This window comes from Sus scrofa, chromosome 1 (genome assembly GCF_000003025.6).
Source record: "Sus scrofa isolate TJ Tabasco breed Duroc chromosome 1, Sscrofa11.1, whole genome shotgun sequence".
In the NCBI taxonomy this organism is placed as follows: Eukaryota; Metazoa; Chordata; class Mammalia; order Artiodactyla; family Suidae; genus Sus; species Sus scrofa.
This window is the reverse complement of record NC_010443.5, coordinates 63,853,242-63,991,821: the sequence shown is the minus strand read 5'-3', so window position 1 is coordinate 63,991,821 and position 138,580 is coordinate 63,853,242. Positions and strand designations below refer to the sequence as shown.

Here is a 138,580-nt window from a genome sequence, read left to right as displayed (position 1 = left end):
ATATTTTTTCTCCCATTGTCATGCTCCGTTGTAAATATCTTGACATTGTTCCCTGTGCTACACAGCAGGATCTCATTGCTAATCCATTCCAAAGGAAATAGTCTACATCTATTAACCCCAAACTCCCAATGCACCACACTCCCTCCCCCTCCCCCTTGGCAACCATAAGTCTATTCTCCAAGTCCATGATTTTCTTTTCTGTGGAAAGGTTCATTTCTGCCATATATTAGATTCCAGATATAAGTGATATCATATGGTATTTGTCTGTCTCTTTCTGACTTACTTTACTCAGTATGAGAGCTTCTACTTCCATCCATGTTGCTGCAAATGGCATTATTTTGTTCTTTTTTTATGCCTGAGTAGTATTCCATTGTGTACATAGACCATGTCTTCCTAATCCAGTCACCTGTCAATGGACATTTGGGTTGTTTCCACGTCTTAGCTATTGTGAATAATGCTGCAATGAACATGCAGGTGCATGTGTCTTTTTAAGGCGAATTTATATGCCCAAGGATATATGCCCAAGTGTGGGATTGCTGGGCCATATGGTAGTTCTATGTATAGTTTTCTAAGGTACCTCCCTACTGATCTCTGTAGTGGTTGTACCAGCTTCCATTCCCACCAAGAGTGCAAGAGGGTTCCCTTTTCTTCATACCCCACAGCATTTGTTATTTGTGGACTTATTGATGATGGCCATTCTGACTGGTGTGAGGTGGTATCTTGTAGTAGTTTTGATTTGCATTTCTCTAATAATCAGGGATGTTGAGCATTTTTTCATGTGCTTGTTGTACATCTGTACATCTTCTTTGGAAAAATTTCTATTCAGGTCTTTTGCCCACTTTTCCATTGGGTTGTTGGTTTTTTTGTTGTTGAATTGTATAAGTTGTTTGTATATTTTAGACATTAAGCTCTTGTCAGTTACATCATTTGAAACTATTTTCTCTCATTCTGTAAGTTGTCTTTTTGTTTTCTTTTTGGTTTCCTTTGCTGTGCAAAAGCTTGTCAGTTTGATTAGGTCCCATTGGTTTATTTTTGCTTTTATTTCTGTTGCCTTGGGAGACTGACCTGAGAAAACATTTGTAAGGCTGATGTCAGAGAATGTTTTGCCTATGTTCTCTTCCAGGAGTTTGATGGTGTCTTGTCTTATATCTAAGTCTTTCAGGCATTTTTAGTTTATTTTCATGCATGGTGTGAGGGTGTGTTCTAGTTTCCTTGATTTGCACGCAGCTGTCCAGGTTTCCCAGCAATACTTGCTGAAAAGACTGTGTTTTTCCCATGTTATGTTCTTGCCTCCTTTGTAAAAGATTAATTGACCATAGGTGTCAGGGTTTATTTCTGGGTTCTGTATTCTGTTCCTTGGTCTGTCTGTCTGTTTTGGTACCAGTACAACACTATCTTGATGACTGTGGCTTTGTAATATTGCCTGAAGTCTGGGAGAGTTATGCCTCCTGCTTTGTTTTTGTTTCTCAGAATTGCCAAAGCAATTCTGAGTCTCTTATGGTTCCATATAAATTTTTGGATTGTTTGTTCTAGTTCTGTAAAAAATGTCATGAGTAATTTGATAGGGACTGCATTGAACCTGTAGATTGCTTTGGGTAGTATGGCTATTTTACAATATTAATTTTTCCAACCCAGGAGCATGGAATGTATTTCCATTTTGTTTCAACCTAAAACCCGAGAATATGGAGTTATATTACATTTGTATATATGCTGTATGTATATGTATAGACATATGTATATAAGTACATACGTATAGATAAATGCATACACATATAGATATATGTGTATATACATACTCCATAATCTTGGTTTTTGTGTTGAAACAAACAAAAAACTTATACAAGTAACATGTTAATAGTTATGATATTTTCTACTGAAGTCTATAATAATTGATGCTTTTCTTATAAACCATGTACACATGAAACCAGCTGAAGAGTGCATCTCCCTGTGGGAATATGAATTCCCTGATGGTTGGTAATAGCATAGTCTTAGTAAATATATAACCAGTTGTCAGTGAAGGAGGCGTGGGTTAGCACTAAGTGCTTTAAGAATATTTATGGAGTTAATTGCTGTCTTTTCAACAGGTCATTCTTCAGGATTTATATTGGTATCTGTTATTTGTGAATTTCCTAACTATTCAGAGGTAAATGTTGTTATAATGTCTTTATAAATAACAACAGTATATATACTCCATAGACCTCTTAAAAGGATGTCTAGTTTATTATGTATTATTTAAACTGTGATATTTTGCCCATATAAGTTAACTCCCTATTACCCATGTTTGAAGGAGAAGAATGAGGAGTGACTATTGTTAGTGTGAGGTTTCCTCAAATTCCACCACACCCTTTCTTCCCCTCAGGGTTCCCTTGCTGACACAGTGGTACATACTTGGACTAAGCCAACTGGGGAAACAATAAATAGGGTACTTTATTAATAACTGGGAATATATCTAATACTTCAGGTTAAGACTATAGGAAAAAACAGCATTGGCTAAGCCAGAAAGATATCTGCTATGCACTTGAATTAAGTGTACCCGGCTGCTAGACCTGGATACTTACTCACCCAGGAAAGGGCAGGAGATGATGTTCAGGTCTGATGGGGAGACTGTCTACAGGAAGCTAAAAGATTACCCACTGCACACAGGAATAGGACCTAAAGGAAATGCTTGGTTTGGTTTCTTCCTTTAAGACACAATAGCCTTGTACATTAGATGTTTATGGCCTAATGAGGGTTGATCTGCTCACCAAATATTTACTTAAAATGTATATAACCAGATACAAAGAAGAACACATTTTATCCTTATTCTAAGAGTTCACAAGCTAGAAAAATCTTTTTAAAAATGTGAATTCTAAAACAGGTTCTCCACATAGAAGACATTTGTGTTCAGGAAGATTTGAGAAATGCTGAATTGTTGATGTCTGCTTGGGCTGCTATAACAAAAATCCCAGGGACTAGGTGACTTAAACAACAAACAGTTATTTCTCACAGTTTTGGAGGCTGGGAAATCTAAGATGAAGGAGCCAGCAGATTGGGTGTCTGGTGAGAACCTGCTTCCTTGCTCATATCTGACTGTCTTCTTGCTGTGTCTTCACAAGGCAAAAAGAGAGTGAGAGAGCCCTCTGGGATCCTTTCATAAAGGCACTAATCCTATTCATGCCACTGTCACCCTTATGACCTAATCACCTCTCAAAGGCCTACCTCCTACTACCATCACATTGGGTATTAGGATTTCAACATATGACTTTTAGGGCAGGTCACAAATATTCCGCCCATTTCATGGGTTATAAACATTAAACAGGCTTATTTTTGCAGGGCCTCTTAGAGTACTTAATATGCAGAGGACATTGTGGTTCTCCACAAGGAACAGAGACTATAGTGTTTCCCAAATGGACTAAGCCTCTAATGTCCCATTGGAACCATGTAAAGAGACACTGACCTCATCTATTCTTCTCTCCTTTTCTCCAGGCCCACCAGTCTCCTGGCTGTTCTTTGACTCTTCTAGACTCCCAGCCGCAGGCGCAGGCATGGCTTTGATGTTCTTCTGTGGTGGGGGCACTTTTCCCCAGATAGTCACTGCCCTGACCACTCTGTTGTAATTTTATTAATTGCTCTTCCAACCCTCTTGTTCTCTCTTCCCTTTCTTTTTCTCCATAGTAAATATCACCTCCTAACATACTTCATACTTTATATATTTATTGTGTTCATTGTCTCTCTCTCCCCAAGAAAATATAAGCTCCTGAATACCGGAGTTTCTTTTTTAATGAAATATACTGATTTATAATATTGTGTTAATTTCAGATATAAGCAAAGTGATTTAATTTTTTATATTTTTTTTCAGATTATTTTCCATTACAGGTTATTATAAGATATTAAATATAGTTCCCTGTGCTATCCAGTAAATCCTTGTTGCTTATCTATTTTACACACACACACACACACACACACACACACACATACATACATACATACACACAGGAATATTACTCAGCCACAAAAAGAATGAATATTGCCATTTGCAGTGACATGGATGGACCTAGGAATTCTGTTCACTAACTTCCAATAACCTAAGGAACTGTATATATGACTGAAGGAAGAACTGCTCTAGAGGGAGAATTGCTATGAGTGAGTGAGAGATATATTGTGCAATAACTTTAAAATTATAAATGATTATATTATTCTCATCTGTAAATATTCTAGATTATCCCTTCTCCTTGGTTTTCAGAGATCTAAGCCTTTAATGTCAATAATTTATGACAATTTAAAAAAGAAAATCTACTATTTAATTCTAAAACTTGCTCTACCCAGATTCCACTTGCTATAATGGAGAGGTTGGTGTTGATGAAAAAGAAGTAGATCTGACTTTAAAGTTACTTTTCAAATCTTATGGAGCACTGATCCAAAAAGACAAGATCCATAGGATGTATCTAGAGCAAACCCTAAGAAGAATTGGGCTAGGGGTCGAATTAGAGCTGCAGCTGTAGGCCTGCACCACAGCCATGGCAACACCAGATCCAAGCCAAATCTTTAACTCACTGAGTGAGACCAGGGATTAAACCCACATCCCTGCAGATCCTGCTTTGGGTTTTTGACCCACTAAGCCACAACAGGAACTCCGAGAACTTCTAATTTTGACCTTAAGTTCATTCTATCCTCACCATTGTCTCTCTTAGTAGTAAGATATAACAGAAATATATCCTTAAATAGGGACCTGTGAACCTGAAAAAAAAAAAAAACAGACCACTCCTCCATCCTATGTTAAATGCTTGTTTATTGAATTTTCATCAAATGTAATTAAATTAAATTGTGTTCATTTAAGCTTATATCCCTGTATGCCACAACAAGACTTCCAAGATTTATTGGATTAAAAACTAACAAAAATAAGAAAGAAGAAAGATTAAAAACTAACAAAAATAAGAAAGAAGAAAGTAATACAAGTTATTTTAGCTTCATCTCCCTTTGAAAAATAAACTCATGAAAATCTAACTTTTCTGATCTAATTTTTAAGGAGCATTGGGTGTCAATGCTTAATTGAACTGTCAATGCTTTAATTGAACTGGAATAAACTTTAATAAATTTTTGTGTTATGAAAGTTTTCAAGCATACCCAAATGTTGAGAGAATAATACAATAATCCTACATACCTCTTCTCTAGCTTCAATATCTATCAGCATTATATCATCCTTGGGCTAGACTTTAAATATATAAAAAATGAGTCTTCATTCTCAAAGGAATCTTGTTTTCAGTACTACATCAAGTCCAAGATTTACAAGATTGTAAGATTATCTTGATTTCACATAGATTTCACAATCTATCTTAGAATCAATGGAAAATGTTAATAACTGAATTTGACCAGAGACTAAAGGTCTCTGCTTTGACCTATGGTCCAGGACTAAGAGGGGGAGATTCCTTACAGCACAGCTGAAGGCAATGGTGGGAGGGAAAATAGCTTTTTCCTTTTGTTTACTGTTTGTGCTCCTATCGAGTTTATCCCACTTAATAAAATAAGAACTATTGTCAATATTAGTTACCATTTATTGTGTTGTCTTCTCTTCTCTATTCTAGCCAATTTACTTTTTCCTTTACAAATATTTCTTCTTCAGTTTTCACCAACCCTACAAGCTATTCATCCCCATTTTACAGATGAGGCAATTGAAAATCAGAATGACCAAGTAAGTTTCTAAAGTCGCACAGAATCTAGAGAACAGGGCTGGGATTCAAATTTAGGTCTGCCAAACTCTTAATTAGATACACACCACTCTCCACACCCACCCCCAGGCTATGCTGTTCCTAGTCCTGACTGTTTGAGACTCCCTGCAAATCTCTTTACCTTCACACAAAAGATGCTATCACCGCCCTGCTCAACCTCCTTGGCATGTAGTAGGTGCCTGCAATCGAGCCACGCTTCTCGCTGTCAGAACCTGCATCTCTGCAGGAGGGCTCTTTGCCATCTGTTCCAGCACCGGATAGATAGGCTGGACGTTCCAGGGAGTTGCCACTCCCTTCTCACCTAGTGATTGACGGGAGCTATGTATCCTAGCTTTCTCATTCGCAGCCTGCTGACTCTGAATGGCTAGCTCTGTTTGGCTCCACAGTTTCTCAGCAGTATTCAATTCTAGTTGCATGCAGTGTGAACACAGCCCTTAACTATTTTTCCCCCCTCCGTCTCAATTAACTTCTTGCACTCAAATCATTGTCAGAATATGCATCTACAGCAGCTAAAATGCATATGCTTCAAGTTCCTTAAAGGTAAAGTGTGAAAGTGTTGTATTAAGTCAATTTGAATTCTATAATTCTATTGTATGATAGAAAATATAAGTCGGAAATCAAATGGAGTTTTCTTGGCTCTTATGGAACAGATAAAATGAGCTCAACATCAACCCCAAAGTCATGGCCTTGGAAGTCCAAAGCCTTCTCAAGTGTTCTGAGAATTCTTGAAAGACTTAAGCTCTATATTCATATCTACTTCCTGGGCTTCTGCTTTTTTAGGTATTCTAGCCTGTACCATGTAAACCTAGGTAGGGATTTCACTGTGAATTATCTTAAAGCAAACAAACAACAAACAAAAGCAATTGTCCTAAAAGCATTTGTTAACAGACCGTAATGAATTTCTGGAGCGACAAGGAAGGAGTGGTCTAGATTCTAGAAACACGAATAGCCTCAAACGCTCCAGCTCTTAGCATAAATCTCACAAGGTCCTTTGAGAATCCCATTTGGGGGGATTCACTGACCCTTCCCTCATTTGGTTTCAGTCTTTTCTTTCTGGTTCTTCCTCCTCTCTGGCTCCTTACCGTTTCTCTTTCTCTGTTACTCTCAGGAGCAATAACATCCCACCCCCATTCAGGCAATTCAGCTTTTCCCTTCTGGAGTATTCAGACATGTTTGTCATCTAAGTCTTAACAGTCTTGTTTATATCAACTGGAATTACCAAGTTATTCTCCCAAATAATGCCACCTTTCTACTTAGGGAGATTCCTGGTTCAGTGAATCATCAATTCCCATTCTCCCAACCCTGTCCCATAGGAGTTAGAAAAAAATTCTTCTCTTTCTCTTCCTCTAGTGGGCACTGCTGTTATCACCTCGCCTTAGCAAAGCAGGAATCCTATATTGGTTTTCACTTTCTGATTCATATTCTTTTCTTTCTTTTTTTTTTTTTTTTTGTCTTTTGTCTTCTTGTTGTTGTTGTTGTTGTTGCTGTTATTGTTGCTATTTCTTGGGCCACTCCTGCGGCATATGGAGGTTCCCAGGCTAGGGGTTGAATCGGAGCTGTAGCCACTGGCCTACGCCAGAGCCACAGCAACGCGGGATCCGAGCCGCGTCTGCAACCTACACCACACACAGCTCACGGCAACGCCGGATCATTAACCCACTGAGCAAGGGCAGGGACCGAACCCTCAACCTCATGGCTTCTAGTCGGATTCGTTAACCACTGCGCCACGACAGGAACTCCCATATTCTTTTTTTTTTTTTTTTTTTAATTGAAGTTGCAGTTGATTTACAATGTTTTATTAGTTTCAGGTGTAAAGCATAGTGATTCAGTATTCTTACAAATTATGCCTCATTAAACGTTATTATACAATAATGCCTATAATTCCCTGTGCAGTACAATGTATCCTTGCTGCTTATCTATTTTATGTATAGTAGTTAGTATCTGCTATTCCCATACTCCTAATTTGCCCTTCCCTCTCTCCATTTACAACCACTAGTTTGTTTTCTATGTCTGCAACTCTGTTTCTGTTTTGTATATATGTTAATTTGTATTATTTTTTAGAGTCCACCTATAAGGGATAGCATACAGTATTTGTCTTTCTCTGACATTTTCCTAAGCATAATATTCTCCAGGTCCATCTATCTCTAAGTTGCTACAAATGGCAAAATTTCATTCTTTTTTTAATGGCTGAATAATATTATATATATTTTATATATAACATTATGTCTTATATAAATTATCTATATATGTTTCCTTTATCCATTCATGCCTGTTGGGTGATATTTGGGTTGCTTCCATATCTTGGCCATTGTGAATGGTCCTACTATGAATATTGGGGTGCATGTATATTTTAAAATTAGTGTTTTCATTTTTTCTGGATATATACCCAGGAGTGGAATTGATGAACCATATAATAATTCTATTTTTAGTTTTTTGAGGAAACTCCTTGCTGTTTTCCATAGTGGCTGCACCAAATTACACTCCCATCAGCAGTGTACAAGGGTTCCCTTTTCTCCACATCCTCTCTAACATTCTGACAGGTGAGAGGTAATAGCTCATTGTGGTTTTGACTTGCGTTTCTCTAATCATTCACAATGTTAAACATCTTTTCCTGTGCCTGTTAGCCATCTATATATCTTCCTTAGGAAAATGTCTATTGAGATCTTCTGCCCAATTTTTGACTGCATTGTTTGTTTATTTGGTATTGAGTTGTATGAGTTGTTTATATGTTTTGGATATTAACACCTTGTCAGTCATATTGTTTGCATATCTTTTCTACTATTCCATAAATTTTCTTTTCATTTTTTCAATAATTTCCTTTGCTGTGCAAAAGCTTTTTAGTTTAATTAGGTCCCATTTGTTTATTTTTGCTTTTCCTTCTCTTGCCTTAGGAGACAGATCCAAAAAATATTGCTATGATTTATGTCAAAGAGTATTCTGTATATGTTCTTTCCTAGGAGTTTTATGGTTTCAGGTCTTATGTTTAGATCTATAATCTATTTTGAGTTTATTTTTGTATATGATATGGGAAAATATTCTAATTTTTTCTTTTACATGTAGCTGTCCAGTTTTCCTAGCATCACTTATTGACAGTACTCTCTTTTCTCCACTTTTTTTGGTCTCCTTCATCTTATTGACCATAAGTGCATAGATGTATTTTTGGGCTCTCTATTCTGTTCCATTGATTTCTGTGTCTGTTTTGGTGCCAGTGTCATGCTGTTTTGACTACTGTAGCTTTGTAGTATAGTATATTACAAAGGAGACAAAAATATAGTGGAGAAAAGACAGTCTCTTCAATAAGTGTTGCTGGGAAAACTGGACAGCTACACATAAAATAATGAAATTAGAACACTTCCTACCACCATAGCAAAAAGAAATTCAAATGGATTAAAGACCTAAATATAAGACTGGATACTATAAAACTCCTAGAGGAAAACACAGGCTGAACACTCTGACATAAACAACAGCATTATCTCCTCAGATCTACCTCCTAGAATAACAATAAAAACAAAAATAAACAAATGGGACATAATTAATCTTAAAAGTTTTTGCACAGCAAAGGAAACCCTAAACAAAATGAAAAGACAACCCACAGAATGGGAGAAAATATTGGTAAATGAAGCGACTGACAGGTATTAATCTCAGAGTTTATAAACACCTCCTGCACCTCAATACCAAAAAAAAAAAAAAAAACCCAAACAAACAAAACAACCCCCCCCGAAAAAACCCAAACAATCCCATCAAAAAACGGGCAGAAGATCTAAACAGACAATTCTCCGAAGACATGCAGATGGCCAAAAAAGACCATGAAAATATGTTCAACATCACTAATTATTAGAGAAATGCAAATCAAAACTACTATGAGGTATCACCTTATACCAGCCAGAATGGCCATCATGAAAAAGTCTACAAACAATAAATGCTGGAGAGGGTGTGGAGAAAAGGGAACCCTATTACACTGTTTGTGGGAATGTAAACTGGTGCAACCATTGTGGAAAACAGTATGGAGATTCCTCAAAAAACCAAAAATAAAATTACCATTTGATCCAGCAATCCCACCCCTGGGCATATATCCAGAGAAAACCAGGACTCAAAAAGATACATCTACTCCAATGTTCATTGCAGTGTCATATCCAATAGCCAAGACATGGAAACAACCTAAATGTCCATGGACAGAGGAGTGGATAAAGAAGTGGTATATATATGCCGTGGAATATTACTCAGCCATTAAAAGGAAAGAAATAATGGCATTTATAGCAACATGGATGGACCTAGAAATGATCATGCTAAGTGAAGTTAGACAGTGAGACACCAATGTCATATGTTATCACTTACACGTGGAATCTAAAAAGGCACAATTAATGTCTTTGCAGAACAGATACTGACTCACAGACTTTGAAAAACGTATGGTTTACAAAGGAGACTGGTTGGTGGTAGGAGGAATTGGACTAGGGGTTTGGGATGGAAATGCTATAAAATTGGGTTGTGATGATTGTTGTACAACTATAAATATAATAGAATTCATTAAGTTAAAAAAATAAAAATGTGCATAGCTGATAAACAAAACAAAACAAAAAGCCCACCATCAGCAGGGTAGGAACTACTTCACTTGCTAAAAAATCATGCTGGAAAAAAAATTCCTCACTGATATTGAATATTTTTAGTTATGTTTCTGAATGGAAAATTTTCAAATCAGCTGCCCATTATTCCATGACTTTCTAAATGGGAAAGAGATAAAATATAAACACTGTGATGGCTCCAACCCGCATTGACCTTAACTTTGTATCAGAGACTGTTAATAGTTTTAGATGAATATCTCAATCCTCATAACACTTCCTTCTTATTTTCAATTTACAGATGAAGAAAGTGAGGGTTGAAGAGGTTAATTAACCACCTCATTTCCCTCCATCATGTAGCACTAGAAGTAGAGCTTTTGATCATCAAACGCCAAAGGATTTATTTATCTACTACACTACCCTGCATTTCTAGTGAATCTCCTGCTCAATTGGGCTATCTGTGTGGGAGCTACCAAGCTTCTTTCTGCTTCTGTAGTTAGATGCAGAATTTTAAAATTCTTAGTTGTTTATGAAACACTTTTGTGAATTTTGTCATATCTTGATAATAGCTGACCCTTTTGGGGGGGAGGGGGGCTCGCCTGTGACATATGGAAGTTTCTGGGCCAGGGATCAAACCCATGCCACCGTGGTGACCCGAGCTGCTATAATAACAATGGCAGTGGGATCCTTAACCCACTGTGCCACAAGGGAACACCAGTAGCTGTACTGTATTCATTTAGGGTTTTTTTAGTTGACTAATTTTTTTAAACTTAGCTTCATCTAAAGAAGTAATACCCATGAGACTGATGTACTAGTTATACTTTCTAATTCATAATAAATTAAATACACATTGTAAAAGTTAACGTCTCCTAAAATTGAATGAGGTGCCAATAGAGGTCCAGATACAGTGTTGGAGAAACACTGTACTAAGACGTAGGCTAATAGCAGGCGGAATGGCTTCTCTCCATCTCCTCTCACTGGGCTGCATCTTACTACCACAATATTTATTTGGGGTGTGTGTGTGTGTTTGTTCATGTGTGAGTGTGCACCTCCTCTGGAGAATGGCAAACAGTGTGATGGGGGAAGGTGTGGGAAAGGAAAAGGCCAAGAGATGATGTCTCCTCTAAGGCTTACAAAAAAGAGAGGAGCATCCAGACAGCTAGTCTCTATGGACTCACCTGTCGAATTCACCATGGATATTCCAAGGTGGAGGCAGACAAAGTAGTCATTGGAGATAGTCACTGGGGCACAGAGACCCTTATAGAGCTGGCATTTGCAATAGAGAGGGCAAGCTGGGTAGGGTGGTCAAGTATTCTCACCACAGAGGGGCCTCACTGATACTCTTTTTGTCCAATCCTATGCCACTGAGGATCCTGTAGCAAAAAGATTGTCTTTATAGCTTTGTTTTCTCTGTGCAATGAGTTGAACAATGGCTTGAATGTGACCAGTAATTGCTGGCCAAAAATATTATAACAAAAGACTCCTGAGCCTAAAACTTGTTTCTAAAGATACTCAAGATGCACCAAACCCCACACTTATATATATTTATCACTATCTTTTTTTTTTTTTTTTTTTTTTTTTTTTTTTTTTGCTATTTCTTTGGGCCACTCCTGCGGCATATGGAGGTTCCCAGGCTAGGGGTCTAATCGGAGCTGTAGCCACCAGCCTACGCCAGAGCCACAGCAACGCGGGATCCGAGCCGCGTCTGCAACCTACACCACAGCTCACGGCAACGCCAGATCCTTAACCCACTGAGCAAGGGCAGGGATCGAACCCACAACCTCATGGTTCCTAGTCGGATTCGTTAACCACTGCGCCACGACGGGAACTCCTATTTATCACTATCTTATTGGCAGAACCAAGAGAAAGATTTTAATAAAAGGTTAACTCAGTATTAAATTCATCAAACAGAAAGTTTTTTTAAAAAAAAATAACTTTATTAAGAGACTTTCCAAATATATACAGTAATAGGAAGTATCAGATAATAAACTTCCATGTACCCATCCAGCAGCTTCACAAATGATAAATCATTTTTCATCTATTCCTCCTTCCATTTTTTCCAGGATTATACAATTTTTCAGTATGTACCTCTGATGACAGTTTTATATATAATTGTCATGCCATTATCACATCTAACAAAATTAACAACAGTGCATTTATAGTTCTTTACTTAGTCTATAATCTGATTTTCTTGACTGTCTCAAGTGTTCTTTTCATAGGTGATTTGGTCAAAACAGAACACAAAGTCCACACATTGCATTTCATGATCATGATCTCAAATCTCTTTTACTTCTTTATAAACTGGCCCCCTGTTTTTTCATGTTATTGATTTGGTATAGACGCCAGGTCATTTTTCTTATTGACTCTTCAACATTCTAGATTTGACTGATTGCTTCCTTGAGGTGGTATTTATTTTTTTATTTATTTTGCTTTATAAGGCCACACCCGTGGCATAAGGAGGTCCCCAGGCCAGGGGTCAAATCAGAGCTACAGTTGCTACGTCCATAGCTCATGGAAGCGCAGGATCCTTAACCCACTGAGCAAGGTCAGGGATTGAACCCGAAACCTCATGGTTCCTAGTTGGATTCATTTCCAGTGAGCCACAACAGGAATTCCTTGAGGTGGTTTTTAAACTTGATCCTTTGTCCTTTGTATTTCCTATTAGGTCTAGAGTCTTGATAAGATTCAGGTTCAAGCAAGAAGACCTTATATTTGTTCTGGGTACTGATTTTGTCATATCATAATGCACATAATACCTGTGTGCTGGATTTTTGTATTTTGGTTTTTTTCTTTTTTATTTAGTTGCTGGGTCTATGTGGCAAGACTCAAAATTATGCTACATTGACTATCTTTATCCAACAAAAGAAAGTCACGATTTACATAGACAAAATGACTAGGCAGAATACCAGTGATTCTGAGTCTCTTGGACATCTGTATTTGAAGAAAGTCTGCTTTGTATACAAAGGGATTGACTCTACAAGGGAAAATGTATAAAATATGAACACTTGGGAATTACTGAATGTAAAATTACAAAAAGCACATCACTAATTACTATGTTTAGAAGCTAAACTATTTTAAGTCAGGATGAAAATAGCTGAAATGTAATGAGTCATTTGCTAATTATTTAGCTTATGGATTTCCAATACCATTTGTTTTTAGCCCTTTTCCTTCTCCTTAGGGAATTTTTGGTGGCATTTTACTGCTTTTTAAAACCTCCGGAAACTACTGTATGCTGATAACCAACCATAAATTGTACATGTGGAGAGACATATAAGAGATTATGACTCAGGATCCATGCTGTGTTATTGAATGGGATAAACCATGAGCAGATTGCACCATAGTTGAAGATTTTCAGAGCAGAAATTAGAATTCTGCTGACTACCTAGTATGCTATCTGTTGCTTGGTAAAGAAATAGAAACATAAATCATGAAGGTTGATGTACCCACTGAAGAAAAGGTGTATCACCATGCTTCTCAGATGTGGTCTCAGATGTGTGCTAGATGGTTCAGCTATGGGTCCAGCTCATGAGGTTGCAGACTAACTGATGCCCAGACTCTATGACAAAACTGAGTGTGGGTTTCTGAGTGTGGTCCCAGGCATTAGTATTTTGAAAGAGCTCTTAAGGTCATTCTAAGATGCAGTCAGGGATGAAAATACCCAATCTAGCCAGCAAATAAGAGGTACCACTAATAGGTCTAACTCTGTACAAAACACTGTGTTGGATATCTCTTGCACATTAGGAAACTGATGTTTGGAGAGATGATTCTCACTTACTGTTTTGCTACAAGGAGTTTCACACCCAGTCTGGATTTAGAACAATGGGTTTTGAAACTTTTTTGAATATGACCCAAAGTAAGACATGAAATTTACATGATAACCTAGAACACAGAAGATAAGGAAACACAACTTTAACAAATAATCTTATTAAGTATGATATACTCTGATATCTTTATTTTGTTTAATTTTAAAAATACTGGTCAGGAGTTCCCACTGTAGCTCAGCAGTAATGAACCTGACTAGTATCCATAAGGATGCAGGTTTGATCCCTAGCTCTGCTCAGTGGATTAAGGACCTAGTGTTGCTGTGAGCTGCACTGTAGGTCACAGACAAGGCTCAGATCCCTCCTTGCTGTGACTGTGGTGTCAGCCAGCAGCTGCAGCTCCTATTCAACCCCTAGCCTGAAAACTTCCATATGCCATGGGTACGGCCCTAAAAAAATAAATAAAATGAAATAAAATAAAAATACTGGGGAAAACCTACTAAAATGATTTCATGACTTTCAGTTTGAAACACTCTTCTAAATCATAATAGAACATATTTCCTTTCAGTTCCAAATGGATGGCAAGATCTTTTTTCCATCAATGCCTTCTTACCTATCTTCTCTCACCTGGAAAGCCCATTATTTTTTTCTCTGAATTTTTTAAAAGCCATCTAGCTGGTTCCTGGCTGAAAAGCATTTCCCAAATTATTCCAGTTCATTGTGTTTCTTACTTCAAGGCCTGTAGTTAACACATAGAACTCATCACATATATTTTAACACTCTGTTATGTGATATATTGTGATGGAATTGTCCTATATCTTGGATGGTTATGTCTCCTTGACTAAATTTAACCTCTCTGAGGGCAGTGATCATGTTGTATGTTTTCACTTGTCTACTTTTTGAAATGTCTAGCACAGAGCAGGGCATATCACGAATGCTAAAAACAGGCCTGTGACCCTAGGCAATTAGATCTCTAAGCTTTTATTTCTTCCTCCTTAAAATGAAGAGTTTTAGGTTAATTACAAAGTCTTCTCCAAATTTTTAAGTCTATTTGTCTATAATATCTGTGAATTTCTACAAATACAGAGATGAAGGCAGACTACATGAAACATTTTTATGAGCAACCAAAGAAAAGTTCTTGTGTGGGAAGAAAAAAGGCTGAGATTATTTGGCGTTTTTGGTAGGCAAAATATAAACTCCCCCACACTATCTCTGAAAAGATAAAGAAGAACTTACTGGAGTTTGGAAATGGAATTGAGTCCTCTGTCCTCTGGATGCTGAAATGTGATTATTCAGAGGCTGTATTTCTTTTTCAATTTAAGTGAAGATAAAAGTAGCAAGAAATATCCATGAACTTTTATCAAGCTGAATCAATTACATAACAAAACAAGGTTTAACAATGAATGTGGGGGTGCGGGTGTGTGGAGGCAGGGGTAGCATGACTTAGGAAAAAATTATTGAATACAATTATATTTTAGATATTGTTGGTTTGCAAGTGGTTTGTTAACATTACTGTGGACTTTCCGAGGGGCTTCTGAGGCCAAAGGATGTGGCTGCCTGGTTCAATTACTTCCATTCTTCTCAACTTGACAGGTTCTGGTGGCAGAGGAACCAGAGAGGTAGGTGGTGGGTGTGTGTGTGTGTGTGTGTGTGTGTGTGCGCGCGCGCGCGCGCGCTCATGCTGGAGAATGGGAGGTGTGGGGAATAGGTCATCTATGGTCTTTAGCTGCTTAACATTAATTTCTTGTTTGTCAACAACAATAGTTTTCTTCTGGAGAACCTCCTCTTTCCTGCTCAGTCCATGTGGTTTGGGTGGGTATTGGGTGGTGGGCATGAAAGCTACCTTCCTTGAACTTTCTCAGACATAGGCAAATGTGACCTGTCAGTGGTATTTCAATCCATGGTTGTAATGGTTAATTCAGAGATGGGCACAGGATCTAAGTGAGTCCAATGAGACTCATTCCCTGGCCTGCTTTCTTGTTCATAAGACCAATTGTTAAGGAGGCTGGAAGTGGAAGAAAGCCCTAGGCCCTGATTAGAGAAAATAAAACCAGTGCAATGAAAGCACAACTACTATTTAAAGAGAAACTGAGTCCTAACACTCTTTGAGCCCCTGAAGGATAAAAAGGATTTTAAAAAGCACTGTTTTTTTTTTTAAAGGCCACATCTGCAGCATATGGAAGTTCTCAGGCCAGGGGTTGAATTGAAGCTGCAGCTTGAGGCAATGCCAGATCCAAGATGTGCCTGCGACCTACACCAAAGCTCACAACAACATGGGATCCTTAACCCACTGAGCAAGGCCGGGGATTGAATGCACATCCTCACAGAGACAATTTCAGGTCCTTAACCTGCTAAGTCACAGTGGGAACGCTGGCGGGTTTATTATTTATTTATTTATTTGCCAGTTCTACTCTTGGGATTTATAAGCATGTGAGCCAATATATTCTAACCTCCTTCACTGTAGGCTTTCAAAAGTCAGTTTGGGTTAGGTACCTATTACATCCAACTATCATGACTGTACAGGAGTTTATCATAAAACCAAGATATCTTCCCTCTTGCTCACTGCTAACCTTCTCTCTCATCTTATGTTTGGTCAGACAGGACCATGTCTCCTGCTTTTATAGATCCCAATACATATTTCCTCTCTGTCTGGTAAGAGAAGTTTCTCCCACCTTTTGCATATTGTCTCCCTGCCCTCTTCTTCCACAAGTCAACATTGGCTTGTTTCAAAGTTGCAGGTAGCAGGGGAGGAAGAAATGAGGTTGTCTCAGGCAATTGATGCAAGTGCCTCTATGTGAATTAGAAAATACCTCTTCCTCAAATGCCCCACTCCCCCTTCTTGGGAGCCCAGGCTGGAGCTTAATCTTGTCCAGCTCTATCTCAGCCAGAATACACTGTAGGGTACAGATGACACAATATTGTGCTGAGGCCCCACAGTACTAAGAAGCAAGAGTTGGAGCCATGAGGTAGAAAAACAGTCCTCTGCTGCCCACGTCCCATGGTTACTATGGTCTCTTCCCAGAGCGTTGATAGCTGCTGATGCTGTGTGTCTTGGGCATTCCAACGCTGCCCATACCCCACTGTGCCCTCAGCAGTGATCACAAAGGTTGATGAAAGCTGTAAAAACAATCTCGCTTGTCCGTTGAAAGCTGCATTTCCCAAGATCATTTTGATCTTAAGGATCATAAGGTGGTATCTTTTGTGGGGGGCCTTCCTGAATTCAGCTTGGCGATCTTTACAGCTGGTCTTTGTTGATGAAAGTCAATGGTTCAAGAAGTCCAGTTGGAGGTCACTGGCCATTGGCCACTGGAAGAGAACAGCGTATATAGTTAAAAAAAAAAAAAAAAAAAAAAAAAAAAAAAAAAAAAAAAAAGGGCAGGGTATTTGGTAAGTCTCCGTGCCACACAGAAGTGAGACCTTCAGCGGTCAGTCCTGGGGCCCCCTCTGGTCTTTAGTTATCTCCGCCACCAGCGCACCTGGGGGGAGTCTCTCATCGCTGCGTTGGAAATGGAGGAAGGAAAACCTGGAAACACGGGAGGAAACGCAATTCCACTGGGCAGTCGCCAGCGGCGCGCACGGGCTTAGGGGGCGTCGGCGAAGGCGCTGCCACCGGGGGGCCGGGGAGACCGACCTTAAAGGAGGGGGAGGGCTGGGGCAGTGAGCATAAGGGGAGACGTTCTCAAACCGTCATGGGGTGCAAGCCCGCGGCGAAGGCGGCCCCCCGGTGCCAGATCCCAGCACTTGTCTTTTTTTTTTTTGCCCAGGCGGTGGGTCACCAGACCCGGCAGAGAAAGAGCGGCAGCCTGGGTGGTGGCCCCTGGACGCTCTCCGCCTCTGCTGGCCCCTCCCTCCTTCCTTGTCACCTCCCCCTTGCCGCGCGTCCTAAAACGCGGCGGGCGCCTTTAAGAGGGAGCTCGATTACCCTAGGGGCGGGAACCCCTCGGCAGATCGGGAGGTAGCGGCGCTCGTCCGCGATGCTCCTCACTTTCTGCTCCAGCTCCAGCCGCCACCGCCGCCGCCGCCTGGACCGCCACCGCCACCTCCGCCTCCTCCCCCTCTGCCTGGAAGCGTCGTTTTTTGCAGCGGAGGAGAGAAGTGCTATGTCAGGAAAGTTCCGGGAGGCACTGGCTGGGGCCATGCTCCCTGGGCTCTCCCGCAGGCGCCCGCGCGCAGCCCTTTGTATGAGGTGAGAGTTGGGGTCCCCGGCCCTCGGGACAGGTAGCCGCCCGCGGGGAGCGCTTTGATTCGCCGCGCTGGGAAGGGTGTGCGGTTGGGCGGAGTGGGTGGCGGAGGAAGAGGCTGGTTAGACCGAAGTTGAGCTGAAGAAGCTCGGGTTTTCGGAAGGATTTGTGCAGCCGGACTAGAGGGCTTTCAGCAGCCAGCACCGCACAGTGGGGCCCGGCCGGGACTCGGTGTCCCCCAGGTGCCGCTTCGCCTGGCCTCCTGCCGCCCCCTGCCTTGTCCCCTGCCTGCCCGGGCGCCGAGGCCTTCGAGGAAACTGGTCGGCTGCAGGTCGGCACCCAGTGCCGGGCTTTTCTCTGCCGGGTTCTCCCCTAGAGATGCTAAGTATTGGGAGTGAGAGGAAGGGGATGGAATCCTGAACTTTTACATGGTGGGCTCGTCACTTTTGAGGGGTGAAATTTGCCCAAGTCGGAGGGCTCCTTCCGATTCCAGCAGTTACGAGGGGTTGCCTTACATGTGGGTAAGCTTTTGGCGCTGTGGATCTTTCAGCCTTGGTCGGTGTTCAGCCTTGCACTGATTTTAGTCCTCCCTCCTCCTCCCCTTTTGGGAAACATTTTTTTTTTTTTTAAAGGAAAAAACAATCCTGGAGGATGAGGATGCTAAAATAAACAACAGCAAAATCCAACAGTTTATTTATTTATTTATTTTTACTGAAATTTACCCCCTGGGGCTGACCTAAATGTTCCAAGTGATCTTTTAGTCCCCATGAAATATTTAGTCTTGGTCTTCATATTCATACTTATGAAAGGCAGATATCCCTATTGTAGGATGCGATGTTTTTTGGTTTTTGTTTTGTTTTCCCATTGAAGTAAGATGAGGATTTAACCATGCTTTTTAAAAGTAGGATTTTCTCTTTGTTTATTGGTGAATTTGGTTTTCATTATATCTTAAAGAAGGCTCCTACTAATTTTAGGAGTACTGTTTCTAAGAATCATAAATAAAATCTGATGTTTCTTGCATAATCTGACATTGCTTCAGATAGTTTTACTCCTGGATGAGGTATGTAGTGGGTGTAATTATTTGATGGAACCCAGTATGTAAGTACATTTATTGCACAAAATGGCTAAGTTTTCTTATTTCATGTGTTCCGTGGGTGAAGGAAGCTCATTTTCTCACACCCCCAAGTCTCCACCACACCTGTCTATTCCTGTTTCTGTCTTCTCCATTCACATTGTATTATCTGATGCTGACAAATCAGAGGTGCTGATGACAAGTCCCTATATTTTGTGAAGTGTTACATAGTCAGAATTGTAGTGATGAAATTGATTATATATCATCCAGATTATTTTGAAAAAAAAAGTGGGAGCTTGTTAAAAGAAAAAAGTGTTAGAAAGTATTTAAATTGTCATATAATCTGAGTGTGGGGAAATGTACTATCAAAATAGACAGAGAATATGGTAGGAGACAGTTTATGTTCAGTGGGGAAATTTTGAAAGAAAATTATTCCAGAGTAAATATTAATATGATAACATTTTGTTTGGGGTATAGGTTTTTATTTCTACAGTTTTGTCACTCTGGTGTCAAATATACCAGGACTGAAACTTTAATAGAAGAACTCACCATCTCAAGCATTTTTTGAAAATTTGCAGCAAACTGAACATTCTTGGAAAAAACTTGCTTCGAGGAAGTCATCTGCTTAAATAACTGCAGTTACTATTTTACGTTAAGTTTGTTGAACTCCAGGCAACAAGTACTGCATTCAGTAAGAATTTGGGGTTCTAAGGAGGATGTGACTTAGTTCCTAGAATTGTGTGGATTAGAATGAGTACCTTGATTTTTGATATGTGATTTATTTGATTTGAGATTATTTTGTGAATGATTCTTTTGAAACTGAATATATGTGTATCATATATATGAATGTATGTCACATATACATATATAAATGTATAAAATCCATATCTAGCTATAGATATGGGTATACATAGGTTTATGTATCTTTATATGTCTGTAAAAGGGAAAACTGTTCAGGGACTCAATAATACTCCTGCACTAAGAACAGCAGGTCTGAAAGATCAAAAGCTAAAAATAGTTCTTGTTAGGGCTTGTCATTTGTTCAGCAATTTCATCAGTATCAGTTAAGTTAAAAAATACTGTGTTTTCTAGCATGTTCTTATTCTCACACAAGGCTTGGACCAGGGAGCCACATGCCAGTGATCCTAACTACATGTTTATTCAAATGGACTGAATTATTCCACTAACAGATGATTGAATCAGACATTTCTTAAGCTCCAGTATTTATCTTCTCTAATAGAAGATTCCCTAGGTAAAATTTAGCTTGTCAATATAGAGTTTTCTTTTTTTTTCTGTCTTTTTGCCTTTTCTGGGGTCGCTCCAGCAGCATATGGAGGTTCCCAGGCTAGGGGTCGAATCGGAGCTGTCGCTGCCGGCCTACGCCTGAGCCACAGCCACGCAGGATCCGAGCCACGTCTGCGGCCTACACCACAGCTCATGGCAACGCTGTATCGTTAACCCACTGAGCAAGGGCAGGGATCGAACCCGCAACCTCATGGTTCCTAGTCGGATTCGTTAACCACTGCGCCACGACAGGAACTCCCGAGTTTTCTTTTCTTTTCTGTTTTTTTTTTTTTTTTTTAGTCTTTCCAGGGCTGCACCCGCAGCATATGGAGGTTCCCAGGCTAGGGGTCTTATCGGAGCTGTAGCCACCAGCCTACGCCGGAGCCACAGCAATTCGGGATACGAGCTGCGTCTTCTACCTACACCACAGCTCACGGCAACGCCAGATCCTCAACCCACTGAGGGAGGCCAGGGATCAAACCCGCAACCTCATGGTTCCTAGTTGGATTCCTTAACCACTGAGCCATGATGGGAACTCCTTTCTTTTTTTTTTTTTTTCAGTTTTCTTTTAACACTTCATTTATTTATATATTTATTTATTTTGCTTGAGGCATCCGGAAGTTCCCATCCCACAGGCTAGGGAACTACAGCTGCTGGCCTGTGCCACAGCCACGCGGGATCTGAGCCACATCTGCGGCCTACATCACAGCTCACTGCAACATTGGATCCCTGACCCACTAAAGGAGGCTAGGGATCGAACCCACATCCTCATGGATAGTAGTTGGATTTGTTTCTGCTGAGCCATGATGGAAAACTCCCTCTTTTAACATTTCAAAAATGACCTTTAGAGCATTCCCCATAGGTCTGGGACTTAAGAGAGTGGACCTCAAAGGCATGGCAGGCAAATCTTGGGGAAGTTTTGGTACTACGATTTGTGAAATGATACCACGAGTATTTGATTTGAGAGAGGTACTTGTTAATACTTGGAAAAATAATACCTATGATGCAGTGTTCCATTTACTACAGAGAAGCTTTGGAATATTTCTTATCATGTTCCATAGCTGAAGCTGCTATATTTCAGCATGTATATGAAAATTAGAAGTGGAATGATTTTTTTTTTAGACTGAGTTTTTCTTCCCTCTGCTAAGCATTTACCAGAAATGTGTTTGTATTTGCTACAAATGCCCTTTATTTTGTTACAGGTAGCAATTCTTTTTCTTTTTTTTCCAACCATAATGTGTATATTTAGGATGAGTTCTTAGTGTTTACTGGAAACAGACAGTAAATGCTTCACAGAGTTTATATTGTGTCTCTTCAATTTTAAAAAAATAACATTTGAAATGTTTGACTGTGAGCATGAGATCACAGACTTTCAGAACTGATGGGATCTTGGTCAATTATAGTTTCGGTTTCCTGGGAATTTTCTCTTTAAGGTCAGATGTGGCCCTGATTTGAACTGGATAATCCACAAAATAGGTACTTTTGCAACCACAAAACATGGAGTACATTCCAAATAATTTGCAGTGTGGGCAGCCCAACATGCTTTAGTGTTTAGTTGGCTTGAGGCAGTATGCCATGCTTGTGAAAAATGGTTTTGAAGCTGACAGCAAGCTGTTTCAGTCTTTGAGTTTGACACATAGGATAAAGTGCCTTTTAGCCTCTGTGCCAGTAAATATGGACAGGATTGGTAAAAGTAATTTGTTCTTGTTTCTGTATGACAGGAGATTCAGAAAACTCAAGCATGAAACTAGCTTAATATACTGGAAAGCTCATTTTTATTCATTAAAAATGTAATGAAGAGTTGAGAAGGTTGAATTTTAACATAGGCTTTCAGGTCTTGGGCAAAAGAGTGTATTTAGCATTTAGGAGGGTAATTTAATGGTCACCTATTGAAATTAATAATGTGGAAATCTAGTTGTTATTTATTGAAATTAATAATAACATTGTATTGAAGTTCCTGTCATGGCTCAGTGGAAATGAATCTGACTAGCATCCTTGAGGAGACAGGTTAGATCCCTGCCCTTGCTCAGCGGGTTAAGGATCTGGCATTGCTGTGAGTTGTGGTATAGGTCTCGGACACGGCTCAGATCTGAAGTTGCTGTGGCTGTGGTGTAGGCCAGCAGCTGTAGCTGCGATTCAGCATCTAGCCTGGGAACCTCCATATACCGTGGGTGCCTAAAAAAAAAAAGCAAAAAGAAAATAATAACACTGTTATTAACAATATTTCCTTTAAGTGATAATCTTCCCAGGCCCAACTTTGATTCAAAAACATCCCAGCCAGAGTTCCCACTGTGGCTCAGGGGAAACTAATCCAACTAGTATCTGTGAGGATGAGGGTTCAATCCCTGGCCTCTCTCAGTGGGTTGTGGATCCCGCATTGCTGTAGTTGTGGCTGGCATCTGTAGCTCAGATTTGACCCCTAGCCTGAGAGCTTTCATATGCTGTAGGTGCAGCCCTAGAAAGCAAAAAAGAAAAGAAAAATTCCAGCCAGCATATATACATACGAATCACGTAGCATATATGTTAATCAACTTTAAATAATTTTTAATTGAAAGGCTATGTGTTATTGTAGTTATAAGCTTTACATACCTTTGTTTTGTTTTATTTGGCCATGCCTGCAGCATGCGGAAGTTCCCGAGCCAGAGATCGAACCCACACCACAGAAGTGACCCAAGCTGCTTCAGTGACAACACTGCATCCTTAACCTGCTGCAAACTCCCCTTTGAGATTTTTTGGCCAAAGTTTCTTGGTTAACTTATTTTCTTTCAATTGATGAAGCACAGTCTATATCATTAAGGCATTAAAATTTTTTTTATTTAATATTTTATTTTATTTTATTTTATTTTTTTGTTTTTTGAATCATTGATATAGCTGCTTGGCTTATGCCACAGCCACAGCAACATCAGATCCGAGCTGTGTCTGCTACACCACAGCTCACCAGCAGCTGCGTCTACTACACCACAGCTCACCGCAATGCCAGCTCTTTAACCCACTGAGTGAGGGCAAGAATTGAACCTGCAACCTTATGGTTCCTAGTTGGATTTGTTTCCGCTGTGCCATGACGGGAACTCCCAATTTTTTTTTAATGTGGGAATTTCTAAGGATTTGTCTTGGGGAGGGAGTGCAGAAGTGGCATGATTCTTTATTGTATCTGTTACCTCCTAAAGGAAGATGAGTTCACTTCTTCCTATCTTTTGTAAACAAAAACAAATGCATAGGTAATTTTAGAGAAAGAATATTTGCAGGCATTTAAAGACACTTGAAGTTTGGATCAATATAAGTGTTTCAGCTCAAAGTTACCTGAGAATCGGTTATTGTCTGTGCCAGGTGTTCGGTACAGTTTGGGCTGAGGGTGTCTGCTTCCTGGTTTTAGTTAGTCCTGGGATAAAGATTCAAAGGGATTTGGGGTGGAAGGGGGCTAATTCCAGGCATGGTAGCCATTGCCTCCCAGAAGTAGAAATGTTTGCCTAAGTGTGTACTTCTAGTAAAATCTACTTTTCATCATTTTAGCTTATTTTTTCCAATTCCTCCAGGATATAAGTGAAGTATAGTGTCTTCCTGCTCCATTTTGATTAACTTTGCACAAACTGTGATGTCTTCTAAGGTTTCACACTCTTTAGCACTAGCAGAAAGTCTGTTCTTTAAGCCTTTCCGCTGTTCTCAGCAGTACTTTTCAAACATTTCCCCTTCTTTTGAATTAATGAGTTCTTTAATGATATATCATAGGTTTTGAATTTAAGGTTCCCTCATTTTCCTTAATAGGCCTTGGTTAAATTTGTTTCTACTTAAAGGTTGTGATGATGTTGGGAACTTCTCATTTTTGTGTCTATATTTCATGTATAGTTGCTATTGTAAGGTTTCAAATCTTTATTCTTTATTCACATGTATAGAAAATTTAGAAAATCCATACAAGCCACACACAAAAAAAGGAAAAGATAATTACTCCTAGAGGTAACTATTGCTAACATTTTGATAAATATTTTTATATACATATAGAAAAATATCATATTTCATTTTCTAAAAATGGTGCTTCCTATATGTATTTCTTTTTAATTTTCATACAAAGATGAACCACATTCTGTATCATGGAATGATTTTCTATAACATATTTATAGTAGATAGTGTTTTGTTCTGTGGGTAGGTCATATTTCATTGGGGATATGCCATAATATCAGACAGGCTTTTTTTTTTTTTTTTTTTTTTTTGGTCTTTTTGCCTTTTCTGGGGCCACTCCCTCAGCATATGGAGATTCCCAGGCTAGGGGTCTAATTGGAGCCATAGCCACCAGCCTACGCCAGAGCCACAGCAACGCAGGGTCCGAGCCGCGTCTGCAACCTACACCACAGCTAACAGCAACGCCGGATCGTTAACCCACTGAGCAAGGGCAGGGACCAAACCCGCAACCTCATGGTTCCTAGTCGGATTCGTTAACCACTACGCCACAACGGGGAACTCCCACACAGGCCTTTTTAAAGAAATTGCACAGGGAACTGTGTGTGATTGGGTCACTTTGCTGTACAACAGAAATTGAAGAAACATTGTAAATCAACTATACTTTAATAAAATAATTGCTAGTATATAGCAGTAAATATCTTAATGCTCAGTTTTTAACACATCTATGGTTATTCCCTTTAAAACCTGAGAAGTAGAATTTTGGGATAAGGACAAAGGGCCTTAATGTTTTTCATTGACCTCAAGGCATTTTATTAGTCCCAATGTAAGATCTGTAGCTTTCCTTGAATCCCTTCTGCAGTTTTTTGGGGCAGCATAATATGAAAGACTCAAGTCAGATAGCATTTGAACCCATACCTGAGTGACTAGGGCTTTATCCAAATGAAATAACTCTAGATGCTTATAAAGACTCAGCTATGAGATCCAGTCTCAACACTAAACCATCCATTAGTGCCCAGTCATAGCTATAAATGCTGTTTCCATCTAAACAAGTATAACAGTTGATAGTATGCCTGAAAATTCTCTTTTTCACTTTCAGTCTCCTTATTATATACCATTGGACCTACTAGCCACATGTACCGATGCGTACGTAACTGCTGTGTGGCAGAGTGAATAAATATTTTTTCCTGTATCGTCATTTCTGGGATTTAAAGATGGTCTGTTTCTACCCTTTTCTGCCAACATCTGGACTCTTAATGTCCTTTGTGTGTGTATATGTCTATATCTATATATCTATATTTTATATATCTTTAACTTTCTTCCTCTCTCTCTATAATATAAAACTCCACCATAGCCAGAAATTACCTTTTGAAACCAGATAAGTATCTCTCTAGCTACCACAAAAATATAGTCTCTCCCAGGAACAAATCTAGGGATATAAAACCGGCAAAACCCAGGAAAAGGACATGAGTGAAAACTTAAGGATTAAAGGTTTAATGTAGAGAGAAATTTTCTCCTTCATTTTTATGGCTAAAGTTATCTTTAGCTGTCAAACATGACATTAATGACTGCAGAATAGCATTGATATTTTCCTGTACATTTTTCATTTTTAGAATTTTATGCTGGCCATAAAAGGAAAGAGAAAGTAACACACACACACACACACAACTTATTTTCTGGGCCAGTTATTCTTTCAGACACTGCCTTCTCTGTGAAACCTCCTTTCTCTAAGTCATGCTCTGTTTCTCTGTTTCCTTTGTACCTGGTGCTTACCTCTGTTTTAGCACTTCAGAATGAATTTTTTGTTTAGATGAGTATCATTTCCCACTTTAATATCTCAAACAGCTGGAACTATATCTTTGTATTTTGGCATGGAATATAACAGGCATGTAAAGACTGAATAGGTACATTTTTCCATGAGATTTTGTGGATATTCACTGTTTACATGGGAAGGTTCAGAATATGCTTTTGAACCTAATTTTATTACATTTAATTTTTTTTTTATTTTAAAAATTTTCTTTTTAGGTTCACATCTGTGGCATATGGAAGTTCCCAGGCTAGGGGTCGAATCTGAGCTGCAGCTACCAGCCAATGACACAGCCACAGCAATGTGGGTTCCGAGCTGCCTCTGTGATCTGCACTGCAGCTTGCAGCAACGCAGAATCCTTAACCCACTGAGCAAGGCCAGGGATCAAACCCACATCCTCATGGATGTTGTGTTGGGTTCTGGACCCACTGAGCCGCAAAAGAAACTCCTTGATTTTACTACATATTTTTTAAAGAATATTGGTTGTGAAGTACATTGTACATGTAGAAGTGCATAAAGTATATTTGTAAGGTAAAAGAAATAGACTACTTTGGACCTATATCAAGATTGAAAAGTGTAACCTGCTGAGAATCCCTCAGTTTATCCGTTCCCCACCTAAAGCAACATGTTCTTTAGTTTTGTTTACTTTTGGACTTTACGTAAAATTTTATTTAATTATTTTATATATGTGCTTTTAGGTTTGCTTCATTTGTTCACTGTTATGTTTTTGAAATTCAGCAATGTTTATAGCTATAATTAGTTTTTATTTCTATTTAGTGTTTTATTGTATGAATTCTTTAATTTATTCATTCTAATGTTAAAGGACATATCAAAAGCATAAAGTATAAGCATAAAGTTTTCCATGATATTCTTTTATGTGTTTAATCATTGCCATATCTTTAATATTCCCACTTTTTTTTTCTTTTTTTACTCCTGATGCTGCTAATTTCTCTTACTCTGTTGCTCCGTCTCTATCTCCTTGTCTCTCTTTCCTTCTTCAATCTTGAGAGATGTATCATTTCTCTTAATCTTTTCAATCAATCTTTTCACTTTTGGCTTTGCTGATTGTCACTATTCCATGTTTATTTTGTGATTATTTCATTTTTGCTCTTCTTTTGTTTCCCTTTTTTTTTTTTTTTTTTGGTTTATTCTGCCATTATTCTAATTTCTTAGGTTTGGTGCTTAGCTTATTAATTGTGATCTTGCCTCATCAGAGGACAGTGACTTTCCCTTGAATCATCACATTAGCCGCTTATCAGAATTTTTTTATGTAGTGTGCTTTTGTTATACAGTTCTAAATATTTGCTATGGTTTCTTTGATTCATGGATCCAAGATCCATCTTGAGAATGGTGTTTTCTTTCTTTTCTTTTCTTTTCTTTTTTTTTCTTTTCAGGGCCCTACCCGTGGCATATGGAGGTTCCCAGGCTAGGGGTTGAATCAAAGCTGTCAGAGCTATAGCCACAGCCCTGTGCCATAGCAACATGGGATCCGAGTGGCATCGTCTGTTACCTACACCACAGCTCACGGCAATGTCAGATCCTTACTTAACCCACTGAGTGAGGGCAGGGATAGAACCACATCCTCATGGTACCTAGTCAGGTTCGTTTCCACTGCACCATGATGGGAACTCCGAGAACTTAATTTCCAAACAGAGTTTGCTGTTGTTGCTGATTTTCAGCCTACTTGTAATATGGTTGAAATACATGGTCTCTGACATACCAGCCTTTAATGCTTTTTGAGTTTAGCGTCATGTGCTGGGGCAAATATTTTCTTTTTAATAGAAGTTCCACGTGTAGCTTGAATATAATGTGTATTCTACAGTTCTGGGTGCAGTGTTCAATATGTTTTCATAAGATGAAATTTAATTGTACTTTTAAAATCTTTTTTATTTTTAATGATTTTGTCTGCTTGATTGTTCAGTTACTGAGAAATTATAATAATGGATTTCTCAATTTCATCTTGATATTCAACCTTTCACTTTACATATTTGAGATTTGTTATTAGGTGCTTTAGATTAAATTATTAAATATACTATGGCAAATTGAACCTCTTATTATGTGTAATTCCCTTCTAAATCTCTAATAGTGCTGACTTAATGTTTTTTTTTCTTTGATATTAATGAAGCAATACAGGGTTCTCTATAGGTTTTGATTGGCTTGATATATCTTTCTCTGCTCTGACTTTCAAGTTGGATTTATGTTCTTATGTTTTAACATGTGTCTTTTGTAAATGCATACAGCTGCCTCTTTGCTTTTAACTGGAGGCTTTACTCTTTTTATGTTAAGAATGAAGACTGATATATTCAGATTCATTTATTATCGAATTATGAAGTATTTTCTATTCTACTTTTTCTCTTTCTACTCTCCTTTGTTGCCTTCTTTTTGATTGATTGATTCTCTTTCCCCCTTTTTTACTGTTCTTTTTATTTTGAGGGTTAGTAGACTGGCTATAAGCCTTATATCTGTTCTTTTAGTGGCTACAGAGACAGTTCTACTAAGCATATTAATCTTAATCTAGTCTAAAGTTAATCAGTATCTTTGCCTTCTGCTTTAGGCTGAATTGTGTCCCTCCAAATTCGTTATGTTGAAGCCCTAACCACCCATATGATTGTATTTGGAGATAGAGTTTATAAGGAGGTCATTAAAGTTAAATGAGGTCATAGAAGTGAGGCCTTAATCTCATAAGACTGGTGTCCATATAGGAAGAGGAAGAGACACAGAGATACCTTTCTTCCTTTTACACATGCAGAGAGGAAAGGCCATGTGAGGGCACAGTGAGAAGATGCTCTTAATGACTCACCAAGGTTTTGTGATTTTTTTTTTTTTTTTTGTCTATGAGCTGTTCACTTTCCTTAGAACATTATGGGTGGTAATTCTTTCAGGCCTGGGTTGGAGTTGAGTTCCTCCATAGGGGAGATCTATTTTGCTTTTTTTACTGCTAGCTTGGGCACTCTATTGACTCAGGCACATTTAAATCAGATTTCTGCTTAAGGGTTTTTTTTAATTTTTACTTTTTATCTCAGGGCTAGTTTGTGGTTACAAATCCCTTGGGGCAGTTATTTTCCCTTATCTATCTAGCACTAGATTCAAGACCCACAGTTTTCGATTTGCTGTCTCTTTTGGCATGGAGACAAAAGAGAGTTTTGGAGTTTCTTTGTTCACCTTTCATATAGCAAATTAACTCTTTGAAGTTCTGCTTGCTCTTGGGATCTTCTGAAAATGCAGACACTAAAACGTCAAGCTAAGAGAGCAAAATACTTACTTTTCTTTTTTATCTTTTAATTCCAATTTTATAATTTATCATTTTTCTCTGCTGATACATTTTGAATTTCTGTATGGTATATTGTATCAGCACTTTCTCTTCCTAGGCCCTAAACTTCATCTTGTTTACACGTTTAGTATTTAGTTTTATATTTTGTTCTTCAGGGAGTTAGTACACGCATCTTATTTTTTTTTTTTATTTTTGCTTTTTAGGGCTGCACCTGTGGCATATGGAAGTCCCCAGGATAGGGGTCTAAGCAGAGCTACGGCTGCTGGCCCACACCACAGCCACAGCAATTCAGGATCCAAGCCACATCTGCGACCTACACCACAGCTCAGGGCAATGCCAGATCCTTAACTCACTGAGCAAGGCCAGGGATCAAACTGGATACTAGTTGGATTTCTGCTGTGCCACAATAGGAACTCCCAGGCATCTTATTTTAAACTATTCAGTTACATCTGGTTATATCTTTAAGCTTGAAAGTCACTGTCAGTTACATTTATTTTTCTATTGCATCAGGTTTCTGTGCTTTACCTTTAAAATGGTAGTGAGGAAAGTTACCTTTGGTCTTCATTGCCCTTATTTATAATCTCCAAAGCAAGTTAAAGATGGCAGATTGCAGGGTAGTTCGCCTTTGAAAAGGAGTAATTATTCTGTGCTTATTTCAAATGGTTATATATGTCTTGGTAAACATTTCAAGAAATGTTCAGTTTTTCTCTTTGTTATTACAGTATACTTAATTTTTTTCCCTTTAACCGTATATGGTATACCTATGTGGATACAGCCTTGGTTTGATGAACAGCTAAAATGCAAAGAGTTTGAGAACCTCAGCATTTATATTTTTATACTCAGTTACTGTGGATTAGCTATTAAAAAAAACTTAGAGGTAAAATGAACTCAAATACAAAAAAAGACTAAAGCAATTAATTTGATTACCTTTGGGTAATTATTTCATTCATCAGGTCATAAAACTAAGCCTTGAGTATTGTCTGTGCTTTTCACTAAATAATTTTTCTTTTGCATTCTTAGTTTTAAAGTCTTTTTGTCATACTAATTTTTCTCATCATGCATAAGGAATCACCAGAATAGAAATGAACGAGGCTTATATAATAGAATCTCATTCTGATAAAGTCTTTGCTAATATCTACATTTTAGGTTGGAATTAAGTTCCAGGAAAAGATCTTTCTGGTAATTTGTTTTTTAGTGGATAGGAAGGGAAGGCTCATATGAAAAGCCACATTACATAACATAAAGCATCCATTTGGTTTGTGGCCCGTAGGAAGGACATTTTCTTTTTGTTTGATACAACTTGAGACTTGGAATGAACATTTTACTAAATACTCCCTCCCAAATCTATGTTAAATTCTTAGTCTGCTCGATTCCAGTGTAGTAAATAATCTGCATATAAGAAGAATTTTCATGTTTGTTTTATCAGCCGTTAGGCAAAGTCTGCATTTGAGCCATTCTGGTACAGTGGTTCTTGCCATATGGAATCTATATTGCATACACCCACATGTATACACACTTGCACCACTTTCTGGTTATCACTCTTTCATAAGCTCTGTTTGCTAGGGGAAATCAAATGAGTACTAGGCGTGGACGAAGTATAATAAAACTGGAAGAACTCCACATATGTATAAGCAGTAATGTTTATACAGCAATATTTAGTGTTCTTCCTTCCCCTTTTTTTTGGTGCAGGAGGAAATCTAGGAATTGCAATTCTGACTATTATGTGTACAGTTGACAGTGGGCAAGTGAATTCCCTATGGGTCCTTGGTCTTACCACCCACTTGTCAGTTGAATCAGCATTTCATGAATTTGCAAAGCTTTACTGATGCTTTGATCTTTGAGCAGAGGACCAGAGGACTGAATGGCAGCATCACTGGGCACTGTCAGGGGGAAACCTAGTAACAAACAACATCACAACTTCACCCCAAATTCCTTTTCCCTTGTGATTTTATGATGCATAGTGAGGAATTGTTCTTTGGTGTTTAGAATATAGCCATTTTATCAACTTGAGTTTTTTTTTTTTCATTTATAAAGATTCAAAGTGAATATTGCAGGTTTTCTATAAAAATTTCTTTGCTAAGGCATGATTTGTAGGTGGGGAGTAGGGTGGGTGTTAGGAGGTGACATGTAGTACCTTGAATTTAGAATGGTAGTTATGTAACCCTTTTTACTTAGGGCAATCCTTTGCAATTATTGGATTCACAGAAAACTAGATTGAAAATTAAAATGTAGACATGATAGAAATGGAAATAATGTTATATGAAGGGAGATAATAATTTTTATTCATGAACTCTGCTTTATGGCAGGATTTAGTAGAGAGTCCTTCAGCTGGTGAGATTTCAAGAAACATTTTCTTGAATTTGAAAATATTTCTCAACAATGAGGTTTTAGAAGACCTTTGCAGGATCACATGCTTTTTTATAAAATTATACTTATTCCTACAGTGAAAGCGTCCTGCTTTTAGCCATTTATTTACTATTTTATTTTACCTCTTATTCCCTCTGATCTACTTTCTCCCATTAAAAAAATAAAACAAAATGCAAAATAAACTATAACTTCAAAATCAAAATATACAGGCATACCTTAGAAATATTGTAGGTTCAGTTCTAGATCACTGCAATTAAGTGAATACTAAAATAAATCAAGTCATGGACTTTTTGGTTTCCCAGTGCATATAAAAGTTATGTTTACACTATACTGTAGTCTGTTAAGTATGCAACATCAGTCTTGAAAAACAACATACGTAACTTAAAAATAATTTATTACTAAAAAATGCTAATTATCATTTGAGCCTTGACCAAGTCATAGCAAGTAACATCAGAGATCACTGATTTCAAGGAGTTTCTGCTGTGGTGCAGTGTGATGAGGATCCGACATTGCTGCAGCTGTGGCGTATGCTGCAGCTTGGATTCATTCCCTGACTTGGGAACTTCCATATGCCATAGATAATGCCAAAAATAAAAAAGATGACTGATTGCAGATCACCATAGCAAATATCATGTTTTGTATATAACATGTATAATTTAATTATATATAATAATTTAAAAGTCTGAGATATTACCAGAATTACCAAAATTTGAGTCAAAGACACAAAGTGAGTGAATGCTGTTGGAAAAACTGTGCCGATAGACTTCCTAGATGCAGGGTTGCCACAAACCTTCAACTTGTAAAAAATGCAATATATGCAAAAAATAATTGACAGAACTTTTTTTTTCTTCTGCTTTTTAGGGCTACACCTGCAGCATATGGAAGTTCCCTGGCTAGAGGTCGAATCAGAGCTATACCTGCCAGCCTATACCACGGCCACAGCCACACAGGATCAAGGCTGCGTCTGCAACCTGCATACAACACAGTTCATGGCAATACCAGATCCTTAACCCACTGAGCAAGGCTAGGGATCTAACCCGCATCCATATGGATACTAGTTGGTCTCATTACCACTGAACCACAATGGGAACTTCCAATTGACAGAACATTAAATCAACTGTAATAAAAAAATTAAAAAAAAAAAAAGCAAAGCATGATAAAACAAGGTATGCCTGTACTAGTCTTCAGCTTAGTACTTTTGGATTTTCTTAGTGGGTAATTTCTTTTTTTTTTTTTTTTTTTTTTGTTGTTGTTGTTGTTATTGTTGCTATTTCTTGGGCCGCTCCTGCGGCATATGGAGGTTCCCAGGCTAGGGGTTGAATCGGAGCTGTAGCCACCGGCCTACGCCAGAGCCACAGCAACGCGGGATCCGAGCCACGTCTGCAACCTACACCACAGCTCATGGCAACGCCGGATCGTTAACCCACTGAGCAAGGGCAGGGACCGAACCCGCAACCTCATGGTTCCTAGTCGGATTCGTTAACCACTGCGCCATGACGGGAACTCCTTAGTGGGTAATTTCATACTACCATAGAGCATGACATTTAGACAATGTTGTAAGATAATATGGACAATAAATGAGGAATCTTATTTTCTGTTTTCTACTCTTAGGGCATCCTGAGTTTTTCTTCACAGCATGTGCAACAAGGTATAATCCAGTGGTTACTTTGTATGTATGTTAGCTATGAGTCAGTGTTCTCCAGAGAAAGGGAACCAATAGGAAATACATTTGGTTTATTATAATGAATTGGCTCATGTGATTATGGAGGCTGCAAAGTCTCCTAGTGGGCCATTTGCATTGGAGACCCAAGAAAGCTGAGGATGTAGTTCTGAGAAGTGAAAGGCCTTTGGTGTGAGAACCATTTGAGGGTAGAGGATTGAAGTCCCATCTCAAACAGGGAATTCCTCCTTTTTCCACCTTTTTGATTTATTTAGGTATTCAATAGATTGGTTGATATCCACTCACTTTGGGGAGGGCAGTCTGTGTTACTCAGTCTACTAATTCAAATGCTAATCTCATCTAGAAACACCACCACAGACACACCAAGAAATTATGTTTAATCTAAGCACCCTGTGTCTTAGTGAAGTTGACATGTAAAATTAACCCTCACAGTGGGTCTCCCCATTAGACTTGAGAGTTACATAAGATCAGGAGATAAACTTCTGTTTTTGTTGTATGCCATGCTGAATCAGAAACCAGCTTAGAGCACATGCTTAAAAACTTTTTTTTTCTTTTTATAGCTGAACCTGTGGCATCTGGAAGTTCATGGACTAGGGTCTAATTGGAGCTGCAGTTTCCAGACTACCCACAGCTATAGCCACACCGGATCCCAGTGGCATCTGCAACCTATGCTGCAGCTTGTAGCAACACTGGATCCTTAACCCACTGAGTGAGGCTGGGGATCAAACCTGCATCGTGACGGAAACTAACCGACTGAACCACACTGGGAACTACTAATAACTATTTTTTTAGAGGAAGGAAATGCATGAAGTGTTTAAGTTGAAAAATATTTGTCAGAGATTTATAACATGGATAGCACAGTGAAAGACTGAGTATCAGAGCAAGGTATGCAAGTGAAGGTAATTTTAGTTGGGATATGATTCTTTTTTTTTTTCTTTTTGTTCTTTTGTCTTTTTAGGGCCATACCCACAGCATATGGAGGTTCCCAGGCTAGGGGTCTAATCGGAGCAGGAGCTGCCAGCCAATGCCACAGCCACAGCATAGCCAGATCTGGGCCATGTCTGTGACCTACACCACAGCTCATGGCAATGCCAGATCCTTAACCCACTTAGCGAGGCCAGGGATTAAACCCACGTCCTCATGGTTGCTCGTCGGGTTTGTTAACTGCTGAGCCACGGTGGGAACTCCTAGTTGGCATATGATTCTGTTGACATTCCCTTTGTCTTTATTTGGTGGCCACTTTGAATATTAAAGCTAAAGTTTTCATAAATTTTTAAACTCTGAGTATTTTAAGTATGACCTTTAGATTTTTCGGAATCTTCTCAAGTTAAACAGAATTATTTTGATCATGGCAGTGAATCAAGGTCAAAACAGAATTGCCATTATTTCTGCAGATTAGTCATTGCTGCTCTTCTGCAATGCTAGTTTGAAATGGCAAGCCAAGAGCATAATGATTTTTAATTCTGTGCTCTTTCTCTTGCATTATTTTCTAGCTTCCCACTTATGAAAATATTTAGTAATTCCATGTTTTCCCTTATGTTCATTATTGGAATTTGCTATGGTAATGAATTATATTTACAGGAGCCAGGGGGCAAGGATTTTAGCATCTTTTAGAAAGATATATATAAAATTAAGATATATATTTTTAAAGATATATGAAGATAGATATTTTTAAAGATGTGTATATATTTGACTCTTGTATATACAAATATACACTCAAGAGATTATTTGAAGTCTCTGGTGATATCATTAAGGTCTTCCAAACCACGTTCTGTGACATTTCTATTATACCATAGAAGAAGATGTGTCCAGTTGATGCTGGTGGGGTGGAATAGTAAGGTGGTGAGGTAGGAAATCTTACAGACCGTCTTATACCAAGAGGTGCTTGAATCATCTCAGGCAGTGTCATTGCCCAGTGTGTAGGAAGAAAGAGGAGGCCATGGTATAAGCATATATGTGTGTGTATATATACATACATACATATGTGTGTGTGTATATACATACATACATATGTGTGTGTGTATATACATACATACGTGTGTGTGTGTGTGTGTATATTCTATTTGTTTTTAATAGCATGTCACATAAATCTCCAACAGCTAGCACATTACCTGGCACATGGATATACCCTGAACATTTCTGTCGAATTGACTTGGCTGGAGCTCACAGGCACAGTAACAGTCAGCAACAAAGTGTTGTTCTGAAAAACAAGGAAGCTATACAACAGTTGTACCTGGAGATAGAGGAATAAACTGGGCACAGTTGTAGTAGACCGTTTCTAGGTCAAGGAAGAACTATATAGACTTAATCATGTTTGAAGCAAAGACAGAACAAAGAGTAGTTGCGTCTGTTTTGTTTTGAAGAGACTGTTAGAAGTCACTTTTCTTAAATAAAAGTGGTAGACGCTGGAGTGGGGAAGGTCGGAGGAAGACAAAGGTGTCACGTAAAAATCACAGTGCAGAGTTGTTTCCAGAGGGGACCCCTTCCAGGGCCTAGGAGTGGGCTCTTTCTTGTCCAGCACATACAAATGAATTGTCAAAGGAGACATGCATACTGACAAAGCAAAAAAATTTATTGGAAAGGGATGCTCAGGTGGAGAACAGCAGGGTAAGGGAACCCAGGAGAACTGCTGTGTCTCATGGCATGCAGTCTTAGGTTTTATATTTGTGGAGTTAGCCTTTTGGGTTGTGTCTGGCCAATCGTCTTGCTCATGGCCATATTTGGTCCAATTTGGGGCCCTTCCTGATGGCATGCATCTCTCAGGCAAGATGGTTTCCAGCGTGAGGCTTTCTGGGAGGTTGGCAGAATGTATTATGAGGCTGATGTCTTCCCTCCTTTTGGCCCCTCCCAGATTCTTCCACTTTGGCAGCAGCTTGTCAGTTCCATGTTCCTTATTGTGACCTCCTGTTGTGAGACGACTTATGCAAGTGGTTATCCTACCCAGCCAGGACAGGTGGTTTTGGTCAGTAGTTCCTTAACAGAATTTCTATGTGAGGGTTTAAATTGAATTTGGATGAGATATGGAAAATAGTCATTTGCAATGGTGATGGAGTAGAATAGTCAATGTCACTGAAGTGCTGGTGTTGGGAGAACATGGTTTTCTTTTCTGGCCTAAGTAGAACTGCAGGCTCATAAGGATGGTGCACTAACTATGTGCTAGTATCTCACACATGCTGTCTCATTTAACAAGGCCCCACCACAGCTTCAGGAACTAAGGTGCACCATGGTCATCTTCATTTTTCTGAGGAGGAACCTGATGAACTGAGAAATTAAGTAACCTGCCCAATGACACATAGTAAGTAAATGATACCCACTGTGAAGTGGACACAGTGGGTGCCTGGAGGAAGGGCATGGAAGTGCTCAATAAGATGTTTATTTTGCCCTTGAATGCCTTTTGATTCCCTCCAAGGAACATGCCAAAATCATTTCTCAATAAGAGGCAGGGGAGAAGAGTGTGGCAACATTTTTAGAAGAAATACAGTATGATGGTGGAAACATTTAGTGTTGACTAGGTAAACTTATTTTAAGGCCGTGGAAATTTTGTTGTGCTAACCTTGTGCTAATTAAAGAAAAATTAAATGTCTAACCCTCACATTGAAAGGTGTATGAGGTCAGATGAGTTACAGAGTTTATTCAGGGAACAGTTTTAAAAAGTGGAGTGGAAAGCTGAGCTGTACTCAGAAATTCAGATAACTCTAAAGCTGGATTAAAAAAGCAAAAACCCAAAACATTTGTAGAATAGCATGAAAGCAAACAAAAATAAAGGTTTTTTTTTTTTTTTCTTTAAAATTGCAGATTCCCAAGGGATGTTTGTGGGGAAACAGAAAGGTGATCTAGAGAGAAATGTGAAAAAGAAGACACTGTTTTTTTGTTTATTTTTTAATTTTTTAAATTTTATGGCCCACCCACGAGATATTGAAGTTCCTGGGTCAGAGATTGAATCTGAGCCACAGCTGCAGCATAAATTGCCAGATCCTTTTAACCCACTGCACTGGGCCAGGGGATTGAACCTGTGCCTCTGCAGTGACCCAAGCCGCTGCAGTGGGACTAACCCACTGTGCTATGGCAGGAACTCCTAGGCACTGTTTTTTTAGATTAGTAGATAAATGGAGGAAATATGGGGTACTTTTAAATGTAGTGATGAATAAATTACCATATTTAAATTTTGTGCTTTAAGGGATAACAAAATTCTACTCTACTCATAAGTCTCTTATGCCCTTTACCAATGAGAGTACATTTCTTGCATAATAACAGTAACACTTGCCTAAAGGATAAGGGACATTAAAAAAAATTTAATGGAAGTATAGTTGATTTACATTGTGATAATTTCTGCTGTTCAGCAAAGTGATTCAGTTATACATACATATACATTGCTTTTAAAATATTCTTTTCTATTTTGGCTTATCATTAGCTGTTGAATGTAGTTCCCTGTGCTATAGGGACCTTGATGTTTATCCCTTCTGTATATAATAACGTGTTTCTATCAATCCTAAACTCCCAGTCCATCTCTCCCCTACCCCCCACCCGTTGGCAACCACAAGTCTGTTCTCTATATCTGTGAGTCTGTTTCTGTTTTGTAGCTACGTTTATTTGTGTTATATTTTAGATTTCACATATAAGTGATATCATATGGTATTTGTCTTTCTCTTTCTGACCTACTTCATTTAGTATAATTTCTAGGTCCATCCATGTTGCTGCAAATGGCCTGATTTCATACTTTTTTAATGACTAGTTTTCCATTATGTGTATCTTATTTATGCAGTCATCTATTGATGGACATTTAGGTTGTTTCTATGTTTTGACTGTTGCAAATAGTACTGCAGTATATATAGGGGTGCATGTATCTTTTTGAATTATAGTTTTGTCCAGATACTATGCCCAGAAGTGGGATTGCTGGACTTAGAGCAACTCTATTTTTAGTTTTATGAGGATCTTCCATACTGTTTTCCATGGTGGATGTACCAATTTACATTCCCACCAACAGTGTGGGAAGGTTTGGAGGGTTCCTAAAGGATAAGAGACATTTGAGTAACTCTTGACACCATTTTCCAAATTTTTAAAATCTGTCTTCTGTTCTACCCATGGACAATAGGTATGTTGAGATAGGCAAGAGAATGCTTGTTTTGCTTCCTCATAAGGAATAGATTTTTTTTTAAAGGAATATGTCTTATCATTGAAAAGAAATGTTAATGTATTATTTATAATATATGAAAATATTCTTCAAGAAGATTTTTTTTGAATATAAGAAAACCACTCATTTTAGAATATTTGGAAATTACAGAAAAGTAAAAAAAAAAATGTATCACTGATAGTCCTACTGGTCAGAAACCTTTGTTAATATTTTGATGTGTTTCCTTCCAATCCCTTTTAAGAACTTGAAAAAGCACATCAAGAGCATGTTGTATATATAGCTCTGTAGTCTATTTTCTTCACTCAAAATGCTCACATCATATTGTGTCATTATTAAATACTCTGAATGCAATTTTAATGGCTACACAGCATTGTATTACATAAAGAGCATAGTTATTCTCTTTACTTAACGTGAACCTTTAGGTTGGTTCCATTTTCTTAACAGCTCTAGTAGGAGATATATTTAACATATCATAAAATTCAGCCATTTCAAGTGTACAGTTTGGTAATTTTACCGAGTGACACAACTGTCACCATAATGAGTTTTAGAACATTTTCTCTCTCCCAGTAAGATCTGTTATGCCAATTTATAGTTAATTCCCCATCTCATCCCTAGTCCCAGGCATCTAGTGATCTAGTTTCTGCCCCTCTATTATTGCCTTTTCTGTGCATTTCATATAAGTGGAATTACATAACATGTGATTTCTTGTGACTGATTTCTTTTGCTTACCATAACATTTTGAGGTTCATCCATGACATAGCATGTATCAGTATATTATTACTTTTTTATTGCCAAACAGTATTTCATTGTAGGGATATACAGACATACCTTGTTCTATTGCACTCACTTTATTGAGCTTCATAAATATTGTGTTTTTACAAATCGAAGTTTTGTGGCAACCCTTCATTGTCAGACGATCGTTAGCATTCTTTTAGCAATAAAGTATTTTTTAGTTAATGCATGTACATTGTTTTTTTAGATGTAACCCTCTTTCACACTTAATAGACTACAGGATAAGGTAAACATAACTTTTATATGCACTAGGAAACTAAAAAGTCTTTGTGATTCTCTTTACTGTGATACTCATTAAAATTTATTGTGGTGGTCTGGAACCAAGCATGCAATACCTCCAAAGTATGTCTGAAGTCCATTTTGTCTATCCATTCACCAGCTGATGGACATTTAGGTTGTTTCCAGCTCTGTGCTATAAAGAATAATGATGCTGTAAACATTCATGTGCAAGTGTTTGTGTAGACGTACATTTTTGTTTCTCTTGGGTCAATATCTAAAAGCAGAACTGCTGAGTTCTGTAGGAGTCTTACTTTTAACTATTTGAGAAACTGCCAAACTGTTTTACAAGGTGGTTCTCCTATTTTCCATTCCCAGCAATATATGAGGGTTCCTAATTTCTTCATATCCTAACCAACATTTGTTGTTCGTCTTATTTATTACAGCTGTTGTAGTCGACATGAAATGTCTCTTTGTGGTTTTAATATGCATTTTCCTAATGGCAATAATGTTGAACATCTTTTCATGTGCTTATTAGGCATTTGTATATCCTTTTTTTGAAATGTCTATTCATATCTTTTGTCCACTTTTCACTTTAGTTTGAATGTTATTAAGTTATAAGTATTCTTTGCAAATCTAGGTACATGTCTTTTGTTTGATATGTATTTTGCAAATACTTTGTGGCTGTTACTTGGTTTTTAATTTTCTTAATTATGTCATCTGAAGTCTTGGTTGTTAATTTTTTCCTTCATGGACTGTTCTTTTAGTGTCTTGTCTATGAATTTTTTTGACTAACTCAAGGTCTGGAGGATTTTATATATATTTTAATTACTTGAAATTTTAAAGGACATTTAAAAATATTTCTGTAAGATGGATTTTGAGAAGTAAAAGCTCTATAAACTTGTAATATAGTTAGTCTTTCATATCCACAGCTTCTGCATCCATGATTCAATGATCTGTGGATTGAAAATATTTGACAAAAATTTCAGAAAGTTTTGAAAAGCAAAACTTGAATTTCCATGCACTACCAACTAATTATATAGTATTTACATTATATTAGGTGTTATAAATGGTCTAGAGGTGATTTAAAGTATATGGAGGATGTGCATATTTTTTTATGAAAATACTGTGCCATTTTATATAAAGGACTTGAGTATTTGCACATTTTTTTCTTTCGTTCTTTTTGTTTGTTTGTTTGTTTTTTATGGCCACACCCACGGCATATGGAGGTTCCCAGGCTAGGGGTCCAATTGGTGCTACAGCTGCTGGCCTACACCACAGCCACAGCAACACAGGTTCTGAGCCGTGTCTGTGACCCACACCACAGCTCACAGCAATGCTGGATCCTTAACCCATTGAGTGAGGCCAGGGATTGAACCTGAAACCTCGTGGCTCCTAGTCAGATTCGTTTCTGCTGCGCCACAATGGGAACTTCGAGCATTTGCACATTTTTGATATCCATGGGGGATCCTAGAACCAAACCCCCACAGATACTAAGGGATGACTATATATTTTTAATAAAGCTTTTTTTGAAATATTACATACAATAGGAAGTTGTACAAATTCTAAAGGCAAAACTCAATGAAATTTGAAAAAATGAATACATGTGTAGAACTACCACACAGATAGTGAATGTTACCAGCATCCCAGAAACTTCCCAGAACCTTCCAGAAACCCCTTCCCAGTTATTACTCCTACTTTTCCCAAAAGTTAATCAGTCATTACTAACACCATAAATTAATTTAGCCTGTTTTTGACTTTTATATAAATGGAATAATATTGCATATACATTTTTATGTCTGTCTTTTGCTCAATATTATATTTATGAGATTCTTCCATGTGGTGTATTGCAGTAGTTTGTTCCCTGACATGGCTATATAGTGTTTTATTTTATGAATACATCACATTTATTTATCAATTCTACCTTTGATGGATATTTTTATTCTGTTTTTTGGCTATTTTTAATAGTGCTTGCCAGCACTAAAATATCCAAATACCAAAATACTTGTACATGATTTTTGGTGCACAACTGTGAGCATTTCTGCTTATTTATTTATTTATTTGTTTTAGGGCTGCACCTGTGTCATATGGACGTTCCCAGGCTAGACGATTGAATCAGAGCTACAGCTGCGGGCCTACACCACAGCCACAGCAACGTGGGATCTGAGCTGCGTCTGCGACCTACACCACAGCTCACAGCAATGCCGGGTCCCTGACCCATTGAGTGAGGCCAGGGATGGAACCTGTATCCTCATGGATACAAGTCAGATTCATTTTCGCTGAGCTGCAACGGGAACTCCAACTGTGAGCATTTCTGTTTAATGTATCCTCAAGAGTGGGACTGCTGGGTTACAGAGCAGGCATAACTACAAGTTTACCATAAAGGCAAGCTATTTTCCATTCTCAGTGGCAGTGTATGAAAGTTTTGTTTGTATTGTATCCTGACCAACATTTGCTGACTTTCTTTTGAATTTTTGCCATTCTGTTGGATTTGTGTCTTACTGTGGTTTTTATTTGCATTTTCCTAATGAGTAATGAGGGAGAGCATATTTACGTTTGTGTGTGTGTGTGTGGAGCGGGGGTAGCTATTTAGATATCTTCCTTTGTGAAGTTTTTGTTTAATTCTTTTGCTCCTCTTTCAGCTGGGTTTGTTGATGGTTTTTTCGGGGGAGGAGATAAATTTATAGGTATGAGTTCTTTGCCAGTTATTGCAGGTATCTTCTATTGTTTGGCTTGGCTTTTCTTAAAATGATGCCTTTAGGTCAGCTTTTCAGTCTTTCCTTTTTAGCTAGTGCTTTTAATGTCTTATTTGTGTCATAAAAATAAGCTGGATTTGGAGACTTCATTAAGATTACGAAATGTAAACTTGAGCTAATTAGAAGCTGGTTTGTTATGAGGGCTCTTCAGTTTCCTGTCCATGCCTGTTCCAAGGGTGTAATCCTTCAGAAGTTGTTTCTCCACTCTTCCATGGCCCTGAACACAGCATCAGCCCCTTGAGACTGATACAGACTTGACTCTGCTCAGTTTCTCAGCCTTCCAGCTGCCTCTCTTACTCAACTTTAAGCTTCTCAGCTGCCTTTAAGCCTTTCAGCTGCCAGTTTTCAGGCTTTCAGCTTCTTCGCTGCCTTGAGAAAAACCTCTGAGCTGGCGTTTTAGAATTGGCCCATACCTCCAGGGGAAAAGTATCATTGAAGACAGAGCAACCTCACTTTCCCATACTTCCTTTTTTCTGAGATATTGGCTTCTCAAGTTCTCCCTGCTTTGGTAGCTCTTAGATGCTTTCAAAGAGGTTTTGAAAAAAAAATCAGGTTTTTTGGGTTGCTTTTGGTTGGTGCATTGGTCTGCCAGAAGCTTGCCTTTCTTTGCTGGGATTGCAAGTCCCTAGGAATGTTTTTTGAGGCTGTTGATGAAGCTTGTTGAATTATTATTATAAGATTGCATTTCCATTGATGGAGTATTAGTTTGCCAGAATTGTTTTCATTCAAAACTTTTGAAAATTTGCTAAGCAAAAAATAAGCCTGTACTTTCTCTTTTTCTTTTAATTTTCATTCTAATGAGACTAAACACTGTTTCAGATAATGGTTGGTCCTTTGCATCTTCCATTTGTGATTTATCAATCTCCAAGATTTTTCACTGATTTTTAAGAACTAGATAATATACTTGTATTAATAGTTAAGAACTTGTGCATATGAAGATAAAGGATTATTACCTTAATGAACTTAAACATAATTGGAATTTCCATTAATCTTTATAATGTTTTAAGACTTTTGAAGGCAAGGATTGTATCACCTCTTCTTTTGTGTTCTTTATTGGTATCTGGTAAATGGTATATCCAGGTTTCAGTGATGCAGATTGCATTAAAAAATAATTCAGGGATAGGAGCAAGAAGTTCTTGAAGATTGTTTCCTGTGGTCACTGAGAAAAATGGCTACAGTTATTGATTTATATTATTTCACTTAGTAGCATAATCGCAAGTCTCATCCCATTTTTGAGTCATTATCTTCTTTCTCACATCCATTCAGATAACTAATGAGGGATCGGATTCTCCTTTGTGATGTCCCACATCCACTGGGGACAAGTATCTGCTTCATAAATCTCTGCAAATGTAAAGTGGAATTCTATGTCTTACCTTCCTTACATGAAATTGAATTAATGTTGTTCCTGGAAACATCATCTCAATGTTGAATGGCAACCTTGCCAGTTGCATTTGGAAGGAGTTTAAGGCTAAGACAGTTTTAGACTGATTTCAGAGTTCTAAAGCATGCCTATGAAATTTAAAAAAATTGAAAGCATTCTTCATTCACTTCGTTCACACTCTAAACAAGTGTTTGGATTTCAGGAAATCATCTAGACAGTTTAATTTTTAGTCACATTATGAAAGTAGTGTCTGAGGATGAGGGAGAGTGGAATTTTCCTTATCATGTTAGGCATACTTTGCCTCTTTTAATTGTAGAAATATAATTTTACTCCCAGAAATGTCCTTGTTTTAGTCACTGCCCTACCTTTTTTTTTTTTCCTGGTCATTTCATCAGCTCTTCATAAAATATAATATTTGCGCTCATGCTGCTGCCTCTGGCCCTCAGGGAATGGTGTTCTGAAGAAAAAATGAAGTCTTTGGGGAAGACTGGTCTAAAAATAAAATCCTCAAGGTGTCAGACCAAGGATGTGGGCCAGATCTAGGGACAGCATTTTTAACATTGCACATTGCTATATTAAATGGAATAAGAGAGCCTTTCTCTCTTTTTTTTTTTTTTTTTGTCTTTTTTATTGTTGTTGTTGTTGTTGTTGTTGTTGCTATTTCTTGGGCTGCTCCCGCGGCATATGGAGGTTCCCAGGCTAGGGGTCTAATCGGAGCCATAGCCACCGGCCTACGCCAGAGCCACAGCAACGCGGGATCCGAGCCGCGTCTGCGACCTACACCACAGCTCACGGCAACGCCGGATCGTTAACCCACTGAGCAAGGGCAGGGACCGAACCCGCAACCTCATGGTTCCTAGTCGGATTCGTTAACCACTGCGCCACGACGGGAACTCCCCTTCTCTTTTTTCGAGTGATTTTGGAAAGAAGAGGGACTTTGTATCCAGGTTGCTCCAGGTTCCAATTCCAGCTCTCCCACCAGCTGTGTGATTAGAGACATTTTACTCTCTGAGTCTCGGTTTACTTGTCTTCAAAATGGGGAAAATAACTTCTCTCTTTGGAGTGGCTTGTCAGGAATAGCAATAATATATGTGAACGTCTGGTCCATGGTGGGTTTTTAAGAAATGGTAGTAGCTTAATTGCATGTCTTACATTTTTTCTCTTATTCTGGCACAAGATGTCTTTTTCCTCCCTAACGTCTAATGCTTCACAGACTGGAGCCAGGTTTCCTAGGTGCTGATCCTAGCCCTGCTTTTTATTCGCTGGGTGAGCTTGGGCAAGTTACCTGCTTTCTTTGTAGCTCAGCTGCATCTGTAAATTAGGATAGTTATGATACCTACCTCCTAAAGTTGTTACAAATGTTAATGTTTGTAAAGTACCAGTATTGTGTCTGGCTAATATGTAAGCACAAAGTAAGTGTTTGATATTTACTCAAAGCAAACATTAATTGGTTATCGTTATGAATAGAGGAAATGAGATTAGGTATGGGACTAGGCACCATTGCTGTATGACAAGGGGTAACCCTCAGGTAAGAGAAACAGACTCGAAGAAGTTTAGTGAGATAACAATTGGCACCTCAGAAGCTGTCACAGATTCAGATGGCTGCTGTTGATCAGTAGGGACATCAGAGTGGTAGAGGTCTTTTCTTGTAGCTCATTCTTATGAGAACCTGCAGAGAGATGTTCTCACAAGAACGGTTTCTGCTGTGTTCACCACTGTCAGGAAAGAGACCTAAAGGAAACAGGAGCTTGAGCAGTAAATACTTCCATGCAGCACTCAGCTGGCACTGGTGCTCCGTACACTGTCTCGTTTGGCAGGTAAATATATATATATTTATCTGTATATACATAGTATGTTCCACAAATGAAGTTGGAGATTGAACCACTCTATTGATTATTTTCTTAGTACCACTGAATGTTATGGTGCATAAAATGTTTTATTTTTATTTTTTTCATTTGCTTCAAATTAGCATAAGCAATACCAGAGTTGTCATCTTTTTGTTGGATTTTTATGATAACTTTGTTTTATATCCTACATTTCAGGGAGTTCTTATCTTCACCTTTGTTTTAGTACAAATTGAATATCTGGTAGACACACGCTGATGTTTATATGTTGTAGTCATAGCTACTGCTCAGAGATACGTCGAAGAATAGAAGACATATTAAAGGTAAAACAGACTTGGAGGGGAGACTCAAGAAAGTGTCCCTGACTATAAAATAATAAATGAAATGCTTTTTATGGCAGAGTGATTTTCTCTCCATCTCAAGTATTACAGTTCTTTGTTATTTTATTTTATTTTATTTTATTTTATTTTATTTTATTTTATTTTATTTATTTTATTTTATTTTGTCTTTTTTCCTTTTCTAGGGCCACACCCTTGGCACATGGAGATTCCCAGGCTAGGGGTCTAATCGGAGCTGTAGCTGCAGGCGTACACCACAGGCACAGCAACTTGGGATCCCAGCTGTGTCTGCAACCTACAGCACAGCCCACGGCAACGTTGGATCCTTAACCCACTGAGCGAGGCCAAGAATCAAACCCACAACCCCATGGTTCCTAGTTGGATTCGTCAACCACTGAGCCACGACGGGAACTCTTGTTTTTTTGTTTTTTTTTTGTTTTGTTTTTTTTTTAATAGAATAAAAACAGATAGGTTCAGTAATTTCTTAGCATGGACACTGAGAATACATTAATGAGTGAGGATTTTTGGAAAGTTTCCACAGTTTTCTGCAGATTTTCACTGCCCATAGTAGGTATTTTAAGTAAAGATTCACAGAGCTGTCTAATTGCAATAAATGGAAGAGGTAGAATGAATAGCTAAGCTGTGCTCCACTCTTGCACTGTTTTCCTGCTACCTGGAAACCTATTTTGTAGGATAGAGCAGCCCAGTATTTTACCCTTGAGTTGCAAACTAGAGACTTCTTTTCTCAAAAACTCAAAAGGACTGCCTGGGGCAGAATTGGAGCTGATAAGGGGCCTGCTGCATGTGCCTCAGTAAAGCCCTGGTCTTCTTTCTATTTGAAAACCCATCCCCTACTCACCCTAAAATAAAGGCTGTCTTTTGTTAAGTTCAGCATTTCCATTGTCATCTTTTTTGTTGAATTTTTATGATAACACAGAACTCCATGCCAGATGCTTTATAGAAGAGACTATAATAAAAGCAGAGGAAATCCACATTAGCCATAGGGGGGAAAGCCACTCTCTCCTTTACTCAGAAATAGTCTCCAGATTTATGACCAGAAACAAAAGAGTGATAAAACAAACAGAACAAATGTCCCTAGAAGAAACAGGCTAATTAAAGAATAGAAGAGACTATAAATGAAAACTTTAGGGAAGTTTCAAGAAGATGACATCTGGAAAATAACCAGATGCAGTAAAATAGCAACATCAAAGAATAAGAAGTCTTGAAAATTAGGCATTTGTTTGTCGAAATTAAAATAATTCAATGGAAAATTTGAAAGGTGAGTGTTAGAAATCTCCTAGAACACAGTGCAAAAAGAGAGACAGAAAACTTAAAGACAAAGAGACAGGCTCAGTTAAGTTGGTCTAATATCTAAATGCTTGGAATTCCAGAAGATATGATGGAGTAAGTGAAGATTTGAAAATATCAAATAAATAATAGAAGCTTCTCTTGTGCTCTGGGAAATAATCCAGATCTTCAGACTGACAAGTTCTGAGAGCCCAGCAAAATGGATGAAGGCAGCTTTAAATTGAGACTAATTTCTGAGAAATTTAAGAACACTAAGTATAAAAAAAAGATCCTCAAAACTTGTAGAGAGGAAAGTGAGGTTTTCAAGTCCCCATTCATCTTTGAACACTTCTTTGCTCTCTGGTAAAATAAGCCTCAGCCTATACTTTTCCTATCCCAGATCTCAAATCAGCCACTTTTGCAAGGAGTTTTGATTTCTTTTAATGGTAAATGTGTTTAGACACCAAGACAGGCTGGACATTCATTGTATCTGGATATTGTAGTTTCTAGACCCTTTCGGTGGATAGAGCTGAGTGGGGAGGGAATAAATTTATATACACTTTTATTTCGTGATACATGCAAAGTAGTTTTACCAAATAGCAGTATCACTACTAATAGCAAATACATTAAAGTTCAGAGTTTCTTTGCAAGTTTTTTTTCTTGTCCTTAGGATGTAGGGTGTTCTAAGGGCATACAATTAGAGTGCTATGTTCAAAAGATAAATTCTTTCTTCAGTGTGATGTTAATTTGATAATAGGGTTAGGTTCATTTATTGTTATTAATTAAATTTTGAGGGCTCATATTTTTATCCCTTTAATATTAATTTTTGAGTAAAGTTTTTAAATGGTTCAAATGTCAAAACTATATTAAAATTATACTCAGAGAAGCTTCACTAGTGTCTCTATCTTTTCCATTTAAATACTTCCTCACTCCCTTTTTTGGTCTATCCTTTTTTTCTAAAAGTAAGTGAATACCTGCATATATTTATGTTTGACCTTTATTCACAACGAGCACATAATATATACTCTTTTGTACTTTGCCTTATTCACTTTACAGAATGTTTGGAAGTCACTATTAGTTTACTGAAAGCGTCAATCTTTTTGACAACATTATAGTATGCCATTAAGTGGATGAGTAAAATTTATTCACCCAGTCTCCCAGATGAAAAGTTTGGCTGTTGGCAGTATTTTGCTTTTATTATTGCGGTGAGTAATTTTGTACATTTGTTGTTTTGTATTTGTGGAGGCTTTTCTGACGAGATCAGGTGCGTTCAGGGTGGTATGGCTGTATACTGTGGAGGCTTTTCTTTAAGATAAATCCTTGGAACTGAGCTTGCTGGGACAAAGGGTAAAGGCATAAATGGTTTTGTTTGCTGAGCTCCTCTTCAAATAGGTTATATCATTTGGCATTCCTGTCAGAAATATGTGGAATTGACTAACAGGTTTGCCAACATTGGGTATTTAAATATTTTTGCCAGTCTTATATGTGAGTAATAGCATGTCTGAGAGTTAATTATTTGCTTTGCTTTTAGTGAGAATGAAGTTGAGCATCTTTTCTTGTGTTTGAAAGCCATTTGTGTCTTTCCTTGTGAACTGCCTATGTCTCTTGCTCGTTTTCTTTTTCTTTTTTTCCTTGACTTATGTAGGCACTCCTTTAATAAAATTTCTTACTGACACGTGACATTCTCATACAATTAAGTACACAAATATTGTGTCTACCTCAATGCATTTTTAAGTTGTAGCTATTAGCAGGGAAAGAGAGAGATCATCACCAGATCCCAGAAGCTCCCTCAGCCTCTTCTCATCCTCACCTCTCCCTGCAGCAAAAGTATCCACTCTTCTGACTTTTATTATCGTGGGTTAGTTTTTCATGCTTTGGAACTTACTATGAAATGGAACCAAAAAGTATATCTGGTTACTGCCACTGTTAAACATAATATTTTGTGTTGTCGTATGTAGTAGTAGTTATTTTAAACTATTATGATTAATGTATATATTTTGTTGTGTGAATACACTAAACTTAATCATTCTACTATTAATGGACCTTTGGGTCATTTCTAGTTTTTGGCTCTGGAAATACCCTTGTGCATATGTTTTGGTGTATTTATGTACTCAGGATTATGTGTATTTCAGGTTAGTAGGACAACCATGGAGAAGGGGCTGTACCAAGCTGCATACTACCAGCACTCGGTGAGGGTTCCAGCTGCTCCAAATCCTCAGTTACATTTAGATTGTCATTTTCTCCTTAATTATAGCCATTTAAGTGGGTGTGCAGTATTATTTTATTGTAGTTTTAACTTGCATTTGCCTAATAAATAATAATATTGATCACTTTTTCATATGCTAACTGTATATTTGTATGTCCCATTTTATGAAAAGCCCATGAAATACTTTGCTCATTTTAAAAAAGAAACTTAGTGTGTCTTTTTTTTTTTATTTGCTGATTCCAGAAGTTCTCTGTCAATTCTGGATATGAGTCCTTTATAGTTATCTTCTCCCTGTTAGTGGCATGCCTTTTTACTTTCAGTGATGATTTTTTATGACCAGAGGTTAATTTTAATGAAATATTATTTAACCATATTTTACTTGAAGATAATATGTTTTGAGTCTATTTAATACATTTTTGCTTACCTAAGGTCCTGGTATTATTCTCCAACATTATCTCCTAGATCGTCCATATTGAGGCCTCAAATTCCATCTGAAGTAGATTTATGTATATTAGGAAATAAGGCTTATTTCTTTCTTTATGGATATCTAATCAATTCAGCACCATTTATTGAGATAACTCTTCCTTCCGCTATTGAATGGTAGAGATATCTTTGTTGTAAATCAGGTAACAGTGTATGTATGTATGGGTCTGTCTATTCTCTTCAGTTACTCTTATTAATGGCAGATACAATGGAAAGATTCAGGGGCCTAGTAAACTTTTGCAGTAAACAGTGATGTTGACAAATAGTAAATAATTGAATCAACGCCACATTCTTCTTTGAGCAAAACTTTTGTCATTATTCTGGTTCTCCCATGTGTTCTAGGAATAAGGAGTTCATTTCCCAAGAGAACCTAGGACATTTCAAAAATGTCGTAAATGAGGAGAATCAGTAAATTAATCAGTACATTAGCAAGTATTCATTGAGCACTTTCTGTGCTGTATGCCTCTCCATGTGCTGGGGCCTGGGCAAACAGAATGACAAGCCCCCTTTTTTTTTTTTTTTTTTTTTTTTGCTTCTAACTAATCCTCTGTGGTCATTAGGTGACCACAAAGTAGCATTTATAAATAGTGGAAGGTGTCTGGGAGTTCATTTCTGCATATTCTGGATATTCTCTTGATTATTTTCTGTCTTCCTTCTCTTTACCCCAGAAATAATATTTTTACACATTAGAACTTATGCTTCCATCAATAGTGAGTAGCCCCATCCTTTCCAAGTCCTCTTGAATATAGCACAACGGGATTTATTCCCTGGCCAGGTGCAGGGGGTTAAATGATCTGGCATTGTGGCAGCTGTGCATAGGTCACATCTGTGGCTCAGATCCAGTTCCTTGCCTGGGAACTTCCATGTGCTGCAAGCGTGGCCATTAAAAAAAATATAAACGTTTTAGGGAAGAAAATAGAAGGAAATCTTGAGTATCTAGGGCTAGGGAAAGATTTCTTAAACTTGACACCAAAAGCACCACCCATAAAAAGAAAAACTGGTAAACAGGACTGCACCAAAATTAAGAATTTCTGCTCTGCACAAGACTGTTAAGAGGTTGACAAGAAACTATAGACTAGAAGAAAATAGTTGGAAACTACATATCCCACAAATAGTATGTAGATATAAAAAGAATTCTTAAAAAAGAGTAACAGAGAAATTCAGCTAGAAAAATGGGCAAGAGACATTTCACTGAAGATAATATACAAATGGCAAAGAAGCCCATGAAAAAATGTCAGCATCATTAGTCATTAGGGAAATGCAAGCTAAGACTATAATGAGGTATTACTACCCATCTACTAGGATGGCTAAAATAAAAAAACAAAACAAAACAGTGACAACACTAAATGCTAGGGAGGATGCAGGACAACTGGATCACCTATACATTGGCAATGGGAATATAAGGTGGTACAGTGGCACTTTGGAAAACTAGCAATTTCTTATAAAATTAAACATGTAACTACATATGATGTAGTAATTCTACTCTTGGGCTGTTGCGCTAGAGAAATGAAAACATATTCACACAAAAACTGTATGATAAATGTTTATAGGAACTTTGTATGTTGTATACAAAGTCTGGAAACAACCCACACATCCATCAGGGGGTGAGTGGTAAGCAGATTTGGAGGTTGATGGGAAGTCACACAGCAAAAAATAGGAGCAAAGGAGCAAACTATTGCTATAGGAAAGGACTTTGATGAGTCTCTAGAGATGTATGCTGAGTGAAAAAAGCCGGTCTGCAGAGATGATCTACTATATGATCCTATTCATATAACATCCTTGAAATTGTGTCATTATAGACATGGACCGTAGATTAGTGGTTGCTAAGGGCAGGGACCACAGTGGGAGTGTGTGTTGACAGGGAGGAGGTGTAATTATAAAAGGGCAACAAGAGCGAGCCTTGTGATTGAACTGTTCTGTATCTGACCGTATTGTTTCCAATATCTTGTTTGTGGCATTGTACCATAGTTTTGCAAGAAACTTAGGGAAACTGGATAGTTGAGGTGACCTCTGTGTTATTTCATACAACTGTATATGAATCCACAATTATCTCAAAGTAAAAAAAAGTTTAATTAAAAAAGTAAGTGTTGCTTGGTTTTTTGGTGTTGGGTTAAGATTTAAATATAAATATAGATGTGATTCTAAATGCTAGAGAGGATTACTTTTTAATGGGAACAAAACATTCCATAATTGATTTAAAAATGTATATGTTCACTGTAAATTTTTGATTGGAAAAGAATTAATTCATATCAAAATATGAATTAGAGGCTGTTTGCATTTGCTCAGTGTTTACCTCACTTCAAACTAGTGAGACCATGAACAAGTCAGTGAGAAAGTATTTTTTCTTTTATTCTTTCCCTTATATTTCTCTAATTTCTGAATGTTTGGTATATATATTTTAAGCACTTCAGAAATATAGGATGGAATATAGCACAGAGTTTGGTTTTTGTGGATTTTGGAAAACGTGTTAAAGCAGCTAGCATTTTAGGAATTGCTAACTATTGGTACGTTTCCACAAGTCCAGGCCAGTGTGGAGTTGAGCTGATTTAACGTCACCTGAAACTTCAGCAGCCCCTGGAAAAAGCCCTGTTCCTGGAGCACAGATGGGGCAGTTCACACATCCTCATGGCTCTATCGCTACTGCTAGGCTATAAATAATGAGTGTACTTCCTGATTTATTGATAAAGTGAAGGCTAGTTTGTCCACTTAGCTTTCGGTTAGAACAGCATTAAATGTGTAAGTAGAGCTACAAAGGTTTGGCAACTGAGAACAGTCTAGCCAGGGACCCCAAATTGGTACTTCTGTTTAATAAGCCTAGGAATCACCTCAGGATCTTGTAAAAATGCAGATTCTGATTCTGTAGCCCTAGAGCCTGATATTATGCATTTCTAACAAGTTCCCAGGGGATGTAGATGCTGCTGGTCCATGGACTGACCACCCTTTGAGTAGCAGGTACCTGGATGATATTGCGGATTTGCTATTTTTCACTTGACATTCCAAGGACAATAAGATAGCAACTAGCTTATATTAAAGGCTTACACTTTCATTCAGATCAAAAGAGTGTGAGTGAAATGATGGGAGATAGAAGACGACACAGGAGGGGAATGGATAAAGAAGATGTGGTACATGTATAAAATGTGTTATGACTCAGCCATAAAAGGGAATGAAATAATTCCATTTGCAGCAACATGGAGAACCTAGAGATTATACTAAATGAAGTAAGTCAGACAAAGACAATACTATCTGATATCACTTATATGTGGAATCTAAATATGACACAAATGAACTTATCTATGAAGCAGAAATAGACTCACAGACATAGAGAACAAAACTGTGGTTACCAAAGAGAAAAGAGATGGGAGGGAGGGATAGATTGTGAGTTTGGGATTAACAGATACATGATATATAAAATGAATAAACATAAAAGACCTACTGTATAGCATGGGGAACTGTATTCAATATCTCGTAATAACCTATAATGGAAAAGAATCTGAAAAAGAATATATATATTCATATATGTATACATATATGTGTATATGAACACATATGTATACATATATGAATATAGGTAAAATATACATGTTCGTATATGTATACATATATGTATACACTCACACATATAACTGAATCACTTTGCTCTATGCCTGAAACTGCCCAACACTATAAATCAACTATACTTCAATTTTTAAAAGAAAGGAGGTGTGGGAATAGCTCTGTTGGGGTGGTGGTAGAGGGTAGGACAGAACATCTACTGCCCTTCTCTGCTTTAGCTGAAAGTTACAGGCATTGGAAATCTACTTGAAATGTATGCCTCTGTGCGAGCTTCACATGCAGTTGGTTTAGTCACCCCCAGGCACAACCATGTGTTGCACTAAGGAGAGCCACCATTCAGATCCTGTCTTTCTGCAGTCTTGGAAACTCTCAAGACATTCAGGTAGTAGACCAGCCATGAACCTGAGCCCTTTGTCCTGCACATCTGGTCTGTATCTAGCAAGGCTAGGAAACTGAAGAGTACTTGTCAAAATATGTCTGTCATCAAGGTGGTGAAACTCATTCACTCATTCTTCTCAGTGTTAGTTGGGTCACTCAGCTATAATGAATAATTCTTATAGACTGAGGTTTTATTATATTAGAATTTTATTAGGATTTTGTTTTCTTTCAGATATATTGAAAATATTCTTTAGGTTTCAGGTTAATTTTTTTCTCGTAAAAATATTTAAGCACATTAAATTGTAGAAAGAAAAGGAAAAGCCCACATTCTTTTCAGCATCTGGGTGATTATTTCCTTTGAGTGTGTGTGTGTGTGTGAGTGCGCGCATGTGTGTAAAACAGTTATAAATATATAAAAATGCAATATTCCATCCTGTTCTTTATGACTTTATAAGCATTTCTTCGTATTTTTTCAGCCTTAAGTAATACTTGAAATGGCTGAATCATGTCTTATTGAGTAGTAAGCTTCTAAATATTGGTCATTTGGATTGAAAGATTCTTAAAGAGCTGTCAGCATTTGGAGTATATGTGGGAATGGGAACTAGAAGCAGATGATCAGGGAAAGGAAAATGTTCTTTCTTTTTGGTAGCATTTTTCCTCTAAGTTTAGAATTATCTCTAAATCTTAAGGTGTGAGACAGTTCTGTTACTTTATTTCAGAAATTCACAAAGATGGGTATTTTACTTGGTAAGTACTTATATTTAACAGAATATATTTAATCTAAGGGAATCCCAATTATTTTTTTAAAAATCAGCCTTTCTCTCACCATCTGGCCTTAGCAACCTAAAAAAACTTCTAGCTAGTGCCTTGCTCTTGGGGAGAGAATGTCACTGTAATGCAGTGTTGCCCTGGGGGTGTGCAGACAGTGCACTTGGAGCACAGAGACAAGAGCCTTAGTCCTCTTGCAGCCTTGAGAAGGATTCCTGGAGAGGAATGAGATCTTAGAGGAACTGTGAGAGTGTGAGTGTGACCTGACATAGAAATGTGGAAGGCTCCCCAGGTACAGGGACAAGCAGGTGTCATGGGCCTCCATCCCTAGAGCTGTCACTGCATGGAGATGAAATGCTTGGCAGTCACTTGGCTACCTCCATGGCTCAGGGACCCTGTCCCTCCCAGACAGTCAGAAGAAAACAAGAACAGTGACAAACCATGTAGATATATTATCATCTGGGAGAGCAGAGAGGAGAGCTTTCCCCAGCTATGCATGCATCCATCAGAAATTCTAATAGCGTTTTTTGGGTGACCATCCTTCCATATCACTCTCAGCCTTTGAATTCTTATCATTTATCAGTATGATGGATCCCTCAAGTTTTTTGAGGAGAAGCAAACGATTGATCATCACTGATGTAGTTGATAGGAATCCACTAGGTATTTAAGTGATTAGGATTGTGATTTAAAAATACAGTTCACCTGGGTACAGTTTGGTGGGTGAATTTAAAAGGGGAGGACAAGACTGAGGAAGGCCTCTGTGTAGGAGGCTCATGCCTGGATATGGTCATAGGGACGTGGTGGAGGGCAAACAGTTAACTTCTTAGGAAGTAAAATGGACAGGAGCTCCTGGTTTGGTGTGCTGGTAGAGGGGTGAGAAGAAATGGTGCATGACCCCCCAGGTTCTGGGTTGAAGTAACCCAGAGGTGAGGTCATTAACTGCAATTTGAGTAGAGAAGACAGTAGTAGTAGTAGTAGTAGCAGCAGCAGCAGCAGTAATAGTATTTATCATTTTAGATTAGTATCTCTCTCTCTTTTTTGGCTGTGCCTGTGGCTTGTGGAAGTTCCTGGGCCAGGGATCAAACCCATACAACAGTAGCAACCGGAACTGCTGCAGTGACAATGCTGGATCTTTAAACCACTGTGCTGCAAGAGAACTCTGATTGGTATCTCTTTTTCAGTGCTTTTGTGTTTCTTAGGTGGGATTTTCCAGATACCACAGCCTGAGGCAAAGCTAACCTAATGGATGGCAGAATTGGGCATTGCAGTCCCAGGGCAGCAGGAGTCGCGGGGAAGGAGAAGTGAGGTAGGGAGGGAGGAAAAGCAGATGCAAGGCGGTGTGTTACTGATCTGGCCACAGAGTCTTCAGGTGGGTTGTCCTCTAGTCAGGCTCTGAGGTACTGCATGGGCCTGGTGGCCAGTCAGGGATGGAAGGCAGGGACATCCTTAGTCTCCTGTGTTTCCCAGTTGAGAATTCACCCTGGGAAGCATTGTTTGGCCTTCACTATTGGATTGGGTGAAAGAGACACTCTGGAAAGCTGGTGGGAAGCAGATTCCATGCTCCCCAGTGTGGTGAGTAATATGATCTGAGAAGCGGTTGGAGGAGGTGGCCCCTGGCCCCTTTGTGGGTTGTGTAGGGTCACCTTTGGGCAGACAGCTGAGGTCCAGGGATGTAGGGCCCAGGTGGCAGGTGTGCACAGTGACTAGAGAGAGGCTTATAAACAAGGTTAAATCACTTCCTAACTTTTCTCAACCTGTTCTCATCTCCTAGTTTCCCATTTATAGTTGGAAAGAGTCATATAATGCTCTGATTTTTATTATTCTGTTTTAATTTAGTACTGCTCAAGTGTTAATTCTGGATGAAATTCATATTCCTCTAGTTTCTATGAATCTGTTGCCTCCATTCACATAGTTTCTAGACTATGGATTTTTTTTAACCTTTTTTTCTTTTTTTTTTGCTTTTTAGGGTCGCTCCTGTGGCATATGAAAGTTCTCAAGCTAGGGGACAAATCGGAGCTGCAGCTGCTGGCCACAGCCACAGCCATAGCAACATGGGATCCAAGCCATGTCTGTAGCCCACAGCACATCTCATTGCAACACTGGATCCTTTATTCACTGAGCAAGGCCAGGGTTCAAACCCGCATCCTTATGGATACTAGTTGGGTTCTTAACCTGCTGAGCCACAATGAGAACTCCCTTTTTTACCTTTTTCTAATTGGCAGTTTATTTATTTAATTGGGGGTATTCAGATTTATAGCAGAGTAAATCAGTTTTATATATACATATATCTATTCTTTTTTCCTATGTAAGTTATTATAGAACACTGAGTAGGCCTCCCTGTGCTATACAGTAGGTTCTTTTAGTTATCTATTTTATATGTAGTAGTGTGCATGAGTTAATCCCATCCTCCCAATTTATCCCTCCCCCTCCACGGTTTCCCCTTTGGGAAGCCTAAATTTGATTTCAAAATCTTTTTTTTTCTGTATAAATAATTTCTTTTGTATAGTTTTTGTATTCCACATCTAAGTGATATCATATGATATTTAACTTTGTCTGGTGTACTTCATTTTATAAAATCTCCAGGTCCATCCGTGTTGTTGCAGATGGCATTATTTTGTTCTCTTATGGCTGAGTAGTATTCCATTGTATATATGTACCACATTTTTTTTATCCATTCCTCTGTCAGTGGACCTTTATGTTGTTTCCATGTCTTGGCTGTTGTGAATAGTGCTTCAGTGAACATTGGGGTGCACCTGTCTTTTTACATTATTCTTTTCTCCAGATATATGCCCAGGAGTGCAATTGCTGGGTCATACGGTAGTTCCATATTTAGTTTTTTAAGGAATAAGACCATAGGTTTAATATAATTGTGTTCCTCTACTTATTCTTGTCTTAGTCTGTTCTGGATGCCAAAAAAAAAGAAAAAGAAAAATCCACAGATTGGGGTGGCTTGTAAACAACAGAAATTTCTTTCTCACAGTTCTGGAACCCTGAAGTCTGAGATCAGGGTGCTAGCATGATAACATGGGCCTATAAACATCCTCCAGGTTGCAGATGGCTGACTTCTTGCTGTGTCCTTGCATGGCAGAAGGGGCAAGAGAGTGTTCTAAGACCTTTGTTATAAGGGCACTAATCCCATTCATGAGTGCTTTGCCCTTATGATCTAATTATTTCCCTAAGGTCCCACCTCCTAATCACATTGTCTATAAGGTTTTCAGAATAGGAATTTGGCCAGGACACAAACATCAGACCATAGCAACTCTCTGGCTCATTACTTAGAGAACAGAAAACTGCCCTGAGGGTTAGATCCTGCTGGGTACTTGAGTTCATCTGTTCCCTGAGTATTACTATGCTAATCTCTGTGGCTTGCTTCTCAAATACACACAATGCACCAAATTGTTTTAATAAAGAAGTGTGAAGGCAATGCTATAGAATAGACTCTGATTTCTCACTCTGATTTCTCTTTTGTAAGGGTTTCACAAACAGAATAGAAGGAGGCTTTAGGTTATAAATGTGAAGACAGAATTTTTTTTCTTTCTTTTTTTTTTTAAATTGCTTTTTAGAGCCGCACCCGCAGCATATGAAAGTTCCCAGGCTAGGGGTGGAATTGGAGCTACAGCTGCCTGCCTACACCACAGCCAGAGCAACTGGGGGTCCACGCTGTATCTGTGACCTACACTGTAGCTCACAGCAATGCCAGATCCTTTAACCCACTGAGCGAGGTCGGGGCTCAAACCTGCGTCTTCATGGATACTAGTTGGATTCGTTTCTGCTGCACCACAACAGGAACTCCAATGACAGAATTTTTTAAAATTAATGACTCACTGGATTTTATTGGGTGTGTACTCTTATGTCAGATCTTCACTGGGTTTAAGGATATACTGCTGAGCAAAAAGTATGTCACATCTTTGCCTTCCTAGAGCTTGCTCTGAAGCTGGGTTAGGGGCAAGGGCAGGGCAGCCCTAGGCACAGGTATGGTCTAAGGATGCCATAAGCAACTGTAAAATGACTGCTGATGAAGTGTTATCACAGAGAACTATATGTTGAAATGAGACCATAGAATGGTTTTGGCCAGAGAAGACTCCCATAGTAAAGACTCTCCACTCACGAAGCAATTGGGGAGTGAGGAAACGTGAATAGTTAGCAAGATTCATTTAGCAAATATTTACCAGACATGGCCTCTATGGCAGGCACAGTCATCAGTGTTGGGTATCAGTTGTGAATAACCCAGGCAAAGATTCCTGCCTCATGAGACTTGGTAATTTGCATCATGATAATAGATGAGAAGTGGCCTGATGGGAAGAATATTTAGGAGTTGAAACTGACAGTTCTTAGGGGAAGGAATGTGTTATAGCTGAAGGGGGAAGCTGTCAAGGTGACTCTTAGGTTTCTGGCTTGTATAACCAATGGGAACTCTGGTGTGGGGTCACTTAATAAGGGGGAGGGGACCATTCCACTAAATTTAATTTGGACATTTGGGGTTTGAGGTACCAAGTGCAGATGTTAAATGAGCAATTGAGTATGTGAGCCTGGAAATCAGAAGTAAGGTTTGGGCCATTGAAATAAATTTGCCAGGTATCTGCATATAGGCAGTAACTGAAGGAATAGGTAGGGAGGAGATTGCTTATGGCATGAGAAGAAAAGAACTAAGTTTGAACCTTTTTTCTTTTTCTTTTGTTTTGGCTGTTCCTGTGGCATGTGAAAGTTCTGGGCCAAGGATGAAACCCACGCCACGGCAGTGACCCACACCACAGTAGTGACAACACTGGACCCTTAACCCATTGAATTACCAGGGAACTCCTCTTTTTTCTTTTTTATGTTTCTCAAAATCAGACTAAATTATTTTGCTTTTAATTAGCATGTGCATTTCAGCCTGAGTGCCCATGTACTCCCTTAGCTGTAAAAAAACAAAACAAAATGTCTTTTTACCCTTTGCTCTATGCAAGTAGTTTATAGGCTAAAAAAGGAGATATTCAAGCTTTCATGGTTACAGTTCCAGGCAGAGCTCTGATATAAGATACCAGCTTCATTACCTAATAAGACTTGGCATTTCCTTGAATTTACAATGGAACACAGCTGTGAGAAACATCAGTGGCAGATAAGTATCTATGAACTCTCCAAAAAAAAGGCTGATAAAATTAAATTGTCTTGCATTTTCCCCAATAGTTGTTTCAAGGCAGGTAGAGATTCTCAGCAGAGCAACAACCTAAAGAATGTAAACCAAAGAATAAGAATTAGAAACAGGAGACAAAAAGAAGATGAACAAAACCCATCACCCATGGGGCTCATCATTTCTGTTGCTTTTTGTATTCCTAGAAGGGTTCCAAAAGGTTAATCTTCTATTAGCCACTTAAAAAATACATTTTCCTAGTTTTTAATTCTAATTAATTTACTTTTCTATTAAATGCTGACATCTTGCCGCTTGGGTTTCAGTTTTAATTGTCATCAGAAGTCACTTAGAATAGTCTCCTCTGAAACAGAGCCCTTGCTGACATTTAGTTTAATTTCGCCTTGGTGATTGTGAGGAAAAGTAACACGAATGCAAATAAATCCTCCTGTTTAATAATCTAATTTTAAAAATGTCCATGGAAGAACTAAATGTTCCTTTGAGCATTCATGAGAAAAATTCTTTTTTTGTGGTGAATATTCTGGTTGGAATTAGAAACCTATTTGGAACGAAACAGTATTATAAATAGAACAAACATTGCCTATGGTTCATACTTAAAATGTACATACAGCATTTTTCCCTTTAACTTGATTGCATATAGGTTTTAAGTTAGATATACCTTGAAAATAAATGAAATTTTTCTGCATTGATGGTTTTCTTTTCATAACAATGACTTCAAATAAGCCCTCTCCTACCCGGTCCACTCCACTCGGTTGTTAAATATTCTCTTGTGGTTAGTTATATATAGTGATATAAATTTTAAAACAGGAGGCTCAATGAAGGTGATTGCTTTTTAAAAAGTGAAATTGAGCTGAAATTTGGGATACTTCTGAGGTGAAGTGTCTGCTTCTTTATTTCTGGTTCTACCTACCTCAGAGAGCTCAGGAGCAGACTCGCAGTATATCTGCATCCATCCTGGTGTGTTCTTTGTCTGCCTGCTCTCCTTTTCTAATTAGAATCTCTAGACAAGTATCAAGGGCCTACTTTAGGCAAAGCATATGGATTTATGTGTGCTGCTGTATGGTCTCTTTCCTCTCTTAGTTTTCAGTTTTATTTTTTTCAGTTTTATTTCTTTCCTGAATGAGTGTAGAGATAGCGGTGGAGGGAGGAGGCCTTTGGGACCAAGTAAAATTCTTGGCTAAGAGTGTGGTGAGTATCAGAGAAAGATAGAGGGGTGATGCCTTTTCTCCTCCTCCTCCAGAATCACCTGTGGCCCAGAGTAAGAGAGAGATGGTCAGTAACCAGGACAAAAGCATTCCCTTCTCTTAGACATTTTCCTTTCTTTTAGATTTTTACTTTGCCTAAGACAAAAGCGGGCAAACTAAGGCAAATTTTTTCCTGTTTTTTTTTTGTTTGTTTGTTTGTTTGTTTTTGTTTTTCTTTGTGTCAGTTACAAATTTGCTAGTACATTTGGGTTATCCCATTTGTCCTCTGGTAGTTTTCACTAGCAGCCAAATATGTGTTTATTTTGTTCCTTAAGAGAGGAGAGTTCTAGAGCAGCCATTGTTTCAAAGTGGTGCTGCCTGTCCTTCCCAGCAGCCTGGTCTCAGTGGGCTAAAGGGCACCCTTTGGAGCATCTACGGTGAGTTAGAACCTGGGGTGCTGGGAGGGTTCTGTTGGGAACCCTGAGAAGACTGAGTTCAGGGCTTTTACTGGGCCCAGTTGTCAGGAGGATCCCAAAACTGGATGGCCTGCTTCTCTTCTCCATGGTTAAAGATCGCTCTAAATGATTATTGCCCTTTTACCCTCACTAGCATAGACAGCTTTGTGTTAGGGCTAATAGGTTATAAAGAAGATAGGCTGTAGCCTGTGCCCTGTGTTTTTTGTTTTTGTTTTGTTTTGTTTGTTTTTTTATAGGAAACAGTGAAGTAAAGTTCAACAGAATAATAAAGATCGATATTGGCTGAATGTGAAAAAACTTTTACAAAGCCAGAAGTAAGTAAAGAAAATACATTTTGTACCCTTATTTTCATACTGTAGAAGAAATTCTCTTTGTCAGTTTGTTGTCTGTTCTTCCATCTGTTTGTCTGAACATATACATATACATATACACATACACAGGTGTACTCATATCTACATACTTACACAACAATGGAACTATATTATATTTCATTCTGCAGGTTAATTTTTTTTACTCAGTGTAAGAAGAATATTCTCTGGGTCTACCTGCCTCATCAGAGAACTCAAGAGTAGACTCAGTATATTTGCATCCATCCTGGTGTGCTTTGTCTGCCATTATCATCATCTAATGATAGTCTGTAATCTATTCTATATTAGAGATTAATGTGTGTGATAGCTCAATGGTGTTCTTTCTCTAGCATGTGTGTACTCTAATTCATTTAACTATTATTTTATTAAGGATCATTTAGAAGGGATCTAATTTTTCACTCTTAATAATGCTGTAATAAATATCCTTATCTACATTTTTTTGTTATTTGTATAATACCAAGTCCAGACAATGTTTAAATTGTTTATTTTTAATGTTGAAAAATACTTCCTGTTTAACTTCAGAAAGTTGAACTAGTTTATACTCCCACCAATGGTATAGAGTAAATACCATGATTGCATAAAATAGTTGGAGTGTTGAAGAAAGATTATGGTTGTAATATGTTGTATTTTGATGGCACTTTGTAGTTTATAATCTATTTCCATCTATCTTATTTATTCTCGTAAGTACCCTATGGTGTGGTTTTATGTCTGCGTTTGTAGGGATTGTATTGAATCTGTAGATTGTTTGGGGTAGTGTGGACATTTTAACAATATAAATTCTTCCGTCCATGGCTATAGGTTGTCTTCCCATTTATTTGTGTCTTCTTCAGTTTCTGTTGTCAAAGGCTTATGATTCTCAGTGCACAGGTATTTCACCCCCTTGATTCAACATGATGCTGTTATAAATGGGATTGCCTTCTTAATCTGTCTTTCAGATAGTTTGTTAGTGTCTGGAAGCACAGCTGACTTTTATTTATTTATTTATTTATTTATTTATTTTTTGTCTTTTTTTTTTTGCCATTTCTTGGGCCACTCCCGTGGTGTATGGAGGTTCCCAGGCTAGGGGTCTAATCGGAGCTGTAGCTGCCGGACTACGCCAGAGCCACAGCAACGCTGGATCCGAGCCACGTCTGCAACCTACACCACAGCTCATGGCAACGCTGGATCGTTAATCCACTGAGCAAGGGCAGGGATCAAACCCGCAACCTCATGTTTCCTAGTCGGATTTGTTAACCACTGTGCCATGACGGGAACTCCTACAACTGACTTTTATATGTTGGTTATATATCCTGTAACTTTACTGAACTTATTTATTAATTCTAATAAACTAAGTCTTTAGAATTTTCTCTAAAATTGAGTCATCTGTAAACATAGGTAGTTTTACTTCTTTCTTTCCAATTTGGATGCCCTTTTTTTTTTCTTGCTTATTTGCTATGGCTAGGGCTTACAATCTATGTTGAATAGAAGTGGTGAGAGTGGGCATGTTTGTCTTGTTCCAGATTTTAGTGGGAGGCTTTTGACTTCTCACCATTGAGTATTATATTGGCTGTGGGTTTGTCATAAATAGCTTTTATTATGTTGGGATATGTTCCCTCTTTACCCATTTTGTTAAGAGTTTATATTATGAATGGACGTTGAATTTTATCAAGTCCTTTTTCTGAAGCTATCGAGATGATCATGTGATTTTTGTCTTTTCTTTTGTTGATGTGGTATGTCACATTAATTGATCTGAGTATATTAAACTATCCTAGTGACCCCGGGATGAATCCAGCGTGGTCATGTTGTATGGTCATTTTTATGTGTTGTCAGATTTGGTTTCGTGACATTTTGTTGAGAATTTTTGCATGTTATTCATCTAAGATATTGGCCTGTGGTTTTTTTTTTTTTGGTGGTATCTTTGTTTGGTATCAGGGTGATGGTGGCTTCATAGAATCTAACTAAATATCTTGATATGTTTCTAAGTACTTAAAAACGAAAATTACTGATTTTTTTTTTATTTTTGAATTTCCACTGCTTTTATTCCTAAAATGTAACTACAGAGGTAGAAATTTTTAGCTTTCTGATTATTTTCTCTGATACATACAGGATATTATGTGAAAGAAAGGAAGCATATATACTAAACACATTGATCTTATGATTGACAGTTTGATTTTATAAAATTGTCTAGGATATGAGTGTATTCCAGTAAGAACAGAATGTTTCATGATGGAAGTAGTCCATGTAATCAGCCTGCCACCAGATGGCTGGGTAGTGCCCCAGAGAATGATGCCATAGTCAGTCAGTCAAGTTTTGGTCTCTGTGTTCTCAGATTGAGCACTCAGTGGCTATAGCCAGATTGGTTTTGGTGAGTGGAAATCCATATTGCTTAGCTCATGTACAATCTATAACTCTACCTCCATGCCACTTTGTATATCATCCCTTTGTAGAAGAGCAAGAGTAGAGAAAAAGGTTGACCTCTGTAGAATGGGTCATCTTATCTACTGGATTATTTAGCTCCTTATCTTTGAGGTTAACTGTTTTGTAAAGTTATCCCTGAATGAGTATAGATCTGTACATTTAGCATATCTCTTTCAAAATGAACAACCAGATACAGCAAGCCTTCTGTATCCGTTGGTCCACATCCACAGATTCAACCAAATGCCAATTGAAAATATTTGAAAAAAATACCCAGTATTTTCCAAAAAGCAAAACTTGAGTTTGCTGTACACTAGCAACTATTTACATAGCACCTACATTGTGTTAAAAACGATTTATGTAGAACTTACATTGTATTAGCTGTTATAAGTACTCTAGAGATGATTTAAAGTATACAGGAGGATATGTAGGTTATATGCAAGCCTTATGCCATTTGATATAAAGGACTTGAGCATCGTTGGATTTTGATATCCATGGGAATCCTAGAACCAATCCCCTGGGGGGTGCTGAAGAATGACTATATACTGTTCAAAGTTTTGTCCACTGGGAGGTCTTCCCTTTGTCGTGTCTCTAAGGGCTCCTGAGTGGGGCTGTTGTGTTACAACTCTTTACTTGTGGCACCAATGTATTGTATAGAACCATTTCCAAATCATGCCTGGATTTTCTTTAGTCAGCTGGTCATAAGGAACTCCTCTTGGTGAGGCCACAGGTGAATTTCGAAGAGACGATCAGTGTAGCAAGATTAAGAGCTTTAGAAATATGAGCTGCTTGCTTATTAACTCTGTTCATAGGATCCCCCAGGCCTGATTTCATATATACCACTCTGTTTAAGGTTGAAGAACTCTGCGCACACCCAACTTGATGGCTTCGGAAGGTCAGATAACCCCAAGTTCATGTGGCATGCTCTCTGCCTTTTTCCCAAAATCTTGGAGGTCTCTGTTCACCTATAAAGGTGGTGATTCACCTGTAGATTCACAAAGATGGCAGGTCTTCAAACTTTTGTAGTAATCTTTCCCCACCATTTGGGAAATCTGTGTTTTACCAAGTATAGAGTAGTTACTACCTATTGCTCAGGAAGCATGTAATGCAAAGCATGGCATTCTGCAGAATGGAGAGGCAGTCAGGGTCCCTATGGACTATATTATAAGAGTATACTGGAGAACTGATACAGCCCTGAGGTAGGATAGTAGGGTACCAGCTGGAGCCAAACTGCTCAGATTTCTTTGCTAACACATACGAAGAAAAAAAAATAATAATTTGCCCTCAGTAGCTGTGGACCACATGCCAGGGAATGTGTTGATTTTCTCCAGCAATGAAATCACATCTCACACAGAATCTGTACTCTGCAAGATCCATCTGTTTTCTGTAAGGCCAAATAGGCAAGTTGAATACAGATGTGTTAGGAATGATCACCTTCATCCTTTAAGTCCTTAATGGTGACCCTAATCTTTGCAGACTCTACAGGAGCAAAGTGTTGCTTGTGGTTCTCTAGTTTCATGGGTAAAAGTAGTTTGCATTTGACCTTTCTTAGCATTATAGCCTTAACTCCACATGTCAGGGAGCTTAGGAGGGAATCTGCCAGTTGCCAAGTGTGTCTGTACCAACTCTGCATTTCAGAACTGGGAAAATAATGATGGCATGAGTTCTGTGATGAGTGGGAGTTGGAACTGAGCCCAAACTCCATTAATCATTTGAGCTTTATAAGCCCCCACTCTGAATGGTGGAACACTGTACCATTTTTGGTGTTCAGGAATGAATATTAGTTCAGAGTTATATCCACCAATCCTACAAATTGTGATTATTTCCCTTTCCTTAATGTATACCCTTATAATTTGTAACAGGTTTTAGGGGGAAAACTGGGAGGAAGATTTACAGTATAAATTTATGGCTGTGTAGCAAGGCCCTTTTTCAAGGGGTCCTGGCCTCCTTTGATTCAAAAAGTTCTAGGTCTTTGTTCTGGCTCAAGTGTGGGAATTGATTGAAGAGTTGTGTTTTTCTATTTTATAGCTTTGCTGCTTGTACAGATCAAGTAGGAGTTGGTAGATTTCTAACCATTTCTCTCTTAGAAACACCATGAACAAACATCAATGATCTCTGCATGCTAGACTATTCTGATTTCAGACTTTGCTTGCTGCCCATTTTGGTAACCATGCCCTCCTCATCTCTGGTTAAGTACTGTCACTCAGCTCCTGCCACTCTGGGATACTGTCATCCCCATTCAATTTAGGAACCCATTTCTTGGATGGCAGCATTGCCTGTTGTCTTTCCTGGTCTGCAGAGAATGGCTACTCTAGAGATTGTCAAGGATGTTAGAAGTACTTTCAACCAGTGTATCTCTCATAGACTTGGTAAAGGCATCCTACCAAGTGATGTAGTTATAGGTGGATGAGCAGGTCTTACATGATAAGTCCAGTTCAGCATTCCTATCTGCCAAAGTCTTTGAGTAGCTCCCTCTCTACCAAGGATGTTATGGCATCTCAGTTTCATGTAGTGTAGGTTACTTTTGGGACCAGGCTTCTGTCAACAAACTGAACAAACTATTAGAAACATTTTTAGCCATTGAAGCTAACATAGAGAACCCAGAATATCTGTTCAGTATGCCCATGTCAATAAATTTGGTCTGATCTAACATTCTGTTCCTTCTAACTTGACTCAATACCCTCAGCATCCATTTCCATACATATTGCCCGGTTTCTGTCTATATAAATTGGAAACACCATACATATATTTTGATGTAAATGCTGCTAATTTCTAGGTCACAATTTACACCTCACACTGGATTCTGCTGGGGCTTGATTCTGATCATAGGTCTGGAAACAAGAGAGGTGGTTGGGAGATCCCACTCTAGTGCAGCCGATTAATAATCCACCTGCAGTGGCTTGGGTCACTGCAGAGGTGCAGGTTAGATCCCTGGCCTGGTGCAGTGGGTTAAAGAATCTGGAGTTGCTACAGCTGCAGCGTAGGTCACATCTGCAGCCTGGATATTTCAGTCTCTGGCCTGGGAATTTTCATATGCCCAGGGAAGCCATTAAAAAAAAAGAGAGAGAGAGAGAGAGGTAGTTGGGACAGTGGGACAGGGTCCTTAGGAGGGGCAAAAGTACCTTCCAGGATGCTGTCTTAGATGAGGCCCTGATTTATTCTTCAGGTAAAGAGAGACTAACCTCATTAGACAAGGGAGGAAAGGCTATTACTGCTGGCAAAGACTGCAGTATGAGGTCCTCAGCCTTAGCTTCATTGAAATCCCCATATATCCCTCATCCCAATTTTCAGGCTCTTGCTTCTTCCCACTCATATCCTAATTTTAACAGAAGAGACTCTATAAGATTGGGAATTCAATTTGCATTGTAATATTACCCCCATATAATTACACTTTGATTTAGTTTTGAGAAATCCCATCTCTGGGGCAATAGGAGGTAAAAGTTTTCTTTCACTGTGGTTAAAGAAGCTTTCTAGTTCTTCATCTAATCCTTGAGCTTGGAATTAATTAATTAATTAATTTATTTATTTATTGTCTTTTTTTGGCCACACCCATGGCATATAGAGGTTCCCAGGCTAGGGGTCAAATCGGAGCTGTAGCCGCTGGCCTATGCCCCAGCAACGCCAGAATTGAGCTGTGTCTGTGACCTACACCACAGCTCATGGCAACGCCAGATCCTTGACCTGCTGAGCAAGGCTAGGGATTGAATCCGCAACCTCATTGTTCCTAGATGGATTCATTTCCACTGCTCCATGTCAGGAACTTCTTGATCTTGGAATTTAAAGGTCTCAATTTAATTTTTTCTTTCCTCCAGAAATTCACATTTTGGGCCCCACCCCAGACTACGGACTCAGAGACTGAGGCAGTGGGTGAGGCCCAGCAGACTGTAGTTTAACAGATGCTCCGTGGGATTCTTATGTCCCTTCAACTTTGAGAACCACTGAAGGGGAACAACACCTTCAGAATTCTCAGAGAAAATGGTTTGTAACTGAGAATTCTAAACCAAGGCAATTAATTCAGACAAAATAAAGACTTGTTCAAGCATTCAGGGACTGAAAATTTACCTGCTTTCTCTTCCTTCAAAAGCAGTTGGTTCCTGGAGAAGGAGGAAGTACTTGAAGGAAGAAATGAAGTAGAAGACAAAGGACATAGGAAATATGGAAACCGAGAGCTGAAGCAGAAAGGAGGATTTCCAATATGGTAGTAAAGGGGCCGTTCCCACTGGCTTCTGTATGACAGACCCAGTATCACATCAGGGAGGGACATGAGGCCAAAGGAATGACTCCACGATAAAAATGTAGTTGATAAATCTGACCTTCCAAAATATAATACTTCTAGGTATAAAATCTTCTTGGTAGAGCAGGTTAAAAAAAAAAAGTTGATAGTTACTTAAAAAATTGAAAATAAAAAGGAAGTAAATTATTCTAGGAAATCCAAAATTGATATAAGAAAGGAAAACATTCTTTTGGCTTATCAGTAAATATACTATCTGCATAAATACATTGACATAAACACTAACTTCTACTGTAATTCAACATTTTCAAATAAAGATTTAGTTGTATAAAGAGGTAAGTTGGGAGACGCTATGGCGGCTGAACCCTTACCTATTCTAATAGGAAATCAGAAGTTAATTTTTTTGTTGTTGTTGTTTTCTTGTCTTTCCCAGGCTATTATGGGTTGAATTGGAGCTTGTAGCTGCCGGCCTATGCTAGAGGCACAGCAATGCTGGATCCCAGCCACATTTGCAACCTACACCACAGCTCACAGCAATGCCAGATCCTTAACCCACTGAGCAAGGCCAGGCATCGAACCCGCAGCCTCATGGTTCCTAGTTGGATTCATTTCCATTGCACTACGATGGGAACTCCAAATCAGAAGTTAATTTAAATATGTAATACTGACAAATCAAAAAGTAGCAATTTATTTACCCTATTTAGTTATATAAAGAGTAAGTACTTTAGAAAAAAACCTTTAATATAGTTAAAAATGACTACCTCTAAAAACAAATGGAATGGTGAAGGGTAGTTCAGGATTTGACTGTTATTTTAAAACTCATTTGGTGATTTTTTTTTTCAAAAAATTATGTGCATATAACAAATGTTAAAATGAGTAAAGAAATTTTTTGATCTGGCAGAAGATAATGCAAGTAAATTTAAGTTACGACATGGGTACTGGGCTGTGTGCAAAGCATAGTAGTCCCAGAGGATGATGGGATTTATAAAATTAATCTCTGCCTTCTAGGAGAATATACTGTTTTCAGAGAATGAAATAAATATCTAAAGCGCTGGAATAGCGGATAACACTAAAAGACAAAGACCAAGAGAATACTATAAGCTCCACTGCCCATTCCAGCCTCTGAAACCCCAGTAGTTGTGACATTCTGGCATACCCCAAACATCAAACACTTACTTTTATCATTAATCTGATTGTCCCAATGTTGTTTTTGTAGATGCTGTAAGATGAGAGAAAGAATCATAAATTCAATCACTTTGCCATATGTAAGTTTTACATGTGCACATCCATGTGAGGTATGTGTATATAAGTATATATGTATGAATATATACACATATATACACTTTCATGTGTAATTTTAATTTTTCCTTACTTGGAACATGTAGTAAGAGTTTCCGACAAATGGCAAATAAAGACTAGCCTAGATTAAACATTAGTACCATTAAGCAAATACCAAGTTAATTTTCCACTCTTCTCATGTTGCTACTGTCCCTTTTCCTCTGGAAATACAAATTTTATTTTTCTGTTTTGGCCGCCCCTTGGTTTATGGAGCCAGGGATCAGATCCAAGCCACAGTTGCATCCTATGCCACAGCTGCAGCAATGCCAGAGCCTTTAACCCACTCTGCCAGGCTGGAGATTGAACCTATGTTCTGGTGCTGAAGAGACACTGCCCATCCCATTGCACCACACTGGGAACTCCTGGAAATACAAATTTTAACTATATAGCGTTTATTTGGTCTTCTATAAAATTCAAAGAAACTTGAGGTCACTTTGGTATTTGATGAGAAGCCCCAAGAGGAAAGAATCTTTCAACATAGTTACAAGGAGCATTCAGAAGCCCTGCTTTGGTTATTACACTTCGCAGTGAGAAAAGGAAGGCCAGAGGATGTTTACATCCTGGTAGCCAGGAGTACAATGAATGGAGAGCATGCATAGATAGGTACAGCGGCAAAAGGAATTGCTAAGTTCATGTGTGCTATGTTTCCTGATTTTAGAAATTCAAGTTCTTTTCTTTGATGTGTGCCTTTAAAATTGTTTTTGTCTAATTTTTCATAGACTGTATATTTGGGAAATTCGCCATTAATATTTAATGGGCACTAGAAAGCTGATTGGAAGCTCCGTGTGTGGGAGTTGGGCTTGATAGTGGATGGGCTTCACTATACAGGGTGACTGGCCATGAAGCTGGCATTTTTCTTGGCACATCATCAAATGTTAGTATCTAGAATTTTTTTCTCCTAGGCCTTGTTAGTTATTGGAAACGACGAGCCCTTCAGTACTGCATGTAGCATATGCCTGGCTGCTGGCCATTTAGGAACAGGGTGGCGAAGAGGGCTGGGTTCTCATGCTGAGTGTGTAGACATTCACCCAGTCCTGCTGTGTTCAGCCTTGCACTGATATGCTGTAAGGTTTGGTGCTTATCAGGTTCAGTTGTGCCAGGGACTTGGGCTACTGGCATGGGGGTGTGTGCTTTCATGTGGTTACCCAAGCCTGGAGTGGGGTTCCAGTGGCTCTGTGTATAGATTTTTCAGTCAGTTTTCCAGTTTTCAGCCCCATCCACACTTGTTCTTCTAATTCCTAATCCAGAGCTTCTCTGGGGACCTGCAGAGTGTGTCAGCTTCTTCTGAGCATGTTTCTCTGAAAGTATTGAGGATAAAAAAATTCTCTGTTCTGCTCTGTTCAGTTGCTATACCACCATTTGCCTTTTGCCTTAAAACATTTATTTTAAAACCTCTTATCTATTGATGTATCTTTCTTTCATACCTTTTGTCCTTTTGGGTTGTACATTTTGTTAAAAAAAAATCATTTCAGCGTACTTTTGAGAGACAGAGTCGATGGTCTGTTTGTCCTGTTTAACAGGAAATCCTGGAAACATTTGTTTATCACTTTCTCTCCAGTGCCTGACACATAGTAGGCTCTGAAATAAATATTTGAAGTTTGAATATCTGAGTGAATTGAGTTAGAAGTTTTTATAATAATGGTAGAAAATATTGTGAATGTATATGTACATATAACAACCTAAAAGGCATCTTTAAATTATGGTTTTGTTTTGGCTCCATTTGATCTTTTGTTTTTGCATTTCTCAACATGGTCAAGAAAACTAAATGCTTTTTTTGGGGGGCTGCACTCAGCATATGGAAGCTTCAGGGTGAGGGATTGAACACGCAGTGACAACACCAGATCCTTAATCCGCTGCACCACCAGGGAACTTCTAAACCCGGATATTTACTTGGTATAACTGTTTACTTTGGCTAAAGACATGCATTTGCCTAAGATGTACACTTATTTTTCTCTAGATTAGAATCATATTGAAGCTGATTTATGTAGTGAGCACATTCTTTATTCTTATTTGTATGTATATCTAAGTAGTTATAGAGACATATGATGATCATGATGTAAAGCTACCACTGCCCCTTTTCCCATTGTTTTTTTGTGGTTAATAAAGTTTGAGAGTCACTAGCTTAGTGGGGCATCTTATCCAGGTATATTTTGCTTCAAAGACCATATATGATAATGGATAATACCCTGTAGAGACAAAGAAATTAAGCTATAAAAGTAGAATTATATAGTAAAATTAGTATTTTGAACAAACAGATGAGTGTTCTCCTTATTTATAAAGGTAGCCCTGCACAACCAAGAGGAGGTTATAGAGAGATGTGAGTATGGTAGACAGTCCATGATTTGGCTACAGTTCTGGATCTTGGGTCTCGTAAATGGGATACTTCTATCCTCTCTACTACGGGATGTGAAGAAGTGAACTTTTGACATTTTTCCCTAAAATCAAGGGTTGATTATAAGTTCAAATAATAAGAAAATTACAGCATTGTTTTAAATTTCTGTGCAGCCCTCACCCTCAATCTTTGGGATTTATTAAAGGAATCTACTCAGAAATCCAAAAAGAGTTCTTTCTAATTATAGAGACTAAAGTTACTTCTCCAATAAAGAAGGAAGAAGCCACATCAAAAAAGAGGGTTAGGAACATAGATTAAGAAAGTCCCTTATGGAAAACAAGGGTAATGAAAATTGTTAAGAAGTTGAGCGTAAGGATAAGAGAAAAGTGATAAGAAACTTTTTGGAACAAGGTATTGAAATATCTTTGTAAGTTTTCTAGAATGCATTTTTCACACCTGAATATTTTTCTAGTCATCTTCTTTAGCGTCCCCATCTTTATAACTTGGTTGACGTCTTCTGTCAAGTTGTTGACATACAGTGAGGTCTGTTTTAGGGAGAAGAAATTGAGAAGATAGAAGTACTTGAATCGGAAAACAGGGATGGAAATGGGTGTACATGGGAAAGAAGAGAGAACATGAGCAACAAAGAAAGTTTCAGAAACAGAAAAGAGGTCTTGAAAATATGACCAAGACGTCCTCCAGATAATTTTTCTTCTTTACTTGAATAACTTTGACAGTAGTGTTGTGGTGGGATTTCTGGGAAGAAACACAAAAATAATAGAAAGCCAGGAAACTGTTTCAGACCCTTCCTTGAAAATACCTAGTGCCTACTTGTGAGGACATTAAAGCAAAAGTGTGTGATTATCATATGTTAAATAGGAAACTGATTTCCAGGTTCTTTGCCAACTAGTTTTGTGCTAATGTGAAAATGGATTATGAACTTGTACCAAAGATCTATCAAGAAAAGTATTAGTACTCTCAGGAGACCCAGAATTGCCAAAGCAATCCCGAGGAACAAAAACCAAGCAGGAAGCATAACTCTCCCAGACTTAAGGCAATATTACGAAGCCACAGTCATCAAGACAGTGTGGTACTGGTACCAAAACAGACAGACAGACAGACCAATGGAACAGAATAGAGAACCCAGAAATAAACCCTGACACCTATGGTCAACTAATCTTTGACAAAGGAGGCAAGAACATAAAATGGGAAAAACACAGTCTTTTCAGCAAGCATTGCTGGGAAACCTGGACAACTACATGCAAATCAATGAAACTAGAACACACCCTCATACTATGCACAAAAATAGACTCAAAATGGCTTAAAGACCCAAATACAAGACAAGACAAGATCAAACTCCTGGAAGAGAACATAGGCAAAATATTCTGTGACATCAATCTTACAAATGTTTTCTCAGGTTGGTCTCCCAAGGCAACAGAAATAAAAGCAAAAATAAACCAATGGGACCTAATCAAACTGACAAGCTTTTGCACAGCAAAGGAAACCCAAAAGAAAACAAAAAGACAACTTACAGAATGGGAGAAAATAGTTTCAAATGATGCAGTGGACAAGGACTTAATCTCTAGAATATACAAACAACTTATACAACTCAACAGCAAAAAAGCCAACAACCCAATGAAAAATAGGGCAAAAGACCTTAATAGACATTTTTCCAAGAAAGATATTTAGATGGCCAACAAGCACATGAAAAAGTTATTTTCTCTGATTATTAGAGAAATGAAAATCAAAACTACCATGAGATACCACCTCACACCAGTCAGAATGGCCATCCTTAATAAGTCCACAAATAACAAATGCTGGAGGGGGTGTGGAGAAATGGGAACCCTCCTGCACTGTTGGTGGGAATGGAAGCTGGTACAACCACTATGGAAACCAGTATGAAGGTACCTTAGAAATCTATACATAGAAATACCATATGACTCAGCAATCCCACTCTTGGGTATATATCCAGACAAAACTTTCCTTAAAAAAAACACATGCACCCACGTGTTCATTGCAGCACTATTCACAATAGCCAAGACGTGGAAACAACCCAAATGTCCATCAACAGGTAATTGGATTAGGAAGATGTGGTATATTTACAAAATGGAATACTACTCAGCCATAAAAAAGAACGACACAATGCCGTTTGCAGCAACATGGATGGAACTAGAGACTGTCATCCTGAGTGAAGTAAGTCAGAAAGAGACAGACAAATACCATATGCTATCATTTATATCTGGAATCTAATATACAGCACAGATGAACCTTTCTACAGAAAAGAAAATCATGGACTTGGAGAATAAACTTGTGGTTGCCAAGGGTTAGGGGAGGGAGTGTGGTGGATTGGGAGCTTGGGGCTAATAAATGTAGACTATTGCCTTTGGAATGGATTAGCAATGAGATCCTGCTGTGTAGCAATGAGATCCTGCTTTGTAGCACTGAGAACTATGTCTAGTTACTTAATGATGGAGCATGATAATGGGAGAAGAAATATCAATACATGTATGTGTAACTGGGTCACCATGCTGTACAGCAGAAAAAAAATTGTATTGGGTAAATAACAGTTAAAAAAAAATCTGTGTTAATAGTGACAGTGGAAAGGCTATGCTGTTCCTGGAAATTTAAAAGAAAAATTAACCATAAGGTTATAATTTTTGCCTTTGAGGCAGTAATACATTTTTATTCTTTTTACCTTCACTTTATATATGAATATCATGAAGTGTCCATTATGGTTGACTAAAAATAAAACATAGAACAACATCTTAGTGCTGACTTACATGTTTTTAAAGGATTTAAAAAAAAAGCAAAACTGGTCCTTTGTGATGAAAGGTAAGAAGTCCGATGTTATTTAGAAAACTCATTCCGCTTACTGTTTGTGTTTTGGACTTGTTTTCAGGCAGAAGGACACGTGTGGAAGATGGAACTCTTTGTCCGTTTTCCAGAGTGTGTGTCCAAGCCCGTCAGTGACACGTGATATTGCTGCTCTGTGCTGAAATGCTCGAAGAACACCTCCATCTCTGCTGGCGCCTTCCATCCTGCTGAAACCATGGTCTTCTCTGCAGTGTTGACTGCGTCCCATAGTGGGGCATCCAACACAACATTCGTAGTTTATGAAAACACCTACATGAATATTACGGTCCCACCACCATTCCAGCATCCTGGCATTGGTCCACTGCTGAGATACAGTTTTGAAACCATGGCCCCCACTGGAATGAGTTCCTTGACAGTGAATAGCACCGCTGTGCCCCCAACACCAGCAGTCTTTAAGAGTCTAAATTTGCCTCTCCAGATCATCCTTTCTGCTCTAATGATATTTATTCTGTTTGTGTCTTTTCTTGGGAACTTGGTTGTTTGCCTCATGGTTTACCAAAAAGCTGCCATGCGATCTGCCATTAACATCCTCCTGGCCAGCCTGGCTTTTGCAGACATGTTGCTTGCAGTGCTAAACATGCCCTTTGCCTTGGTTACTATCCTTACTACCAGATGGATTTTTGGCAGATTCTTTTGTAGGGTGTCTGCTATGTTTTTCTGGATGTTTGTGATAGAGGGAGTAGCCATCCTGCTTATCATTAGCATTGATAGGTTTCTTATTATAGTCCAGAGGCAGGATAAGCTAAATCCATACAGGGCTAAGGTTCTCATCGCAGTTTCTTGGGTATTTTCCTTTTGTGTAGCTTTTCCTTTGGCAGTAGGAAACCCTGACCTGCAGATACCTTCCCGCGCCCCCCAGTGCGTGTTTGGGTACACAACCGACCCGGGTTACCAGGCTTATGTAATTTTGATTTCTCTCATTTCTTTTTTCCTACCCTTCCTGGTGATACTGTACTCCTTTATGGGCATACTCAATACTCTTCGGCACAATGCCTTGAGGATCCATAGTTACCCTGAAGGCATATGCCTCAGCCAGGCCAGCAAACTGGGTCTCATGAGTCTCCAGAGGCCCTTCCAGATGAGCATTGACATGGGCTTTAAAACGCGTGCCTTCACAACCATTTTGATTCTCTTTGCTGTCTTCATTGTCTGCTGGGCCCCATTTACCACGTACAGCCTTGTGGCCACGTTCAGCAAGCACTTTTACTATCAGCACAACTTTTTTGAGATTAGCACCTGGCTACTCTGGCTCTGCTACCTCAAGTCTGCATTGAACCCGCTGATTTACTACTGGAGGATTAAGAAATTCCACGATGCCTGCCTGGACATGATGCCCAAGTCCTTCAAGTTTTTGCCGCGGCTCCCTGGTCACACAAGGCGACGGATACGCCCCAGTGCTGTCTATGTGTGTGGGGAACATCGGACGGTGGTGTGAATAGTGGAATTGCCTGACATTTGGGGTGATGGTGGTTCTTTATCTGACTTTGAATTTTCTTTCTCATGGCTTCTCCACTTAAACTATGTTGATTTTCATAGAGCGTGTGTGTGTGTGTGTGTGTGTGTGTGTGTGTGTGTGCCCACACATATGTGCGTGTGCATGCATGTGCAGTGTAAAGAAAGAATGGTGATTAGTTACATACTGTTACCAAGGATATTCAAGGGGGAAGTGATCACAAGTGTTACCTCCAGGGTTCAAGAGAAATCCTTGATTTATGATGAGGTGATGGTTTTCTGTTCCTTTGATTTTGTTTTTATAGCAGGAATCAGGATTGTGCTTTATTGAGCCTGCAGTTACATTGGATTGTAGGTATTTTGTATGCTGCTAAGATATACTTAGTTGAGTTTATTGGTTCTTTTTTTTTTTCTGGAAGACACTGCTGCTTTTTGCCATCACATTGGAGCCAAAAACCACATACATTTCAGTAGATAAATATTTAGTTTTATTAAAGAAAAATAATCCAAAGGGGTTAGTGACATTTTAAAGATCATTAATATTTACTTTGGTGCACTTTAAGAAATAATGTAAAAACATTCAATTTTGTTTTTCAGAATTGTTTTTATACATGACATGTTGTGCTTTAGAAACATTGTATTATTTCTAGTAAGATAGTTTTTTTCAATGTTTTATCTGCATGTGCGGTTTTAAAGGAGAGAACATAAAAATGTGGAACTTTTCCTAAGCACTGTAGTGAATCTTTAAACCAGTAAGGCAAAGCTGAGGAGATGGAGCACCCTTGCAAGTTTAAATGGGATGCAGAGAGGCTGCGGCTGGTGTGGGCTGTAGTGATTCCTTTTACTCAAGGATTCTTTCTCTGAGTCCACTAGGGAGAAGGAGAACCAGTTATTAGACCTTACCATATGCCAGGCACTGTGCATCATTTTATCCTCACAGCACCCTGTGAAGCAGGTATTATTTCTTCCTTTTTTACAGGTGAAGAAGGCAAATCTCAGAGAGACTAAAACTCCACCTAAGTAGAGTTAGTGGTAGAGCTGAAATCTAAAAATCTGTCAGAGTCCTGAGACTAGTTCCACAGTACCACACAGACACCTCATTCAGGTTTGGATGTTTCACAGTCAAGAGGGAACTATATGTATCCTTTCTTTTTTTTTTTTTTTTAGACTAAAAATTTCTTTTTAAAAGGAGTGTCATTTTTTGTATTACCAAAAGAAGTGTCAAACTATTGCAGAAAATCTGAAAAATAAAAAAGAAGTCACTCATAACCACCTTTCAAAAGTGGAACTTAAAATCCTAGATCAGTAAGGTTATAAGGAAATAAGTGATGTTTTTGGTGTGCAAAACAAGTGACCATCATTGGGAGGTTCAGTACAGCTCTATATAAGCCTTTGCCTTCTAGGTTTGGATGTTGCCAGTTGTCTAGCTATATTTCCCAGTGTTCTCAGTAGAACAGCATTTTTGATCAAGTGCTTGGCTGGAGCAGAGCTGGTGTTTATGAACATGCTTAGAGATGTGTCTCTTATGAAGAGGTGAAGATACAGCTCTGCACCTAGAGCGAGTTTTCATTTAAGGCAAGTCTGGAGTTTCAGATTCTTTTTCTCTCGATGAAGATCTGCCCCTTCTCCAGCTCAGGTGCATCCAGGGCCCTTGGTGAACTTCTCTTATCAACCCCTGGAACACTTTATAAAACAGCCCACAGGGATGGGGCTTCAGACTGAGGCCATAAGTGCTGGAAGTGTAGCCCTTTGACTACATCATAGGCTTTATAAATAGGCTCATTAACCATGAACACTTCTTGGATTTATAGCATCTTTTCAGAGTTTTAGTGCTTTGTGACCAGTGGGAAAAGAGCCTTGGTTTTTTCAGTTATACAACCAGAGTTGAACTTAGATGAATCTTTAAGGTCTTATCCAGCTCTAATGTGATAATAGAGATTGTTAAAGAGCCCAGTTGATGTCAGCATCAATATTTGGTCTCCAGTATTATTTCTTTACATTTTACTTCATTAGATGTTTCTTAACCTTGAATGTCTGAAGAGCACATGGCACCATATCAGAAATTAGGACTTTGGAAGATGGGCGTTATCATGAGAGACCTGGGAAATCCTGCTCTTGAGGCAATTGCCGTGGTATTGGAACTCATTTTCCAGTTAACTTCTCTTAATGGGATTATTCATATTATGATGATGGACATGTTGCTTTGGGATCATCTTCTGATGATAGTCACCTACCTCTTTGGTTTCTAATGTATATTATTCACAGGTAAAATTGCTTTTCTCCATAGGGATCTTAGAGAACATAAACACTGTAGTAGATAGTAGTAGTACATTGAAGTGTATCATGAGATATAAACTAGATTTCAAGCAGATATTAGTAAGTATATTTGAAATTAGACTTTCTCTGAGGAAAGTCAACATGATCTGTTCTTATCTTATCTATTTGCAGTAGGTCTTGAGATTCCTTTTATGGTTGGAGTTGAAACTGAGCTTTGTTTTCTTTGTCTGATTTTTTATGAACAATCCTTAGGTACTTTCATGCTCCCTGGTAGGCATTGTGCATCGTTTGGTGAGAGTTCTGCTAAGAGGCTAGGTGTTTGTGAAAGACCATGAGGGGCCTTTGTGAGAAATCACCAACGCTGAACAGCAGTTCTCTTTACACTGGATCATCTCGATCAGAGGATGGTTTACAAACCATTTTGAACATTTTTATTATGTATACATTTTGAAAGCTTTAAAAAAAAAGTACTGTGGTGTACCTTTGAAAAATTTAGGTGCAGAATCATATGTTGCCTATTCTCCTATATTTTCTTGAGGGGAAAAATAATACCACCACTGGTTGTTACTGTTGGCTGACATAATCAGAAATGTTTTTGTTTTTCCTTCTGGCTAACGAGTAAGAAGCATGAAAGAGGAAATAAACTATTTGTGTTCAAAAGAAATCCCCAATAGTCTGGAAAGGTGATCTTCAGACTTTCAAGTGAATTTGTGTTCCAGTGTTCCCAGGTGGGGTTGTAAACAGTACAGACCCCCAGCACCCTGAGAGGGTCTGAGATTGGGGCCAGGAATGCACACTTTTGTTTGGTTCAGAATTCAGCCTGATTCTGATCCACATGGTCTCTGGGCCAAACTTCAAGAAACACTCCTGTGGAAAATACATCCACTTAAATATTGTCTGTTTTATCCAAAAAATATTTGTTTTGTGTTGGAAGTCATTATCTCCGAGTGCATGGATAATCCACATTGAGAGGAAAATCTGTGTATCATTGTGCCTAATTTGCTGCCACTTGTGTTAGTGCTGGATCGAGCCAGTGTCAGCTTCAGTGTCTTTCAACTGACAAAATTTTGGCAAACCAAACAGTAGAGCAAAAAAAAAAAGGTGACTTAATATATGAAAGTCATGACTTTTGGGATTTTGATTCCTCTAATATTTTCTTTTCTCATAGAGAGGTGTCTTTATTGTATGTAACCTCTGGAAGAGTATGAGGGGAATGTAAAGATTCATGTAATTCCTGTTGCCTTGCTTATGCCAGTTGTGTTCGATGGAAGCATGAAGAAAATAAAATAACCATTTTAATCTATGTATTTCAGATGCTGACAAGGATATTTAACTTAATCTTGATCTTTGCTTTTGTTTACATGAAAATATTTATGTATATATCACAGAAAAAAATGTTCACTTGCTTGACATTTGATTCTTCCATAATTTTAAGTTTACAGGACTGTTCAATTCAAATTTATTTTCACAACCACTATCTTCATTGAAAATTCAATTTTTATAATAATAAATGAAGACATCAAAGCACATGTTTGTTATTACAAGTAAATGGTAATACATTTCTTATATATTGGTACTAGTCCTTTGTAATTAAAATTAATTTATTTTACAATAGCACCTAACATGTATAAAAATTACTCTGCATTTGGGTTGTAATATTCAAACATCAAAAAGTATGATTATTTGTGCATATTCTGATTACAACCAGGTAAGAGCTCCCAATAAGATAATGAATAAATGCCTAACATTTCTAAAAGTGGGTTTTTTTTTTTTTTTTAAAGGACTTTCATTTATCTTAGAAATATTTGTCAGGAATAGTACTTTCTGTTAAATTAAAATCTGAGTATAGTTTCAAATCCTACTTCCTTTGGGTTTTTATTTTCTAATTAGGTCTCAAAGCCAGTATATGTATAACAATATTCTAATTTTACTCAGAGGGCTGAAGAAATTTGGCAAAAGACCATTAGTATTAAGAAACAGTTTTGAGAAATTCTGTCTAGGAAAGCTATAAAAATTTTCCTGTTAAGTATTTGATATTGGATTGTCACTGGCAAAGTAATGAAAATGTTTGCTTCCATTTTGACAAAATGATCTCATATTGCACTTCCTTTTCTAAAGTCTAAGGCCTTTCTAAAATCTACTTTTAAATCTTTAGAAAATATTCATTTTTATATGAGTTTCAATTTTTTGCCAATTAGACATGAGAGTCTTCTTTTTCACTCACGTGGAATAGCTAAATGTATTTCTTTTTTCTTTTCTTTTCTTTCTTTTTTTTTTAGGGCTGCACCCATAGCATGTTTAAAGTCCCAGGCTAGGAGTTGAATCAGAGCTATATCTGCTGGCCTATACCAAAGCCACAGCAACTCAGGATCCGAGCTGCATCTGTGACCTACACCATAGCTCACAGCAATGCAGAATTCCTGACCCATTGAGCGAGGCCAGGGATTGAACCTACATCCTCATGGTACTAGTCGGATTCATTTCCGCTGCACCACAGTGGGAACTCCAGCTAAGTGTATTTATTTTGAGTTACAAAAGAAGGTTGATTTACCAAAGAAGGCTCTCATTGAATCTATATCTGATAGTTCCTTCTCAAAGGGAAAGGTAAGAAAGATATAGCAAAATAGAGGAACATGTTGAATTAAAAGCATTTTCACATCTACCATGAAAACAATTAGCCTCATTCATTCAATATAAAGAGAACCTTAAGGAGAAGTTTCTACCTTATATGTCACAGTGCAGTCAGATTTCATGCAAAATGAAAAAAAAATCATGTTTTTTAATATTTAACCCAGGGGAGCAGAACTAGTAGAAGATATTTATTAAGATGTGTATTGCAAGAATTGGCTTTCATGATTAGGGGGCTGGCTAGGAGATCTGAAATCCAAAGGGCAGGCTGTTGTGGAGGACTGGCTGGAGGTCACAGGCCCAAACCAAAGCTGCTGCCACAGGTGGAACTTCTTCCTCAGAAAAGCTTCAGTTCAGCTTTTGGTCTTTTTCAACTGATTGAATCAGACCCATCCAGATGATCTAGGATAATCTTAGTTAATATGGACTGATTATAGATTAAAATCACATCTACAAAATGCTGCACTGCAGCTCCTAGACTAGTGTTTAATGAAATAACTAGGGACTGCACCCTAGTCACAAAATGACACATCAAAAAACCAAAACAGTGATGACATCCAAATTTATAATAATATCCATCTGTGATGCCATAGTGATAGTATTAAAAACTTAATCACATAAATCTCAATGTTGAGATTAATATAATGACTGAGAATTTTGTTGAAGAGGATGAGAACGTATTCTGACTGATTATATTCAAACTTGCATAAGTACAGGGCACAATATTTATCTTTGGGTTTCACTGTATCTTTTGAAACTTCTCAAAAGGGAGTAATCAATTGATCAGATAATTTGTAAATCAACTCTGAATTTTAATTATTTATGATACTTGCCAAGGATGATGCCTTCTAAGAAAGTTGAAAGCATAAATAGATAAAACAGTATTAAGTCTTAGCATATAAATATACCTAAAGTAATAATAATGATGAGGGGTGCCATTTTTGGCCACTTACTGTAGTCAAAATGCACTTTATTTTAATCCACAGCCTTTTCTCCTTCTTCTGAGGCAACTGTGTATACAAGAGATTAGGTAACTTTTTCAGGTAATAGCTTGGATTCAAATATGAGCCTAATGCCAAAGCGCACAGTTTTCGAGACCTCCTGGCTCCTGTTCCCTGGTAATGGAACCAAGTTTCTAGTGAGTCCAACTTACTCAGCATCATACTAGATGATTATTCCTCTCCGTGCATGAGATAAATAATTATAGCAGGAAAACCTGTGCACAAAGTTGTGGATATTAAACACAAAACCTAAGCTGATTTATTTTTGACGTTACTTCATTACCTAGGTTTGATTAAAGCAGAATTGAACCCATCAAGCTGTTTGGGGCCCTGGGTGCACTAGGTACACCATATCTTATGTCAGAGAACCTTCAGGAACTTGCTGTGTGTGGCACGGATTTGGGAAATGTTTAGATACCCAGACATGGCGTTCTTGCTGTGGCACAATGGGATCGGTGGCATCTCCGGAGTTCTGGGATGCAGGTTCGATCCCAGGGACAGCGTTAAGGATCTGGTGTCAGATCACAACTGTGGCTCAGATCTGATCTCTTGCTTATGCACTCCATATGCCTCGGGGCAGTCGAAAAAAAAAAAAAACTTTCCTTAGATTGTGTAGTTCCCATAACCTCTTTTGGAAAGAGTTTCACACTTTGGGGAGTTCCCTTCATGGCTCAGTGGTTAACGAACCCAACTAGGACCTGTGAAGATGCGGGTTTATCCCTGTTGGTGTGGCTGTGGTGAAGGCTGGCAGCTACAGCTCCATTTTGATGCCTGGGAACATCCATATGCCACAGATGTGGCCCTAGAAAGCAAAAAAAAAAAAAAAAAAAAAAAAAAAAAAGAGTTTCATCTTATGCACAATTGGAGCTCAGGTACCTATTTTGTCTGGGTTTATCTACAGTAGTTAAGACTGGAGGAAAAGGTAGAGGTGATGAAGTCAAGAGTGCTTGGGTCCTCCTGCCAGCTTTGAGACTTTCTGTGTCCCCAGCAGGACTCCTTCAGCCTGACATAAAGTGGCAGTGTTTTAAGATACCTATTAACTCATGATTGGTATAGTAATTAGAATTCCTTAGTTGATGGAATCATTTGTAAAAGAAAAACAAAACCAAACGGTTACTGTAGTTTATGTATTTTTGCAAGTGATGGAAAAATTCTGTAATTTATCTTATTGACCTTCTGTTCTATAACAGTACCTTGGGTTAAGAAGGTTTCTAATGCATTACAGCTGACCTTGAATAACTGGGGTTTGAACTGTGCAGGTCCCCTTACAAGCAAAAATTTTCAGTAGTAAATACTGCAGAACTACTGGATCCGTGGTTGGTTGAATCCCGGTGGGAAGAATGGCAGGGGCTGATAAACTTGGGGCTGGAGAGCAGCGTATAAGTTGTAGGTAGATTTCCAGCTCCTGGAGGGTGTAATTCCCTAACCCCTTGCTTAAGGGTCAGCTGGATTCGCAAGTGGATGAAGAAACAGGTTTAAACAATTAAATGACTTTCCTAAATTCTCACAGCAATTAGCAGGAAGAGCTGGGATTCAAACCCAGCTTGACAGCTCCCAACTTTAGAGCTCATAACCACTTCACCTCGAGTCAGTGGGATTTTGCTGTCAGAGAGAGAAGGGCTGGAGAGTGACTTGTGAGATTTGGAAAGACTAGTAACCAAGTAAGATCAGATAAATGATTCTGGAAAGTCAGATAAATGATCCTGGAAAGTCTCTTAATCAAGTAGGTGCATTTTTTATTGGTAGAACAAAGAATCATAGAATGTTTACATTTTTATGAAAACTTTTTTTTTTTTATTTAATCACCCAATTTACCACTAAAAAAGAGCTGAGCTTGTGGACAAAGGAACACAGGCAGATCAAAGTGAGGAGGCCAGAGTGGCCGCTTCCCAGTGTGGGGGTGAGCAGTTTGTTCCCAATCTGGACTAAGCCTCTGAGGGGGCTTAAGCTGGGTCTACAAACCCCAAACTTCTCTGGTAAGCATTACTATCAATACTTCTTTTGCTTTTATGAACTCATACTGGAAGAACTTTTTCTTCAGGGGTGCTGGGACTCCTTGGGAAACAGTCAGTGCCCAGGGAATTTCTTTCTGCTCTCACCTCCTCTTGCAAGATTCATCTCATGAGCAAAGTAACTGCAAATGGCACAGAAGACCTTTCTCTCTGACAGGAAGAACGATGAAGTTTTCCTATATGCTGTCTCCAAAGGTATTTATAATCTCAAATGCTATGATTAACTTAGATTGCATGACATCACAATATTTTATGTTCATCTGTGTGAAGTCTATTATTGCTAAGCAACAGGTTCTATTAGATCTCTCTCCAGGGCAAAATCCTTCTCATGAAAACAAATTTACAGTAAAATAAGATGCATACTGAAGGGAAGTAGAGACATAGAGAACCTAACATGGTGGCTCAGAGAGAGGGGTGGTTCCCCCAAATCTGGAAGTTGACCTTTTGATATTAGAATCTTTTTTTTTTTTTACTTACCTGAGGCATATGGAAGTTCCCAGACCAAAGATCAAATCTGAGCCACAGCTTCAGCAATGCTGGATCCTTAACTCACTGCCCCACATCAGGAACCCCTTGATAACAGAACCTGGATGGTTAAAATATTTATGTACTTAACCCAAACCAAACAAGTTCTTAAGTAGCAAGGGCTAAGATCAGCACACAGCTTTAGTCTCCAAGTCTGGTGATTTACTCACATAAACCTGCTTCCTTAACTTAGGGGAGAAAGTGGTCAGAGGGCTTTTGGACACTTTTTAGGCAAGCTTGGGAGACACTGCATGGAGTGCCTAGGGCTGCTAAATGTTTGTTTGCTAAACCTAGCAACCCTAAGAGTAGTGTACATATGTATATAATTTTTGACCCTATATTGTGCAAGACATGGCATGGAGGAGATCCTCTGCCCCCTCTTATTTGTGAGGCTGGGCCGTGACCACATTGTGTGGTCTTGACTAAACATGTTGGGATTCAGGCTTCGAAGAGCAGAGGAGGACATGATGCGTGGTGCAGCTGAGGAGCAGATACAGATGGGCCAAGAAAAGAAGTAAAAGGTGTGTTTTCTAACTGTTTTGTGTAATCTCAGTTTGTTGGTACATGAATCATGATGGTGATAAGGACAAGATGTATTCAATAACCACCTCCATCAGGGGGATTATGGTTGGGAAAAGTTTTCTATCGCTAGAATTAGATATCCATATGTTGAATGCCATTTGAGCACTTGCAACAGAAATTCGGAGTTTAAATCACTTTCACCATAATTTTGGCAGGACTGGGAACACATTTTTTTTTTTCAGCTGTTCTTCCTGATAGGAGTTATAAATAGCTTTGGGGAAGTATATAATTATCTCGAAGTAGAAGCTAAAGATAAAAAGCTGCTTGAGATTTCAAAGGAACATTTAATAGTTATTATTATGTAACATTTATTAAGTATGCTCACTGTGCTCATCGTCTATTTCCAGGAAGAAACTTGGAATAAAAAGTCAATTCAAGATGTGATGTATATAAATAGACCAAAAGGTATATTAACGTGGTGCCAGAACAAAGGGTGGATTCAATAAAAAGGAAAATTTAAGGGAACAAAAAGGCAGCCAGTTCAGTGCAGTGTTATATAGAAGTTAAAGAAATTTATATTTAGTAACATACCTTTAAAATACTGAGAGTTTAAAACAGAGGTGCATAGCCACATAAAAACAGGTAACAGTATGATATATGCATGGGTAATACTGTTTTTGGCAGCTGGCTTGCCCTTTTATATATAAAAGGAATTTGCTTAATCTGTTCAGTGAGTAAATACTAAAAGATTTAAGTATTAAAGATTCATTTTTGGCTGAAGCAAGGTGAGCGTTATAGATAATGATTTCAGTCATTGGCTTCTGGCTAAGACTGTTACTGCTGTTTAAAGCCTATAGAAAGTACACAACCAAGTAATCATTTTGACATCCATCATTTGTTTGATTCCTGCTAAATGAGGCAAGTACTGTATCTATATAAATAGATAATCTCTAATTCTTATAATAATTCTAGGAGGTAGATGTTATCATTCTATTTTACAAATCCTTCAAGGTTCTAAGCAGTTAAGTGAATTTTAAGAGGCTATAGGACTTTTTATTTATTTTTTTTACTTTATCTTATTCCCCGCTGTAGAGCATGGGGATCAAGTTACTCTTAACATGTATACATTTTTTTCCCCACCCTTTGTTCTGTTGCAATATGAATATCTAGACATAGTTCTCAATGCTACTCAGCAGGATCTCCTTGTAAATCTATTCTAAGTTGTATCTGATAACCCCAAGCTCCCAATCCCTCCCACTCCCTCCCTCTCGCATCGGGCGGCCATAGGTCTATTCTCCAAGTCCATGATTTTCTTTTCTGTGGAGATGTTCATTTGTGCTGTATATTAGATTCCAGTTATAAGTGATATCATATGGTATTTGTCTTTGTCTTTCTGGCTCATTTCACTCAGGATGAGATTCTCTAGTTCCATCCATGTTGCTGTAAATGGCATTATGTCATTCTTTTTTATGGCTGAGTAGTATTCCATTGTGTATATACACCACCTCTTCCTAATCCAATCCTCTGTTGATGGACATTTGGGTTGTTTCCATGTCCTGGCTATTGTGAATAGTGCTGCGATGAACATGTGGGTGCATGTGTCTCTTTTAAGTAGAGTTTTGTCCAGATATATGCCCAAGAGTGGGATTGTGGGGTCCTATGGCAGTTCTATGTATAGATTTCTAAGGTATCTCCAAACTGTTCTCCATAATGGCTGTACCAGTTTACATTCCCACCAAAGTTCAAGAAGTTTCCCTTTTCTCCACAACCCTCCAGCACTTGTTATTTGTGGACTTATTAAGGATGGCCATTCTGACTGGTGTGAGGTGGTATCTCATGGTAGTTTTGATTTGCATTTCTCTTATAATCAGCGATGTTGAGCATTTTTTTCATATGTTTGCTGGCCATCTGTATATCTTCCTTGGAGAAATGTCTATTCAGGTCTTTTGCCCATTTTTCAATTGGGTTGTTGGCTTTTTTGCTGTTGAGCTGTATAAGTTGCTTATATATTCTAGAGATTAAGCCCTTGTCAGTTGCCTCATTTGAAACTATTTTCTCCCATTCTTTAAGTTGTCTTTTTGTTTTCTTTTTGGTTTCCTTTGCTGTGCAAAAGCTTTTCAGTTTGATGAGGTCCCATGGGTTTATTTTTGCTCTAATTTCTATTGCTTTGGGAGACTGACCTGAGAAAATATTCATGATGTTGATGTCAGAGAGTGTTTTGCCTATGTTTTCTTCTAGGAGTTTGATGGTGTCCTGTCGTATATTTAAGTCTTTCAGCCATTTAGTGTATTTTTGTGCATGGTGTGAGGGTGTGTTCTAATTTCATTGCTTTGCATGCAGCTGTCTATAGGATTTTTAAGGTAGAAATATAAGAATTCAACCCCACATCTGTGTCAACACTAAAATTCAGGCTTTTTTTTCTCATTGTATTATCCCTCTTGCCTATGCATTCTTGTTTCCTTCACCTTATTTTTCCTTCACTTACGAAGGATTTTTCCACTTAACCTAGCTTGGACGTCCTGATTCATCCTGTTGCCTCTGGACCAGCTCTCAGCTTTTCCTCAACTCTGCCATGATCTCCTGGCCCTAAGCTTTGGTCATCTGTCTACATTATTCATCACATCTTCATTTTGGTATATACTAGGTTCATTGTTTCTAAGGCTAAAAACTCCATTGTGCTGACAGTTTTCACAGATGCCACCCCAAAAAATGAATATATTATTAAGGCCTGAAGTCATGTCTTTCCTTTTCATAAACAATAAGCACAGAAAACCAAAGACCCTTATTAAACATTATTGGCCCTTATATTGTCAGATAACTTCCTGATATAGAACAGAAATCTAGGCAGGCACACAGCTCCTGGAGGCCAGGACCAGCAGGAGTCTTTTGAGATCTAAATAATCAAAACAATAAACAAACAAACAATGATTCCTTGTGTTGGGGTTCTTCTTGGGAAAAGATTCAGACGTGGCGACTACTAGAAAGGCAGGTGAGATTTTAGTAGTGGGGAGGGACTCAGGCTTTTTAAGTTCCAACTCAGACCCTTAACCCAAATCCAGATATCTCCTTCCTCAGAAAGGTTAGGTTAGCCAAGATCATGGAATGCCTAAGAAGCATGAAGTCCTGATGTCAGAAGCAGAGTTTCATGAGCATTTACCTGCTTCTGCAGCCTGAGTGCTCATCTGGGTGCTTTTGACCTAATCCCAGATTGGGGCTGACACATGTCTTATATAGTTAAAGGGCTAGGAATAACAACATGAGAGTGCAAAGAGTGGTTCCTTTCTCTTCCAGAAAGGGGCCACTTACCCCCAGTAACCTACTCATCAATCAATCACTAGCTTACGTGGATATGGTGAGAAAGTAGAGCGTGGACTCTGACAGTGTGTGGCAGGTGCAGTCCAGAGCTAAATAAAAGAATTTGGGAAATGTTACATTTGGGACAAACTCCACTTCATTATGTGCATTATTTTATTTTATATCTCTGGATTTAATTTACTAATACTTCGTGGAGGATTTGCACAGGGAAATATATCTAATCACTTGTGATGGAACATGATGGAGGATAATGTAAGAGAATGTACATATATATGTATGACTGGGTCACTTCGCTGTACAGCAGAAATTGACAGAACATTGTAAATCAACTAAAAGAAAAAAAATTTCAAAAAAATTAAAAAAATAAGAATTTGGGAAATGACTGAACCCTGAGAAATGGGGTTTGTAGGAATGAGACAAGTGAGTAGAGGCTTTAGTAAGCTAAAGGATAAAGAGCTGGTTATAAAAGATGGGGCCTGAAATTGTCTGAATTTGCATAGTTCTTTTACATCTTTAGGTCTGCTTCTATTGGCATTTGAAGAAACTGTACCTTTGCTGCTTTTGTATCTCTGCCCAAATCCTACACCATATGCTCTGTCAACCCAATTTATTTGCAGGCCTTTATTATTTACTGTATTGTGAATGGCTTTTGTGAATATGTTCCTAGCAGTTAGTTTTGCTTCCTTATACTACAATTAAAATTACTGAGCTATGCTTCCTCAAGCCACCCTAGGTAATCATCTCCCCTGGGCCAACTATAACTCTGGGTGTTTTTACCCTGGCCTCTAAATGTGACTTGAACATCAGTCTGTGTATGCTTTCGTTAAAGTAGTGCCAGCTCTTTTTCACAACAAACTTCTCAAATCAGTAGCTTAACACAACAGTAATTTATTTCTTTTTCATGTAACAATTCAATTTACATGTTTGTGGTTGGCTCCCAGTAATCATTCAGGAATCCAGGATGATAGAAGCTCTACTACCTTTAGCATGTGGATTCCAGTGTGCCAATATCTAGCCCAGATACCTGGAGACTTTTATGGGCCAAGCCTGGAGATGGCATTCATCACTTCTCCCCCATATTCTGTAGGATAGAATTTAGCCACATGGGTACAACTTCTTGCAATTTTTGAGATTGAGATATGTGGTCTAGCTATAGCTATGCAGCCCCAATGCAGAAGAAACAATGTTTTCTGCCATAGTAGAACCGGGAGTGACCTCTTTGTTTCTGGCTGGAGTATCCCAAAGAGAAGAAACTATCTGAGACCATGGGCTTCCCTCACTGGCAGTGGCCCAGAACAGTTACCCCACCTGCAGGCCCAACTTCCCATTGACTCTCAGCAGAAATTTATGCGTGAGCCAGAAGGAGTGACAATCTTGATATCCTGGTCAAGAAGAGAGACAAACAGATGAATGATCCCACACTCATGACCAGCCAGACTCTTGGAGCACCATGCAGGATTTCTGGAAGTATCTCAGGCCATGTCAAGTCATCTGACCTGGCAACAAGTGTCTCCATTATCTGTCACCTTTACAGGGGCATCAGACAATGTGTAGCTGTGTATAGGAAGGAGTTCTGGTTGCTGGTAAAGGTTTTTTTTAAGAGCAAGGAGAACCTGAGTGTCTCAGAAAGGCTTTCTGGACACTTACATGACTTATTAGTCTAGGCCACAAAGTCAGTTGTTTATGCATGAAAAGTCAGGGGGCAAGCCAGCTGTATGATCTCATTGGCTGAGAACTGGAGATAAGCTGTGTGAGTGGAGGAAGCATGTTGGTGCTGATGAAAGTGCAATCAGTGGGTGTGTTTACAGTTATATCCTAGAGAAACCAGCTACTTCTGTAAATATTCCCCTCCGTCTATTCAAAGTGCCCTTTACTCAATGATGGGAAATGTGCAGTCTGCTCTAGTAAGTACAGCTGCTGTTTTTTCTCTCTCTTCCTCCAGGTTGTTCTCTTCTCTCTTATTTAATAAGCTGATGGACACTGGGTCCCGTGGAACTGAGATGGGCTGGGCATAAATCCATAGAGCGGTCATTGCAGACAATCTGTTTTCTGGACCCCAATGCATAGGCCCAGCTGCTGAGCTGCCCCAACTTTGTGCAAGTCTGAGTAAATACCACTGATTCCCACTGATGGATGGACACTGGGGGAGGGCTCAGGACCCATGAATGTCTGGGTGGAAGATCATGTGTAATCCCTGGTGCTGGACTTCCACCATGTGACACACAGGTATAACACATAAAAGTGGACCTTAAACATCCTCATGTGCCTATGACTCTAGCATTTGTGAAAACTCATGAATGAGATTCTCTTACCTTCTGAGCATATTTCTTGATTCTCCCATTTATGCATACATTGTACTTTTAGGATCAGATGCTTGGCTATAAATTCCTGTTGTTTTTCCTTGATTATGATTCATATTGTGCCCCTGGAATCATGGCTGTATGCTTCCTTGGGAAGATGTTTCACCTAGTTGCAGATTCTTATAGATCACCTAAGTCTTAATCTACAGCTCTCCTGTTGGGGCTTTCTGGGCCTCAGGAACTGGAGATGGGTAGAAGAGACCATTTGAACAGATAGGATAAGTCCTTAATGAAAGTCAATGCCCTACGTTGCCAGTATCTCAGATACTTTTGCCCCTAAATTACTATATACCAAATATTTGTGTGTATGTGGGATAAGCCCTTTTAGCTTATTAAAAGTACAGAGCCCTAAGACCTACTGAAGCAGAATGTTTAAAAAATAGTTTTCTGGAGTTCCTGTCGTGGCGCAGTGGTTAACGAATCCGACTAGGAACCATGAGGTTGCGGGTTCGGTCCCTGCCCTTGCTCAGTGGGTTAAGGATCCGGCGTTGCCGTGAGCTGTGGTGTAGGTTGCAGACGCGGCTCGGATCCCGCGTTGCTGTGGCTCTGGCGTAGGCCGGTGGCTACAGCTCCGATTCGACCCCTAGCCTGGGAACCTCCATATGCCGCGGGAGAGGCCCAAGAAATAGCAACAACAACAACAACAACAAAAAGACAAAAAGACAAAAGACAAAAAAAAAAAAAAATAGTTTTCTGTTTTCTAGGAGGTACTCTCTTGCCCATTGCTTTCCACGGCTACATTTTAGATGGTTATTGGGGAGAATGAGCTATCTATTAGTATCAGCTTGGAGCATTCTACTTTGGGCTAGTAAAATTTCAGGGTCCTAGGAATTAGTTGATTTAGAGGTGAAGCAAAGCAACCTCCTCAACAACTTATGAGGTTTCCCACCCATCACCTCCCTTTCATTCCCTGGATTCTATAAGCTAGCAACGCAAAGTCAGACATCATATCAAGGCATAGTTTTTGAAATATGAAAGTGGGCATGGGAATTTCAATCTCAGCAGCTGGTGTTGTCTTAGTCTCAGACATTGGCTCTGTACTTGACTCTCAACTGAATGGCTTTCATTTTCTCTCTGCCCAAGGATAACATTAAGCAATAGCTGTGGTATGAGTCACCAGTAATTTGTCTTTTGATCCCAGCTTCTTTGCAGTTAAGTTAGTTTTCCCCTTTGTCAGTCACTCCTAGAACGCAGGACAGCTGATAGTTGAGGGGGAACACATCCCTATATTGTCTTCTGAAATGACTCCTTCCTGACTTTTCTGGCAAGAACCTTAACTGAAAGGATTCTATCTCTTCCAACCCCTGGTTTCATTTCATTGGGTTTTTAGCGAACTCAGACTGCAGGCCACAGGCAGAAATGATTTCCATCAGCATAGTCATGACTTTTCTTCTTTCCTGCTTTCAGATGGGCCAACTTCAGCTCAGCCTACATGAATCTTTTCATTATAGGACCTTACAGAAGGCCACAATAAGTAACAATCTTTAACTCTTTTCTTATCAAGTCTTTTATTGGGAAACTTCAAGAGGCACGTGGTGTCAATCCCAAAATACAAAATTAAATATTTTATTGCTCCACGTCAGGGATTATCAACTTCCCTGCCCAAAATAGAAAGGTTACTTTCTGACCTACCTTTGCCTATTCCATCTTTTCTTTTCCATCACTTGCACAGTCCTACTTCCACTTCCATTTTTCTTTTTTCCTTTACAGGGCTGCACATGCAGTATATGGAGTTTCCCAGGCTAGGGATCGAATCAGAGCTGCAGCTGCTGGCCTACGCCTCAGCTACAGCAATGCCAGATCCAATCCGCATCTGAGACTTATGCTACAGCTTGTAGCAATGCCTGATCCTTAACGCACTGAGTAAGGCCAGGGATCAAACTCACATCCTCATGGATACTTAACTTTCTGGGGCACAATAGGAACCCCCACACTTCCATTTTTAAACAGATTCAGTGAGGACTCTTTCCATTGTAAGTGACAGAAAACCAAAGAGTCTGGTTTGGGCCTAGGGAACATGTGTAATCTGGAGCCCAGAAGTGTATAGGCTAAAACTGAGGAAGCAGTGGGGTACAATAAATAAAATGATGGTCCATGCACAGTGAGTGGTCAAAATCAACAAATTTCCCATTATACTTGTTTTCTTAGCTGGGCAGCTGAATGCTGCTGGAGGCTATCACACAACCTTAAAGACTGGTAACATTTCAAGTTCAGGTTCTTCAACTTTATTTTGACTTCCATCCCACTCAGCAAACTTCACATTGCCCTGGCCATGCCTTTATAGTTTCCAAATATAATTATTCCTAACCTCATCATTCTTCCTTAGACCCAACTCTCCATTCACCTTCAGCCTTTTACTTTTTACAGAAAATTGTGGATAAAAGGTGAGACTTCTCTCAACTCCCTGTTTCTACATTTACAAATTTGTCTGTATTGAAACCATTTTCACTTCCTTTCCTGTGCCTGTGTCCTATACTTTAGCCTCCTGGCTTATAAAAGAAGCCCCCAGTTACTATCGTGCCCTCTGTCCTATATTTGCAAAGACTTCTTCTCTACATGCATCTCTTTCACGGCCAGAGGTGAATCTACCAGAAAGCCAATGAGGCTTAAATAATCTTCAGGGCTTCTCACTTGCCTGAGACTGTCAAGGCTCTGGGTGGGAATTTAATGGTATATTCATGTGGTAATATGTATTTGTACAATCTGCAAGAATAATATATACTAATGGTATATTTCTGACTATGCTTTCTGACTCACTCGAGGACCACTGTCTCCACTTTGACTTACCTTCTGTCACATTTCCTTTGTGTCTGGGAAGTAAGTAGGCATTTTGGAATCCAGATTGAACTGGGGACACATTTTAACTTAGATTTAGTGGAACGCATATACAGTTAAGTTGTTGCCTGCAAACCCAGGATAGGAATGTCTTCCAGAAATACTCCCACTCCTCACTGTGCTGACTCACACTGCCTGTGACGTGGAGGTGCTACACGGATGCATCTTTTGGTGCCTGGCACGGGAAGCATGAGGATAGTGAAGGATAAACAGCATTTGAAGCATTTGGAGCCAGAAACTCATCTGTGGAAAGGTCTTCCATTCTTCACAAAAATATGTAAAATTGCAAGTAGAGAATTAACCTCATTGAAGCTCACTAAAAACAAAAGTTCTCTTTCTGTTGGGATCATATAAAATAATATCATAAAAATTCCACTTAAATATAAGGTTCTTTTGCAATGGGAATAATGCAAAGTAAAATTTATCAGAATTCCTATGCTTGGAAAGTAGAAACCTTTAGAAGTATTACAAAGTTCAAGTGTCAGTGTTGAAATTTCATGTTTCATGCATTCCAAACGTGACTATTAAAAAATAAGTTTTGGGCGATGATATCAACATGACCAAATCATCATGTTACTGTTATAGAAAGTTACATTAGACAATTTTTGTCATACAAAGAGGGAGTACACATCTGAAAGATGGAGAAAAATGTATGATGATAAAGTTAATAAACATATTTTTTTGGATTTTGTGATGGTGTGTGCCAGATCTGAAAATGAGTGATTTCTCATGATACTCATTTTATATATTATTTTGAATTCTTAATATTATTTTTAATAAAGGTCTATTACCCACTCGATCATACAAGCTTCAGGTTCTCATAGAACCTGGATTCTTGGCTTCCCTCAGTGTGAATGTGTGTGTGTTTGTGTGTGTGCATGTGCACATGTGCTTGTGTGTTTGCTTGCCAAGTACAAGCCATTCATTCTCCCAATCATGGCCAAGTTTCTGGAAAGATTGGTTTGAACTTTCTGTAATGCTTTCTTACTTTCCAATCATTTCTAAACTTATCTGTATCTAGCTTCCACAGCGGTCACCTCACTGAGACGTGCAAAACTAAAATTAGTATTTCCTTTGTTGCTAAATATACAGGACACTGTTTAGTCCTTTTAAAGCTTGATCACCTTCAGCATTTGACATGGTTCACTACTTTCCCTCGTCAAAGTTTAGTTCTTTCCTTGCTTTCTGGGACATCACTTTCTCTTCATTTTCTTTCAACCTCGCTGGCTACTTCCCATCTTGTCCAGTCTTTGGTTTAGATCTTAAATCTTGATTACTTCATTGTATAGTAATAGAGATAACTATCATAACAAATTGCCCTTTAGTGTAAGAAATTACCCCTTTATTTAGTGGCTTTAAATAACCCAAATTTATTATCTTAGAGTTCTGGAGGTTGAAAGACTGAAATGAATCTCATTGTCCTAACATCAAGGTATCAGTAGGGGACATTTTGTCTGAGGGTCTAAGGAGAATTTCCTTGCCTTTCTAGCTTCTAGAGGCCACCTTGGCTTGTGGCTCCTTCTTCCACCTTCAAAGCCAGCAGTCAAGTGTCTTTACATCTTTCTCTGACCCTTTTGCCTTCCTTTTTCACTTTTAAAGGTGCTTACATTGGGTCCACCTGAAATAGTCCAGGATAATCTCTCCAACACATGATTCTTAACTTCGTTACATCTAAAAGTTCCTTTTAAGGTAGCGTATATACATGTTCTGTAAATTAGGCCATATTTAAGGGGTTCATTATTCTGCTTGATATGTCCATTGTTACTTCTTTGGTTTTCTTCTGCTATGGTCTGAATGTTTGCACCCCCCACAAATTCATAGGTTGAAATCCTAACTTGCATTGGTGATGGTATAGGATGTGGTGGGAGGGTGGACTTTGGGAAGTTATTAGGTCATGAAGGTAGAGCCCTTATGAATGCAATTAGTGCCTTATAAAAGAAAGCCCACAGAGCTCTAAGCACAATGCAAGCTCTAAGCCCAGTGAGCTCTAAGCTCATTGTATACCACATGAGAATACAATGAAAAGCCTGCAAGCTGGAGGAGAGTCATTGCCCACTATGCTGGCACCATGATCTTGAACTTCCAGCCTTCAGACTGTGATAAATACATTTCTGTTGCTTATAAGCCTCTTAATCTGTGGTATTTGTTACAGCAGCCCAAATGGACCAAGACATCTTCTTTTGCTATACATGCTCTTATTTATTTATTTATTTTTGGGCCACGCCCATGACATGGAATTTCCCAGGCTAGAGGGTTGAATTAGAGCTGCAGATTCTGGCCTATGTCACAGCCACAGCAATGCCAGATCCAAGTTACATTTCCAACCAACACCACAGCTTGTAACAACACTGGATCCTTAACCCACTGAGTGGGGCCAGTAATCTAACCCACATCCTCATAGATACTAGCCAGGCTTGTTACCACCAAGCCACAGTGGGAACTCCTACATTCTCATTTTAAAATCTCATCTAGTCTTTTTGGTTCAACTCTCACCAGTATGCTGATAATGCCCAAATATGTGTGTATGTGTACATATATATGTGTATGTACATATATGTGTATGTGTACATATATGTGTACATATATTTATCAGATTAAATTTCTTTTTAAAGTTGATCACTTAAGCTAAGTGTGGAGGGTGGATTTACAGGAGACAAGCCTGAAGCCTATTCAGAGTGACAAGAGAATGAGTGACTGGTCTAGCGTGGATGAGAATGGAAAGAAATGGATGAGCTTAAGAAATGAAAAAAAGAATTAACAGAACTTGGGGACCAACTGAATGGCAGAGAAATGACAAAGTATCAAGGATGAAACACAGCTTTATGGCTTGTTAAACTGGTTGAGTGATTATGTCATACAAAGAAAGGGGGGATAAAGGGAAAGAGCAGGTGTGAGTTGGGGTGGGAGCTGGGCATGTGAAGTAAGGATGAGTTCTTTTTTTTCTAAGTAGTTTTGGGTTATTCAGATGAAGGTACAGTAAAGTATCAGATTGTTTCAGTGCTCAGGACTGAGATTTAGGCCAGAAATACATATATTTCTATATATATTAATATATAATCTGTATATATAAATATATACACACATACATATATGACTTTTAAAAATACATCCTTTTATTATAAAATGAAAACATGTTTATTATAGAAAATTTGAAAGATGCTACAAAATCCCTCTAAATTAGGAAGTATCAACTGACAACACACATAGATATTTCTTCAGTCTCTTTTGTGCATGTACATTATTGCTATATAAAGCAGAAATCAGATAGTGATGCTGTTATAATTTTTTTCATTTAATAAAATGTCATTCAATACTTAAGATATGCTTTAAAGTGACTTTATAATAGTCTACCAGTGAGACAGGCCATCATTTATTTAATGTGCTTTGTTTGTTGGACATTTAATTTGCTTTTAACTTTTTTTGCTCTTACATATAATGCTGTGATGAATATCCCCAAATGTATCTACTCACTTTCATGGGTTTTGTTTGTTTTAGATAAATTCTAAGGAGTGGAATTGCAAGTTTCAGAAGGCAAGTTTCCTTTAAATTTTTGAGGGGGCGATTTTTTGTTAAGTTGCCTTCTAGAAAAGTTGTATGATTTTATATTTATTCTAGTGAGAACCTATGTCCTAACCTAAGATTTGACTCTAGAATTAATTTCAGTTTGTATTTTGCTAAATGAAAAATGGAATATATTTTTTCAAAATGTATTTCTTTGATTTTTAGTGGACCAAATATTTCATATCTTCATTTGCCTATTCCAATTACGTAGGATCTACTTTGCCTATTTTTTTCTGCTCTGGGCATTCATCTTTGCCTTGGCAACTTATAAGAGTTTTTTCTCACATACAGAAGACATAGCCTTTGCATCGATTTCCCTTGGCCCTGGCCATCTGCCTTCGGTTGTTTAAACCACTTGCTGACCTTCCTACCTTTCCATGTTCTGTCTTCTCTCCCCTTTCTTCAGGTCATGAGCATTCCTTAGGGTAGTCTTCGGTAAACTTCTCCAACCTCATTTGTCAATGATAAATCCTTTGCTATCTGTTCCCAAACCATAACACTGTATACTTCCTTTTCCTAATGCTGTTCACAGTCATAATTGCTTATTTATTATTTACCTTCTGCAACAATGTAAACTCCATTAGGGTAAGGACTGTGTCAATGTTGCCCATTGCTGCTTGACCAGAGTCATCATTTCTCTGCTCTCTTTGCTAATGGAACCTTATTCTGGTATCTATCCTGTCCCCCAAACTCAGCCTATCTTCCTTAGTGGATCATGCTCACACCCCACTGTAAGAGTAACTCTGATTGACCTAATGGCCATCTCCTTTGCCAATAAAAATTTTTAAGATCGGGAATTTGTCACTATTTAGGCGAGTGAAGCACCAGGAGAGATTTGATGGGAATACTTACTTTGTCTTTTGGGGAAGCTTCCAAAATGCAGTTTTCTCTTCTGGACAAGTGATACATGGAAATCAGAGCCTTCCTATCAGACAGAGGACAAAGTCAATGCACAGAGGAAGGGAAAGCCAAGAGAATCTCAGAGAAATGGAACTAGTGTCCATAGATTATATCACTCCTGAAACACATATCACTGCTAGATTTTGGACTTGTGTGTCAATAAATGCCTTTACTTAAGCCAGTTTGAGTTGGGTTTTCTACTAGTTATAGCCAAATGCACCATATCTAAGCTATATGACCAATTCCTAGTGCTCAACGAATACTGAATTGAATAGAAAACTCCCATATATATGTGTCTTCCTTGGTATATAGTTTGTCTTTTTTTTTCCTCCATATGTTTTTTTGTTTTATTTGCTTATAATAAATATTCATTTTCGATAGTCAAAGGGAAAAAAAACTGTTTTCTAATTATATCATCCTGAAGTACCAATGTTAACCATTGGTTATATGTGTTTACCTATTTTCCTCTATGCTTATAGAAAGTTATAAGCATAAAAAGATTATGCTCAGTCTATTGTGTTTAGTTGTGTTGATTAATTTTATAAAAATGTGGTCATACTGCATACATTATTGTATAATATCTTTTAAAAAAATAGATCATAGTTGCTTTTACATGTCAGTCTGCATAGATATAACTCAATCCTCTTCATAACTGCGCACCACAGCTATATCTTTTTGCATCTTTTCTCTGCTTAAATGTATCTCATAGAGCTTTATTCAAATTATTTTCTTTAACCATAAGCCTGAGCCTTTAACTGTTTCCTCTTTTATTCTGCTTTATGTCTCCAAATGTGGACCATTAGAAGAAAACAGTGGTTGATGGAGTCACTTAGATATTGGGAAGTGTATGTAAACTTCATAAGCATTAGGCATATTGCTTACCATTTTGAATTTTACCTGTCTATCATCTATCCATCTATCTGTCTGTCTGTCTGTCTGTCTGTCTGTCTGTCTATCTATCTATCTATCTATCTATCTATCTATCTTAAAAAAGCAGATTGTCAGGGTTCCCGTCATGGAGTGGCAGAAATGAATCCAACTAGGAAACGTGAGGTCGCGGGTTTGATCCCTGGCCTTGCTCAGTGGGTTAAGGATCTGGCGTTGCCATGGTTTGTGGTGTAGGTCGCAGACGTGGCTCAGATGTGATGTTGCTGTGGCTGTGGTATAGGCTGGCAGCTGTAGCTCCAATTAGACCCCTAGTCTGGGAACTTCCGTATGTCATGGGTGTGGACCTAAAAAGCAAAAACAAAACCAAAAACACACCTGAAGAATAGCCTCAAAAAACTGCCACTAATAAGGCAATGGTTTCACAAGGAATCTAGAAATTAGAAGAAAACCAGAAAGATCTAAGATTTTATCCCAAGCCCAGCAAATAAAGACTAGGTTCTTTTGAACTGAAGATTTAACTCTCCTATATATTAATTTATTTATCACCATTGGGAGACATAAATTTTATTAATAATTCTTGCTGTATTTAATTAAATTGGTAGTTTAATTCCTTGTTAGTAGATATGCCGTAGTTGAAAGTGTGAGTGTAAATGACTTTATAATGTCAATTATATGTCAGTTCTCCCCACCTCCCTTAGAAGATATGGAAGAAGAGAAAACGGTGATTTTAAACTGAAGGAAAACTTAAATTACCCAGCGGTTATGTGCAAGGTGACATATAATCAAGATTTTTCCTGGTTTCCCTAAGGAAAAATTCATTCTTGATAACAGCACAACCTAATTTCAGAGGGAGAAAAAAAGTGAGAGAGAGAGAAGGGAGAGAGAGGTAGGATGATATGAACCAAATTGGACAATATAATAAGGTTGAGACACAGGGAGTCACAATATTTCCAAGCAATTTTTATCGGCTAAACACCAAGGAGAGCCAAATAGAACACCCTGTGGTAAATTAACCTATAAGCCAGATAGACAAAGGCAGCTGTGGCTTCTGTATAAGTTCAAAGCACAGATGAAAATTAGCTCCTCTGGGTATAGTCATTTTAGACTCCAGGAACACACGTAATTTTCTGAGGTTAGAAATATTGCAAAAGTCTAAAAGCATGATTTTTCCAGAGATAACTGGACTCAGCTTGTCCAAGTATAAAATGAGCCAAGGCTTAAGGAGAATAATTCCTGAGAGGTTCGTGAAGTCATTGAAAATGAAAACAGAAACAAAACAAATGAACAGATAGATGAGCAAAGCAAAAACCAAAAATCCTTTCGCTTTTATTCTTTCGTTATATATAAAGATATTTGATTTTCTTAGTTTTGATTTTTTTTTCTCACAATGAGCTATGGTTTTATTTTGTGAAATACATTTTTGCCTGGGTTGAATGCATCAGTAGGCTTCTGTGGGTAGAGTGATACAGAGAGAAGCTTGAAAACAGAGGGAAATTCTCTCAATTGAACTAATAGTCTGGAATTTGTAATTTACTGAAGATTAATGGAAACAAGTTACTAAATAAGTACTCTAGGGTACATTTGGATCCTTTCTGACATAATCATAGATTTCTATTCTGCGGCAAGTAATATTTTAAAATGATATTCCAGGTAATTTTAGTTTGCTCTTTGAGTGATTCCATTGTAAAATACAGGGGCCTATTTCTAAGAAGATTACATTTTGAGCACCAATTTCTACTTGAATTTCAAGGCTTCATGTTTGTTTGCTTCAAAGCAGTTAGCAGCAGAAAACTTTTCTTTAATGATTTAAGCTTGATTTAACCAGGTAGCAAATAGCATGTCAGGCAATTGGCGTAATCTGAAAAGAATTCTGGCATTACTTGACTCTTCTCTCACCAGACATACAAATTATCACGAGTTTCTAGGCAGGTTTCATAGCCAGCACAAGGTGAGAATAATTTAGTGAAATTCTGGTTTAGATGGAGTAATCTTTTATTTTCTTTTTAATGGCCATATATGCAGCATATGGAAGTTCCCAGGCTAGAGGTTGAATCTGAGTTTCAGCTGCCAGCCTATGCAACAGTAATGTGGGATCCTAGCCTCATCTGTGATCTATGGCAACACCAGATCCTTAACCCAATGAGAGAAGCCAGGGATCACACTCATATCCTCATGGACACTATGTTGGGTTCTAAACCCTCTGCACCACAACGGGAACTCCTGGAGTAATCTTTCTTTACTTAGTCATTTATTTTGGGTCATGGTTTAGATTCAGTAGAGTCCTAATCATGGTGTTTTTGCAGTGTTCTAAAGAATGGAAATTGAGATTAAAACATTTAGCTTGAACATATGTTTATACTCTATCTTCTTTAAAATTAATTTAGGTGACAATATGATCCACACAATTCATAAGCTACATTAATTTAAAGAAGTACAAAGACAAGAAGGGTAAGGTTGTAAGATAGAATTTGGACTTAAGTGACCACACAAAGTGCATGTGTGTAGCACAAACTCTAATCCGAGCTTCCCTATAGCCAATTCAAAGAGGGAAATATCATTTAGAAGAGTCTCTGCATCCACAAGGTATACAAACCTCAGACTCAGTAGGAATAAAACTATTCCTGACACTAAGACCAGAAACCACTTTCAGTTTTTTTTCAAAGAGAAGACACTGAGGATCATGTTGCATAGCATCCTGAAAATCACCTTAGCCAGAAAACATAGTTTTCTAGACATTTCTAAAGCTTTCTCACTATAGATTGAGAGCATCACTTAAGATCAGATTTCAATAAGAACAGTTGCCCAGGAGAGAGAACTATAAATCAGGACAGGTGCTTTCCTCTCTGTCAGCCTGGCTTATACTGGAGCTAGATCTTGCTGAGGGGAATTGATAGAGTACTAACCCTTTAGAAAGTCCTTCATAAAGACTCCTCTGCAATGAGCTTCTGAACATTTTGAATTTGAGGTGATAGTCCCTGACAAGAAGCTGGACTGTGGCAATTTGTGTTTCATTAAATGCACAGCTAGGAGCCATGGTTGTGACTGTTGCTCGGTGTAGTGACAGCATCTGGTGAAACTGCCCAGCTGCTTGAACACTGGCATGACAATTTATCATTATCTCTAACACAAATGAGACTAAACTTAAGAGTTCCAGCAAATGGAATGATAGCAACTGTCCTTGTATGCAGCTCTATTTTATTTTTTAGCTTACTTCTATTTTTTTTTTTTTGGCAAGTGGTTATTTATTTGTTTGGGTACCATTTGGAAAAGACTCTTCTTTCCTGATCATTTGTCTTTTGCACCTTTGTTGAAAATCAACTGACCATATGTGTGGGTCTATTCTTTTTTTTTTTTTGTATTTTTAAAAATTGTAGTTGATTCACAGTGTTGTGCCAAATTCTGCTGTACAGCAAAGTGACACCATCATACATATACATACATACCCTTTCTTATATTATCTTCCATCATGGTCCATCCCAAGAGACTGGACACAGTTCCCTGTCCTATACAGTAGGACCTCATTGCCCATCCATTCCAAATGTAGTTTGCATACACTAACCCCAAACTTCCAGTCCATCCCACTCCCTTTCCCCTTCCCCTTGACAACCACAAATATCTTCTCTATGTCTGTTTCTGTTTTGTAGATAGGTTCACTTGTGCCGTATTTTTATTTTTTAATTTTTTTAGGGCCGCACCTGCAGCATATGGAAGTTCCTGGGCTGTGGGTAAAATTGGAGCTGCAGCTGCTGGTCTTCGCCACAGCCACACCAGTGCCGGCTCTGAGCCACATATGTGACCTATACCTGCAACTTGCAGCAATGCCGAATCCTTAACCCACTGAATGAGGCCAGGGATTGAACCCCAATCCTCACAGAGACTATGTCAGGTTCTTAACCTGCAAAGCCATAACAGGAACTCCATTTGTGCCATATATAAGTCATACATTGTATTTGTCTTTCTCTTTCTGACTTACTTCACTTAGTAAGAGGCTCTCTAATTCCATCCATGTTGCTGCAAATGGCATTATTTTGTTCTTTTTAATGGTTGATTAGTATTCCTTTGTGAATAAATGTACCACATATTCTTAATCCATTTATCTGTCAGTGGACATTTAGTTTGCTTCCATGTATTGGCTATTGTGAATAGTGCTGCTATGAACATAGGGGTATGTATCTTTTGAGTTATAGTTTTGTGCAGATATATGCCCAGGTGTGGGATTGCTGGGTATACGGTTATTCTATATTTAGTTTTCTGAGGACTTCCATACTGCTTTCTATAGTGGTTGTACCAATTTACATTCCCTCCAGCAGTGAGGGGGGGTTCTCTTTTCCCTACACCCTCTTCAGCATTTGTCATTTGTAGACTTATTAATGATGACCATTCTGACTGGTGTGAGTTGGTATCTAATTGTAGTTTTGATTTGCTTTTCTCTGATAATTAGTGATGTTGATGTTGGTTTTTTTCATGTGCCTGCTGGTGATCCGTTTGTCTTCTTTGGAGAAATATTTATTTAGGTCTTCTGCCCATTTTTCTTGATTGGGTTCTTTGCTTTTTGTTGTTGTTGAGTAGTATGAGATTATTGTATATTTGTATGACAAGCAACCCTTGTCAGTTGCTTGTTTGCAACTATTTTTATCCCATTCCATACATTGTCTTTTTGTTTTTTCTTAAGGTTTCCTTTGTCATGAAAAAACTTGTAAGTTTAATTAGGTCCTATTTGTTTATTTATTTATTTTTATTTCTATTGCCTTGGGAAACTGACCTAAGGAAACATTTGGATGGTTTATGTCAGAGAATGTTTTGCGTTATGTTCTCTTCTAGGAGTTTTATGGTGTCATGTCTTATATTTAAGTCTTTCAGCCATTTTGAGTTTATTTTTGTGCATGGTGTGAGGGTGTGTTCTAATTTCAATGATTTATATGCAGCTGTCCAGTTTTTCCAGTACTACTTGCTGAAGAGACTTTTTATATTCTTGCCTTTTTGTCGAAGATTAACTGGCCATATTTGTCTGGGTTTATTTCTGGGTTCTCTATTCTGTTCCATTAGTCTGTATGTCTGTTTTTGTACAAGTACCACCCTATCTTAATTATGGTAGCTTTGTAATATTGCCCAAAGTTTGGGAGAGTTATGCCTCCTGTTTTTTTTTTTTTTTTTTTTTTTTGCCTAGTATTGCTTTGACAATTCTGGGTCTTTGATGGTCCCATACAAATTTTTGGATTATTTATTCTAGTTCTATGAAGAATGTCGTGGGTAATTTGATAGGGATTACATTAAATGTATAGATTGCTTTGGGTAGTATGGCCATTTTAACAATATTAATTCTTCCAATCTAGGAGCATGGAATATCTTTCTATTTAAATCTCCTTTAAATTTAAATCTACTTAAATTTCCTTGATTGACATGTTATAGTTTTCAGTGTATAAGTCATTCACCTCCTTGGTCATGTTTTTTCCTAGCTACTTAATTTTTGGGGTTGTGATTTTAAAAGGCATTGTTTTCTTATATTACTCTTTTTAAAAAATTTTTTATAGCCACACCTGTGGCATATGGAAGTTCCCAGATTAAAGGTCAAATCAGAGCTGCAGCTGCAGGCCTATGCCATGACCATGGCAACACGATCCAAGCTGCATCTGCAACCTGTGTTGCAACTTGCGGCAATGATGGATCCACTAAACAAGGTCAGGGAACAAACCTGCATCCTCAGGGACACTATGTCATGTTCTTAATGTGTGGAACTACAACAGAAACTTCCTTATATTCATTTTCTAATATTTCATTTTTAGCATACAGAAATACAACTGATTTCTGAATTTTAATCTTGTATCCTGCTACTTTGCTGGATTCATTGATCAGTTTGAGTAGTTTTGTGTGGAGTATTTATAAGTTCTTTCTATATAAAGAAATTATAGAATTATGTCATCTGCATATGCTGACAATTTTACCTCTCCTTTTCTAGTTTGGATACATTTTATCTCTTTTGTTTGTCTGATTGCTGTGGCTAGGACTTCCAATACTATGTTGAAAAAAAGTGGTAGGAGTGGGCATCCTTGTCTTGTTCCACATCTTAGTGGGAAGGCTTTCAGCTTTTCTTTGTTGAGTATTATATTGCTGTGGGTTTGTCATAAATGAATTTTATTATGTGGATATATATTCTCTGTGTATCCACTTTGATAAGAGTTTTTATCATGAATGGATGTTGGATTTTGTCAAATGCTTTCTCTGTGTCTATTGAGATGATTTGTGGTTTCTTTTGTTAATGTGGTGTATTATAGCTTACCTCTATTATTGTAGCTGGTTGCTTTTCTCTCTCTGCTACTGGACTGTGTAAGTTCCTTGAGGACAAGGACAGTAGAGCTTGAAGATGATGCACTACACTTTGGACTCAGACTCTGGAAATTCAACCCTCGATGAAAGGCTTCATGCTCCCTGGGAAACTTATTTACCCTTTCAAAATCTTGATTTTTTTAATCAGTAAATGGTGATAATAATAATAATAACAATAATATCAACTTCATAGAGTTGTGAGGATAGTTAATGTAAAGTGTTAAAAATTATTGCTTTCCTTATTTTTTTTATCTTGTGCAAGACAGCAGTGTGGTATAATGTATATTACAGCATCTTCTAAGTCAGATAGATGGTGGGTCTTGTGTGTTCTTCGATAATTTACTTAATATTCCTATAGCTTAGTGTCCTCTTCTTTAAAAATGGGGAAATTGTGCTGCCATCTGGGGTTGCGTGAAGTTTGGAAAGGACGATATTATCATATGCTACACACATTTCATATTAACTTATCTAATATGAAAAGAGTTCCTAAAATTGTAAAGATCAGAAACCCCATAGAAAAACTATTAAAAGGCAGGAACCAGTAGATTACATAAAAAGAATAGGAATGCCCATAAGCATATAAAAAATGCTTAATTTTTCCATTCCAAATATAAGAAAGAAAAATGAAATCTGTGAGATACCATTTATCACCTATCAGAATGGCAAAAGTTTGACAACGCACTCATACACTACATGGCTGGTGGCAAATGTAGCAAAGTGTTACAACACCTGTGAAATATTATCAAGGAATAGCTACCAAAATTATAGATGCATTTTACTCTTTGCCCCAGGAATCTCACTTCTGAGAATCTGTTCTATAATTATATATGCACCATACAAAATGGCACTATGAACCTAGTCATTATGGCTTGGTCTTCAGTAGCAAAAATCAGAAATATCACACGTGCCTAACAATGGGGACTTATTATGCAGTTGTGACTTATTCATCACACGATGACTCATTATGCAGTTGTGAAAAGAATGATGACATCCATAATGTGCTGATGTGAGATCTCCAATTTACCTTCCGTTAACTGAAAAAGCAAGGAGCAACCTTGTGCGTGTAAGTTACCATTTATCTAACAAAGATGAAAGAAGAATATATGTTTGTATTTGTTTATACTTGAATGAAAATATTTTAGAATGCTAATCAAGAAACTAATATAAATGGCTATTTGCAATGAATGAGGGGACAAGGTGGACAGGAATGGGGATGGAATTATTTCTCAATAAATTTTAAAAAATTTAATGCCTTACTTTTTAGTACCATTTCCGTTTCATAGCAAAATGGAGTGGAGGGCACAATTTCCCATATACTAACCGTCCCCACACATGCACTGTCTCCCTCATTACCAACATTCCCCAACAGAATGATACACTTGTTATAATTGATGCACTTACATTGACACATCATTATCACCTAGAGTCCATAGCTTACATTATGGTTTACTCTTTATATTGTACATTCTATGGGTTTGGGCAAATCCATCATGACCTATATTCACCATTTTAGAACAGAATACTTTTACTGCCTCAAAAATTCTCTATGTGCTACCTATTCCTTCCTTCCCCCTAACTCCTGGAAACCATTGATATGTTTACTATCTCCATAATTTCATCTTTTCAAAAAAGTGTTACCTAGTTAGAGCCATAGAGTATGTAGCCCTTTTAGATTGTTTCTTTCACTTAGTAATATACATTTAAGGTTCCTCCATGTATTTTCATGGCTTGATAGCTCATTTCTTTTTACCACTGAATAACACTCCATTGTCTTGGTGTACCATAGTGTATTAAACACTCACCTACTAAAGGACTTCTTGATTGCTTTCAAGTTTTGGCAATTATGAATAAAGCTGCTACAAACATCTGTGTGAAGCTTTTTATGTGAACATAAATTTCCAGCGTTTTGGACTAAGAGATATCGAGGAGTAAGATTACCGAGTTGTATCATAATTGCATATTTTGTTTTGTAAGAAATGACCCAATCTTTTGCTGTACCATTTTGTATCTCCCCCACCCGCCTCCAGTGATGAATGAGAGTTCCTATTGCTCCACTTATCTGATGGTATTTGATTTTTGTCAGTATTATGGATTTTGGCCATTCTAGAGGGTGTGTAATTGTATCTCACTGTTGTTTCAGTTTGCATTTCCCTGTTGATATATGAAGTGAAGCATATTTTCATATGCTTCTTTGCCACCTGTATATCTTTTTTGAGTCTTCCTATCTATAAAACATGGAATATCTCTATTAATTTAGTTATTCTGCAACCTTGTTATACCTGGTTATTAGTTTCATAAATTTTTTGGTCAATTCTTTTGGATTTCTACATAGATGGTCATATTATCTGTGATTAAAGACAGTTTTATGTCTTCTCACCACATATATTTTTAATTTCCTTTTCTTGTGTTATTTTATTAGCTAGGATTTTGTTCAGTGTAATATTGAAAATCAGTGGTCAAGGGGACATCCTATTCTTGTTTCTCACCTTAGTGGGAAAGTTTCTAGATTCTCACTATTAAGCATGATGTTAGCTCTAATTTTTTTTTTTTGGTAGATATTCTTCATCAAGTTGAGGAAATTCTATTCCCTGTTTACTGAGAGTTTTAGTCATTAGTTGGTACTGGTTTTCATTACTTTAAAAATATTGTTTTGATTTTTGAAACTTGTAAAACCATTAGATATTTATAAAATATTATGTATAAACATTAGCTGTAAAGTAGCAAGCCCTCTGCCATGTAAGTTTATGTCTTTTTCTCCGGGAAAATTTGGCTCAAAATGAATATTCTGTAAAAACAAGAGGTGCCACATATCTTCCTATGTCTAGATTTTACTTTTTTTTATAACCGGCCTTGACTTTGGAACAATTCAATTAGGATTTATATAAATTAAACAAAAATTTAAATACTTATTTTTTAAAATAAAAGTAAAATTTTTAGCCTTCTCCTTGTTTGTGTTCCCAGGTTGCTTGCTTGTTCCTTGGCATTTGAAGTTTTAAGGGACTAAATGTTTACTTAATTATAAACAAAATCTAAGTTTCCATTATTTTCTTCTTTCTTTCTTTCTCTCTCTCTTCTTTTTTTCTTTTTTTTTTTTTTTTTTTTTTTTTTTTTTTGTCTTTCTATCTTTTCCAGGGCTGCACCCGTGGCAAATGGAGGTTCCCAGGCTAGGGGTCTAATCAGAGCTGTAGCCTCCAGCCTATGCTGGAGCCACAGCAGTGCCAGATCTGAGCTGCGTCTGTGACCTACACCACAGCTCATGGCAACACCGGATCCTTAATCCACCAAGCAAGGCCAGGGATCGAACTTCATGGTTCCTAGTCAGATTCGTTAACCACTGAGCCACGATGGGAACTCCTAATTTCCATTATTTTCAAACCAGGATACTACCTGATATTGGGCAAAAAAAAATTGACTTGAACATTAAGAGACTGAGTTTTTAATCTGGAATCTGATGCCAAGGAGCTGATTATCTTACTGGATTGTCTGTGGATGGAGTACTTCAACCTTTACCCAACGAAGTTTATTGAGTGTCAGTATGTTCCAGGACCTGTTATATGGCAAGAACAAAACTGACAAAAATCATTACCCTCCATTTTTAATGTTTTTATTGGGAAGTACTTCTTGCTGTCTGATGGTGCACAATGAAGGAAGCCATTATATTGAAGACACATATGAAGGACTTTGGAACTCAGTACACAAAGGACCAATGAAAAGTGTAAATAGTTTCTTATTGCAATCATAGGTCAGTGTGTCCAAGGTGTTGGTGAGAGGGCATGCAGGGACAGATGGGACATTGTGCTTTTAGGGTAACAACTTCGTTCCCTGGTCCTTTACAAGGGATGAGAATAAATACCTTGGCCTCCCCAGAAGGGCCAGAACTGCTCCCTCTTTCTTATCATCTCTCTTTATCATTTATTCCCTCTGTTCTGATTCTCTATTTTTCTGTATTTTATGTTTCTCTATAGATATTATAACATCCCAGGTCTTCTTAATGTTAAAGAAATTCAAAGATATTCTGAATGTAAGTAACTTTTTTTTCTTCAGCTAGGGTCCTACATCTTTAAAGAGAAGGCGATTACATTCAAATCTAATGGCATGGAGAGTGGAAATGGAGTGTGTGTGTGGCGGGGTGGGGAGTGGAATTGGAGTTACCTCCTCAGGTAGTTGGAATCCTTCTAAAGTATATAGAATTAAGTATTTTCCCTAATTTTTCAGGATTAATGTCTTTCTTAGGAGAGCTTTGGGTTGCTTGAGGGATTCACATAGCTCCTACCACTTGTAAAAATTATTTCTTGAAAAGGAATAAACTTTGATATTCTTATACTTGGACTTTCTTTGTCCTGTCTAACACTGAGATTGATGTTAATTGTCTTAAAGGAAAACCTATCCAGTTTTTACTAATTCCTAAGTTTGTTCCCTAGGTAGAGTTTAGGGTAGCGAGATACTATGGTGGAGTTTGTGTGTGGGTATGGGAAGGCTCAGTTTTGGTCTGCCGCAATTTCAAAGCTGGAGAGTCAGGTTAAGAATTAAATTGAGCTCTTACTTTCCCAGCTCCCTAAATTCTACAAAAGAAATTTTAGCATTTTTCATTAAAACAAACAGGATAAAAAATGACCACAAACAATAGGAAACAAGCACTTTTATATTGGGAGTTGCTGATTTCATGCAGAGGAACTATATAGGTATAACCTTTCTTTACTATGTTGAGGGATCCTTGCAGCTACAGGTTTAGCATGCTTTTGAAATATCTTTCTCAGGAGTAGTAGCACTTGGTAAAGATTTGTAGTGATAATGGGAGAGGACAAGAAGATGGTTAGCTTAAATTATTAATAGAAAAGTACAGAAGGAAATTAACTTAAGACTTTAGAGCCTACCCTTGAAAACTCCTTTTTCTCTTCTAAGAGAAGCTATGAGTTATAAAAGATAGTGTTCTATAGTTAGGGGGGAAATCTGAAGTTGACATAGTCTACATTTACTCTTTTTGAAGCCTTTCTAAATCCAAAGCAGCATCCCTTGACAATAAGCATTTTAAAGTTCTTGCTCTCTGTAAAGAGGATTTTCTAACCTAGGATTAATGTGGCCATCACCACTTCAAAGACCTTTGAATATGTAGAAAACAATACTAATTATCAGAGGAATTGTTCACAAATTTGTTTAATATTATTTGTTTATCACAAAAGATCAGTTACATAGTTAGTAGACTTGAGTTCTTATTGTGGGCAAATGGCATTTAGTTACTGTCGCTAGTTACTGTCGAAATGGTGCTCATCAGGACAGCTTTTCTTAATTACTGAAGTATAACAGAAATAATTCGTTTTCCATATACATTTATTTTGTCTTTTTTGGACCGCACCTGCAGCATATGGAAGTTCCTAGGCTAGGGGTGAATCAGAGCAGTAGATGCCGGCTATGCCACAGCCACAGCAATGTGGGATCTGAGCCGTGCCTGTGACCTATAACACAGCTCATGGCAAGGCTGGATGCTTAACCTACTGAGCGAGGCCAGGAATTGAACCTGCATCCTCATGGATACTAGTCAGATTTGTTACCGTTGAGCCACAATGGGAACTCCCGGCAAGTATTTTTGAAAGAACAAATACCGTGATAATTTTTGTTGTTAAGTGAAATCTTCTGCTGACTTAAATCGTAATGGAGATGAATATCTTCTTGTATATGTAGAATAACTACTTTTCTTCAGTAAGCATAATTTAATTTTAATAATCTTAAATTTAAAAGTGGAAAAAAAACCAAATAAACTAAACATAGTTGTGCTTTGGTATGTTTCTAAAAACACAATTGTAAAAATATCCATTTATTTATTCCCACTGCCTTTCCCCCCCAGTGGCCTTTAAATAATAGCTGTGGCCTTGACCAAAATAAAGACTTCTTTTAAATAAAATCAAATCACTACCTTTGGTGCTATCTAGATAGAAAGTATACTGCCTTTTTATTCTAAGATTCATTTGTTTGGAGGAAAACACTTTCTTTTTTTTTAGGGCCATACCTATGGCATGTGGAAGTTCCTGCGTTAGGTTGAACTGGAGCTGCAGCTGCCAGCTTATGCCACAGCCATAGCAACACTGGGTCTGATCTGCAACTGTGACCTACTTTGCATTTGCAGCAATACCTGATCCTTAACCCACTGAGTAATGCCAAGAATCAAACCTGCATCCTCATGGGCATTGTGTCAGTTCTTAACCTGCTCAGCCACAGTGGAAACTCCAGAGAACACATTCCTGAGGAGGTCAAAAAGGCTATGAACACTTATATGGATGATTAGGCTATTAATTTACTTAGGGGTATGGAGTAGGCCACAAAAATAAGCATTTTTAATGAAAATGCATTATTAAATGAATGTATTATGTATGTTTATATTCTGTAGACCTGGTGTAGTATGAGAAAGTCAAAGGGCACACTCTCTTTTACAGTGTGGGCTTTTCACCTCACATGAAATTTTGTGTCAACAGTCTGTGCACAAAGGAATTTGTAAGCCTATGAATCTAGGATAGGTTGGGAATAGGCCAAATTATTAGTTGGGCGAGCTGGATAGGAAGTTTCTGAAAGTAGTGTGCTGATGGCCATTCTCTCTGCAGAGTTAAAAGAAGTTTATGTGAAGGCACCATCCCCCCACCCCACCATGGTTTATGAGAAGAAGGGGTTGTGATAGAGAAAATGATCATATTGGTTTTCAAGGGATTTCCCAAGGGATTTTATTGTTTTTTTTTAAGCTATCTTTCTGCTAGGGTCATCCTAAGGTGTAAACCTAAGGTCTTCTTGGGTCTTTTCTTAGCTTATCCCTGGACATGCCTGTTCACCTTTTAATATTACCTATATATACTGTTGTTTTGAATATCCTAATCTTTAATGTCTTTGGCTCTCAAAAAGGAAAAAGAAAAAATTAAAGAGGGGAGGACACTGGCTCTTTAAACCTCTTGGAAGGCACCTCAGCCAGGGGAGAGGGGCTTGCACAAAGGGAGAGTGGTTTTACAACAGTGGCTATCCACCTCTCATCTGCACCTCTGTGATCAGAAGCAACAATCAGGAATAGTGCAAAGATTTCTGATAGTTGGAGGGTAGGATCATTTTTGCTCACTTTGGCTTCCATAAGTTGCTACAAGCTGTTCCAGGAGTTCATGTATAGCTTCCTGCCATGTAGCTTAGGGGTGGGATATAGGTGGCTGTTACCATTCTGAGAGCTGAAGTTAACCAAAAATTAACTGCAATTTTCCATCCAAACCTTCCCCTGGAAGTTGCAAGTCTTCAGTAGACCCCAGGGTTCCAAAATAGTTACATCTGATTCTGCCATTGCAATTTTTGTCTAAGCATAAGGACAGATTCTTGGTTCTTCCAACTCTACCATCTTCTCAGAATATCCTCCCAATCCATCTTCTAATGGCAAACCTCCATGACCTCTGCAAAATCTCTACATAGATTATTCATATATTTCGTATACATAATCCTTGCTTTTGTTTGCTAATATTTTATTTAGAATACTTGTATTTTTGTTAAGTAAGATTGGCTACTAGTTTTTTGTTTTTTTTTTTTTTTTTGTACTATTCTTGCCCAATCTTGACATCAGGATCATACCAGCCTTGTAGAGTGAGTTAGAGAAATTTTCCTCATTTTCTGTTCTTTGGAATTGTTGATATTAGAGATAATATGATTATTGATAGTTTTGAAGTATATACATATAATGTTTTTTTTTTGCCACAGCAAGTTTTTTTCCCCCTTTTAATTTTGTAAGTAGATTTTAAACCACCAACCTCAATTTGTTAATGTTTATAAATCTATTTAAGTTTTCTATTTCTTCTTGTGTTAGTTTTGGTAATTGTATTTCCCCATAAATTGTATCAACTCTGCCCATATGTTAAAACTTGTAGAATTATTAGAATCTATATTCTTTTATTCCTCCTGTTTTATTCCTGATACTGTTTGTTTTTTATCATTTTAATTTTGTCAGTCTTACCAGCAACTTGTCTATTTTACTGTTTTTTCAAAGAATTAGCTCCAGTTTTTGTGAATCACATTTTCTTTATTTTCTTATTACTTTCTATCTAATCTTTAATTCATATTTTATAGTTTTTTTGGGTGTATATTTGTTGTAAATTCTGTTTCTATCTTCTTGAAAACAAATTGTTAGCATGCATATTTGTGGCCTTTCTTGTTTTCCAACATACATTTAAATATATGCATTAAAAAGAGCAAATGTAACTACTTCAGAAATTCAGTTATGTAATGCTTTTTACGTTTCATTCCAATATAAATTCCTATTCTGATTTTTAATCCATGAATTACACTTTTTAGGTTCCATCTATACATTAGCTTTTGAAAAGCTATTTTAGTTTATTTATTTCTAGTTTTATTGCATTTGAAGTAAAATAGCATCTGTATTATATTAAATCTTTTATGTTGTATTTTATTTTGCTGTTTAACATGGTTTGTTTTTGTAAATATGTTAACATGCTTGACAAAGAAATGATTTCTCTGTTGGGAATGAAATTGTATACATGTCAAGTTTGTTTACTTTGTGATTCAAATTTTTCAGACTCACTCATGTTTTGTTGTTGTTGTAGCTTGATTTCTCAATTGCCCAGGAGTAATGGTTGGATGTCCTATAGCATAGAAGTTTAAAAAACATGTAGCGAAAAACAGAAGCAAATCCTTATTCTGTCATTCTCTAGCTGTGAGAACAAGACTAAATTACTTAACTTATTTATACTTCGGTTTTTTTCCTCTGTAATATTGGAGTGATAAATAATGCCACCTACTTCTAGTAATTTGTTTGAGCACTCATTCATTTATTCATTCAGCAAATATTTATTGACTCCATTACATGCTAGCTATGCTCTTATCATATGTAATATACAAGTGAATAAAATATACAAAAATCCCTTCCCCTGCACTATAGTTTATAGTCCATTGAGGAAGAAACATAAAATAAATATAATAAGTAAGTGATATAGTATCTTAGAAGATAAGTGCCAAGGAAATAATGGAGCGGAGGAGAGTTTAGTGGGAGGTAGATTTCTATTTTAAATAGGGAGGGCAGGCTAAGCTTCATCAAGTTGTTGGCATCTGAACAGAGACTTGGAAGATGTGAGAAAGTTTGCCATGCTGATACCTGGGCAAGAGTGTCCCAGGAAGAAGAAAGTGTAAAAGGCCCAGGACCAGAGTATGCTTGGCATGGTGTGGGATTCCATGGTTTTGTGCAGAGTTGTGAGCAAAGAAGAGCATGGTAGAATTAATGGTCTGGAAGGTAAAAGTGGCCACATCTGTGCAGTCTTGTAAACCATTATAAGCAACTTTTGATATTCACTGTAAGTAAAATGAAAAGTAAGAAGATTTTGAGCAGAGAAGTAACATGACCTGACATATATTTTAAATGAATGACCCCAGCTACTGTGTTGATAACAGTATGGTACGGGGGAAAGTATGGAATCAGGAAGACCAGTTACAAGGCTACTATACTAGAGAGTAGTAGGCAAGGGGGTGAGAGGTGGCTGGATATATTCTGAAGGCAGAATCAACAGGACTTCCTGACCTTTTGAATATGTGGTGTAAAAGAAAGTGAAGAATAAAAAATCACTCCAAGGTTTGGGGCTGGGGGATTGGAACAATGGAGCATCAATATTACAATGGGGAAGATATGGGTGGGGCACATTTTGGGGTGAAAATTAGGAGTTCAGTTTTGAGTGTGTTAAGATGAAGTCTATTACCCAAAGTCAACTGGTAACAAGGACCTACTATATAGCTCGGGGAAATCTATTCGATACTCTGTGATAAGCTATATGGAGAAAGGATCTGAAAGAATGAATGAAAATGGCTGATTCATTTTGGCATATACCAGAAACTAACACATTGTAAGTCACCTATACTCCAATAAAATTTGTTAAAACAAAAAAGATCGGAGTTCCCATTGTGGCTCAGCAATAACGTACTTGACTAGTAACCATGAGGATGTGGGTTGAATCCCTGGTCTTACTCAGTGGGTTGAGGATCTGGTGATGCCATGAGCTGTCGTATAGTTTGCAGATGCAGCTCAGACCCCACATTGCTGTGGCTGTGGTATAGGCTGGCAGGTGCAGCTCTGATTTGATCCCTAGCCTGGGAACTTGCATATGCCACAGTCCTAAAAAGCCAAAAAAAAAAAAGAAGATCTAGTCTATTAGTCATCTAAGTGAACATGCTGAGGTGTAACAGATAAAATAATATACATTGCAGAAAAATACATTTACAGAATAATGTCCAAAATATTAATTCTGCTAAATGCTATTATGTATTAATTATTATTATTGTTGTTATTACAAGAGAAATATCCTCACTATAACTGCATATTTTCAAAAATATTCTTGAAGTTAGGTTTTTACAAGCTTAGAACTATTGTGTGATTCTGGTGAGTTGTTTTTTTATCATATACTGGATTCTTTATTCTTCATGATGGTTTTTGCTTTAAACTCAGTTTCAAATGACCTTAAAATAAGTCTGCCACCTTTTTTGGTTATTATTTGTCTGACACCTTTTTTTACTTCTTTAATTTCAATAAATATATATAATTATGATTTAAGTATATTCCTTATAAACTACATATAGTGTTTAAAATCCAATTTGAAGAATCTGCCATTTAAATGGAATTTTTTTCCATTTTATTCCTATAGTTGCTAGTACCTTTGGATTTATTTATGGTGCCATATCATATAGTACTTTCTATTTACTATGCATTTTCTTTGCATTTTTCCCTTCTATCAGGTTTAACTAGATTCCTTACTATTTATTTTTTTCTCTACTGGTTTGTGATTAATAACTTAATTCCTATTTTTTTAATTGTGAACTTTATATTTTTAACATTCCATTAATATTTACATTTTAACATTTAATTAGAATATTTAATTTTCTCAGTATGTAGGAGTCATCTGGTGATATTAAGGTGGGAAGAAGACCATTAGACTTGCAAGGAGACTGGAATAAAATTTAATCCACTGTGAGGCAGAGAGGATGAGTTGAATAGTGCATCATAACTGGAATGGCAGGTAGGGTTGGGAGCCTATCTGGGTTGGTGGACATGAGTTTAAAGGACACTCCACCTTACTCTATGATTTCCTTCAGCCAACACAAAGAATATACTAGTTATAGTCAACCAAGTTGGAGATATTTTCTGACAGCAGCAAAAAAGTACAAGAGGATAAGAAAATCTGAGTATCATAAGGTTATAATTCAAATTATGGATCACGAAATCAAAGATAAATAAGAAAGAAAGGAGCCTTAGATTGAAAGCAAGAAGATTGGTTAATTAAATAGAGATCTCAGAGAGGTTGAAGTAGAAATACTTCAGCCAGCTGGCTGGAAGGGAAGAAGTTTGCGAGATATTTGAATAGTTAATTTTGGACCTAGTGGAATTAGAGAAAGTTTCTAGAGCATAATTGGACTAGAACCTCAGAGACCAGGGTTTAAAATGAATGGAGTTTCATGGTGTCTCACGTGGGTTAAATATCCAGTGTTGTCACTGCTGTGGCTCAGGTCACTGCTGTGGCATGGGTTTGAACCCTGGCCTGGGAATTTCCACATGCTGTAGGTGTGGCCAAAAAACCAAATGAACACTGAAGTCCCTCAGGATGATGCTAAGGCTTGAGGTAGAAAAGACTACACTCCAGAGGCCACTGTATTTGCCAAAGGAAGGAGAGTAATGAGGTCATTTGTAGGGGACAGCAACTGAGAAGAAGAGAGGAAATGACCCTCATATGAAGTGTTGTTTCACTTTGTTTCCTATATAAGAAAGTGGAGGATTTATCACCTGGGAGACAGTGAAGAACAAGAAAGGTCTCAATCCATTCTCAGGATTTTGCTTAAAATCTGATTATTTTGGAAGTTTGGATTTTATCTGGATGTGATAGAATGCTTTTGGAGTGCTTTCAGCAGAAGAGTAACATCATCTGTTTCATATTTTAAAAGAATGACTTTGGCTTCCATGTGAAGTATCAATGACAGAAGGCAAACGTGAATGTAGGAAGATAAGAATGTTAGTGGAGATGGAAAAGAGGGTGGGATGACCTAGGGGACAGCTGTGGCAAGACGAGAAGTCAAATTCTGGAGAATTTCAATGTTTGATTTATTTCCAAGAAGTGTAGGATCTTTCCCCCGACTAAAGGCTTTGCCCACAATCTAGAAGGCACATTTACACCGTTGACAAGTTCCCTTCATTTCTAGGATCCAGTTTCCACCATGCCAAGTACTCATAGTCCACCTGTCAGTCTGGCCTCCGTGGGAAGGCAGGCTTCTAGCTCAGAGTCCAAATATAGAACTAATTTCACTGGCAAGTCCTCTTTCTCTTTGTCCAGCCGCTGTCCATCATCCTAGTGATTAGGTTGCAACTCATGAAGTCTGAGTGAGTGCCAAGGGCTCTATATTCATCACACAGCAAGAACTAGTCATCCTGGCTGACATGCCTTCTGAAATATATAGCACCGTAGAAAAGGGTGTTCTTATTGGATGGTTTGCATTTCAACTCATCCAACATAAAAGTATTCTTGGGCAGGTAAACCAAGGGGCCCTTAGCCTTGGTCTCAGTAGTCAACTCCTACTCATGTTTATGTAATTTCTCCTTAGGACCAGAGACTGGTGAAACCATCTTCTTTTATTTTTTCTCAGTTTGAGCCTTCTGCTTTTCCTTCTTATGACCTCTTTCTTTCCACTGGCTAGCTATCTGCAAACTTTTTAAGCATTAATTAGGCTGTATTCTCACATGAGATTAGATTGTTTTCATAAATAAAATCTAATAGGAGTTAGTTACCACTGCCTCAAGACAATCCAGAGTTGGGGTTGGCAGATGCAGGGAAGGAAACTGTGGTTGGTATTGGGATGGCCTGGTGGAAAGAAGTCTATTCGCTAAGACACAGTGGGATGTAGCCAGTGATAATGGTCGCTAGTGAGTCATTTTCACCTACCAGGAATGTCCCAGTCCTTATGTGAGCCTCCAGCAGCCTCAGGGTTTTCTTGACATCCTCCTAATTGGGGTTCAGTGGGGCTGTAGGCTGGGTATAGGGGGAAGGATGGTGTTGCTGCCAACAAAACACAGCTATTCACTGCTCACTGCCTTTGCTGTCAAGGACTTGGAAGCTATTGCTGACAAATATTGTGACATCCCTGAAGGAAGTTTGCAGGCAAATTTGTGTGGGAGGTAGGTTTTGCCACAGTGGGATGTGGCTGTGATGAAATCCCCTCATTACTAAGGGGCCTGAGGCTTGGGTTTGTATCTGGATTTGTGCACAGGGCCCAGCTTCCAAGAACCTGCAGGAAAAGGGGCTGTTTGGAAAATTTTTGAATATGAAGAGCTAAGAGGACTTGTTGAGTGTTGAGATGCAGGGTTTGTGAGGGAGAAAGAAGTCAAGAGAATACTTAGATTTAGGGGTCTCTTTCAGCTATATGTTTTATAATATTCTACTTCTTTCAAGTGAACTACCTCTGCATTTGGAAGATATATAGCTTTTCCACTGGGATGCTTCTAGGAATTGACTATCCCTCTATTTTCTTGTCTAGAAAACTCACTTTGTAAGCCTTTAAAATTAGTTTCATTGATTTGCATGTAGCTGTCCAGGTTTCCCAGTAATTCTTGCCAAAAAGACTTTTTCCCATTTTATGTTCTACACACCCTCACACCATGCACAAAAATAAACTCAAAATGGCTGAAAGACTTAAATATAAGACAAGACACCATCAAACTCCTGGAAGAAAACATAGGCAAAACATTCTCTGACATCAACCTTACAAACGTTTTCTCAGGTCAGTCTCCCAAAGCAACAGAAATAAAAGCAAAAATAAACCAATGGGACCTAATCAAACTGACAAGCTTTTGCACAGCAAAGGAAACCCAAAAGAAAACAAAAAGACAACTTACGGAATGGGAGAAAATAGTTTCAAATGATGCAACTGACAAGGACTTAATCTCTAGAATATAAAAGCAACTTATACAACTCAACAGCACAAAAGCCAACAACCCAATGGAAAAATGGGCAAAAGACCTGAATAGACATTTTTCCAAAGAAGATATACAGATGTACAACAAGCACATAAAAAAATTCTCAACATCCCTGATTATTAGAGAAATGCAAATCAAAACTACTACAAGATACCACCTCACACCAGTCAGAATGGCCATCATCAACAAATGCTGGGGGGGGTGTGGAGAAAAGGGAACCCTCCTGCACTGTTGGTGGGAATGTAAGCTGGTACAACCACTATCGAGACCCGTGTGGAGGTACCTTAAAAATCTATACACAGAACTACCATATGACCCAGAAATCCCAGTCTTGGGCATATATCCAGACAAAACTTTCCTTAAAAGAGACACATGCACCCGCATGTTTGTTGCAGCTCTATTCACAATAGCCAAGACATGGAAATAACCAAAATGTCCATAGACAGATGATTGGATTAGGAAGATGTGGTATATATACACAATGGAATACTACTCAGCCATAAAAAGAAGAAAATTATGCTTTTTGCAGCAACATGGATGGAAATGGAGACTGTCATCCTGAGTGAAGTAAGTCAGAAAGAGAAAGACAAATACCACATGATATCACTTATATCTGGAATCTAATATACAGCACAAATGAACCTTTCCACAGAAAATCATGGCCTTGGAGAATAAACTTGTGGTTGCCTAGGGGAATGGGGAAGGAGTGTGATGGATTGGGAACTTGGGGTGAATGGATGCAAACTATTGCTATTGGAATGCATTAGCAATGAGATCCTGCTGTTTAGCACTGAGCACTATGTCTAATCACTTATGATGGAACATGATACTGGGAGGAAAAAGAATGTATACGTGTATGTGTAACTGGGTCACTATGCTGTAGAGTAGAAAAAGATTGTATTGGGGAAATAACAATAAAAAAATAAAATTAGCACATAGCTTATAAAATAAAGAATAAAACTCAGAGACAGATAGCCCTTCACCTACTACTGACTTATTGCAGTACAAATGCCAAATGTGCCTTTTAATTTTTCCCACTAAATTGAAATTGTATTTTTGGAACTCCTGGTACAAGGTAATGAGATTTAGATTGTTATGATCTGGGAGTCCTAATTGAAGAGTGATTGAGGACTTGTAGTTTTCCTATTGCAGGAGCTTATAAAAGCAATGAGATAGAAAAAAATCTAAGAAATCTGTCAAATGGTATGAATTGATGTTTGATGAAATCAAAAAGTGTAGATGGCTAGCATTGTTCCATCTGTTCTCTTGAGGTCTAAACTTTTTCTTTTCAAAATGCTTCATATGGATATTTGCTCCATCTTCTCTGTGTGATCATCCAGGTTTTTTAGGAAAAGATGTTTGGAAAGCTTGGGTAAACAAGGGACATTTTTCAGAATGACATGGCTATGGATCTGGCTGGAGGTGAAAATTCCACAACCCAAAAAACTGCTTACTATGTGAAATCCTTAATTTACTTAAATTCCTCTCTGAGTCTCATGAAAATTTCCTAGAAGTCATTTGATTAAGAGTGAATATTCAAGGACGTGACCTTGGAGCTATTAAAAATCTGTATATTTAAAACTTCCAAACAAAAGTCATTATATCTAAGGATGTTTATAATAGAGCAATGCAATTTTTTTAGTCTATTAACATTGAAATTATTGAAAGAAAGTCTGTAACAGTCCTTGATTTACAAGATGTTCTCTATGAATAAGCTTCCTCAGGAAACCTGGGAATTAACATAAGTATATGTACTCCTTTACAATTATAGAGCAGCTGCTTAAGTGTGCAATATGTTAAACATGAAAAGAGATTTTTAGGACTCATGAGAAGAAGTGTGGTCTCAACTTATCCAAACACTATTGCTTTATAAGATTTTAAAACTTCATCTAAAAATTAGTTTAAGTTTAGCTCATTGACTGGTAACTATAATTGGAAGTATCTTTGCTTTGTTTTTTACTGAACTCCCAATATGATCTCAATCAAAGCATATTTTATCATATTTGAATTATTGAGAGGTCATTTTCTTGGTTAAATTCAAAAAGTATGATTATAAAAATGAGAAAGGAGTATCTTATTGAGGTGGCAATAAACCAGGTGAAGAGCAAAAGCAGCTGTTTAGCTCACAGACAGGATTAAATGAAACAATGCAGAAAAAAAAATCCTTGGGTGGTTGAAAATAGTTAAAGAACATTATTGTGTTGAAGCTCTTTTGATCCCTTTTGCTCAATTAAATGACTTCTAAAACATTTGATTCATTTTCAGAAGTGAATATGAGATGTTTTAAAAATATTTCCTTTCAAAATTGCTTTCCATATTCCCAAATAAATTGAGCATAATTATTACTGTGATTATATTATGAATGTAATCATAGTAATTTTATTCTTATTCATGTACTTATTCCTTGAGAAATAGTTGCAACAGAGTTAAAGAATTGTGGTGGTTAATATTAACACATTAGAAATGAGGTGGTGGTTATCTAATCAAATGGTGATTTTTTTTTTTTTTGCTGTGTAAAAGGCAATTCCTCCCACTCAATCATTTTGTTTTTTTCCAAGGTTAGCTAATCTTTATAATTGAGAGGCTGGATATTCAGAGTGTAGATTAAAGATCTTTTTATTTCTTGTCCCCTTTTATCCCGTGAGATTTGATTGACGGTCCAGCATTGTCCACATATATCAACCTAGAACTCATACCTGTGCCACATTGTGTTATGCCCGATATTTCCATTTACTAGATTAAATAACTGTAACTGATGTTTTTAAAAGATACTTAATGATAATTTATATTACATAAAATTTTATGCCAGATGTTTCAAACTACATTATTTTATTAAATGTTTATAATACACTTGTGGGTTAAACGGGAGGGGTGTTCTCATATGTGAGCTACTGCAGAATGGCTTCTGGGCCAGTTTTAATGTACAGACAACCTATCCCATTGATTGAGGGATGTTTCAAAAAATTATGTTCTTTGAACACCAGACTCCAGAAGGGAAAAAAAGCCCCTGCCTGCTGGCTCCTCATGCTGGGAACCCTTCTGATCTAGACCTTCTTTCCCAGGATGGGTAGTGCTGAGGGGGCAGGATGCTGATGGCTCCTGCAGGACACCACTTGGCTTTCTTGGAGCCCCATTTTCAGTTGAGTAATTTACTCTTGGGGCAGATGTAAACTGAGTTTCAAAGTTTTGCATTCTTATACAGGCCTCTCCTGAGCAACTGTCTTTCTGAGAATTTACATAAGTAAGAAATATATAAAGAAATATGAGAAATTAGTAATTCTATTGATTTATTTTTCTCCTCCACATCCAGTTGGAGGAATAAAAGTTTGATGATGTTTGTTTCCACTAATATCAATCTAACTTAGAGATAAGTTTAGCAGTAGTAAAACTCAAAATATTTCTTTGTCAGGCTATTTTCAATAGTTTAAAAATAATCCTTAATTCATGATAATTTTTTGAGCCAGAATTTTTTGTATTTTGTACCCTGAATCTTAGTCTAGCTTGGACTTCTGTTTTTCAAAGGGAAGGAAAAAAATAATACGTTTATATGAAGGAAAAGCCTTATTGCACAGGCTAATACCAGTTTTATCCTTTGATCCCAACTAACGTAATATAATCACAAACATGAAAAATACCTAGAATCAAAACAAAACCTGAACATGTATAACTGAATCACTTTGTTTTACAGCAGAAATTACCGCAACATTGTAAATCAACTATACTTCAATAAAACTTGAGAAAATGAAAAAATAAGCAAAGAAACAAACAAAAAACAACCTGAACTGGTCCATCATACTGCTGCTAATGCATCCATTTCCTGGTGCCTCTTGTGAAGATGCTGATCAGTAGGCATTGCCCAGTGATGGGGATAGAAACGTGTGGCTAGGATACAATATGCTATTATGGCTAAGATAGAATTCCACTAGAATATATACTCCACCTAGGCAAGGACTTTGCTTTGCTTACTGCTGTATTCCCAGTGCCCAGTCCCTCAATGTTTGTTGAATGAAGAAATGACTCTGTAGGTATGTAATAGGCATTAGATAGACCATGCATTAACTCTGACAAAGTATTTTGATTTCTATGAAGCTTAATGTCCCTGCCCTTTAAAATGAGGATAATCATGGAGTTCCTGTTGTGGCTCAGTGGGTTAAGGACCTGACGTCTCTGTGAGGATATGGGTTTGATCCCTGGCCTTGCTCAGTGGGTTAAGGATCCATCATTGCCACAAGCTGCAATGTAGGTTGCAGATGTGGCCCAGATCTGGTGGTGTTGTGGCTGTGGTGTAGGCCTCAGCTGTAGCTCTGATTTGACCCCTGGCCTGGGAACTTCAATATGTGAGGATAATCATGCCTCCCTTATAAGGTTGTGGTGAAAATGAAATGATTTGATATACTCAAGTGCCTAAGGAAGTATCTGGGATTCAATTGGTGTCGAATTGGAAGAGAGACCTGTGGAGAAAAAAGGTGAGAAAAAGAACAGCTTATAAACATCAGATGCTCCTGTTTTCTTAAGGTGTAAGAAAATGAGTGTGAGTACTTTTTTTGTTGTTGTTAACAGCAGGTTTAAAAACCTCTGGGAGGTTTTATGTATTGCCATAGTGTTTCTCTGAAGGGACTTCACATATGGTAATTTCAATAAATTCTAGAAATAAGTGTTTATAAAGGTAGAGAGAGGTCAGTATTAGATTTAATTTTTGCAGGATACTTTCCTCAGAAGCAGGGGTTCCTTGACTATTCACAAGGCTCTATAAAGTCACACCTGTCACACATTGACACTGAAGAGATGGTGCCCAGTCCAAAGCACCAGTTTTTTGCCTTGAGCTGAGGGTGGCAGTTGGCATGATTGTATTGGCTGTGTCGTGTGCATCAGATGATGGCAAGTGAACATGGCTTTGATTGAAAAAATAGGGAAAAAAGGGAGTTCCCATGTGGCTTAGTGGGTTAAGAACCCAACATAGTTTCCGAGAGGATGTAGGTTTGAGCCCTGACCTTGCTGAGTGGGTTAAGGATCCAGTGTTGCAAGCTGAGGCATAGCTCGCAGATGCACCTCAGATATGATATTGCTGTGCCTGTGGTATAGGCTGGCAGCTGCAGCTCCAATTTGACCCCTAGCCTGGGAACTTCCATATGCCACAGGTGTGGTCATAAAAAAAAAGAAAAGAAAAAATTGAGAAAAGAAGTAACATGGTGGAAATTTGATTTGGGGAGGCGCAAGGAAGACACTGATAGAAAAAAAAATAAAAGAATGAGAAAGAGAAAGTGTCGTAGATTTGGCTTTGCTAGGTCGCCCCCAGATCCATTCCAATGATCTAAAATTTACCTCTTGTGATTTGCAAAGAGAGCTAGTGGAAATTACTCATGAGGAGATTAAATGTGATACTATCTCATTTAACCTCAAAAAACAAAAACAAAAACCCACCACCTATGCAAACTGCTTCATTTGTTAGAGAATATCACCTAAAAATGCTTCTATCTTTTATCAAAGCTTAAAAAATTTTAGTCTCCCTGTCAACAATATTACTTTTGAATTATGTAAGGCCCGTTAAATTTGCTTCAAAATTTTTCTTTGATCTCTGCATTCTGAGCCATACTAAATTGAGCGCCACCTATTCAGGAATACAGTTTCTACACTTTCTGAGAATCAGGCAGCCTCCCCCCTCCAGCCCATGAGAATAGTAACTCTTCTATCAAAGATGATGGAACTCTTTGCTTTCCTAAACAGCTTTGCCTCTTATTTCCATGTATGTATCCAATTTCTATTTCTGGAAATATTTAAATTTTTTTAATTAAAAAAAGCATTTTTTTTTTTTTGGCTGCACCCCTGACATGCATAAATTCTGGGATCACACCATCACCACAGCACTGACCCAAGCCACAGCAGTAATATGCTAGATCCTTAACCCGCTGTATCACTTGGGACCTTCATGGATATATACTATACTATACTATACTATACTATACTATACTATACTATACTATACTACACTATACTATACTACACTATACTATACTATACATTTATTTATTTATTTATTCTTTTTAGGATCACAACTTTGGCATAAGGAATTTCCTGGGCTAGGGGTCAAATCAGAGCTACACCTGCTGGCCTATGTCACAGCCACACCAGATCCAACTGCATCTGCTACATATGCTACAGCTTGTGGCAACACAGATCCTTAACCCACTGAGCAAGGCCAGTAATCAAACCTGCATCCTCATGGTTACTATTTGGGTTCTTAACCTGCTGAGCCACAACAGGAACTCCAATATATTTTTAAACTGGAGCTCCAACTATGGTTCCATCTCCCCAGCCAGCACCCTTAGGGATGCAGTGATGACCAACATGCCTTCTACTATGTGTCATGTCTCCCCTAAACCTGGCTTTTCCTCCTGTTTTGAATTCCCTTGGTTTTGGATACATGTCCTTACTTGGATGGCAGCACTATCACTTCCTGACATCCTTTTCCTCTGGAGTATAGCTGAGAATAGGATAATGTAGACACTGATGTTGAGTCAATAGTGATCTAAAAGCCGGTGCACCAATACTCTTCAGGGGATGTGTTAGGCTTGTGCTGGCCATAGAAAGAATTGTTATGTCTGTCAGACCTGCAGCTGTTCTTACAGTCCCTATCCCTGCCCATACCCAACAGCTTGTACATATACAAATCTTCTCTCAGCTGTAAGAGATTTATTCTCACCATATGGGACTTGGCCTCCAAGAAATCCAACTCTTTTTGCATGCTGATGTTACTGAGTGATAGACTGCTAAATCACTTATGTGTACCCAAGTCTGCCTGCTAAACTGGACCCTATAAAACTATCATTTTGTAGGTATGAAATTGTCAAATAACTTTAATTTTACAATTCAACATAACATAGGCACTGTTTGTAAAGTAGAGTGTGAGACTCTTTGTGAGAGCCATGAGAACTTGTGCTATCTAGAGAAAAAAAGGTTGAAAACAGGTTGAGTGGCTTCTAGGTCTTCTGAAACCCACCTTGGTTCTGGCTTGAGCTTCTAAAACAGGCAGGAAACAGTGGGAAGACTGCCTTCACAACAGGTGACATTAAATTCAGGAACACGTTATAGCTTCAGAGACATTGCTACAGGACCCTGCCCTGACAATCAGGAAAAACACTGGTACATCTAGCTACTTAAATATTTGAAACCTTTAATGATCGAATGTAGCAGAATCAAATAGGTAAGCTTGGAAGACATTTACAAAGAGTTAATATTAGTATATAAAGAGAAAACACGTCAGTAATAAGAAAACACAATTATCTAATGGCCAATAAGCACTTAAATATATTTAACTTCTCTAATAGCCCAAGAAACATAAATCCAAACAAATTTTTTGCCTTGCCTTTTTTTTGTGGTCCTTTTCTTTTTTTCAGCCTTATGTGGTACAAGTGATGTAAAAATAAAGTGTAGGTATTTGAAGTATGTAATGGGTGAGTTATGACATCTGTGTGTACCTGAGAAACAACACTGGAATCAAGAAATGAACATATTCATTATCCCCAAAGTCTCCTCTTTTCAGTTCCTCCTTAAACTTTTAAAAACTAAACCAGTGTGGCAAAATAAAAATAATAATGATTGATAAGAGCCAGTATTGGTGAGAGTGTCAGGAAAAAGGCCATTTTGCACACTATTAATAAGACTATAAATTGGTACAAAATTTTGGAGAAAAATCTGGACATATTTAACAAAAACTTTAAAATTTTACATCCCCCTTTGACCCAGCAATTCCAACATAGAAATTTATGAAGTAAAGCACATAAAAGTGTAATAAGAATGTTTATGAAGTATATATTTTGATGCCACAAAATAAATGTGAAAACTAAGTGACTTTAAAAATGGATTGGGGAGTTCCAGTTGTGGCGCAGTGGTTAACGAATCCGACTAGGAACCACAAGGTTGAGGGTTCGGTCCCTGCCCTTGTTCAGTGGGTTAACGATCCGGCGTTGCCTTGAGCTGTGGTGTAGGTAGCAGACGTGGCTTGGATCCAGCGTTGCTGTGGCTCTGGCGTAGGCCGGTGGCTGCAGCTCCGATTCGACCCCTAGCCTGGGAACCGCCATATGCCGTGGGAGTGGCCCAAGAAATAGCAAAAACAAAAACAAAAACAAACAAACAAACAAAAAAAATGGATTGGTTGGAGTTCCCTTTGTGGCTTAGCAGTTAAGGAACCTGACTAGCATCCATGAGGATGTGGGTTCAATCCCTGGCCTCACTCAGTGGGTTAAGGCTCTGGTGTTGCTGTGAGCTGTAGTGTAGGTTGCAGACATGGCTCAGATCCCAAGTTGCTGTGGCTGTGGCATAGGCCAGCAGCTGTAGCTCCAATTTGACCCCTAGCCTGGGAATTTCCACATGCCTCAGGTGCAGCTCTGGAAAAAAAATGGATTGGTTAAATATGCAAGGAAAATATATAACTTGAAAAAACACTTATGTTAAAGAAGGTAGAATGTACATGTAGGTACCAAAGTATTTTAATAGTATAAGTAAAAAATAAATAAATGAAGTAAATAAGTATAAATAAGTGAGTAAATGGAACAAGACAAGGTATGCTGTTTAAAAATCATTCAGTTTTTTGTAAAAATATCTATATAGGCAGTAGAAAGTCTGGAAGATATAAAGAAAAATGTGTTTTTTTTCCTAGGTGGAGAGATTAAGGGTGATTTTATCTCTATTCTTTAGGAATAGACTTCTGAATTGCATGGAAATTGTTTACAGTGAACATTTATTATTTTTAATCTGAGAAGAGATAAAGCTATTTTTGCTTTGCATTAGGTAATAGTCTTGATAGTCCAAAGAGTTTGGAGAACCATTACAATTCATGAACTGTTATTTTGACATATTTGTGTGGACTTATATTCATTTTATTTCATTGCTTAACAGTTATGTTTGTGAATAACGTGATGTTGGTGGATTATTTTGTTCCTCAAGATACATATCCGATTACAAATTTCCTGACAACACAGCTACAGCAAGCAGCCAATTTAGGATAGGCAATTACACAGTTAAAATGATTAGTTACAATTATACCTAAATTTCCAATTTAAAGATTAACTTTCATGTGATGTATAGTGTCAGTACACGTTAATATTTAACTTTAAGAAGCTCAACTACAGAACTCATATGAAATCTAAGAATACTTACTTTACCTAATTTCCAGTCAATGAATTAAGTACATGAAAGTTGAATTTACCATTTTACTAAGTGGAAAAATAAAGCTTTCTCCTTTTGAGAGTTTCCTCTGCTGAAAATGTTTATGAATACAGTGAATATAATAATTCAATGAATGGCTGAAATAAGCACTTATTTCTCCAGGCTGAGCTATTAGGAAAATAGCTACTAAAGGCAATTGTATGATTTCTAACTGCAATAATCTGTACATATTTCCTCTCATCTTTAAATTAAAAACTTAGGTAACATATTGCCTTGATTTTAAAAAAGATGTCTCCGTATAAAGTATATCCACACACATGAAATTTTTTTTTTTTTGAGACTATCATTAGGTTATTTCTTTTTTGAGCTGGAGGGTTTAAGATATGCGGTAGGGATATGTTGCGATCTACCTTCAAACAAGTGTGATCAGAAGTGGTAGTGGTGGACCATTCAATAATGGTATAACAGAGAAAATGAGTGTCCTGAGCAGGAAGCAGCCTCGAGAGAATCTGGTCAGTTGTTAAAGCTTATATCCCCAGTTTGTTGCTGATGGAAAGATATTAGAGCCTTCACGTAATTGTATTATAGTGGGACATTGGAAGTGTTAATCACTGCAGGTCACATAATGATTTCTTTCTATACCTGCTATTCAATTAGACTGTGAGCTCCTTGCAGAGCCATTTTTTATTTGTTATTCCCAGTACCTGGTGGAAGACCCAGATAGTTTAAGCAAACAACAAAAATTGGTTGAATAAAGGACGAAAGAATATGGAAAAATCATAACCAGTAAGTTGTCTTCTCTTTGTACAAAGCAGTTCTTTGAAAATTTCCTAAAGGCTTAGCAGTCATATCTGAAGTTAAGAAAACAAATAAAGGAACACTGTGATATTGTTAAGGAAATGAGATATGATGAATATTATCATTTTCCAGAGAAGTTTTTTTAACCTGAAGATCATCATTTAAAATCCATTATTGTATTTAGGTTGTTGTAGTTAATACTACCTATTCTTAATTTTCAATCTCAGTTTAGAATTTTTACATCTAGAAACCTTCCCTAATGCCCCAAATATGGGTCTCAGGTAACATCCACAGCATCAATACTTTTCATTTCATAACTTACCCAACTTGATTATAATCATCTGTTTACACGTGTGATTTTCCTAATACCTTGTAATTCCTGTGATGATAGGGATCTTCGTGGCTTTGTTTACCTACAACACTGGCTGATATATAATAAATAGGTAAATGTGGCAGATCTAAATACTCTACATTTAGTGTAAGAATGTCCCATTTCACTACCTTAAAAAATAAGATGACTCTGCTTTGAGTTACTTTCTTCCCATCCCTGGCTCAGAAGGAATTCAATCTGAGTCGCATATGAAAATTGTCCTTCTTTTATAGAAGGTCATGCAATGATCATAAGAATCTTAAATTATGCCAGACATTTTGGAAGAACAATGGTCTCCAGTCTTGGAGGGTAAAATGCTATATAAGCCTTCTGCTAGTTTCACAATTTAAGAATGTTCTCCAAAGAAGACATACAGATGGCCGAGAAACACATGAAAAGATGTTCAGCATCACTCATTATTAGAGAAATGCAAATCAAAACCATGATGAGGTACCACCTTACACCAGCCAGAATGGCCATCATCCAAAAGTCTACAAACAAGAAGTGCTGGAGAGGGTGTGGAGAAAAAGGAACCCTAGTACACTGTTGGTGGGATTGTAAATTGGTGCAACCACTGTGGAAAACAGTACGGAGATTCCTCAGAAAACTAAAAATAGAACTACCATTCGATCCAGCAATCCTACTCCTGGGCATCTATCCAGAGAAAACCACGACTTGCAAAGACACATGTACTCCGATGTTCATTGCAGCAGTATTTGCAATAGCCAAGACAAGGAAACAACCTAAATTTCCATTGACAGAGGAGTGGATCAAGAAGATGTGGTACATATATGCAATGGAATATTATTCAGCCATTAAGAGGAATGAAATACCAGCATTTTTAGCAACGTGGATGGACCTAGAAATTATCATGCTAAGTGAAGTCAGCCATCCAATGAGACACAAACATCAAATGCTTTCACTGACATGTGGAATCTGAAAAAAGGACAGACTGAACTTTGCAGAACAGATGCTGACTCACAGACATTGAAAAACTTACGGTCTCTGGAAGAGACAGTTTGGGGAGTGGGGGGATATGCTTGGGTTGTGGGATGGAAATTGATAGTGATGATCATTATACAACTAAAACTACAGAGGTTATAAATTCATTTGAGTAATAAAAAAAAGGTGGGGGGGAAGAATGTTCCTTCAATGTCCTGAAAGTCTTCTCCCTGGAATGTATTCTCAAGGAAGATACTGCTCACTACCTGTGGGAAATTCTGAGCTTAACTTCAGCTGTCACCAGACTCCAGATTTGAACTCTACCTCCAGTCATGGAGATAAGAGAAAATTAGCAATTTTCTATTGAAATCATAAATGTTGGGTTATATCCATTTAGCTTTATAAGAGCTATATTAAAGACTAAGATATTTTTCTGTCTTTGCCTTCTCTTTTGCCTGTGATGAGCATTGCATCCTGGTAAAAGCTTATTAATAAAGTTGTTTTTGGAGTTCCCGTCGTGGCGCAGTGGTTAAGGAATCCGACTAGGAACCATGAGGTTGCGGGTTCGATCCCTGCCCTTGCTCAGTGGGTTAACGATCTGGCGTTGCCGTGAGCTGTGGTGTAGGTTGCAGACGCGGCTCGGATCCCGAGTTGCTGTGGCTCTGGCATAGGCTGGCAGCTACAGCTCCGATTAGACCCCTAGCCTGGGAACCTCCATATGCCGCGGGAGCGGCCCAAGAAATGGCAAAAAGACAATAAATAAATAAATAAATAAATCAATAAGTTGTTTTTGAAGTTCCTATTGTGGCTCATCGGTAAGGAACCTGACTAGTATTCATGAGGATGCAGTTTCAATCCCTGGCCTTGCTCAGTGAGTTAAGGATCCAGCATTGCCATCAGCTGTGGTGTAGGTCACAGATGTGGCTGGGGGATCCTGTGTTGATATGTCTGTAGCACAGGCTGATCCCTACCTGGGAACCCTAGCTGGGAACTTCCAAATGCTGCAGGTGTGGCCCAAAAAAGATGAAAAAAAAAAGTTGCTTCCTTTCTCTTAAGTCTTTGTGGAGAGGTTTTCTGGGTTGAAAGGAGATTACATTTCCCTGACACTTGGAACACTCCACAGACTTCTGGTTCCAGCCACATGTGGGACACTTCAGCCACCAACACTTTGCCCAGTCTCTGAGTGAATGACTGCATTATACTTCCTACTGTCAACTGCCAACTTCTGAACCTTGCCATCTTCATAAAAGCCCCCAGGCAAATGCAGAGGTTTGAATGGCAAAGGATGAAGACATGTGACTTTGAGAACAAAATTGAGATCTCTATGATAGTAAGAAGATGCTGGAGGAAACTGGAGTTTGTATTGAGAATTACTCTTTTAGGAACAAATTAAAATTAAAGAAGCTTAATTTTATTGAAAATAAGGGAAGAAACATTTCCATCCTACTTTTTCTTTGAGCATGCTCTTTAGAAAATTGTATTTTTTCCCCTCTTTGACATATACGTATAGGCTTTTGGAGACTAGATGAGCCTTTTTGTCAGCTTTATGACCCAGGAATGTCTTTCTTAAGTTTTGGGGAACCAGCTCTTTGAAATGTAAACATCGGGCAGATAGCTTCTCCCCAGTTTCTGAGTGAGGGTAGGAACCTAACTGAAATGGGCACCTCCCTGAAGTTGCAAAACTACCTCTTGTCATAAAAATGTGAGAAGTTTGTTTCTTCTCTGGATAGTGTTTTCTTTCACTATTATCTTTGCAGAGAGGATTTCTGGGCTAGGGGAAGGTTTGCCTTTTATTTCCCCAACACTCAAATATAGCCTAGTTACCCACATATGGTGGACCAAAGTAAATATTTTGATTTTGATTTTTATAATTGCCAATTGTAGCCTACCTTCTAAACATTCTTACATGTCTTAGACATCTGCGTCCCCTGCTTTCCAATAAACTACTTGTCTTATTCTGTAAAGTAATTTAGCCATTGCTAATAATCAACCTAAGATCACATGGTATGTAGAACATTCTTATTTTATATTATTGATGCCATTTATTTTTTTCCTGATCAATTTTTTTTAACTCCAAAGATGTAGATATATGGATTCAAATGGAATTTTGAGAAGTAGGACAGTGGGCAATAGTGAGCATTTAAATGGCTCTTTACTGCTTAGAAATTATATCAGTTGCGGAGTAAGAAATAGATCTTGGCTTGTTTACATTCAAGGATGGCATAGTATTCTAGCCCAGTGATTTCTTTGAAACTATAATTCAAATATTATTTAATAAGTAGATGACCATTAAAAATACAATAGGAGTTAATTTTTTTCATAATTAATGACATAATTTAAATCCTCTTCCCTGTACCCCAGATAAATTGAGAATCTGAGGTTGTTACAGAAGGGGGAGGTTGTGTGATGATGCTAAGTTAATAATGAATAATGAATAAGCTTCCCGGTGCCGTGGTCAGAAGAAGCAACAACTGGTCTCTAGAAGCTCTTTTGTTTTTAGAAAGCTAACTTTGACTAAACAAAGCTGATAGGTATTCCTTGCTATCCCCAGGCTTTCTGAGATGTAGGAAAACATCTGCTGCTGAAACCTGGGGAAATGTCAAAGGAAAGAGGTGGAATACCCTAGTAACTCAGAGCTGGATTGATGTGGAGAACCACCATCAACTTTTGTGTTTGAGAGCCAATGTTTTTCACATGGCCTCAGTAGCTTTTAAAGATCAACAGGCAGACACGACGTTATTCATTCACAGACCAGATGAGAGTGTGTTAGAGGCTGGTAGCCTCTTTCCCTTTATATGTCATTTGGATTTCTCACCATGTTTAGCTTGTTATTGGACCTTCCCCTTTTGGGTGACAGAAAGGTGATCACACCCTTCTGCCATGGAGCTCTCACTGAAGATTTTATTTGAGAACCTTTGTGAACAAGGATAATTTATAAGTGGGCCCTAAGGCACCTTTATTATTATTGTGACCAAATAGTCTAAGTTCCCAGTGAATAGTAGTCACTGAAACAGCAAATAAACACTAACGTAATACCTTAAAATGAACTGGATTCCTGCTGTAAGGCTCAGAATGTAATAAAGTGATGGACCGTAGAATTCCAATTATCTCTGGAAGTTTCATCTGTATTTCTTACTCAGAGAAAAGCATCACTGCACTTTTTAGACAAATAAGGAGGAGTGGAGAGGAATAAAAATGGCAGAAATAAAAACAGGATCTGGCTTGAGAGATGGGGGTTAAAAGGGGAATGTGTTTGTGATTTCTATTTTTTCCCCAGAGTCTTGAATAATAGTCTCTGTCATTTAAAACTGAATCTGATTGCTGCAGATAACATTTTGCAAATCTAATTTTCAGCCCCTTCCTATTACTTTTATTAATATTGTAATATAAGGTGGACTTTCCCAGGGTCTTCTGACATGAATCAACATAGTATTGGAGTAGATTTCTGTTATAAAAGAGACATGTTGTAATCGTCTACAGCTAAGTGTTTAAGAATGGCTCTTTATCACTTTATTCACAGAATCTATCAAGGAGCTCATGTCTTGGCCTGCTGCACAGTTGTAAGTGGGCAGCATGAAATGTAACTGCGTAACCAAGAGTACAGAGTCTTAGAAAGCTATTTATTCCTCCTCTTCCTTTTTCCTTCTTTATGGCTATACCAGCAGCATATGGAAGCTCCCATGCCAGGGATTGAATCCAAGCTGCAGCTGCACCCTATGTTGCAGCTGTGGCAATGCCAGATCATTTAACCCACTGTGCTGGGCCAGGGATCGTGGCTCTCACCTCCACAGTCACCTGAGCTGCTGCAGTTGGATTCTTAACCCACTGTGCTGCAATGGGAACTCCTCACCCTCTTTCTTTACAGATGCTTTTGCCTCTGAATATGACTTTGCTTACACAGTGAAGAAAGAAGGAAAATTTGGAAAGTCTGCTAGCCTTATTTAAATCGTAATAACTGATTAACGGCTATGACTATCATTTAAAATTGGAGACCCTTAACTCTTGTATTTTTGAATAAAAGCAAAATGTTCCATTAGTGGCTCAGTCTATAAGGCTGAATGAGTAAAATGTTTTGTAAATATATAAAAAGAGGAATGTGATTAAATAGTAATGATAATCATAACAGTGGCTGGAAATAGAGTTTTTTCAGGCAGATCATCAGAATTTTGCTATTATACCTGTCAATGGAGAGAGGAGCATTTCTTCTTAACCAAGTTTTCCTATTACATTAAACTTGATTTTTAGAACTTGCTGATTATACTACTTTCCTAAAGCATCTTTGTTCCCTCTTTATTAGTCACCTTTATTTCCTTTCCCCATTTCTCCATGTTTATTTTTTAAATGCAACACCTCTTCTAGAAATTTAATTTCCTTTTCTCATCACTAAAATAAAACAAAAAAGCTAAGTAAATGAACCAAATACAAACAAAAACCTTCACTGCAATTTTTTCAATTTTACGTTTAGATTTCTCAAGTTTAGATTCTATAAGGAACAGTTGTGTGCCATGAAAGCTAACTGATGTAAGGAGCAGGATTAATTCATAACACTTGGGTTCTCAGTGGTTTCGGGGACACTGATGGTCTTAAGAAGTCTTCACAGAGATGTATCTTACTTCTCTCATCTATTAGTGGCCATAATATGCGTTTTTTTCACTCAACATAAATCAAGTGATTTCCTAGGACTGTCTCAATGGGAGCTACACCCTAATCTCCATGAGGATTTTTGTTTTGCGGGTTTGTTCTTCAGCATGTAGGTAAAGTAGAATAAAGGAGTAGGAACTACTTGAGATTTCAAATGAAAAGACATGGGACCCTCGAAAGACATCAAGAGAAGCCTGTGGTCTGCCTGCTGTTACAGGGCTCCTCTCATGGGTGTTTCTTTTGTGAATTTATTGGGAAGTGGCCCTCAGCCTTAAAGGGTTAGAAACGTGATTTGTCAGTACCCTGTAGAATAGGTTATGTTTTCAAGGGTGAGTGTGTAGTAATCAGACTCTGAAGAGTGATATATAACCAATAATTCCAATTGATTGACGTGTATAATGAGTGATAAGTGTGACTTTATCACAGAATATTCCTGTTGGCATGGCTTGTACATCCTATCTACCTGAAGTAACTTGTGGGCAGGTGTCTAGCCAAAATATGGTCAGCAGAGAGGGCTTCTCTGTTTATGTTTCTGTACTCACCATGGTCTATCTCTAGCTCTCAGGGGGAGTAGGGCAGGGAAGAGTGCTTCTGTAGGGGGAAATGTGTGCCTGAACTCATCCCTGCAGCAGGACCTGGTGCAAAGTAGAAGAACTTCATCAGTACATACTCATGCTGAGTCTGGATAAAAATCTGGGTCAGGTTCATCTGTACATTCTGTCTCAGGTTAAAAAGCTGTAGCAGTGGGTACCTAGGTGATTTTAGCCCTTGTTTGTCTCTCAAGTCACACTATGACCACTGGTAACAGTGGGAATCCTAGGATCTTCCTTTACTGACCTCCTTATGTTTTCTTTCCCTGTTGTGTATTGTATCTCCTGTTGTCTGCACCCCATCTTCTCTCTTGGCTTTTTTTTCTCATTGTGGTAAAGTAGATCCTTAAGGGACTTCTTAAGAATGGGTCATGTTTGACAAATACTTTGATACCAAGTAGCCCCTAAAAACATTTTTATTCTACCCTCATATTTGATTGGTAGCTTTGATTTGGCATAGCATTCTATGTTGGAAATTATTTACCTTCTAAGTTGTAAAGGAGTTGATCTGTTGCTGCAGGTGCTGTTACTTAGAACTTCAGAGCCACTTGATTCCTTATCTTTTGTCTGTGATCTTTTCCCTTCTTCCTGTCTCCATGAAAAATTATAGACTCTTTTCTATGTCTTCATTTTATCTTTCTAATTTTTTGGTTAAAGTGTAGTTGGTTTGTAAGATTACATTAGTTTCAGGTTATGACATAGTGATTTAGTGTTTTTACAGATTACATTTCATTTAAAGTAATCATAAGATAATGGCTATAATTCCCTGTGCTGCACAATATATCCTTCTTGCTTATCTATTTTATATGCAGTAGTTTGTTTCTCTTAATCCCATACCCCTATCTTGTCCCACCCTTCTTTCTTCTTCCCACTGGTAATGACTAGTTTGTTTTCTATATCTATGAATTTGTTTCTATCTTGCTGTATACATTCCTTTTATTGTTTAGATCACACATATAAATGATACCACACAGTATTTTTCTTTCTCTGTCTGACATTTCATTAAGCCTAATATTCTCTAGGCCCAACAAATTTGCTACAAATGGCAAATTTCATTATTTTTTGTTGCTGAGTAATATTCTATTGTATGTTGTATACATACTGTATATATCTTTTTGATCCTTCCATCTCTTGATGGATAGTAGAGTTGCTTCCATGTTGTAAATAATGCTTCATATGAACATTGGGGTGCAATTTCAAATTAATGTTTTTGTTTTTTCAAATTAATGTTTTTGTTTTTTCCAGATACATACTCAAGAGTACAATTGCTGGGTCAAATAGTGGTTCTATGTTTAGTTTCGTTGAGGAAACGCCATACTATTTCCCACAGTGGCTGTACCAATTTACATTCTCACCAACAATGTATAAGGGTTCTCTTTTTCCACATCCTTGCCAACATTTGTTATTTGTAGACTTTTTTATGATAGCCATTCTGACAGGTGTGAGGTGATATCATGTAGTGGTTTTGATATGCATTTCTCTCATAATTAGCAATGCTGATCTCTTTTCATGGGCCTGTTAGCCATCCATTTGTCTTCCTTGGAAAATGTCTATTCAGATCTTTTGGTCATTTTTTTTCATTTTTTTTTATTTTTTATATTGAGCTCCATAGGCTCTTTTATCTTTTGGATGTTAACCTCTTGTTGGTCACAATCTTTTCAAATGTGTCCTCCTATTCCATAGGTTGTATTTTTGTTTTGTCAATGGCTTCCTTTGCTATGCAAGAAGATTTTAAGTAATTAGGTCTTGTTCATTTATTTATTTTTGCTTTCCTTTATTTTGCCTTAGGAGTCAGCTCCAAAAAATATTGCTACAATTTTTGTCAAAGAGTATTCTACCTATGTTTTCTTCTAGGAGTTTTATGGCTTTAGGCCGTACATTTATGCCTTTAATTCATTTTGAGTTTATTTTTGTATAATGTATGAGGAAATGTTCTAATCTCATTCTTTTACATGTAGCTGTCTAGTTTACACCATACCACTTATCAAAAAGACTGTCTTTTCTCCATTGTATACTCTTGCCTTCTTTGTTGTAGATTAATTGACCATGGGTATGTGGGTTTATTTTAGGACTCCCTGTTCCATTCTGTTGATCTGTGTCTATTTTTGTGCCAGCCCTATTTTGTTTTAATAACTATAGTTTTGTAGTATAGTCTGAAGTCTGGGTGGTGATACCTCCAGGTTTTTTTTTTTTTTTTTCAAAATTGCTTTGACATTTTGGAGTCTTCTGTAGTTCCATATAAATTTTAGGATTATTTATTTTAGTACTGTGAAAAATGTTCATAGGTATTTTTATAGGGATTGCTTTAAATCTGTATATTGCTTGTGTTAGTATGACCATTTTCACAATATTAGTTCTTTCAATGCAAGAGCAGGAATACCTTTCCATGTCTTTGTGTCATCTTCAGTTTCTCTTTATCAATGTTTTATAGTTTCTAGAGTATAGGTATTTCACCTGCTTGGTTAAGTTTAT

General features: G+C 37.9%; 1 protein-coding gene across 2 annotated transcripts; it reads left to right on the top strand.

Moving 5' to 3' along the window:
* GPR63 (G protein-coupled receptor 63) lies at nucleotides 17,407-80,518 on the top strand. Of its 2 annotated transcripts, XM_013992707.2 has the most exons (3): nucleotides 17,407-18,208; nucleotides 61,733-61,810; nucleotides 75,059-80,518. In XM_013992707.2, the coding sequence occupies exon 3, from the start codon at nucleotides 75,209-75,211 to the stop codon at nucleotides 76,466-76,468; it is 1,260 nt and encodes a 419-aa protein (XP_013848161.1). In that variant the 5' UTR covers nucleotides 17,407-18,208; nucleotides 61,733-61,810; nucleotides 75,059-75,208; the 3' UTR covers nucleotides 76,469-80,518. The 2 variants fall into 2 exon arrangements, with proteins under 2 accessions (XP_013848161.1, XP_003353313.1); XM_003353265.4 differs by lacking the exon at nucleotides 61,733-61,810.

What these genes read in the sequence shown, in the direction of transcription:
- GPR63 (XM_003353265.4), top strand. Translation starts at nt 75,209, where the DNA reads ATGGTCTTCTCTGCAGTGTTGACTGCGTCCCATAGTGGGGCATCCAAC.